The sequence below is a fragment of the Oncorhynchus clarkii genome, chromosome 25 (genome assembly GCF_045791955.1).
Source record: "Oncorhynchus clarkii lewisi isolate Uvic-CL-2024 chromosome 25, UVic_Ocla_1.0, whole genome shotgun sequence".
NCBI lineage: Eukaryota > Metazoa > Chordata > Actinopteri > Salmoniformes > Salmonidae > Oncorhynchus > Oncorhynchus clarkii.
The window spans coordinates 31291525-31435703 of record NC_092171.1 but is presented as its reverse complement, the minus strand read 5'-3'; the positions used below and the strand labels follow the sequence as shown (position 1 = coordinate 31435703).

Genomic DNA, 144179 nt, shown 5'->3' with positions numbered 1-144179 from the left:
CAAATTACAGGCCTCTGTCTAAGCAGCCACTGCACAGAGCAGGCTTAGCTCGCTCATCGCAATTTGAGAACTTCACCCCCCCCCCTCTACCCCCCTACTACCATTCCTGGTAACCAACACCCCACCCCCCTCCTTCTCTCCGGATGCAAGGGAAGAAGAGAAAAGAAGAATAGTCTGTTGTCTTCAGTGGTGTACTACAGTTCTCTTGTTCTAGACCTGTCTGCCTGAGTCCATTTGAAAGTCAATGTTAAGTATGATTGATCACATAGAGATGCATGTAGCTGTATAGACCCATAGACGGGGTCGACACATGTAGCTGTATAGACCCATAGACTGGGTCGACACTGTAGCCACATTAATAGATAGCAGGTTGATTTTAAACATGACCTGCCCTGAAATAATATTCACTTTGGATGTCCTCCTTACTGGGTTAATGTTTAATTAAAAAGTGGTTTGGTGGTTTTATTTTCTTATTATAGATGTTGAGAATAAAAGGCAACCTTTAAAGCGCTAAAGACTACTCCCAAGACGTTCTCCACATGACTCAAGTGTTTGAGGGGGAGCTCGCGAGCAGAGAACAAGCCCTTTAGCACAATTAAGAATATCAAAGTTGAAATTATTCCCTTTAAAGGGAAAATGCTAATGATAGGTTTATTTATAACAAGTTAACACATTCCCCTTCTCTGCTCAACTGTAGCCGATGCGCTCATTGAGTCACACACTTCTTCCCTCTACTCTAAATCAACAAGGGTTGGGATATTGTTCTTTTTTCAAAATTAACTTTATTTTCGGGATAATTAATTCTATTACAATTAACTAACGTAGATAGGATGGTTGGGTTGGTGATTATCTCTGATGCGTTATATAATGAGGGTAAAACAACCTATAAAACATTGTATTTTTAACTCACAGAGCCAGGACTGTCTTCATGTGGTAATTAGATATGCATTCAATAACCAGCTGTATTTATGAGACTGCCTTGCATTGTCATAACACTGTAATATGTTATGTGCTTATTTTACATTTTTCTTCTTCGTTTCTTCTTTTTGGCAAGGAATTGAATATAAATTGTATTCAAGTTTGTATTGCTGTAACCTACTGTATCCATATATATATATCCATCATTTGATATATGTTTGATTGAATTGCTCACACATTTTGACAAGGCTCTCTCTCTTTCTCTCTGTCCCTCTCTTTCCCCGTCCTTCTCTTTCCCAGCACACACGCGGTCGCTCGCATGCACGCACTCAACACAGAGAGAGAGAGAGAGAGAGAGAGAGAGAGAGAGAGAGAACACACACACACACACACAACAGAGAAGGAGAGAGGCGAGAGAGAAAGAGGGAGAGAAATGGCCCATCACTCCAGTAAAGGAATGTGCCTTTTAATTCCCTTTTCAGCAAGAAAAGTGAAATAAAAGTTCAAGACTGCGTCCCAAATTATTCCCCATATGCACTACTTTTGACTATAGGCCTCTGGTGCTTGGGTAAAAAGCAGTGCACTATATTTTGAAAAGGGTATCACTTGGGACGCGGCCCAAGATGCTTTGATAATAAAGATGGGTGATATAAAGCTGTCTGGATGCTCCATGTTTCCAGGATGCTCCATGTTTCCAGGATTTTCCAGGATGCTCCATGTTTCCAGGATGCTCCAGGATGCTCCATGTTTCCAGGATGCTCCAGGATGCTTCATGTTTCCAGGATGCTCCATGTTTCCAGGAAGCTCCATGTTTCCAGGATGCTCCATGTTTCCAGGATGCTCCAGGATGCTCCATGTTTCCAGGATGCTCCAGGATGCTCCATGTTTCCAGGATGCTCCATGTTTCCAGGATGCTCCATGTTTCCAGGATGCTCCAGGATGCTCCATGTTTCCAGGATGCTCCATGTTTCCAGGATGCTCCATGTTTCCAGGATGCTCCATGTTTCCAGGATGCTCCATGTTTCCAGGATGTTCCAGGATGCTCCATGTTTCCAGGAAGCTCCAGGATGCTCCATGTTTCCAGGAAGCTCCAGGATGCTCCATGTTTCCAGGATGCTCCAGGATGCTCCATGTTTCCAGGAAGCTCCATGATGCTCCATGTTTCCAGGATGTTTCCAGGATGCTCCATGTTTCCAGGATGCTCCATGTTTCCAGGAAGCTCCATGATGCTCCATGTTTCCAGGATGCTCCACGATGCTCCATGTTTCCAGGATGCTCCATGTTTCCAGCTTTCTGTCAGTATCTAGACTAGAAGCTCTCCAACGCCTGCTAAATGACAAATTAACCTTGTTGGGATGCTAGGGGCCCGCTTGATCACTTTAGGAAGCCCCTTCTCTCCTTTAGGAAGCCCATCTCTCCTTTAGGAAGCACCGTCTCTCCTTTAGGCATGAGTGTGTGTAATAATTGACCATATTTTGACCATATTTGGTGAATAGCTGCATGTGTTTAAAAAATGTGTAGGCCTGTGAGCCTCAGTGCCTGCATCCTGTGTGTACAGTTGTGGCCAAAAGTTTTGAGAATGACACAAATATTAATTTTCACAAAGTCTGCTGCCTCAGTTTGTATGATGGCAATTTGCATACACTACAGAATGTTATGAAGAGTGAATTAATTACAATTAATTAAAGTCCCTCTTTGCCATGCAAATGAACTGCATCCCCCCAAAACATTTCCACTGCATTTCAGCCCTGCCACAAAAGGTCCAGCTGACATCATGTCAGTGATTCTCTCGTTAACACAGGTGTGAGTGTTGACGAGGACAAGGCTGGAGATCATTCTGTCATGCTGATTGAGTTCGAATAACAGACTGGAAGTTTCAAAAGGAGGGTGGTGCTTGGAATCATTGTTCTTCCTCTGTTAACCATGGTTACCTACAAGGAAACACGTGCCATCATCACTGCTTTGCACAAAAAGGGCTTCACAGGCAAGGATATTTGTTGCCAGTAAGATTGCACCTAAATCAACCATTTATCAGATCATCAAGAACTTCAAGGAGAGCGGTTCAATTGTTGTGAAGAAGGCTTCAGGGCACCCAAGAAAGTCCAGCAAGCGCCAGGACTGTCTCCTAAAGTTGATTCAGCTGCGGGATCGGGGCACCACCAGTACAGAGCTTGCTCAAGAATGGCAGCAGGCAGGTGTGAGTGCATTTGCACTCACAGTGAGGTGAAGACATTTGGAGGATGGCCTGGTGTCAAGAAGAGCAGCAAAGAAGCCACTTCTCTCCAGGAAAAACATCAGGGACAGACTGATATTCTGCAAAAGGTACAGGGATTGGACTACTGAGGACTGGGGTAAAGTCATTTTCTCTGATGAATCCCCTTTCAGATTGTTTGGGGCTTCCGAAAAAAGCGTGTCCGGAGAAGACAAGGTGAGCACTACCATCAGTCCTGTGTCATGCCAACAGTAAAGCATCCTGAGACCATTCATGTGTGGGGTTGCTTCTCAGCCAAGGTAGTGAACACAGCAATGAATAAAGAATGGTACCAACACATCCTCCAAGAGCAACTTCTCCCAACCATCCAGGAACAGTTTGGTGACGAACAATGCCTTTTCCAGCATGATGGAGCACCTTGCCATAAGGGATTGGGGAACAAAACATTGATATTTTGGGTCCATGGCCAGGAAACCCCCCAGACCTTAATCCCATTGAGAACTTGTGGTCAATCCTCAAGAGGCGGGTGGACAAACAAAAACACACAAATTCTGACAAACTCCAAGCATTGATTATGCAAGAATGGGTTGCCATCAGTCAGGATGTGGCCCAGAAGTTAATTGACAGCATGCCAGGGCGGATTGCAGAGGTCTTGAAAAAGAAGGGTCAACACTGCAAATATTGACTCTTTGCATCAACTTCATGTAATTGTCAATTCCATAGTAACATCTGACAAAAATATCTAAAGACACTGAAGCAGCAAACTTTGTGAAAATTAATATTTGTTTCATTCTCAAAACTTTTTGCCACGACTGTATATATGTGTATGTTGGGTGTCACTACAGTTGTCACCCCTTGTTGTTTGGCTTGTTTAAATAGGAGGAAAAATGGCCTTTTACCTGTTGACCTTCGACCTGTTGTCACTGAACTGTCAACTTGTCACTCAGTCTTATAAACAACAGTGGCAGCCCTAATGGTTTGTGTGTCATGACCCATCTGAAGCCTATTGAGTTACCAAGCCAACAACATTTTCTTATCACCTCAACAACTGCTGAAATAAGAAACAGAACAGGGCTCTCATGTGTTACTCGTGGCTCCCCCAACAGTCTATCATCATTACCCAAACTACAGCGTTTGTAGTTTTCTTATGAACAACGGCCGTGTTTGTGTGTCTACATGCTTAATGTTTAAACTGTTACACAAACTGGTACTCAATATCAGCTTACCGTGTGTCATGTATGTGTGATGTATGTGTGTGTGTGAGTCTTTCCTGTGACTTCAACTTGTCACTCAGTCAACGGATATTGAAATTAGAACAAGGTGATGGACCTCTTGGCGTCACTCAATCTTAGGTTAGGACAGTGGAGGGGAATTCTCAACAGCCACTCTTAACCATGTTTGCCTCATGAGCCAACCTACAGTTTATTAGATTACCAAATCAAAGTTGTTTCCAGATTATTTCAACAAATATTGACAATAGAAGAAGAGCAGAAGAATAAGTATTGTCACTACCCTGATGAATAACCTGGGTTGTCTGTGTGCCACTATATTGTCTATAAGGGTGTGTGTGTGTGTGTGTGTGTGTGTGTGTGTGTGTGTGTGTGTGTGTGTGTGTGAGAGAGAGAGTGTGACCCTCAACACAGGAGCTCCTCAGGGGTAAGTGCTTTGCCCCAGTCCTTGTACTCCACGACTGCGTGGCCAAGCATGAAAACATTTGGAATGTGCTCCTCGTATACTCAGAAAGTTATACAGCTGCGCCATTGAGAGCATCTTGGCTGGCTCTATCACCGCTTGGTATTGCAACTGCTTGGCATCCGACCGCAAAGCGCTACAGAGGGTAGTGCTTATGGCCCAGGACATCACTGGGCCAAACTCCCAAGTAAAAGTGAAAGTCACCCAGAAAATACTAATTGAGAAAAAGTCAAAAAGTATCAAAAGTAAATGTTCCAGTTGAAATAATTTCAAATTCCTTATAATAAGCAAAGCAGATGGACATATTTTCTAGTTTCTTTATTTTTTATTTTTTACAAATAGCCAGGGGCACACTCCAACATCATTAACAGATGTTGGAGTGGCCCTGTCCGGGGGTGTCCTCGGATGGGGCCACAGTGTCTCCTGACCCCTTCTGTCTCAGCCTCCAGTATTTATGCTGCAGTAGTTTATGTGTCGGGGGGCTAGGGTCAGTTTGTTATATCTGGAGTACTTCTCCTGTGTGAATTTAAGTGTGCTCTCTCTAATTCTCTCTTTCTTTCTCTCACTCGGACCTGGGACCATGCCTCAGGACTACCTGACATGATGACTCCTTGCTGTCCAAAGTCCACCTGGCCGTGCTGCTGCTCCAGTTTCAACTGTTCTGCCTTATTATTATTGGACCATGCTGGTCATTTATGAACATTTGAACATCTTGGCCATGTTCTGTTATAATCTCCACCCGGCACAGCCAGAAGAGGACTGGCCACCCCACATAGCCTGGTTCCTATCTAGGTTTCTTCCTAGGTTTTGGCCTTTCTAGGGAGTTTTTCCTAGCCACCATGCTTCTACACCTGCATTGCTTGCTGTTTGGGGTTTTAGGCTGGGTTTCTGTACAGCACTTTGAGATATCAGCTGATGTACGAAGGGCTATATAAATAAATTTGATTTGAGATAGCCAGGTGCACACTCCAAAATCATTAACAGATAGCCAGGGGCACACTACAACATCATTAACAGATAGCCAGGGGCACACTCCAACATCATTAACAGATAGCCAGGGGCACACTCCAACACTCAGACATCATTTACAGATAGCCATGGACACACTCCCAACAACATTTACAGATGTGTCATGTCACACTCCAACATCATTTACAGATAGCCAGGGGCACACTACAACATCATTAACAGATAGCCAGGGGCACACTCCAACACTTCAACATCATTTACAGATAGCCAGGGACACACTCCCAACAACATTTACAGATAGCCAGAGGCACACTCCAACATCATTTACAGATAGCCAGGGGCACACTACAACATCATTTACAGATAGCCAGGGGCACACTACAACATCATTAACAGATAGCCAGGGACACACTCCAACACGCAGACATAATTTAGAGATAGCCAGGGACACACTCCAACACTCAGACATCATTTACAGATAGCCAGGGACACACTCCCAACAACATTTACAGATAGCCAGGGACACACTCCAACATGCAGACATCATTTAGAGATAGGCAGGGACACACTCCCAACAACATTTACAGATAGCCAGGGGCACACTCCCAACAACATTTACAGATAGCCAGGGGCACACTACAACACGCAGACATCATTAACAAACGAAACATGTGTTTAGTGAGTCTGTCAGATCAGAGACAGTAGGGATGACCAGGAATGTTCTCTTAATTGTATTTATTTATACATTATTTTACCAGGTAAGTTGCCTGAGAACACGTTCTCATTTACAGCAACGACCTGGGGAATAGTTACAAAGGAGAGGAAGGGTGTGAATGAGCCAATCGTAAACTGGGGATTATTAGGTGACCGTGATGATTTGGGGGCCAGATTGGGAATTTAGCCAGGACACCGGGGTTAACACCCCTACTCTTATTTTTTTATTATTATAAACTGTGTCAGGAAGGCCCTAACAATTGTCATGTCAAAGACTCCAGCCACCCAAGTCTTAGACTGTTCTCTCTGCTACCGCACGGCAAGCGGTACCAATGCACCAATTCTAGAACCAACAGGACCCTGAACAGCTTCTACCCCCAAGCCATAAGGCTGCTAAATAGTTACCTATTTAGTTAAATATTTTGTTAGTTAAAGAGTTAGCCAATAGTTAGTTAAATAGTTAGCCAATAGTTAGTTAAATAGTTAGCCAATAGTTAGTTAAATAGTTAACCAAATAGCTACCCAGACGATCTGCATTGACCCCCCTTTGCACGAACTCTTGACTCATCACAATCGCTGCCTCTACCTCAATTACCTTGTCCCCTCATACATCAACTCGGTACATGTACCCCGTGTCTATAGCAAAGTTATCATTACTCATTGTGTATTTATTACTTGTGTTATCTTTCTATAAATGTCCTATTTTTCTCTCTGCATAGTTGGGAAGGGCCTATAAGTAAGCTTTCTCCCCCCCAAAAAATGTATACTACTGTTAGTCTACACCTAATGTGACAAATGACATTCTATGTGAGAGAGACAGTGCGCTGCCTATCCTCACACAAGAGTCACCTCTAGTTCAACGTGATAACAGCACCTCAGTAAATATGACCTTCATGAACATGGAGCAGTGCTGTGTGTGTGTGTGTGTGTGTGTGTAGACAGATTATATTATTGAGGTTGTTACGCACGCCTCTATGAAGAGGGAACGCAACACCCTGCTACAACTAAACTCTCTGTGAAGCGAAAGAGGTATGGACTGTAGGTGCGAGTAAGAATGACAACAGGCAGAATGTGGTACCGTTTTACAAGGACTTTATTCCTGTACACGGTAATATGGAGAAAAGGGGCTGGACGGAACCAAAGCAAAGAAAGTAAATCTCAAAGCCCCCCCCTCTCCTATCTTACCTGCCTACCCACTACTTACCTAATTTAGCACCACCTGGTGCCCTAACCAAAATACAGGGAGTGGTCCGCCCAGGTCTTACCTAGTGTGCCTAGACAGTGAATATACTACGGGTATATGTATGCCCGCGGGCCTCTTGCCTAAGCACTCCCAAGGTGCCTTCCCCTTCCCCCCTGGGAACAAATGAAACAGAATATTACACAATTTTACAAACAAACTAAGAAACAGAGGACATCAACTAAGCTCTACCTGAGCAACAAACTCACAGAACATACCCACTCTCAGCAATGAACTCCCAGCAAAATCAACCTCTAGCAAAAACTCTCTATCACAAACAATCGCTCAGCAATGACCTCAGCAAAATCTCTCTAGCAAAATCTCTCTCAGCAATCCCTACCTCCAAAATCTCTCTCAGTAATCCCTACCTCCAAAATCTCTCTCAGTAATCCCTACCTCCAAAAGCTCTCTTAGTAATCCCTACCTCCAAAATCTCTCTCAGTAATCCCTACCTCCAAAATCTCTCTCAGTAATCCCTACCTCCAAAATCTCTCTCTCCTGAACAGAACACTGGCTTTTATATAGCTTCAGAATGAATGTGTAATTGGAGACAGCTGTGTCTTGACGAGGGGGCGGGGTCAGCTCTCCAATTAGCCCTGGAGTCGACCAATCAGCTGCTTGAGGGATTTCAGGAAGCCATTTCCTGAAATAAAACACATGCAAATACACAACCTACAACACCTAAACTGGGGAACGTAACACGCCCACCACAAAAATTGCAAACCTAGTTTTGCAATAACAAAAGCCATCGCTTCCCCAGTTAGTAAACCCGTGATAGAGCGTCAGCAACCACATTCGCCGAGCCCTTCACACTTGAAATGTCCTGAAACACACTGAGAGAACTGTTTATCAATAGGATAAGATCCTTAGTTCTATCATTATCCAAATGTTCCATTTGAGAGGGTAACTTCTTCAGCATCTCTGAATTACATAGGCGTTCACCTTGCTGTAACGTATGGCGTAACTCCAACCCGTCCTCCTTACCCTCATCTAGGTCCCAGCCAGGCTTCAGCACCACCGCAGCCACACTGGAGACGGCGGGCTGGACCGGCTTACTTGAGGAGCTGTCTGGAGAATCACGCACATAATATGTTTTCAGCATGTTAACATGACACACACGGGAAGAACGCCTTCGATCTGGTGTCTTTATCACATAATTGGTGTCATTGATTTTCTTTTCCACCAGATATGGTCCAGAAAAACGTGCTGACAGAGATGAGCCAGGGATTGGCAACAAAACTAAAACTTGATCCCCTGGTGCAAATGAACGGCCAACAGCCTTTTGTCATAATGCAACTTCATGCGTTTTTGAGACGAGGAGAGAGACTTTTGGGCTAACGCACATGCGGCGTGCAGTCTCTCCCGCATCTTACTGACATATTCCAACACATTTTTAGGGGCGCTACTGGGTGTAGGAGATAAGATATGCTCCTTCAAAACTTTCAGCGGACCCCGTGGGGTGTGTCCAAACACAAGGTCAGCAGGGCTGAACCCTAAGGACTCTTGTATCGTTTCCCTTATAGCAAATAGGACAAAGGGCACCCCCTCATCCCAATCAGTACTGGTATCCATACAATACTTGCGTAGCATTGCCTTCAGCGTCTGATGCCAGCGTTCTAGAGCCCCTTGACTCTCTGGATGATACGGACTAGAGACCTGATGGGAAATACACAATGTCTTTAACACATTTGAAAACAGTTTAGACATGAAGTTGGATCCCTGATCAGTTTGGATTACTTTAGGGAGTCCAAACGTAGAGAAGAACTTCACTAGTGCCTTCACCACAGTCTTAGCCGTTATAGTACGGAGAGGAATAGCCTCTGGGTATCGAGTAGCACTGCACATTATTGTTAGTAGGAACTGGTTACCTGACCTGGTTTTCGGCAATGGACCTACACAATCAATTATCACTCTTTCAAACGGTTCCCCCACCACAGGAATCGGGCAGAGTGGCGCTCGTGGAACTGTTTGATTCACTTTCCCAGTGAGTTGACATATGTGACATGTTTTACAAAATTGGACCACGTCAGACTTCAAACCTGGCCAGAAGAAATGACGAAGGACCCGGTTATAAGTCTTTGTGATCCCCAAGTGTCCAGACCATGCCTGGTCATGGGCGAGTGACAGCACCTGCTGTCGAAACGGTGTAGGAACAACCACTTGACACACTTCACTCCAGTCATTAATGGTGTCATGAGATGCAGCATGATGCATGATCAGCATGATGCAATTGCAAGCAATGCTATCACTTCCATTTGAATCCTGTCCCATTCATTCATATTGACATACATACACACACACGCCCCAGACCATATACATTCTGTCCCAATATAGCATTGAAACAGTTATAGTTTCAATAGAGTTTTGAAACATTTTTGAAACAGGAACAGATTGCGGGGCTAAAGGGGGGATGTGGTTGGGTCAGAGTCTCACCGGTGGTCAGTGAAGGTGTGAGACCTGGCCTCCCTGCTGGAGGAGGAGGATAACCACCTGGTGGTCAGTGAAGGTGTGAGACCTGGCCTCCCTGCTGGAGGAGGAGGATAACCACCTGGTGGTCAGTGAAGGTGTGAGACCTGGCCTCCCTGCTGGAGGAGGAGGATAACCACCTGGTGGTCAGTGAAGGTGTGAGACCTGGCCTCCCTGCTGGAGGAGGAGGATAACCACCTGGTGGTCAGTGAAGGTGTGAGACCTGGACTCCCTGCTGGAGGAGGAGGAGGATTACTACCTGGTGGTCAGTGAAGGTGTAAGACCTGGCCTACCTGTTGGAGGAGGAGGATAACTACCTGGTGGTCAGTGAAAGTGTAAGACCTGGCCTCCCTGTTGGAGGAGGAAGAGGATTACTACCTGGTGGTCAGTGAAGGTGTGAGACCTGGCCTCCCTGCTGGAGGAGGAGGAGGATTACTACCTGGTGGTCAGTGAAGGTATGAGACCTGGCCTCCCTGCTGGAAGAGGAGGAGGATAACTACCTGGTGGTCAGTGAAGGTGTGAGACCTGGCCTCCCTGTTGGAGGAGTTGGAGGATTACTACCTGGTGGTCAGTGAAGGTGTGAGACCTGGCCTCCCTGTTGGAGGAGGATTACTACCTGGTGGTCAGTGAAGGTGTGAGACCTGGCCTCCCTGTTGGAGGAGGAGGAGGAGGATTACTACCTGGTGGTCAGTGAAGGTGTGAGACCTGGCCTCCCTGCTGGAAGAGGAGGAGGATTACTACCTGGTGGTCAGTGAAGGTGTGAGACCTGGCCTCCCTGTTGGAGGAGGAGGAGGATTACTACCTGGTGGTCAGTGAAGGTGTGAGACCTGGCCTCCCTGCTGGAGGAGGAGGAGGAGGAGGATTACTACCTGGTGGTCAGTGAAGGTGTAAGACCTGGCCTACCTGTTGGAGGAGGAAGAGGATTACTACCTGGTGGTCAGTGAAGGTGTGAGACCTGGCCTCCCTGCTGGAGGAGGAGGAGGATTACTACCTGGTGGTCAGTGAAGGTGTGAGACCTGGCCTCCCTGCTGGAGGAGGAGGAGGATTACTACCTGGTGGTCAGTGAAGGTGTGAGACCTGGCCTCCCTGCTGGAAGAGGAGGAGGATTACTACCTGGTGGTCAGTGAAGGTGTGAGACCTGGCCTCCCTGTTGGAGGAGGAGGATTACTACCTGGTGGTCAGTGAAGGTGTGAGACCTGGCCTCCCTGTTGGAGGAGGAGGAGGAGGATTACTACCTGGTGGTCAGTGAAGGTGTGAGACCTGGCCTCCCTGCTGGAAGAGGAGGAGGATTACTACCTGGTGGTCAGTGAAGGTGTGAGACCTGGCCTCCCTGTTGGAGGAGGAGGACTACTACCTGGTGGTCAGTGCAGGTGTAAGACCTGGCCTCCCTGCTGGAAGAGGAGGAGGATTACTACCTGGTGGTCAGTGAAGGTGTGAGACCTGGCCTCCCTGTTGGAAGAGGATGAGGATTACTACCTGGTGGTCAGTGAAGGTGTGAGACCTGCACTCCCTGCTGGAGGAGGAGGAGGATTACTACCTGGTGGTCAGTGAAGGTGTGAGACCTGGCCTCCCTGGAGGATTACTACCTGGTGGTCAGTGAAGGTGTGAGACCTGGCCTCCCTGTTGGAGGAGGAGGATTACTACCTGGTGGTCAGCGAAGTTGTGAGACCTGGCTTCCCTGGAGGACTACTACCTGGTGGTCAGTGAAGGTGTGAGACCTGGCCTCCCTGCTGGAGGAGGAGGATAACCACCTGGTGGTCAGTGAAGGTGTGAGACCTGGACTCCCTGCTGGAGGAGGAGGAGGATTACTACCTGGTGGTCAGTGAAGGTGTAAGACCTGGCCTACCTGTTGGAGGAGGAGGATAACTACCTGGTGGTCAGTGAAAGTGTAAGACCTGGCCTCCCTGTTGGAGGAGGAAGAGGATTACTACCTGGTGGTCAGTGAAGGTGTGAGACCTGGCCTCCCTGCTGGAGGAGGAGGAGGATTACTACCTGGTGGTCAGTGAAGGTGTGAGACCTGGCCTCCCTGCTGGAAGAGGAGGAGGATAACTACCTGGTGGTCAGTGAAGGTGTGAGACCTGGCCTCCCTGTTGGAGGAGTTGGAGGATTACTACCTGGTGGTCAGTGAAGGTGTGAGACCTGGCCTCCCTGTTGGAGGAGGATTACTACCTGGTGGTCAGTGAAGGTGTGAGACCTGGCCTCCCTGTTGGAGGAGGAGGAGGAGGATTACTACCTGGTGGTCAGTGAAGGTGTGAGACCTGGCCTCCCTGCTGGAAGAGGAGGAGGATTACTACCTGGTGGTCAGTGAAGGTGTGAGACCTGGCCTCCCTGTTGGAGGAGGAGGACTACTACCTGGTGGTCAGTGCAGGTGTAAGACCTGGCCTCCCTGCTGGAAGAGGAGGAGGATTACTACCTGGTGGTCAGTGAAGGTGTGAGACCTGGCCTCCCTGTTGGAAGAGGATGAGGATTACTACCTGGTGGTCAGTGAAGGTGTGAGACCTGCACTCCCTGCTGGAGGAGGAGGAGGATTACTACCTGGTGGTCAGTGAAGGTGTGAGACCTGGCCTCCCTGGAGGATTACTACCTGGTGGTCAGTGAAGGTGTGAGACCTGGCTTCCCTGGAGGACTACTACCTGGTGGTCAGTGAAGGTGTGAGACCTGGCCTTCCGGGAGGACTACTACCTGGTGGTCAGTGAAGGTGTGAGACCTGGCCTCCCTGGAGGATTACTACCTGGTGGTCAGTGAAAGTGTGAGACCTGGCCTCCCTGTTGGAGGAGGAAGATAACTACCTGGTGGTCAGTGAAGGTGTGAGACCTGGCCTCCCTGGAGGATTACTACCTGGTGGTCAGCGAAGGTGTGAGACCTGGCCTCCCTGGAGGACTACTACCTGGTGGTCAGTGAAGGTGTGAGACCTGGCCTCCCTGTTGGAGGAGGAGGATAACCACCTGGTGGTCAGTGAAGGTGTGAGACCTGGCCTCCCTGCTGGAGGAGGAGGAGGATTACTACCTGGTGGTCAGTGAAGGTGTGAGACCTGGCCTCCCTGCTGGAAGATTAGGAGGATTACTACCTGGTGGTCAGTGAAGGTGTGAGACCTGGCCTCCCTGCTGGAGGAGGAGGAGGAGGAGGATTACTACCTGGTGGTCAGTGAAGGTGTAAGACCTGGCCTACCTGTTGGAGGAGGAGGATAACTACCTGGTGGTCAGTGAAAGTGTAAGACCTGGCCTCCCTGTTGGAGGAGGAAGAGGATTACTACCTGGTGGTCAATGAAGGTGTGAGACCTGGCCTCCCTGCTGGAGGAGGAGGAGGATTACTACCTGGTGGTCAGTGAAGGTGTGAGACCTGGCCTCCCTGCTGGAAGAGGAGGAGGATAACTACCTGGTGGTCAGTGAAGGTGTGAGACCTGGCCTCCCTGTTGGAGGAGTTGGAGGATTACTACCTGGTGGTCAGTGAAGGTGTGAGACCTGGCCTCCCTGTTGGAGGAGGAGGATTACTACCTGGTGGTCAGTGAAGGTGTGAGACCTGGCCTCCCTGTTGGAGGAGGAGGAGGAGGATTACTACCTGGTGGTCAGTGAAGGTGTGAGACCTGGCCTCCCTGCTGGAAGAGGAGGAGGATTACTACCTGGTGGTCAGTGAAGGTGTGAGACCTGGCCTCCCTGTTGGAGGAGGAGGACTACTACCTGGTGGTCAGTGCAGGTGTAAGACCTGGCCTCCCTGCTGGAAGAGGAGGAGGATTACTACCTGGTGGTCAGTGAAGGTGTGAGACCTGGCCTCCCTGTTGGAGGAGGAAGATAACTACCTGGTGGTCAGTGAAGGTGTGAGACCTGGCCTCCCTGGAGGATTACTACCTGGTGGTCAGCGAAGGTGTGAGACCTGGCCTCCCTGGAGGACTACTACCTGGTGGTCAGTGAAGGTGTGAGACCTGGCCTCCCTGTTGGAGGAGGAGGATAACCACCTGGTGGTCAGTGAAGGTGTGAGACCTGGCCTCCCTGCTGGAGGAGGAGGAGGATTACTACCTGGTGGTCAGTGAAGGTGTGAGACCTGGCCTCCCTGCTGGAAGATTAGGAGGATTACTACCTGGTGGTCAGTGAAGGTGTGAGACCTGGCCTCCCTGCTGGAAGAGGAGGAGGATAACTACCTGGTGGTCAGTGAAGGTGTGAGACCTGGCCTCCCTGCTGGAAGAGGAGGAGGATTACTACCTGGTGGTCAGTGAAGGTGTGAGACCTGGCCTCCCTGTTGGAGGAGTTGGAGGATTACTACCTGGTGGTCAGTGAAGGTGTGAGACCTGGCCTCCCTGTTGGAGGAGTTGGAGGATTACTACCTGGTGGTCAGTGAAGGTGTGAGACCTGGCCTCCCTGTTGGAGGAGGAGGAGGAGGATTACTACCTGGTGGTCAGTGAAGGTGTGAGACCTGGCCTCCCTGTTGGAGGAGGAGGATAACTACCTGGTGGTCAGTGAAGGTGTGAGACCTGGCCTCCCTGTTGGAGGAGGAGGATAACTACCTGGTGGTCAGTGAAGGTGTGAGACCTGGCCTCCCTGCTGGAGGAGGAGGAGTATTACTACCTGGTGGTCAGTGAAGGTGTGAGACCTGGCCTCCCTGCTGGAAGAGGAGGAGGATTACTACCTGGTGGTCAGTGAAGGTGTGAGACCTGGCCTCCCTGTTGGAGGAGGAGGACTACTACCTGGTGGTCAGTGCAGGTGTAAGACCTGGCCTCCCTGCTGGAAGAGGAGGAGGATTACTACCTGGTGGTCAGTGAAGGTGTGAGACCTGGCCTCCCTGTTGGAAGAGGATGAGGATTACTACCTGGTGGTCAGTGAAGGTGTGAGACCTGCACTCCCTGCTGGAGGAGGAGGAGGATTACTACCTGGTGGTCAGTGAAGGTGTGAGACCTGGCCTCCCTGGAGGATTACTACCTGGTGGTCAGTGAAGGTGTGAGACCTGGCCTCCCTGTTGGAGGAGGAGGATTACTACCTGGTGGTCAGCGAAGTTGTGAGACCTGGCTTCCCTGGAGGACTACTACCTGGTGGTCAGTGAAGGTGTGAGACCTGGCCTTCCGGGAGGACTACTACCTGGTGGTCAGTGAAGGTGTGAGACCTGGCCTCCCTGGAGGATTACTACCTGGTGGTCAGTGAAGGTGTGAGACCTGGCCTCCCTGTTGGAGGAGGAGGATTACTACCTGGTGGTCAGCGAAGTTGTGAGACCTGGCTTCCCTGGAGGACTACTACCTGGTGGTCAGTGAAGGTGTGAGACCTGGCCTTCCGGGAGGACTACTACCTGGTGGTCAGCGAAGGTGTGAGACCTGGCCTACTTGTTGGAGGAGGAGGAGGATTACTACCTGGTGGTCAGTGAAGGTGTGAGACCTGGCCTCCCTGCTGGAAGAGGAGGAGGATTACTACCTGGTGGTCAGTGAAGGTGTGAGACCTGGCCTCCCTGCTGGAAGAGGAGGAGGATTACTACCTGGTGGTCAGTGAAGGTGTGAGACCTGGCCTCCCTGGAGGATTACTACCTGAAGGTGTGTGAGTGAGGGACAATCTACACACACAGATCTGATTGTGAATAATGGTGTTGCTATAGGAGACGGGTAGTTCCAGTGCTCTCACAACTCCATCCAGCACCATCAGCACTTTGAAAGATTAAGTCTTCCTACCTTTCTTTATTTCATCCCCCTCTCTCTCCCCCTCAGCTCGGCCCGCATCCCCCCTCCCCTCCAGCTCGGCCCGCATCCCCCCTCCCCTCCCCTCCAGCTCGGCCCACATCCCCCCTCCCCTCCCATCTCTCTCTCTCTGCCCCTTCAGCAACTATCTGCTTGTTTCACATTTCACCCGCTCACTACACCATCTCTTGCCGGCCCCATGATTCATCACTGGCCCATCAGTTGGCAACCATGGACAGCAGTGGCGCTACAGTGGAGAAGTGAACAGCAAATGGCCGCTCTGTCATTCATCTTTTTCTATCATCTGAATGTCTCTCCTACACCGCCCACATCTACAGCTCACAGCTATAAACACATCTACAGCTCACAGCTACAAACACATCTACAGCCCACAGCTACAAACACATCTACAGCCCACAAATACAGCCCACAGCTGCAACCAACAGTTAGTCCACAGCTACACCCACAGCTAAAGTACCAGCCTACAGCTACAGCTAAAGCTATGCCCACAGCTACAGTTACAGCCACTGAAGGTTGGTTGCACCTAAAATGGGGAGGACTGGCTCGTGGTAATGGCTGGAGCGGAATTAGTGGAATGGTATCAAATACATCAAACACATGGTTTGATGCCATTCCATTGGCTCCGTTCCAGACATTATGAACCATCCTCCCCTCAGCAGCCTCCACTGGTTACAGCTCACTGCTACAGCCCACAGTCGAAGCAGCAATCACCAACAAACTAGTCTAGACACACACACAGCCAACCAGCCTGGAGAGACCAGAGATTCCCCCTCTCTTTGGGTGGTATGTATGTGCGTGCATGAGAAATCCAGGAGGAGAACAGACCAGTTGTTCTTTTCCCTAACCTACAGTAGGCCTTCACACAGAGGGTGCTTCATGTACAGACACACAGGGAGATGATACAATATAGATAATGTTACACTCTGCCTCAACTGGCCATCTCTACTCCTGTAGTGCAGCTGCATCAGTCATAGGAGAGAGTAGATACGAGTCTACAGTCTTCTCCCTCTGTGATGCTACACGAATACAGTGAAACTACACACTCTCTCTCTCTCCCCTTCCCTCTCTAAGTATTATCCCCCTCTCTCTTTCTCTCCCACCCTCCCCCTGTCACTCTCCCTCTCTGTTATACCTCAGTGACAGTAAAACAGAGTTACTAATAATGAACTTAGACTCATTAACTATCGTTCCACTACCCTCTGCTGGTCGAAAATGGCTTCTATTGACTTCCCAGTACTCTCTCCTACAGTGGAAGAGAATTGGAGCAAATTTATTTTGGGAAATTTAGACCAAATGTGTAGTCCAGCAAAATGCATGCACTGACTCACATCCAAAAATGTTTAAAGAGGTGCTGACTAACAGAGAATAAACTGTATGAAAATAAAGAAAAGTTGCACACTATATATCGTCTCCCAACTATTTAATGGGTCAATTTCCTCATTAACGCTGAGGCACTCCGTTGAGGCACTCCGTTGAGGCACTCCGTTGAGGCACGCCATTGAGGCACGCCATTGAGGCACGCCATTGAGGCACTCCGTTGAGGCACGCCATTGAGGCACTCCGTTGAGGCACGCCATTGAGGCACTCCGTTGAGGCACGCTGTTGAGGCACTCCGTTGAGGCACGCTGTTGAGGCACGCCGCTGAGGCACGCCGTTGAGGCACGCCGTTGAGGCACTCCGTTGAGGCACGCTGTTGAGGCACTCCATTAAGGCATTCTGTTGAGGCACACCGTTGAGGCATTCTGTTTTTGATTGACTGTTTTATTTCATCTTTATTTAACCAGGTAGGCTAGTTGAGAACACATTCTCATTTATAACTGCTACCTGGCCAAGATAGAGCAAAGCAGTGCGACACAAACAACACAGAGTTACACATTGTCACGGACGTCCTCCTCTTCATCTGAAGAGGAGAGGCGAGAAGGATCGGAGGACCAAAATGCGGCGTGGTATGTGTTCATCATGAATTTTAATAAAGAAAACACTGAACACTGAAACACTATACAAAAACAATAAACGAAATAACGACCGTGAAGCTAATGAGAACTGTGCTGACACCAGCAATCAACATAGACAATCACCCACAAACAAACAGTGCAACCCAGGCTACCTAAGTATGATTCTCAATCAGAGACAACTAATGACACCTGCCTCTGATTGAGAACCATACTAGGCCGAAACATACAAATCCACAAATCATAGAAAAACAAACAGACTGCCCACCCCAACTCACGCCCTGACCATACTAAATAAATACAAAACAACGGAAATAAAGGTCAGAACGTGACACACATGGAATAAACAAAACATAGTCAATAATACAGTAGAAAAAGTCTATATACAGTGTGTGCAAATGAGGAAGGATAAGGGAGGTAAGGCAATAAATAGGCAATAGTGGCGAAATAATTACAATATAGCAATTAAACACTGGAGTGATAGATGTGCAGAAGATGAGTGTGCAAGTAGAGATACAGGGGTGCAAAGGAGCAAAATAAATAAAATAACAGTATGGGGATGAGGTAGTTGGATGGGCTATTTACAGATGAGCAATGCTGTGATCTGTGAGCTGCTCTGATAGCTGGTGCTTAAAGTTAGTGAGGGAGATATGAGTGTCCAGCTTCAGTGATTTTTCCAGTTCGTTCCAGTAATTGGCAGCAGAGAACTGGAAGGAAAGGTGGCCAAATGAGTAATTGGCTTTGGGTCACCCCCCAGAATGCTGCTATGGTGACCAGTGAGCTGAGATAAGGCAGGGTTTTACCTAGCAAAGACTTAGATGACCTGGAGCCAGTGGGTTTGGCGTCGAATATGAAGCAAGGGCTAGCCAACGAGAGCATACAGGTCGCAGTGGTGGGTAGTATATGGAGCTTTTGTGACAAAACGGATGGCACTGTGACAGACTGCATCCAATTTGCTGAGTGTTGGAGGCTAGTTTGTAAATGACATCGCCGAAGTCAAGGATCGGTAGGATAGTCAGTTTTACGAGGGTATGTTTGGCAGCATGAGTGAAGGATGCTTTGTTGCGAAATAGGAAGCCGATTCTAGATTTAATTTTGGATTGGAGATGTTTAACGTGAGTCTGGAAGGAGAGTTTACAGTCTAACCAGACACCTAGGTATTTGTAGTTGTCCACATATTCTAAGTCAGAACCGTCCAGAGTAGTGATGCTGGACGGGCGAGTAGGTGCGGGCAGCGATCGGTTGAAGAGCATGCATTTAGTTTTACTTGCATTTAAGAGTAGTTGGAGGCCACGGAAGGAGAGTTGTATGGCTTTGAAGCTCGTCTGGAGGTTTGTTAACACAGTGTCTAAAGAAGGGCCAGAAGTATACAAAATGGTGTCGTCTACGTAGAGGTGGATCAGAGAATCACCAGCAGCAAGAGCGACATCATTGATGTATACAGAGAAAAGAGTCGGCCCGAGAATTGAACCCTGTGGCGCCCCCATAGAGACTGCCAGAGGTCTGGACAACAGGCCCTCTGATTTGACACACTGAACTCTGTCTGAGAAGTAGTTGGTAAACCAGGCGAGGCAGTCTTTTGAGAAACCAAGGTTGTTGAGTCTGCCGATAAGAATGCAGTGATTGACAGTGTTGAAAGCCTTGGCCAGGTCGATGAATACAGCTGCACAGTATTTTCTCTTATAGATGGCGGTTATGATATCGTTTAGGACCTTGAGCGTGGCCGAGGTGCACCCATGACCAGCTCGGAAACCAGATTGCATAGCGGACAAGGTACGGTGGGATTCGAAATGGTCGGGGATCTGTTTGTTAACTTGGCTTTCGAAGACCTTAGAAATGAAGGGTAGGATAGATATAGGTCTGTAGCAGTTTGGATAGGGGGATGACCTCGGCAGCATTCCAATCTTTAGGGCTCTCAGACAATACGTAAGAGAGGTTGAACAGGCAAGTAATAGGGGTTGCAACAATTTCTGTGGAACATTTTAGAAAGAGAGGGTCCAGATTGTCTAGCCCGGCTGATTTGTAGGGGTCCAGATTTTGCAGCTCTTTCAGAACATCAGCTATCTGGATTTGGGTGAACGAGAAATGGGGAGGCTCGGGCAAGTTGCTGTGGGGGTTGCAGGGCTGTTGACCGGGGTAGGGGTAGCCAGGTGGAAAGCATGGCCAGCTGTAGAAAAATGCTTATTGAAATTCTCAATTATCATGGATTTATCAGTGGTGACAGTGTTTCCTAGCCTCAGTGCAGTGGGCAGCTGGGAGAAGGTGCTCTTTACAGTGTCCCAGAACTTTTTGGAGTTTTGCTACAGGATGCAAATTTCTGTTTGAAAAAGCTAGCCTTTGCTTTCCTAACTGCCTGTGTATATTGGTTCCTAACTTCCCTGAAAAGTTGCATATCGCGGGTGCTATTCGATGCTAATGCAGTACGCCACAGATGTTTTTGTGCTGATCAAGGGCAGTCAGTTAAAGCACGCTGTTGAGGCACGCTGTTGAGGCACGCTGTTGAGGCACGCTGTTGAGGCACGCTGTTGCCGAAAACGGTGGTGATGAAGTTTACCCTATAAATTGTTGGGATTTGATATAGAGTATGCAACTTTATTTATTTTCACACCAAGTGTATAGACACTGACATTAACTCCTAAGCATGCTAACACACGCACATGCACATCCTCACACACACACACACACACACAATGCGAGTCCTCCTCCAGCTCTGTCCCATGACTCTTACTGAGCAGAGTTAACACTGTACAGTACGTTCCAATAAAAAGGTAATGATTCAGCCCATATGAAAGCCCAGTTAAATATTACATTACAGTGGGTTGTGTGTGTACAGTACACTAGAGTACAACAGCTTAACTGCTGCTAAAGTAAATATGTAGGATCATCATTTGAGCCAGTTTGCTACAGCAGGGAAATAATCCTTCAGCAACAGGAAATGTTATGTGGATTATAATACAATTTTCGCAGGGGTTGATACATTTTTCATAAGAGAAAACCAAATATGAAATTTCTAAATGGAAATTACAAACTTCTGAAGCCTTTTTAAGCCTCAAATACACTACACGTCCTGCATTGCAAAGTTCTCCTGCAACAGGTGATCAAATTAAGGTCCTACATCTGGCCAATCCTTAATCAAGTAATAATGAGCGCTATGCTATATGTCAACAGGGCCTTGTTATGCTGCCATATCAGCAAGTATAGTTGGGAGAGGTGAGGCAAACAGCTCTCTGTGAAGAGTCTGAGTCACTTAGATCAACTCTCATGTAATTACACTTCAATAAGAACAATTAAAATATTCAATGAAGACACTAGCAAGAGAGGTTTGGCTTTCAATTACCATAAACTAAAATTCAAATGGCACTCGCACATCTAAGATATCTTTTTTGCAGGTGCATGGTATTACTAACACCTAAATCGCCTGAGTGTGTGTATGTGAACTTGCTATCCTCTCCTGTCTCTCTGGGTGATGACCTCTAGTGTTTTCCCCTGGCTGCAGAATGCTGCCCCTGTACCCTCCTGTCCTCTCCTGTCACTCTAGAAGGAAAGGAAGAGAGACAACTAAATCTGTTCATATCAGGCCTGATTCCCTCACACACACACACTGCTGTGCCTGGACGGTGTGCAGGAATGTTACGCGGCCAGGCCCACAGTAAAGGGCCTGTGCTGTCCTGGTGTCCTTCCACATCTCCATCAGTCCCCAACCCTGGTCTCTGACCTAGAAACCACAGATCTGGCTGCCACAACCGTGCATACGGTGCGAGTGTGTACTCTCCTCCTCTAGAGTGATGGGGGTGATGGAGATGGAAGGTGGTATGGATAGAGTGATGGGGGTGATGGAGATGGGAGGAAGGTGGTATGGAGGTATGGATAGAGTGATGGGGGTGATGGAGATCGGAGGAAGGTGGTATGGATAGAGTGATGGGGGTGATGGAGATGGGAGGGAGGTGGTATGGATAGAGTGATGGGGGTGATGGAGATGGGAGGGAGGTGGTATGGATAGAGTGATGGGGGTGATGGAGATGGGAGGGAGGTGGTATGGATAGAGTGATGGGGTGATGGAGATGGGAGGAAGGTGGTATGGATAGAGTGATGGGGGTGATGGAGATGGAAGGTGGTATGGAGGTATGGATAGAGTGATGGGGGTGATGGAGATGGAAGGTGGTATGGATAGAGTGATGGGGGTGATGGAGATGGGAGGGAGGTGGTATGGATAGAGTGATGGGGGTGATGGAGATGGAAGGTGGTATGGAGGTATGGATAGAGTGATGGGGGTGATGGAGATGGAAGGTGGTATGGATAGAGTGATGGGGGTGATGGAGATGGGAGGGAGGTGGTATGGATAGAGTGATGGGGGTGATGGAGATGGGAGGAAGGTGGTATGGAGGTATGGATAGAGTGATGGGGGTGAAGGAGATCGGAGGAAGGTGGTATGGATAGAGTGATGGGGGTGATGGAGATGGGAGGGAGGTGGTATGGATAGAGTGATGGGGGTGATGGAGATGGGAGGGAGGTGGTATGGATAGAGTGATGGGGGTGATGGAGATGGGAGGGAGGGAGGTGGTATGGATAGAGTGATGGGGGTGATGGAGATGGGAGGGAGGTGGTATGGATAGAGTGATGGGGTGATGGAGATGGGAGGAAGGTGGTATGGATAGAGTGATGGGGGTGATGGAGATGGAAGGTGGTATGGAGGTATGGATAGAGTGATGGGGGTGATGGAGATGGGAGGGAGGTGGTATGGATAGAGTGATGGGGGTGATGGAGATGGGAGGGAGGTGGTATGGATAGAGTGATGGGGGTGATGGAGATGGGAGGGAGGTGGTATGGATAGAGTGATGGGGGTGATGGAGATGGGAGGAAGGTGGTATGGAGGTATGGATAGAGTGATGGGGGTGATGGAGATCGGAGGAAGGCGGTATGGATAGAGTGATGGGGGTGATGGAGATGGGAGGGAGGTGGTATGGATAGAGTGATGGGGGTGATGGAGATGGAAGGTGGTATGGAGGTATGGATAGAGTGATGGGGGTGATGGAGATGGAAGGTGGTATGGATAGAGTGATGGGGTGATGGAGATGGGAGGTGGTATGGATAGAGTGATGGGGGTGATGGAGATGGGAGGGAGGTGGTATGGATAGAGTGATGGGGGTGATGGAGATGGGAGGTGGTATGGATAGAGTGATGGGGGTGATGGAGATGGGAGGGAGGTGATATGGATAGAGTGATGGGGGTGATGGAGATGTGAGGGAGGTGGTATGGATAGAGGGATGGGGGTGATGGAGATGTGAGGGAGGTGGTATGGATAGAGGGATGGGGGTGATGGAGATGTGAGGGAGGTGGTATGGATAGGGTGATGGGGGGATGGAGATGGAAGGTGGTATGGATAGAGTGATGGGGGTGATGGAGATGGGAGGAAGGTGGTATGGATAGAGTGATGGGGGTGATGGAGATGGAAGGTGGTATGGATAGAGTGACGGGGGTGATGGAGATAGGAGGGTAGTAGAGGATACCAGGTCTACCAACCTGACATCAACCCCTCTTGGCAAATTCAGACCACAAGCCTATGATCACACCTCTCCTCCCCCTCTTCTTGGACACTAAGCCTCCAGCAGATCTATGGAAACTAAGATATGTCTGACACTGTCTCAGGGAGAGAGGGGAGGAGAGGATGAAAGAGATAAAGAAGTTGGTGGGGGGAGAGGAGAGAATGAGAGAGAGAAAGAGAGAATGAGAAGACAGAGACACACATAGAAACAAACCAATACACACACAAACACCAGAGGAGAGAATAGAGAGCCCATAGTACCAGAGGAGAGAATAAAGAGCCCATAGTACCAGAGGAGAGAATAAAGAGCCCATAGCACCAGAGGAGAGAATAAAGAGCCCATAGTATCAGAGGAGAGAATAGAGAGCTCATAGTACCAGAGGAGAGAGTAGAGCCCATAGTACCAGAGAGTAGAGAGCCCAGAGAATCAGAAAAGAGAAAAGGGAGCCAATAGTACCAGAGGGAGAGAGCAGAGAGCCCATAGTACCAGAGGAGAGAGCAGAGAGCCCATAGTACCAGAGGAGAGAGTAGAGAGCCCATAGTACCAGAGTAGAGATGGAGATGTGCTCCAAGATGGCGTAGCAGTAGGACGTGTTGTCGTGTTGTGTCCCTTGTATATATCGTTTGTTTTCGTTTTTTTTCTTCGCATATCTTTTAAAACATTTTGCTGAACCTCAACTTCTTCTAAATACTCTCCTGCAACCCGCCTCACCCAACGTAGCTATTTTTCCTAAAGTATTTATATTTACTTCGGATCTGGAACCCCTCAACTGAAGCTAGCCAACTAACTACCAGCTTCAGCAAAACATTGCTAGCGGTCTTCAGCTAACCGGTCATCAGCTAACCTTTAGCTCGGAAAGCTCTCGCCAGTTCGAACAACGCGACTCTAACCAGAGCATAACGGACCTATTTATTTTTTATTTTTATTCTTCATCCCCGGATTCCCACCGCAAACCGAACATTTTTGAGCTCCTGGGCTACAATATCCGGACCCACGACCGGTCCATCGATGTCACCGCATGAAGAGGAATAAACAGACTCCCCCCATCGCGACGTCCCCAAAGGCTAACTCTCTAGCCCTTGCTATCTCCTTGCTTGCAAATTCGGCCTGCTAACTGCTAGCTTGTTTAGCCCGGTCCGCTAACTGCTACCGTGTTTAGCACCGGCCTACTAGCTGTTAGCTTGTTAGCACAGGCCTGCTAACCGTCTGAATCGCCGCGTCCCAAACACTCACTGAACCCATATTTACTTTCTATCCCTTTTTGATTTTTAATTTGTTTATACCTTCCGGTAACCTGCCTCACCCAATGTGATATGGAACCGCTATTATTTTTACATTTTTAGAACACACTCAAGAACCTCCAGAAGCTAACCAGCTAACTGGCTACAAGCTATTTAGTCATTGTTAGTTTTCTAACCTGGATAACACTCGCCAGTCCAGCTTCCCTGCCCCATCCACCGCTGCCCCCTGGACACTGATCACTTGGCTACATAGTTGATGCATGCTGGACTGTCCATTAATCACGGTAATCCATTCTGCTTGTTTATGTTTTATCTGTCGGCCCCAGCCGCACTCAGGCTCTGTGTGTAGTTAATCCGACCCTCTCTGCCTAGTCAATCGCCATTCTACCTGCTGTTGTTGTGCTAGCTGATTAGCTGTTGTTGTCTCACCTACTGTTTTAGCTAGCTCTCCCAATTCAACACCTGTGATTACTGTATGCCTCGCTGTATGTCTCTCTCAAATGTCAATATGCCTTGTATACTGTTGTGCAGGTTAGTTATCATTGTTTTAGTTTACAATGGAGCCCCTAGTTCCACTCTTTATACCCCTGATACCTCCTTTGTCCCACCCCCCACACATGCGGTGACCTCACCCATTACAACCAGCATGTCCAGAGATACAACCTCTCTCATCATCACCCAGTGCCTGGGCTTACTTCCACTGTACCCGCACCCCACCATACCCCTGTTTGCGCATTATGCCCTGAATATATTCTACCATGCCCAGAAACCTGCTCCTCTTATTCTCTGTCCCCAACGCCCTAGGCGACCAGTTTTGATAGCCTTCAGCCGCACCCTCATACTACTCCTTCTCTGTTCCGCGGGTGATGTGGAGGTAAACCCAGGCCCTGCATGTCTCCAGGCACCCTCATTTGTTGACTTCTGTGATCGAAAAAGCCTTGGTTTCATGCATGTCAACATCAGAAGCCTCCTCCCTAAGTTTGTCTTACTCACTGCTCTAGCACACTCTGCTAACCCTGATGTCCTTGCCGTGTCTGAATCCTGGCTCAGGAAGGCCACCAAAAATTCTGAGATTTCCATACCCAACTATAACATCTTCCGTCAAGATAGAACTGCCAAAGGGGGAGGAGTTGCAGTCTACTGCAGAGATAGCCTGCAAAGTAATGTCATACTTTCCAGGTCCATACCCAAACAGTTCGAACTACTAATTTTGAAAATTACTCTCTCCAGAAATAAGTCTCTCACTGTTGCCGCCTGCTACCGACCCCCCTCAGCTCCCAGCTGTGCCCTGGACACCATTTGTGAATTGATCGCCCCCCATCTAGCTTCAGAGTTTGTTCTGTTAGGTGACCTAAACTGGGATATGCTTAACACCCCGGCAGTCCTACAATCTAAGCTAGATGCCCTCAATCTCACTCAAATCATCAAGGAACCCACCAGGTACAACCCTAACTCTGTAAACAAGGGCACTCTCATAGACGTCATCCTGACCAACTGGCCCTCCAAATACACCTCCGCTGTCTTCAACCAGGATCTCAGCGATCACTGCCTCATTGCCTGTATCCGCTACGGAGCCGCAGTCAAACGACCACCCCTCATCACTGTCAAACGCTCCCTAAAACACTTATGTGAGCAGGCCTTTCTAATCGACCTGGCCCGGGTATCCTGGAAGGACATTGACCTCATCCCGTCAGTTGAGGATGCCTGGTCTTTCTTTAAAAGTAACTTCCTCACCATTTTAGATAAGCATGCTCCGTTCAAAAAATGCAGAACTAAGAACAGATATAGCCCCTGGTTCACTCCAGACCTGACTGCCCTCGACCAGCACAAAAACATCCTGTGGCGGACTGCACTAACATCGAATAGTCCCCGCGATATGCAACTGTTCAGGGAAGTCAGGAACCAATACACACAGTCAGTCAGGAAAGCTAAAGCCAACTTCTTCAGGCAGAAGTTTGCATCGTGTAGCTCCAACTCCAAAAAGTTCTGGGACACTGTGAAGTCCATGGAGAACAAGAGCACCTCCTCCCAGCTGCCCACTGCACTGAGGCTAGGTAACACGGTCACCACCGATAAATCCATGATTTTCGAAAACTTCAACAAGCATTTCTCAACGGCTGGCCATGCCTTCCGCCTGGCTACTCCAACCTCGGCCAACAGCCCCCCCCCCCCCCCCCCCCGCAGCTACTCGCCCAAGCCTCTCCAGGTTCTCCTTTACCCAAATCCAGATAGCAGATGTTCTGAAAGAGCTGCAAAACCTGGACCCGTACAAATCAGCTGGGCTTGACAATCTGGACCCTCTATTCCTGAAACTATCCGCCGCCATTGTCGCAACCCCTATTACCAGCCTGTTCAACCTCTCTTTCATATCATCTGAGATCCCCAAGGATTGGAAAGCTGCCGCAGTCATCCCCCTCTTCAAAGGGGGCGACACCCTGGACCCAAACTGTTACAGACCTATATCCATCCTGCCCTGCCTATCTAAGGTCTTCGAAAGCCAAGTCAACAAACAGGTCACTGACCATCTCGAATCCCACCGTACCTTCTCCGCTGTGCAATCTGGTTTCCGAGCCGGTCACGGGTGTACCTCAGCCACGCTCAAGGTACTAAACGATATCATAACCGCCATCGATAAAAGACAGTACTGTGCAGCCGTCTTCATAGACCTTGCCAAGGCTTTCGACTCTGTCAATCACCGTATTCTTATCGGCAGACTCAGTAGCCTCGGTTTTTCGGATGACTGCCTTGCCTGGTTCACCAATTACTTTGCAGACAGAGTTCAGTGTGTCAAATCGGAGGGCATGCTGTCCGGTCCTCTGGCAGTCTCTATGGGGGTGCCACAGGGTTCAATTCTCGGGCCGGATCTTTTCTCTGTATATATCAATGATGTTTCTCATGCTGCGGGCGATTCCCTGATCCACCTCTACGCAGACGACACCATTCTATATACTTCCGGCCCGTCCTTGGACACTGTGCTATCAAACCTCCAAACGAGCTTCAATGCCATACAGCACTCCTTCCGTGGCCTCCAACTGCTCTTAAACGCTAGTAAAACCAAATGCATGCTTTTCAACCGTTCGCTGCCTGCACCCGCACGCCTGACCAGCATCACCACCCTGGATGGTTCCGACCTTGAATATGTGGACATCTATAAGTACCTAGGTGTCTGGCTAGACTCTAAACTCTCCTTCCAGACCCATATCAAACATCTCCAATCGAAAATCAAATCAAGAGTCGGCTTTCTATTCCGCAACAAAGCCTCCTTCACTCAAACTTACCCTAGTAAAACTGACTATCCTACCGATCCTCGACTTCGGCGATGTCATCTACAAAATTGCTTCCAACACTCTACTCAGCAAACTGGATGCAGTTTATCACAGTGCCATCCGTTTTGTCACTAAAGCACCGTATACCACCCACCACTGCGACTTGTATGCTCTAGTCGGCTGGCCCTCGCTACATATTCGTCGCCAGACCCACTGGCTCCAGGTCATCTACAAGTTCATGCTAGGTAAAGCTCCGCCTTATCTCAGTTCACTGGTTACGATGGCAACACCCATCCGTAGCACGCGCTCCAGCAGGTGTATCTCACTGATCATCCCTAAAGCCAACACCTCATTTGGCCGCCTTTCGTTCCAGTTCTCTGCTGCCTGTGACTGGAACGAATTGCAAAAATCGCTGAAGTTGGAGACTTTTATCTCCCTCACCAACTTCAAACATCTGCTATCTGAGCAGCTAACCGATCGCTGCAGCTGTACATAGTCTATTGGTAAATAGCCCACCCATTTTCACCTACCTCATCCCCATACTGTTTTTATTTATTTATTTTTCTGCTCTTTTGCACACCAATATCTCTACCTGTACATAACCATCTGATCATGTATCACTCCAGTGTTAATCTGCAAAATTGTAATTATTCGCCTACCTCCTCATGCCTTTTGCACACAATGTATATATAGACTCCCCTTTTTTTCTACTGTGTTATTGACTTGTTAATTGTTTACTCCATGTGTAACTCTGTGTTGTCTGTTCACACTGCTATGCCTTATCTTGGCCAGGTCGCAGTTGCAAATGAGAACTTGTTCTCAACTAGCCTACCTGGTTAAATAAAGGTGAAATAAAATAAAATAAAAAAGAGAGCCCATAGTACTAGAGAGTAGAGAGCCCATAGTACCAGAGAGTAGAGAGCCCATAGTACCAGAGAGTAGAGAGCCCATAGTACCAGAGAGTAGAGAGCCCATAGTACCAGAGGAGAGAGTAGAGAGCCCATAGTACTAGAGGAGAGAGTAGAGAGCCCATAGTACCAGAGGAGAGAGTAGAGAGCCCATAGTACCAGAGTAGAGAGCCCATAGTACCAGAGAGTAGAGAGCCCATAGTACCAGAGAGTAGAGAGCCCATAGTACCAGAGAGTAGAGAGCCCATAGTACCAGAGGAGAGAGTAGAGAGCCCATAGTGCCAGAGGAGAGAGTAGAGAGCCCATAGTACCAGAGGAGAGAGTAGAGAGCCCATAGTACCAGAGGAGAGAGTAGAGAGCCCATAGTACCAGAGGAGAGAGTAGAGAGCACATAGTACCAGAGGAGAGAGTAGAGAGCCCATAGTACCAGAGAGTAGAGCCCATAGTACCAGAGGAGAGAGGAGAGAGCCCATAGTACCAGAGGAGAGAGCAGAGTGCCCATAGTACCAGAGAAGAGAGCAGAGAGCTCATAGTACCAGGTGAATGAATAGAGAGCCCATAGACCAGGGGAGAGAGTAGAGAGCCCATAGTACCAGGAGAGTAGGGAGCCCATAGTACCAGAGGAGAGAGTAGAGAGCCCATAGTACCAGAGGAGAGAGGAGAGAGCCAATAGTACCAGAGGAGAGAGTAGAGATTCCATAGAACCAGGGGAGAGAGTAGAGAGCCCAAGTACCAGAGGAGAGAGTCCATAGTACCAGAGGAGAGAGTAGAGAGCCCATAGTACCAGAGGAGAGAGTAGGGAGCCCATAGTAACCGAGGAGAGAGTAGATAGCCCATAGTACCAGAGGAGAGAGGAGAGAGCCCATAGTACCAGAGAAGAGAGTAGGGAGCCCATAGTACCAGAGGAGAGAGCAGAGAGCCCATAGTACCAGAGGAGAGAGTAGAGAGCCCATAGTACCAGAGAGTAGAGAGCCCAGATAATCAGAAGAGAGAAAAGGGAGCAAATAGCACCAGAGGAGAGAGTAGAGATTCCATAGAACCAGAGGAGAGAGTAGAGAGCCCAAGTACCAGAGGAGAGAGTAGAGAGCCCATAGTACCAGAGGAGAGAGTAGGGAGCCCATAGTAACAGAGGAGAGAGGAGAGAGCCCATAGTACCAAATGAGAGAGTAGAGAGCCCATAGTACCAGAGGAGAGAGTAGAGAGCCCATAGTACCAGAGGAGAGAGGAGAGAGCCCATAGTACCAGAGGAGAGAGTAGAGAGCCCATAGTACTAGAGGAGAGAATAGAGAGCCCATAGTACCAGAGGAGAGAGTAGAGAGCCCATAGTACCAGAGGAGAGAGGAGAGAGCCCATAGTACCAAATGAGAGAGTAGAGAGCCCATAGTACCAGAGGAGAAAGCCCATAGTACCAGAGGAGAAAGCCCATAGTACCAGAGGAGAGAGCCCATAGTACCAGAGGAGAGAGTAGAGAGCCCATAGTACCAGAGAGGAGAGAGGAGAGAGCCCATAGTACCAAATGAGAGAGTAGAGTGCCCATAGTACCAGAGGCGAGAGTAGAGATTCCATAGAACCAGAGGAGAGAGTAGAGAGCCCATAGTACCAGAGGCGAGGATAGAGAGCCCAAAGTACCAGAGGAGAGAGCCCATAGATCGAGAGGAAAGAGTAAAGAGCCTATAGTACCAGAGGAGAGAGTAGGGAGCCCATAGTACCAGAGGACAGAGAAGAGAGCCCATGTTAACAGAGGAGACAATAGAGAGCCCATAATACTAGAGGAGAGAATAGATAGCCCTTAGTACCAAAGGAGTATGGAGGCCATAGTAGCAGAGGAGAGAGTAGTGATCCTATAGTACCAGAGGAGAGAGTAGAGAGCCCATAGAACCAGAGAGTAGAGACCCCATAGTACCAGAGGAGAGAGTATAGAGCCCATAGTAACAGAGAGTAGAGAGCCCATGGTACCAGAGGAGAGAGACCGTAGTACAGGAGGATAAAGTAGAGAGACCGTGGTACCAGAGGAGAGAGCAGACAACCAGTAGTACCAGAGGAGAGAGTAGAGAGCCCATGGTACCCGAGGAAAGAGGAGAGAGCCCATAGTACCAGAGAGTAGAGAGCCCATAGTACCAGGGGAGAGAGCCCATGGTACCAGAGGAGAGAGTAGGGAGCCCATAGTACCAGAGGAGAGAGTAGGGAGCCCATAGTACCAGAGGAGAGAGGAGAGAGCCCAGAGTACCAGAGAGGAGAGAGCCCATAGTACCAGAGAAGAAAGAGCCCATAGTACCAGAGGAGAGAGTAGGGAGCCCATAGTACCAGAGGAGAGAGTAGGGAGCCCATAGTACCAGAGGAGAGAGTAGGGAGCCCATAGTACCAGAGGAGAGAGTAGAGAGCCCATAGTACCAGAGGAGAGAGAAGAGAGCCCATAGTACCAGAGAGTAGAGAGCCCATAGTACCAGAGGCGAGGATAGAGAGCCCTAAGTACCTGAGGAGAGAGCCCATAGTACCAGAGGAGAAAGCCCATAGTACCAGAGGAGAGAGGAGAGAGCCCATAGTACCAGAGGAGAAAGCCCATAGTACCAGAGGAGAGAGGAGAGAGCCCATAGTACCAGAGGAGAGAGTAGAGAGCCCATAGTACCAGAGGAGAGAGGAGAGAGCCCATAGTACCAAATGAGAGAGTAGAGTGCCCATAGTACCAGAGGCGAGGGTAGCGAGCCCAAAGTACCAGAGGAGAGAGCCCATAGATCGAGAGGAAAGAGTAAAGAGCCTATAGATCGAGAGGAAAGAATAGAGAGCCCATAGTACCAGAGAGAGACCGTAGTACAGGAGGAGAAAGGAGAGAGACCGTAGTACAGGAGGAGAAAGTAGAGACCGTAGTACCAGAGGAGAGAGCAGACAACCAGTAGTACCAGAGGAGAGAGTAGAGAGCCCATGGTACCCGAGGAGAGAGTAGAGAGCCCATAGTACCAGAGGAGAGAGGAGAGAGCCCATAGTACCAGAGAGTAGAGAGCCCATAGTACCAGGGGAGAGAGCCCATGGTACCAGAGGAGAGAGTGGGAGCCCAAAGTACCAGAGGAGAGAGGAGAGAGCCCAGAGTACCAGAGAGGAGAGAGCCCATAGTACCAGAGAAGAAAGAGCCCATAGTACCAGAGGAGAGAGTCCAAAGTACCAGAGGAGAGAGTAGAGAGCCCATAGTACCAGAGGAGAGAGTAGAGAGCCCATAGTACCAGAGAGTAGAGAGCCCATAGTACCAGAGGAGAAAGTAGAGCCCATAGTACCAGAGGAGAGAGCCCATAGTACCAGATGACAGAGTAGAGAGCCCATAGTACCAGAGGAGAGAGTAGGGAGCCCATAGTACCAGAGGAGAGAGTAGGGAGCCCATAGTACCAGAGGAGAGAGGAGAGAGCCCATAGTACCAGACAGTAGAGAGCCCATAGTACCAGAGAGTAGAGATTCCATGGTACCAGAGGAGAGAGTAGGGAGCCCATAGTACCAGAGAGTAGAGAGCCCATGGTACCAGAGGAGAGAGTAGGGAGCCCATAGTACCAGAGGAGAGAGCCTAGAGTACCAGAAAGGAGAGAGCCCATAGTACCAGAGGAGAGAGCCCATGGTACCAGAGGAGAGAGTAGGGAGCCCATAGTACCAGAGGAGAGAGTAGGGAGCCCATAGTACCAGAGGAGAGAGTAGGGAGCCCATAGTACCAGAGGAGAGAGGAGAGAGCCCAGAGTACCAGAGAGGAGAGAGCCCATAGTACCAGAGAAGAAAGAGCCCATAGTACCAGAGGAGAGAGTCCAAAGTACCAGAGGAGAGAGTAGAGAGCCCATAGTACCAGAGGAGAGAGTAGAGCCCATAGTACCAGAGGAGAAAGTAGAGCCCATAGTACCAGAGGAGAGAGCCCATAGTACCAGAGGACAGAGTAGAGAGCCCATAGTACCAGAGGAGAGAGCCCATAGTACCAGAGGAGAGAGCCCATAGTACCAGAGAGTAGAGAGCCCATAGTACCAGAGGAGAGAGCCCATATTACCAGAGAGTAGAGAGCCCATGGTACCAGAGGAGAGAGTAGGGAGCCCATAGTACCAGAGAGTAGAGAGCCCATGGTACCAGAGGAAAGAGTAGGGAGCCCATAGTACCAGAGGAGAGAATAGGGAGCCCATAGTACCAGAGGAGAGAGGAGAGAGCCCAGAGTACCAGAGAGTAGAGAGCCCATAGTACCAGAGAGGAGAGAGCCCATAGTACCAGAGAAGAGAGAGCCCATAGTACCAGAGGAGAGAGTCCAAAGTACCTGAGGAGAGAGTAGAGAGCCCATAGTACCAGAGGAGAGAGTAGAGAGCCCATAGTACCAGAGGAGAGAGTAGAGAGCCCATAGTACCAGAGGAGAGAGTAGAGAGCCCATAGTACCAGAGAGTAGGGAGTCCATAGTACCAGAGGAGAGAGCAGAGAGCCCGTAGTACCAGAGGAGAGAGCAGAGAGCCCATAGTACCAGAGGAGAGAGCAGAGAGCCCATAGTACCAGAGGAGAGAGCAGAGAGCCCATAGTACCAGAGGAGAGAGCAGAGAGCCCGTAGTACCAGAGGAGAGAGCAGAGAGCCCGTAGTAATAGAGAGATTACACTTCTGTAATTATAGGAACACAGAGTAAAATATCTCCACACGCGCAGGCACACACACCGATAAATGATATTACAACAAGCCTGCATCGGATCCAATGAAATATTTAATTGTATCTTGAAGCAACAAAGTCCTTGAAGTATAAAGTGACATCAATAAAAGATGTAGGAACATTTTAAGAGCTTTAGAAGGTTGACCTGTTTCAGGGGAGTCCGCCAGAGACTTCAGATGCAGGAATTAATTATCAAAATTAAATGTCATATTAGTTTGTTTCTTTCTAATTAGATTGGGGCTTTTAGTGTGGGTTTGTTCCATCTTAAATGGCAGTTTCCATTGGACTAGAGTAGGGATATGTAGATTACTCAGCGATGTTATGTAATATGGAGGATATACATTAAAAACACATTTTTCTTAAACAGTACTGTACTCAGGCGACTATTGTGCTATTTTGACAATCATAGAACCAGATACCGTCGTAGAGGTCCATCTGACCACACACACACACACACACACACCATCTCTCTCAGAGGATCGCTCCTCATGGCAAGTCCTGTGCGGGGAAGATTCACCATTACAACACCAGCTCACCAGATCCATCAAACAGACAGGCCACCACCAACCACCACAGTCACATGCAAAGCAAGGACACCCTGTGTGTGTGTGTGCTTGTGGGTGCATGTGTGTGTGTGGGTGCCTGTGTGTGTGTGTGTGTGTGTGTGTGTGTGTGTGTATGTGCATGCCTAACAAGCTCTCACAGCAGAATCCAGTGGTTTTTCATAAACGTGCAATTCGAAGGTTAAGTTTAGGCATTCATTCTGAATGGTTAAATTAAGAGTTACAGGTTTGAAATAATCTCCCAACATTCTACTCACCTGGACGGATGTTGAATTTCGCAGTGGATCTTGAGCGACCTGGCTTGCATATGTGCGTGTATGTGTGACAGGGGCGGTGGTAATGACAGGCACAGATGTCCTTTCAGTGCAGACACACCTTGTTAAGGGTATTAGGATCAGCACAGTGATTGATCTACATGTCAGGTGCCTAAGTGGAGCACTGCAGCCATCCATACACACCTCATTTTACACCACAGGGTCAATTAAGACCTGGAGAGGAGGAGGGAGGGAATGAGGAGAGGGGGATAGGGGAGAGAGAGGGGGGGAGAAGAAGGGGGATGAAGAGGGGTGAGGGGGACAGAGGAGACAAGGAAAGAGGGGTGAGGAGGGCAGAGGAGACAAGGAGAGAGGAGTGACGGAGGGGATGACATACACACTGTAAACCCTGAGATCATAGTGTGAGGAAGAGTACTTTGTTGTTTACAGGTACAAGTAACCACACAGGGGGAGGAGAGAGGGAGAGAACAGAGAGAGAAAGAACAGAGCGAGAGGGAGAAAACACAGAGAGAGGGAGAGAACAGAGAGAGAGGGAGAGAACAGAGAGAGAGGGAGAGAACAGAGAGAGAGGGAGAGAACACAGAGAGAGGGAGAGAACACAGAGAGGGGGAGAAAACACAGAGAGAGGGAGAGAACAGAGAGAGAGGGAGAGAACAGAGAGAGAGGGAGAGAACAGAGAGAGAGAACACAGAGAGTGGGAGAGAACACAGAGAAGAGAGAGAAAGAACAGAGAGAGGAGTGACGGAGGGGATGACATACACACTGTAAACCCTGAGATCATAGTGTGAGGAAGAGTACTTTGTTGTTTACAGGTACAAGTAACCACACAGGGGGAGGAGAGAGGGAGAGAACAGAGAGAGAAAGAACAGAGAGAGGGAGAGAACAGAGAGAGAAAGAACAGAGAGAGGGAGAGAACAGAGAGCGAAAGGGAGAGAACAGAGAGAGAGGGAGAAAACACAGAGAGAGGGAGAGAACAGAGAGAGAGGGAGAGAACAGAGAGAGAGGGAGAGAACAGAGAGAGAGAACACAGAGAGTGGGAGAGAACACAGAGAAGAGAGAGAAAGAACAGAGAGAGGAGAGAACAGAGATAAAGAGAGAACAAAGAGAGAAAAGAGGGAGAGTGCTCACTATGAAAACATGAATCCAACCGGACTGAAGTGCCATTAGATGGGCTAATGAACTAATGATCTTACAATGACACTCACTCTCTTCTCCCCATGGTTGTGTACTGGAATCTACTTCACACAGACACACACACACACTGAGCCTGCCACTGGGTGATGTATTGAGTAGTAGAGTGTGTCTGGTGGTTGTTAAATGTCGATGCTGTTGGATGAGAGTGTAACACAGCGTAGCTGTAGCGTTATGAGAAAGCATGATTAATGTTAGATTGGACTGGATATTGGGCCCTACTTACTCTATCACGATTAGACTAATGGATCTTCATTTGATACTGATCACCCCTTCTATTCTATTCCACCACTAGCACTTCCACTCAGCACACAATGTATAGGGAGACAGGAGTTGGGATAGAATACATTAGAATTAGGTGTTGTAAATTAATTGACTTCCCCCAAATTCCCAATTTAACGAGAAATCCTAGTTGGACGGTTCCCGGAATCAAGAGGGAATAAGCAGGAAATCCGGAATTCCTTCAACTAGGATTTCTGGAAAACCAGGGAATTTAAGGAAAGTGACTGTAATTTTGCAACCCTAAATAGAATAGAGAAATGTACTGTCCACCAACAGTGGATGTAATGGCCCCATTTCAGAGGGAAAATGTCAACAAGACAGCCTTTTCTTCTGGTTGTTCTCTAGGTTTGCAGACTACTAAACTAGAAACATCTGCAAAGGCCTGCTCCAAAGAACAGAAGCTACAGTATTGTTAGTCACTCCTCTGCGTCTAAATCTGCATTCATTCCAATGCAGAGTGCAAATTAAATTAGTTGTGCAAGAGATGTTATAGGTAAAACGACAGTAGCATGTCATTTTTAAATGTGTGCCTGCTTTTCTCCTCAGAGCTGATTCAAAGGGAGTGCGGCAGATTTGAAAACTTTTCAGAGAAGGACTCAGGTGGGAGACACGATTATCCTAAATGAAAAGGTGTCTATCAAGGAGGGCTCTTCCGTTAGCCTACTAACGAATTGACATCTCCTTGACCACTCAACCACTCATCGGTTTCCAGGTAATGGAGGAGAGAGGGTGGAGGACGGACTTTGCCCAAATGAGAAAAGGCCTCTCCTTTGTCCTTGGAAGGAAGGACCTGGAAAGGGTTAACCATTCCCCCCCACTTCTCATCCCCCTCACTTGCTCCTGACTTTCCCTCTCTCCCGCCATCCCCCTCGCTCTCCCTGCATCCATTTGCAAATGATCTCGCTTGTCTGCATATTGTCACTTGCAGCCTGCCCGGTCATTCATCAGCTGTCGGCCGACTCGCCATGCGCTCCCCCCACTCCCTTCCCTCCCACTCCTCCAACCACGCTCCCTGTGCCCTACACGCTTAATTGTTCCCTCTCTGACCTGGGAGAATAGAGAATGATGTTCTCCTCTTCTCTCTCTCCATCCCTCTGCTCTTTGTCTTCCCCTGCTATCATTCTCTCTCTAGAAGGTGAGGACGGGCAGAAGCCCCCCAGAATTAACAACTCTGTAGGGACGGCCGTGCCACGAGACCGTCACTCTCTCCTTTTCTCTCCACCCTGTGTTTTTGGGGCATGGCCCTATCCGATATTGGAGGAGAGATGAGAAGAGGAGGAATCTTGGGAACAAAAAAGTAGAGGACCAGTGGACGAAAGGAGTTTTCTGTGGCGACTGAGAATCAATCTACTTTTCCTGGTTAAAATGGGATTGAGATTTTTTTGTTGGCCCCCCTCCTTCCATCCACTCACCTACAGCCCTTTATTCCTCCTGTGAGAGTGTGTCTCAGTGTTGGGGGGGGAGTGGGTGTGGGGGGTGTACAGACAGATGACGGCAGAGGGCGTCACACACTCTGGATTATCAGCATGCCATTTGCATCCGTGTTCAGCTAGCCCTCCATCTCCCTCTCTTTCCCAGTCTCAGTCTTCCCTCTTTCTCCCTTATCTCGGTCTTCTTCCAATCCTCCATCCACCCTTCAGTCTTATTCTCTCTTTCCCCCCTCCCCAAGTCTCTCCTCTCTCCCTTACCTCTCTCTGTGTGACTGGGCAACCAGATTTTATCCATGTCCACAGCGTCTTCCATGCATCACTCTGGCTCTCAAAACATGCCCACTGCATTAGCAAATACAAAGCATCCATTATAGATGCCGTGCAAAATACTGTTTCCAGTTGGCTTAAATAGGATTAACAATTCAATGTTACTTGCTGTGGAGTAATACCAAAATCAGCTTGAACTTGTGCCACTTGGGAGGGTGGCCATTTAGAACATCAGGGAGGGAACACAGGGTTGTTTGCATGTGTGTGAGCTCCTCTGTGTCCATGTAACAGAAGGGCATACAGTGCAGTGCAACCATGCAAAGTTAGATTTAGTTGACACCAAGGTTATTATACTAAATGAAAATAGAAACGAATCATGAAAAACTATTTCTTGAACTGAAATAAAATTCATAAACCAGTTTGAAAAACTAAAACTATACTGAAACTATTGTTTTTGAGTTCAAAACTAACTAAAATAAACAGTTTTAGTTTTTCCCCCAAAACCTTTGCGCATGGGTTTTCAATTGATTATTTTTTCTTTATCTAATAAGGGCCAATGCCAAATCTATTCAGCTGTTGTGCCGTCTCTACCACAGTGGAGGTCTGATTGGTCCATGTGTGATTGGTCCATGTGTGATTGGTCGAAAATATTTTCTTTCACCAGTCTTGGCACTAATCCTTTTAAATCCAAGTCATATTGAGTGACTTTATCATTTAAAACCTTACCAGTGTCCTGACCCATCACCCTATGCATTACTGCTCCTCAGTGGCAAGAAGTGACATCACAAAAAACACAAACAACTGAAACTAAAACTAAATATAAAAAACAAGTAGAAATGTTAATAAAACTTCAAATAAATAAAAACTAGTAAAGCAGGTCTGAAAACTAACTGAAACTAAACTGAATTTCAAATGAAAATCAAAAATCCAAGAAATAAAAACGAAATATTAAAACACAAAACTATAATAACCTTGGTTGATACTAATGTGTACAGAAACCAGTAGCCATGCATATCTATTTCAGAGGTACAAGTCAAGAGACTAAATAATTAAATGAAAAAATCGAATGCAGTGAAAATTGATATCACTTCCTCTCTCGTGCTCAATTCATTCCTAAGATGCCCCTCCTCTCGGTATTCGGTATTGCCTCTTTTACCGTGCTCATACACAGAACGCAGCTGAGATTAATCCTGCTTTTGTTGTATCACTTCACCCATTTAAAATCTTAAAAATCGCCCCCCCCCCACACACACACACACACACACACACACACAAGGTGCTTAAGAACCCTGGGGAGAGAGAGCAAGAAACACAGCGACAGAGAGCTAGAGGGAGAGAGAGCCCGAAAGAGAGCAAAAACGCACCCAAAGCTCCCACCCACCCACCCACTCTGCCTCGATTCGCTCTCTCTCTCTCTCTCTGTGTTCTTAAATTTGAGGCACTCCGCTCTCTCTATCCCGTGCACTACTGACACTTTTTCAACGCCAAATACTTTGCTTGTCAATCACTTTTTACACACTTTCATGAGGCAGGCGCATGGAGATCCGAGCCGGTCACGCTAAGTCAGAGCCCCTCCAACCCCTCCTCTTTAATAATACATGGACACTTCCATTATGAGCTCTGATGCTGCCTTCAGGCTCAGGCAGACTACGGGACGGGGGGGTGAGAGGGGCGCAGGGGTGAAGATGAGTTTGAGTTGCGGTGAAGGAGGGAGGGAAGAGAGACAGGGGATAGAGCCAAACTCTAGCGAAGCCCACCTCAAAACAGACACACATATACATACACACATAAAGTACCAGTCAAAAGTTTGGACATAACTACTCATTCAAGGGTAACCAAGAAAGTGTTAAACAAATCAAAATATATTTTAGATTCTTCAAAGTAACCACCCTTTGCCTTGATGACAGCTTTGCACACTCTTGGCACTCTCTCAACCAGCTGCACCTGGAATGCTTTTCAAACTGTCTTGAAGGAGTTCCCACATATGCTGAGCACTTGTTGGCTGCTTTTCCTTCACTCTACGGTCCAACTCATCCCAAACCATCCCAATCGAGTTGAGGTCAGGTGATTGTGGAGGCCAGGTCATCTGATGCAGCACTCCATCACTCTCCTTCTTGGTCAAATAGCCCTTACAAAGCCTGGAGGTGTGTTTTGAGTCATTGTCCTGTTGAAAAACAAATGATAGTGGGACTAAGCGCAAACCAGATAGGATGGGGTATCGCTGCAGAATGCTGTGGTAGCCATGCTGGTTAAGTGTGCCTTGAATTCTAAATCACAGACAGTGTCACCAGCATAGCACCCCCACACCATCACACCTCCTCCTCCATGCTTCACGGTGGGAACCACACATGCGGAGAGATTATCCGTTCACTTACTATTCGTCTCACAAAGACACGGGTGGTTGGAATCAAAAATCTCAAATTTCTCAAAGGACAGATTTCCACCGGTCCAAAGGCCATTGCTCGTGTTTCTTAGCCCAAGCAAGTCTCTTCTTCTTATTGATGTCCTTTAGTAGTGGTTTCTTTGCAGCAATTCGACCATGATGGCCTGATTCACACGTCTTCTCTGAACAGTTCATGTTGAGATGTGTCTGTTACTTCAACTCTGAAGCATTTATTTGGGCTGCAATCTGAGGTGCAGTTATCTCTAAATGAACTTCTCCTCTGCAGAAGAGGTAACTCTGGGTCTTCCTTTCCTGTGGCGGTCCTCATGAGAGTCAGTTTCATCATAGCACTTGATGGTTTTTGCGTCTGCTTTCAAAGTTCTTTAAATTTCCCGGATTGACTAACCTTAAAGTAATGATTGACTGTGGTTTGTCTTTGCATATTTGAGCTTATCTTTCCATAACATGGCCTTGGTATTTTACCAGATAGGGCTATCTTCTGTATACACCCCTACCTGATCACAACATAACCGATTGGCTTAAACGCACTAAGGAAAGAAATTCCACAAATGAATGTTTAACAAGGCACACCTGTTAATTCAAATGCACTGCAAGTGACTGACTACCTCACGAAGCTGGTTAAGAGAATGGTACTGTATATATTTTCGCCAGAGTGCACAAAACATTAGGAACACCTGCTCTTTCCATGACACAGACTGACCAGGTGAATGCTATGATCCCTCATTGATGTCACCTGTAAATCCACTTCAATCAGTGTAGATGAAGGGGAGGAGACAAGTTAAAGAAGGATTTTTAAGCCTTGAGACATGGATTGTGTATGTGTGCCATTCAGAGAGTGAATGGGCACGACAAAATATGTAAGTGCCTTTGAACGGGGTCTGGTAGTAGGTGCCAGGCGCACTGGTTTGAATGGGTCAAGAACTGCAACGCTGCTGGGTTTTTCACACTCAACAGTGTCCCGTGCACCCAAAGGACATCCAGCCAACTTGACACAACTGTGGGAAGCATTGGGGTCAATATGCTTTCAACACCTTGTAGAGTCCATGCCCTGATGAATTGAGGCTGTTCAGAGGGCAAAAGGGGGTGCAACACAATATTAGGAAGGTGTTCCTAATGTTTTGTACACTCAAATAGATAGGTGTGTGTATATATCTATAGTAGTAAATGGTGGGCAGGGAAGCAAACCCAGGTCGCAGGCGTGAAAGACAAACACCCTACGCATTTCACCAATATGATTATCCCACTTGGTGGGAATTGTAATATAGCAAGGATCACTTAAATATACACAAACTGTACTTTTCAGATGCTTTACCGGTGCAAAACAGCGTGTGGTGTCTGACAAACTCTTATATAGTAATATAGTAAGGCTAACTGACTACAACATGTGTGATTATCAGACAGCCTTTGGTCACACGGACAGATGCCACAATGCATCTTTCACTGACACAAAGTTGATCAACTTGTTCTGGAAACCACTTCAAAACAGACAGAGAACAGACCAATGGACAAACAGATGGGTTATCTATGGAGACTGACAGAAGCACAGCGGACATCAGAGAACCCAGACTCTCTGACTGTGGCTTGTGTCAGAAACATGACCGTTAACCCCCAAGACATGCTGCTGTCGTCTTCACAAACCTCCATGTGGGCTTAGTGTATCCACCGAGGTTAAGATGGGTTAGGGGAGGCCCAACCACAAGAAGACAGTAGCATTATATTGTACTCTCACAGAGCGCAATCCCACACATACTGTAAAGATAGTGTCTCTGTGTGAGACAATAACAGCCTAACCTCTAGCCAAACTCTAGCTGTAAGCGTGAACAGACAGAACTGTAGTTGGATATAGAAGCGTAATGGGCAGCGAGCAGCTGCTGATGTTTTTAGCACTGTACAGTCCTGTCATCTCTTATCCATGTGGTTGCAACAGACTCACAGCCGAGTGCAAACAGTGAACTTCCTACGGTGGAGTCAAATGTCTCTGTGAGCGATACCGTACATACGAGCAATGGCTCAAGTGTGAATGTGTGTGTAACATGCATGCCTGAGTGTGTGTTTTTGTATCCGTCTGTATCCTACCCTCCTCTCTCCCCATCCCCCAAAAAAACTCTCATCTCACCCTCCTCTCTACCACCCCTTCCCCTTCTCAGGCCAGGAGAAGTGGATTGGATGCGATTGGTAAATAAACACTTGCATGACAAAATGGGCCCTAGCGTTTGGCTGGGCTGTGGCGGCTGCAAATCTATATTAAATAGGTACAGTTAGGGCCTAGAGATTCTGGGTTCGAGTCCAGGCTCTGTTGCAGCCGGCCATGACCCATGGGGCGGCGCACAATTGGCCCAGCGTCGTCCGGGTTAATGGAGGGTTTGGCCGGCAGGGATAGCCTTGTCTCATCGCGCACTAGCGACTCCTGTGGCGGGCCGGGCCCAGTGCACGCTGACACGGTAGCCAGGTGTACGGTGTTTCCTCCGACACATTGGTGCGGCTGGCTTCCGGGTTGGATGGGCATTGTGTCAAGAAGCAGTGCGGCTTGGCTGGGTTGTGTTTCGGAGAATGCATGGCTCTCCACCTTCGCCTCTCCCGAGTCCGTACGGGAGTTGCAGCGATGAGACAAGACTGTAACTACTACCAATTAGATACCACGGAATTGGGGAGAAAAATAAAATGGGTACAGTTGAAGTCAGAAGTTTACATACACCTTAGCCAAATAGATTTACTCCGTTTTTCACAATTCCTGACATTTAATCCTAGTAAAAGTTCCCTGTCTTAGGTCAGTTAGGATCACCACTTTATTTTAAGAATGTGAAATGTCAGAATAATAGTAGAGAGAATTATTTATTTCAGCTTTTATTTCTTTCATCACATTCCCAGTGGGTCAGAAGTTTACATACACTCAATTAGTATTTAGCCTTTAAATGGTGTAACTTGGGTCAAACGTTTCAGGTAGCCTTCCACAAGCTTCCCACAATAAGATGGGTGAATTTTGGCCCATTCCTCCTGACAGAGCTGGTGTAACGGAGTCAGGATTGCAGGCCTCCTTGCTCGCACACGCTTTTTCAGTTCTGCCCACAAGTTTTCTATAGGATTGAGGTCAGGGCTTTGTGATGGCCACTCCAATACCTTGACTCTGTTGTCCTTAAGCCATTTTGCCACAACTTTGGAAGTATGCTTGGGGTCATTGTCCATTTGGAAGACCCATTTGCGACCAAGCTTTTTAAACTGATATCTTGAGATGTTGCTTCAAAATATCCACATAATTTTCCTTCCCTCGTGATGCTATCTATTTTGTGAAGTGCACCAGTCCCTCCTGCAGCAAAGCACCCCCACAACATGATGCTGCCACCCCCGTGCTTCACAGTTGGGATGGTGTTCTTCGGCTGGCAAGCCTCCCCCTTTTTCAACTATGGTCATTATGGCCAAACAGTTCTAATTTTGTTTCATCAGATCAGAGAACATTTCTCCAAAAAGTACAATCTTTGTTCCCATGTGCAGTTGCAAGCCATAGTCTGTTTTTTTTCTGGCAGTTCTGCAGCAGGTGCTCCTTCCTTGCCAAGCGGCCTTTTAGGTTATGTCGATATAGGACTCGTTTTACTGTGGATATAGATACTTTTGTACCTGTTTCTTCCAGCATCTTCACAAGGTCCTTTGCTGTTGTTCTGGGATTGATTTGCACTTTTCGCACCAAAGTACGTTCATCTCTAGGAGACAGAACGTGTCTCCTTCCTGAGCGGTATGATGGCTGCGTGGTCCCATGGTGTTTATACTTGCGTGCTATTGTTTGTACAGATGAACGTGGCACCTTCAGGCATTTGGAAATTTCTCCCAAGGATGAACCAGACTTGTGGAGGTCTACAAAAAAAATGTCTTGGCTGATTTCTTTTCCCATGATCAAGCAGAGGCACTGAGTTTGAAGGTAGGCCTTGAAATACATCCACAGGTCCACCTCCAATTGACTGAAATGATGTCAATTAACCTATAAGAAGCTTCTAAAGCCATGACATCCTTTTCAGGAATTTTCCAAGCTGTTTAAAAGGCACAGTCAACTTAGTGTATTTAAAATTCTGACCCACCGGAATTGTGATACAGTGAATTATATGTGAAATAATCTGTCTGTAAACAATTGTTTGAAAAATGACTTGTGTTATGCACAAAGTAGATGTCTTAACCAACTTGACAAAAGTATAGTTTGTTAACAAGAAATGTGTGGAGTGGTTGAAAAACAAGTTTTAGTGACTCCGACCTGAGTGTATGTAAACTTCAGACTTCAACTGTAGGTGAGTTTATAATTTATGGCAAAGGATTACTTTGGAGTCACTAGTCCCAGGCCTGCTCCTGTCCCTCTGCTCCCTCCTTCCCCCTGCTCTCCCACTACAGTAGGCTGCTGACACAGAGAGTACTAACAATAGCGGACATGTGTAGGACTGCCGCTCTCTCCACTGCCCACCCCCACGGCCATTATAATAATATATTCAAGGATTAAAGGGGTTTTATCTTGGAGCTCCAATGCATTATGAATGGGGAATTTCAAAATTTAATTGCCCCGAATTAAATGATTCAAGATAATGTTTCTTTTATAAATTTGTAATAGGGCCAGAGAAAGGGAAAATACATTAAATAAAACTTTTTCCCCCAACAAAGGAGAAGAGAGGGAGAGAGAAAAAGTGAGAGAAAAAGAAAGCAAGAGAAAGAGAGAGAAAGATCAAGAGAAAGCGACATCAGAAGGGATGGTGACCTTGTGTCTCTGGAGGAGAGGATGGGCTGAAAGACTTATCAAAAGAAAGAGAGAAGAAGGCAGGAGACAATGAGTGAGAAATTAGAACTTTAATCTGTTTCCATGTGGACAGTTTCATGACTGTATTCTGTCCTCCATAGTTAGTGTACATCACAACCGTCAGTATCTCACAGTCAGAGAAACAAGCCCAAAACTGCTGCATATCTGGATGTGCTGTAGCACAGTGTAACAACTATTGTACTTACTACATCTTACACTGCATTTAGGGTAAGGGTTAGGTTCGGCTGGCACAAATCTTGTGTGGTTGACAGAATGTGAGAAGCCTTGGCTTCCGAGGGTTGAGGGGCCACAGTATCTGTGCGCTAGAGATTTCAACGATGAGTATGCCGTTCCTCCTCTCTAAAGCCCAGGAAGCTCCGATTCAAACTCCCATTAGACAGCTCTGCAAGCGTTATGTCAAAATACTTTTGTTACTCACCAAATATGGAGTGTCACTGAGCAATCGTCATCATCATCATCATCATTTGAACTTCCAAAAAAATATCTAGATAAAATGCCCAAGCAACTGAAAAAAATACAAATTCGGCGTCTCATTACTGCCACCCACAGGTCAGGAGTCTACAACAGCTTAATATAGTGGAGGCATGGTTTTCAGTTGCTTCTCAGGTAGCCTTCCACAAGTACATACCGGTCATAATGGGACTAAATTAAGAAATGTCTAATGGGAGTTTGAATTGTAACTTCCTGGGCGTTCGAGAAGAGGCACGTCATACTCATCGTCAACATCTCTAACACACAGAAACTGTGGCAGGGTTGGGGATACTGCTGTACGTACATTAACAATGTTCATTCATTGTACTTACAATATTAATCAAACAGTAATGAGGATACTACTGTCCAATGTTACCACCAACTATCAATGTCAGAGGACGCACGTAGAGTACAGACGTGGGACCAGGCTACAAGGTAGCCTGAGTACCAGTCCGTTTGTGCCATCATGCCAACTCCTTGTCACTCATTGGTTGGACAAGGACAGCTCTGGATACACCAGGTGCTGTGAATTGCTTGGAGAGTGCGATTGGTTAAAGCAGTCGGTAGATTCTCAGTAACAAGAAAAAACCAAGTCTTTAGAAAAGCAGCAGGTGAGTGAATGAAAATTCAGAAAGGAACCAGTCCATGATGCAGAAACCAACATGGTGATAGTCTAATTAAAAGTTACAAAACAAACCCCTTTTAGTTTTAAACTACACAGTAGAATAGGCTCAGATCTCAGAACTCTTTCACTTTGAGGTTGGCAACAGCATCAACTTATAGATAGACAAGTTATAATAAGCAGCACTAGCTAACACTTTGGAGTAAGGTTAACTTTAACTAGTGAGGTGGTAATGGTGCCCCTCATATCCACCATCCATCACATGGCTTATTCACAGGGGGAGAACGCAGACACCAATATTCTGAATTAGCTCCCTCGGCTGTCCAGACATGATAACAGATAACATGATAATATTAACAACAGCTGGTGTACTGAAGCTAAGGGTTATTTAAGTGCTTACATCTAACAACGAGAGCAAGCTAGACATCCTCATGTCTCACTGCCATTCAATGCTAATAGAAAACCAACCTAGGCTTTGAAATGCAGAGCAGACATCATAAAGACAAATAAAAACATGTGGAGAAATAGCGACTGGATGAGAGACCGCGTTATCGATGTTCTGTTTGTTTTCATTCTGGAGTGGAGAAAGGAGGAGTCAAAAACACTAAGGATGTCCAACAAAACAATAATCTAACAGAAATGAGTTGAAGTCCTTTATGTGAGACACGTCTAGGAGGTCACATGACGTCTCTTGCCCTGTCTGACTGTTATGCCCTGTCTGACTGTCCGTTCTGACTGTTATGGCTTTTTCATAATAGACTATAGCATTAGTCATATTTTTCATCAAAGCCGCAACTCGTCCTCAGGTGATTGAACTGCAACTTGGAGAGCGGAGGTACATTCATAATAAAGTTTAACATTTTAAACATTGTAATTATTTAACGTTTTCAAAAACGACCCAAAACACCTGCTTTTAGTCATCTAATTTCGCTCAATAAACGCACTTATTATCCTTAAATTTTCCATCACATTTCAAAATTGTACATTATTCTCAGAGTAGAGAAATAAAATGCTGATTGCTCCCAGATCAAGAGCACAGGACATATCCGCGATTTTGTGTCAAAAGTTTCCTTCAGTTGTATTTTAAATGCTATTGAGTGAAACCAGGAAGTGTAACGTGAGAAAGAGGGGCAGCGATGGTCTCAAACAATGAGCAACAAAGAGCCGAATACACCACTGAAGAAGATTGTCAAGTGAAATTATAGCAGCCGTATATCGAGATAAACCACAGTACTAAACTGACTCTGAGGAGTGAGGGGTAAAGCTGTTAGGATAAGATTTTGGCTTGCTGGAGATAACATTAAACTAAATTCAATCTACAGTAGTGGAACTGAAACCAGCGCTGCCATTGTTACTAACTACCATTGTCTCACAGCTCGTGTGTCAATAATCTCAAGGTAAACCAGTGAAGCACTGTAAAATAAAAAAACAAAGCCAGTTGTTCATAAAACATTAGAAATGTTTACTGCTCAGATAGAAGGGAAAGGGGAGGGACATTGACTGGCACTGTGCCGTCTGCTGCGGTACGGAGGTAAAACTAACAAAGCAGTGGAAGGAGGGATGAACCAACCAACAGTGTTCAGTTTTTTAAATCTGAATTCTTCATTAATTCTTAGCTCCTTTATTTCTGTGAGTCACTTAAGAGAGACAACACTGACTGGCTGACTGACTGGCTGGCTGCTGCTGCTCTTCTGCAATAAGGCCTAGCTAGATGATGATTACACCTATACACTGTTCACATTGGGCACGTCTCCAGTTCGTTCTGCACTCAGGTCCACGTCCACTTCCTGTGAGAGAGAAGCAGTAGCCTTGTCTTCTCCATTCTCCGTTTGGCCTTCTTGTTCCTGGGTGGTAGCTGGGTCAGCAGCGTCTGCCGTGGTGAACTTAGCAACCATACCATCCTCCTCCTGGGCAGGGCTAGCACTTTGGCCAGCGTCCAAGGAGGTTAAGCTAACTTTTTTGCTAGCCTCCTGATTCAGGCTAGCGTCCACACCAACCTGCAGGACTGGGCTAGCGTCCGTACCATTCCCGTTGACTACAACCTTCCCACCATCCCCGTTGACTATGAGGGAGGCTAGTTCCCTGGCTGCATCCCCTTGTCCCAGCTGCTGTACCTGGGCTAACACCCGTTCCACCGCTGCCTGGTCGTCTCCCTCCTCGTCCTCCTCCTGAAGTTTCCTCAATATGAGAGGCAGCTTGGTGTCGGCCTCTGCGTTCTCCAGAAGGGAGATGTCGCTCTCCTCATAGCGGGGCAGCGGAGCGCCCTCCTCCTGCTGCTGCTGGAAGTGCAGGCGCCTGGCCTTGCCTCTGGCCACAACCTTCTCCAGGATCTGCTTCTCGGCCAGGCGTAGCTGGATGGCCACACGGGAGTGGAAGGAGAGGTCGGGATTCTCCAACACACACTGGTCATCCTGGAGGACGGAGGGAGGTGGGGAGACATTGGGCAGAGAGGAAGGGAGTGAGGTAGAAGGGAAGGGAAGAGCAGACACACACACAGAGACAGACAGAGACAGAGGGGGGAAAGCAGAGAGAGAAAGGGATAACATACAGAAGGCAGAGGAAGAGTTTGTTAACTTATCAGGTTGAGAATGGGTCCTGTTGAAATATACTAAACATTACTTTATACAACACTGATACAGAGTAGACACGCTGACCCAAAACAACACAGTGAGGTGGGTGAAATCTTCACTGACTTGGGAGCTGGTCTTGTAGGTCTGGAGCAGCAGGGCAGCCCTGGTCTCCAGGAATGTCCAAAGTTTGATCTCATTGTCCCAGCTCACTGGGAACTCAGTGTTACCTAGTGTGAAAACCTTATTGATGGCATGTTCACCTACCAGGAGGTCCTTCAGCTCCTCTGTGGAGAGAAACGGTTAAATGGCAGTGAACCAGAATGGCAGGACCAATATGATTACAGAGGGAAAACACAAGTACACAAATCAGGTCTATTCATCAGAGGGACAGATCTTTATAGCTAAACAGGTACACATATTTTTAAAGATGTCCATCTAGTTTGGTGACATTCATTTAAAATAATATCAGACTAAGGTTAAGATAAGGGACTTTATTCTGGTAGCCAACTGCTGTTTTCCAGATCTTTCTTTTGATCGGCGATATTATGTAAGGCTCGATTACGCTGGAGGAGGGAACATAAAAGGATGAGAGGGTGAAAATGAGGGGAAGATGAAAAGGAGGGGAGGGTGAAAATGAGGGGAAGGTGAAAGTAGGGGATGATGAAAAAGGGGGGATGATGAAAAGGAGGGGACATAAAATGAGGGGAGGGTGAAAAGGAGGTGAGGGTGAAAAGGAGGTGAGGGTGAAAAGGAGGTGAGGGTGAAAAGGAGGGGATGGTGAAAAGGAGGGGAGGGTGAAAAGGAGGGGAAGGTGAAAGTAGGGGAGGATGAAAAGGGGGGGAGGATGAAAAGGATGGGACATAAAATGAGGGGAGGGTGAAAATGAGGGGAGGATGAAAAGGAGGGGACATAAAATGAGGGGAGGGTGAAAAGGAGGTGAGGGTGAAAAGGAGGTGAGGGTGAAAAGGAGGTGAGGGTGAAAAGGAGGTGAGGGTGAAAAGGAGGGGAAGGTGAAAGTAGGGGAGGATGAAAAGGAGGGGAGGGTGAAAGGATGGAACATAAAAGGAGGTGACAAAAGGAGGGGAGGGTGAAAAGGAGGTTAGGGTGAAAAGGAGGTGAGGGTGAAAAGGAGGGGAAGGTGAAAAGGAGGTGAGGGTGAAAATGTGGGGAAGGTGAAAATGAGGGGAGGGTGAAAAGGAGGTGACAAAAGGAGGGGAGGGTGAAAAGGAGGGGAGGGTGAAAATGTGGGGAAGGTGAAAATGAGGGGAGGGTGAAAAGGAGGTGAGGGTGAAAAGGAGGTGAGGGTGAAAAGGAGGGGAAGGTGAAAGTAGGGGAGGATGAAAAGGAGGGGAGGGTGAAAGGATGGAACATAAAAGGAGGTGGCAAAAGGAGGGGAGGGTGAAAATGAGGGGAGGGTGAAAATGTGGGGAAGGTGAAAATGAGGGGAGGGTGAAAATGAGGGGAGGGTGAAAATGAGGGGAGGGTGAAAATGAGGGGAGGGTGAAAATGAGGGGAGGGTGAAAATGAGGGGAGGATAAAAATGAGGGGAGGGTGAAAATGAGGGGAGGGTGAAAGGGGTGGAGGGTGAAAGGAGGGGAGGGTGAAAGGAGTGGAAGGTGAAAGGAGGATGAAAAGGAGGGGAGGATAAAAAGGAGGGCATGAGGGTGAAAAGAAGGGGGAGGGTGAAAAGAAGGGGGAGGGTGAAAAGGAGGAGGAGGGTGAAAAGGGGGAGAGGGTGAAAGGGGGGGGGGGGGGTGAAAGGGGGGGAGGATGAAGGGGGGGAGGATGAAAGGAGGGGAGGATGAAAGGAGGGGACATAAAAGGAGAGGAGGGTGAAAGGAGGGGAGGGTGAAAAGGAGGGAGGGTGAAAAGGGGGGAACATGAAAGGAGGGGAGGATGAAAGGAGGGGACATAAAAGGAGAGGAGGGTGAAAGGAGGGGAGGGTGAAAAGGAGGGAGGGTGAAAAGGGGGGAACATGAAAGGAGGGGAGGATGAAAGGAGGGGAGGATGACTGCCTAATATGTTCAAACGCTGCGCAAACACACACATCATAATACACCCACACACTTAAAATTGAATCAATTTAGATTTTTTCAAAGCAGAATTATATTTTCCCCTTTGTTATGGAAAGCCTGAAACGATTTATACTTTTACTTTTGGTACTTAAGTATATTTGAGCAATTACATTTACTTTTGATACCAAAGTATATTTGAAACCAAATAGTTTTAGACTTTTACTTAAGTAGTATTTTACTGGGTGACTTTCACTTGAGTCACTTTCTATTAAGGTATTTTTACTTTTACTCAAGTATGATAGGGGGGAACTTCTTCCACCACTGCTCATCTCTGTACCCCACACATACAGATAATTGTAAGGTCCCTCAGGCCGAGCAGTGAATTTCAAAAAAAGATTAAACCACAAAGGTTTTCCAATGCCTCGCAAAGAAGGGCACCTATTGGTAGATGAGTAGAAATCAAATAAAACAAGGCCAAATATACAACGTAGTTGCTTACCAAGACGACATTGAATGTTCGAGTGGCTTAGTTACAGTTTGGACTTAAAATCATTTTGAAAATTCTCTGGCAAGACTTGAAAATGGCTGTCTAACATTGACTAACAACCAACTTGACAGAGCTGAAGAATAAACAAATGTATGTGCAAATATTGTACAATCCAGGTGTGCAAAAGCTCTTTGAGACTCTGTAATCACTGCCAAAAGGTGATTTTAACACATATTGACTCAGGGGTTTGAGTACTTATCTAATCAAGATAGTGTTGTATTTTTCATAAATGATTTACAAACGTTAGAATTTTTCATCCACTTTTACAGAGTATTTTGTGTAGATCGTTGACACAAAAATAAATAAATAAAAATGTTTTTAAAAAAATCGACCAAGTCGTCGTCTGTTCTTTCGTCCAATCGATTGGTCAAATTTGTTTTAAATGTATTATTCAATATGTTGACACATCCTATGTGTTTTAATCAAATCAACTATATTCACTGAGCTTGTCTGATGCTTTAAGCACACTGTTTGATTAAATAATTAAGACACACAAATAACTAGAGGGAGTCCGACCAGCAATTGATTTGATTGTGCCGGGCTCAGACTTGCAGCGCTGTGTTAAAAAAGACAGCGAGTGACTGTGACTAGAACCCGTTGTCTCTCTCTCCCCCCTGCTGTAGCGACCACCACAGAACATCAGTGTTTATCGAGCTGTCCATGTTGCTGAAACTGCAAGATAATTACAGCTATTTCTGACTGAAAAGTTCTGTTACCGAAATCACCAATTTGTTTAGGAAAAACGTTCCATATTCCCTCAATCCTTGCTCTCTTTCCGTGACACAAGTATGCATCTCATGCACGTGACCAAAGACCTAATGGCACGGGACTAGTATTACTACAGATCGTTGGTTGTGTTATTATTACTCCAGAATGTCCATTATTCAGGATGACGAGTTGGGCGGGATAGTTTTTTTCCTAAACTAATTGTTTTTTCTAATAAATGACAGTTATGACGGAAGCCTGGAGGTTTTTATTATAGGTGTCAAGATACTGTATTTCCACATGTCCAGGTGACAGGGCCACACTGAAAACTCCAGCTTGGATCCCAAGTTTCTAAACCATACCAAACCAGCTTTCCTATAGTGTCACCATATTACTGGAATTGAGGAAGTGTGATCATAATCATTAGGATATTATAGCGATCTGTAGTACGTCCTAAATGCCCCCCAGTCTTCAGATGTGAGCTAAACAGTGCAATTGCACTTGAGATGCCTTTTAAAGTGAACTCATCATTTCCAAACGTTTAGGGCAGTTGAATGCTGCTCTGCGATCTATTAACAGCAAGGGTTGCATTAAATAGACTGAGTTTGCTTTAGCCTGCCTGGAGTACAAGGACTTTTCCCATTAACTTCTTATGGCTGCAGGGGCAGTATTGAGTAGCTTGGATGAAAAGGTGACCAGAGGAAACTGCCTGCTCCTCAGTCCCAGTTGAAAAACACTCTGAAGTTTCTAAAACTGTTTCAATGAAGTCTGTGAGTATAACAGAAGTCATATGGCAGGCAAAAACCTGAGAAAAAAATCCAACCAGGAAGTGGGAAATCTGAGGTTTGTAGGTTATGGGTCATTTTGCACTTCCTAAGGCTCCCACTAGATGTCAACAGTCACTAGATGTCAACAGTTAGAACCTTGTCTGATGCTTCTACTGGGAAGGAGGGGCGATTGAGAGCTAATTGAGTAAGGTCTACCATGACCTGAACATGCGCTGACCATGCGCGTTCATGTGAGAGCGAGCTCTGTTCTATCCCACTTCTGAAGACAAAGGAATTCTCCAGTTGGAACATTATTGAAGATTTATGTTAAAAACATCCTAAAGATTGATTCAATACATCGTTTGACATGTTTCTACTGACTGTTACGGAACTTTTTGACATTTCGTCTGCTTTTAGTGAACGCGCTTCGTGACTTTGGATTTATTTACCAAACGCGCTAACAAAAGTAGCTATTTGGGCATAAATGATGGACATTACCGAACAAATCAAACATTTGTGGAACTGGGATTCCTGGGAGTGCATTCTGATGAAGATCAAAGGTAAGTGAATATTTATAATGTTATTTCTGACTTCTGTTGACTGCACAATATGGCGGATATATTTTGGTCTTGATTGGGCTCTGAGTGCCGACCTCAGATTATTGCATGGTTTCCTTTTGAAATCTGACACAGCGGTTGCATTAAGGAGAAGTGGATCTAAAATTCCATGTATAACACTTGATCTTTGATCAACGTTTATTATGAGTATTTCTGGAAATTGATGTGGCTCTCTGCATAATCACCGGATGTTTTTGGAACTACTGAACATAATTCGCCAATGTATACTGAGATTTTTTTGATATAAATATAAACTTTACTGAACAAAACATACATGTATTGTGTAACATGAAGTCCTATGAGTGTCATCTGATGAAGCTCATCAAAGGTTAGTGATTAATTTTATCTCTATTTGTGCTTTTTGTGACTCCTGTCTTTGGCTGGTAAAATGGCTGTTTTTCTGTGATTTGGAGGTGACCAAACATAATCGTTTGTGGTGTTTTCGCTGTAAAGCCTTTTTGAAATTGGACACTGTGGCGGGATTAACAACAAGATTACCTTTAAAATGGTATAAGATAGTTGTATGTTTGAGGAATTTTAATTATGAGATTTCTGTTGTTTGAATTTGGCGCCCTGCACTTTCACTGGCTGTTGTCATACCGATCCCGTTAACGGGATTGCAGCCCTAAAAAGTTCAACAAGTTAGCCGATCAAGTAAAGTATTTGAAATTATTTCAAACTGTACTTGAATCCTGTTCTGCCCAGCTTCTAGCCGGAGGACGCTAGCCTGGCACAGTGAGATTTATGTCACCAGACACTAGGTGTTTCAACATGTGAATGAATATTTTTCAGACCCTCTGAATGTGGATAACTCCCAATTCACATCTGGTGTCCTGCCTTGTTTGTTTGGGCTCACTGAGTGTGTGCATGTATGGGTGTGTGTGTGTGTGTGTGTGTGTGAGAGAGAGACAGAGAGAGAGAGAGAGACGACGACAGAGAGAGAGAGAAAGAGAGAGAGACGACAGAGAGAGAGAGAAGACAGAGAGAGAGAGACGACGACAGAGAGAGAGAGAGACGACAGAGAGAGAGAGAGACGACAGAGAGAGAGAGAGAGAGAGAGAGAGAGACGACAGAGAGAGAGAGAGAGAGAGACGACAGAGAGAGAGACGACAGAGAGAGAGACGACAGAGAGAGAGAGAGAGAGAGAGAGAGAGAGACGACAGAGAGAGAGAGACGACAGAGAGAGAGAGAGAGACGACAGAGAGAGAGAGAGAGAGACGACAGAGAGAGAGAGAGAGAGAGAGAGAGACGACAGAGAGAGAGAGAGAGAGAGAGAGACGACAGAGAGAGAGACGACAGAGACGACAGAGAGAGAGAGGAGAGAGAGAGAGACGACAGAGAGAGACGACAGAGAGAGACGACAGAGAGAGAGAGGAGAGAGAGAGAGACGACAGAGAGAGAGACGACAGAGACGACAGAGAGAGAGACGACAGAGGGAGAGACGACAGAGAGAGAGACGACAGAGAGAGAGACGACAGAGAGAGAGACGACAGAGAGAGAGACGACAGAGAGAGAGAGACGACAGAGACGACAGAGAGAGAGACGACAGAGACGACAGAGAGAGAGACGACAGAGACGACAGAGAGAGAGACGACAGAGACGACAGAGAGAGAGATGACAGAGAGAGAGACGACAGAGAGAGAGACGACAGAGAGAGAGACGACAGAGAGAGAGACGACAGAGAGAGAGACGACAGAGAGAGAGACGACAGAGAGAGACGACAGAGAGAGACGACAGAGAGAGAGAGGAGAGAGACGACAGAGAGAGAGAGGAGAGAGACGACAGAGAGAGAGAGGAGAGAGACGACAGAGAGAGACGACAGAGAGAGAGACGACAGAGAGAGAGAGGAGAGAGAGACGACAGAGAGTGAGAGAGAGAGAGACGACAGAGAGTGAGAGAGAGAGAGACGACAGAGAGTGAGAGAGAGAGAGACGACAGAGAGAGAGAGAGAGAGACGACAGAGAGAGAGAGACGACAGAGAGAGAGAGACGACAGAGAGAGAGCGAGAGAGAGACGACAGAGAGAGACGACAGAGAGAGAGGAGACAGAGAGAGACGACAGAGAGAGAGGAGACAGAGAGAGACGACAGAGAGAGAGAGACAGACAGACAGAGAGACGACAGAGAGAGAGAGACGAGAGAGAGAGACGACAGAGAGAGAGACGACAGAGAGAGAGACGACAGAGAGAGAGACGACAGAGAGCGAGACGACAGAGAGAGAGACGACAGAGAGCGAGACGACAGAGAGCGAGACGACAGAGAGAGAGACGACAGAGAGAGACGACAGAGAGAGACGACAGAGAGAGAGACGACAGAGAGAGAGACGACAGAGAGAGAGACGACAGAGAGAGACACGACAGAGAGAGACACGACAGAGAGAGAGACGAGAGAGAGAGACGACAGAGACGACAGAGAGAGAGACGACAGAGACGACAGAGAGAGAGACGACAGAGACGACAGAGAGAGAGACGACAGAGAGAGAGACGACAGAGAGAGAGACGACAGAGAGAGAGACGACAGAGAGAGAGACGACAGAGAGAGACGACAGAGAGAGACGACAGAGAGAGACGACAGAGAGAGAGAGGAGAGAGACGACAGAGAGAGAGAGGAGAGAGACGACAGAGAGAGACGACAGAGAGAGAGACGACAGAGAGAGAGAGGAGAGAGAGACGACAGAGAGAGAGAGAGGAGAGAGAGACGACAGAGAGTGAGAGAGACGACAGAGAGTGAGAGAGAGAGAGACGACAGAGAGAGAGAGAGAGAGAGAGACGACAGAGAGAGAGAGACGACAGAGAGAGAGCGAGAGAGAGACGACAGAGAGAGACGACAGAGAGAGAGGAGACAGAGAGAGACGACAGAGAGAGAGAGACAGACAGACAGAGAGACGACAGAGAGAGAGAGACGAGAGAGAGAGACGACAGAGAGAGAGACGACAGAGAGCGAGACGACAGAGAGAGAGACGACAGAGAGCGAGACGACAGAGAGAGAGACGACAGAGAGCGAGACGACAGAGAGCGAGACGACAGAGAGAGAGACGACAGAGAGAGACGACAGAGAGAGACGACAGAGAGAGACGACAGAGAGAGAGACGACAGAGAGAGAGACGACAGAGAGAGACACGACAGAGAGAGACACGACAGAGAGAGAGACGACAGAGAGAGACGACAGAGAGAGAGACGACAGAGAGAGAGACGACAGAGAGAGAGACACGACAGAGAGAGAGACACGACAGAGAGAGAGACACGACAGAGAGAGAGACACGACAGAGAGAGAGACACGACAGAGAGAGAGACACGACAGAGAGAGACACGACAGAGAGAGAGACACGACAGAGAGAGAGACACGACAGAGAGAGACACGACAGAGAGAGACGACAGAGAGAGACGAGAGAGACGACAGAGAGAGACGACAGAGAGAGACGACAGAGAGAGACGAGAGAGAGAGACGACAGAGAGAGAGACAAGAGAGAGAGACGACAGAGAGGACAGAGAGAGAGAGAAGACAGAGAGGACAGAGAGAGAGAGAGACGAGAGAGAGAGAGACGAGAGAGAGAGAGACGAGAGAGAGACGACAGAGAGAGAGAGACGACAGAGAGAGAGAGACGAGAGAGACGACAGAGAGAGAGACGACACAGAGAGAGACGACACAGAGAGAGACGACACAGAGAGACGACAGAGAGAGACACGACAGAGAGAGAGACACGACAGAGAGAGAGACGACAGAGAGAGAGACGACAGAGAGAGAGACGACAGAGAGAGAGACGAGAGAGAGAGAGACGAGAGAGAGAGAGACGAGAGAGAGACGACAGAGAGAGAGAGACGACAGAGAGAGAGAGACGAGAGAGACGACAGAGAGAGAGACGACACAGAGAGAGACGACACAGAGAGAGACGACACAGAGAGACGACAGAGAGAGACACGACAGAGAGAGAGACACGACAGAGAGAGAGACGACAGAGAGAGAGACGACAGAGAGAGAGACGACAGAGAGAGAGACGAGAGAGAGAGACGAGAGAGAGACGACAGAGAGAGAGACGACAGAGAGAGAGACGACAGAGAGAGAGACACGACAGAGAGAGAGACACGACAGAGAGAGAGACACGACAGAGAGAGACACGACAGAGAGAGACACGACAGAGAGAGACGACAGAGAGAGACGACAGAGAGAGACGAGAGAGACGACAGAGAGAGACGAGAGAGAGAGACGACAGAGAGAGAGACAAGAGAGAGAGACGACAGAGAGGACAGAGAGAGAGAGAAGACAGAGAGGACAGAGAGAGAGAGACAACAGAGAGAGAGAGACGACAGAGAGAGAGAGACGACAGAGAGAGAGAGACGAGAGAGACGACAGAGAGAGAGACGACACAGAGAGAGACGACAGAGAGAGAGACGACAGAGAGAGAGACGACAGAGAGAGAGACGACAGAGAGAGACGACAGAGAGAGACGAGAGAGACAAGAGAGACAAGAGAGAGTACAGAGAGAGACGACAGAGAGAGACGACAGAGAGAGAGACAAGAGAGACGACAGAGACGACAGAGAGAGAGAGACGACAGAGAGAGAGAGACGACAGAGAGAGAGAGACGACAGAGAGAGAGAGACGACAGAGAGAGAGAGACGACAGAGAGAGAGAGACGAGAGAGACGACAGAGACGAGAGAGACGACAGAGAGAGAGAGACGTACACTCTCTCTCTCTCTCTGTCGTCTCTCTCTCTCTCTGTCGTCTCTCTCTCTCTCTGTCGTCTCTCTCTGTCGTCTGTCGTCTCTCTCTCTCTGTCCTCTGTCGTCTCTCTCTGTCGTCTGTCGTCTCTCTCCGTACATTGTACATTGTTAAAACACTGTATATATATATATATATAATATGACATTTGTAATGTCTTTACTGTTTTGAAACCTCTGTATGTGTAATGTTTACTGTTAATTTTTGTTGTTTTTCACTTTATATATTCACTTTGTATGTTGTCTACCTCACTTGCTTTGGCAATGTTAACACATGTTTCCCATGCCAATAAAGCCCTTGAATTGAATTGAGACGAGAGAGACGACAGAGAGAGAGAGACGAGAGAGACGACAGAGAGAGAGAGACGAGAGAGACGACAGAGAGAGAGAGAGACGAGAGAGACGACAGAGAGAGAGAGAGACGACAGAGAGAGAGAGACGAGAGAGACGACAGAGAGAGAGAGACGAGAGAGACGACAGAGAGAGAGAGAGACGAGAGAGACGACAGAGAGAGAGAGACGAGAGAGACGACAGAGAGAGAGAGACGACAGAGACGACAGAGAGAGAGACGACAGAGAGAGACGACAGAGACGACAGAGAGAGAGACGACAGAGGACAGAGAGAGAGACGACAGAGGACAGAGAGACGACGGAGAGAGAGAGACGACGGAGAGAGAGAGACGACGGAGAGAGAGAGACGACGGAGAAAGAGAGACGACGGAGAGAGAGAGACGACGGAGAGAGACGACAGACAGAGAGAGACGACAGACGACAGAGAGAGACGACAGAGGACAGAGAGAGACGACAGAGGACAGAGAGAGAGAGACGACAGACGACAGAGAGAGACGACAGAGAGAGAGAGACGACAGAGAGAGAGAGAGAGACGACAGAGAGAGAGACGACAGAGAGAGAGAGAGAGACGACAGAGAGAGAGACGACAGAGAGAGAGAGAGACGACAGAGAGAGAGACGAGAGAGAGAGAGACGAGAGAGAGAGACGACAGAGAGAGAGACGACAGAGAGAGAGACGACAGAGACGACAGAGAGAGAGACGACAGAGACGACAGAGAGAGAGACGACAGAGACGACAGAGAGAGAGACGACAGAGACGACAGAGAGAGAGACGACAGAGATGACAGAGAGAGAGACGACAGAGACGACAGAGAGAGAGACGACAGAGACGACAGAGAGAGAGACGACAGAGACGACAGAGAGAGAGACGACAGAGAGAGACGACAGAGAGAGAGACGACAGAGAGAGAAGACAGAGAGGACAGAGAGAGACGACAGAGAGAGAGACGACAGAGACGACAGAGAGAGAGACGACAGAGAGAGAGAGACGAGAGAGACGACAGAGAGAGAGAGACGAGAGAGACGACAGAGAGAGAGAGACGAGAGAGACGACAGAGAGAGAGAGACGAGAGAGACGACAGAGAGAGAGAGACGAGAGAGACGACAGAGAGAGAGACGAGAGAGACGACAGAGGACAGAGAGAGAGACGACAGAGGACAGAGAGACGACGGAGAGAGAGAGACGACGGAGAAAGAGAGACGACGGAGAGAGAGAGACGACAGAGAGAGAGAGACGACGGAGAGAGAGAGAGACGACAGAGAGAGAGAGAGACGACAGAGAGAGAGAGAGAGAGACGACAGAGAGAGAGAGAGAGAGACGACAGAGAGAGAGAGAGAGAGACGACAGAGAGAGAGAGAGAGAGACGACAGAGAGAGAGAGAGAGAGACGACAGAGAGAGAGAGAGAGAGACGACAGAGAGAGAGAGAGACGACAGAGAGAGAGAGACGACAGAGAGAGAGAGAGACGACAGAGAGAGAGAGAGACGACAGAGAGAGAGAGAGACGACAGAGAGAGAGAGAGACGACAGAGAGAGAGAGAGACGACAGAGAGAGAGAGAGACGACAGAGAGAGAGAGAGACGACAGAGAGAGAGAGAGACGACAGAGAGAGAGAGAGACGACAGAGAGAGAGACGACAGAGAGAGAGAGAGACGACAGAGAGAGAGAGACGACAGAAAGAGAGACGACAGAGAGAGAGACGACAGAGAGAGAGACGACAGAGACGACAGAGAGAGAGACGACATAGAGGACAGAGAGAGAGACGACAGAGAGGACAGAGAGAGAGACGACAGAGAGAGAGAGAGACGACAGAGAGAGAGAGACGACAGAGAGACGACAGAGAGAGAGAGAGACGACAGAGAGAGAGACGACAGAGAGAGAGACAACAGAGAGAGAGAGACGAGAGAGACGACAGAGAGAGAGACGACAGAGATGACAGAGAGAGAGAGACGACAGAGAGACGAGAGAGACGAGAGAGACGACAGAGAGAGAGAGACGAGAGAGACGACAGAGACGAGAGAGACGACAGAGAGAGAGAGACGTACACTCTCTCTCTCTCTCTGTCGTCTCTCTCTCTCTCTGTCGTCTCTCTCTCTCTCTGTCGTCTCTCTCTGTCGTCTGTCGTCTCTCTCTGTCGTCTGTCGTCTCTCTCTCTCTGTCCTCTGTCGTCTCTCTCTGTCGTCTGTCGTCTCTCTCTGTCATCTGTCGTCTCTCTCCGTACATTGTACATTGTTAAAACACTGTATATATATATATAATATGACATTTGTAATGTCTTTACTGTTTTGAAACCTCTGTATGTGTAATGTTTACTGTTAATTTTTGTTGTTTTTCACTTTATATATTCACTTTGTATGTTGTCTACCTCACTTGCTTTGGCAATGTTAACACATGTTTCCCATGCCAATAAAGCCCTTGAATTGAATTGAGACGAGAGAGACGACAGAGAGAGAGAGACGAGAGAGACGACAGAGAGAGAGAGACGAGAGAGACGACAGAGAGAGAGAGAGACGAGAGAGACGACAGAGAGAGAGAGAGACGACAGAGAGAGAGAGACGACAGAGAGAGAGAGACGACAGAGAGAGAGAGACGACAGAGAGAGAGAGACGAGAGAGACGACAGAGAGAGAGAGAGACGAGAGAGACGACAGAGAGAGAGAGAGACGAGAGAGACGACAGAGAGAGAGAGACGAGAGAGACGACAGAGAGAGAGAGACGAGAGAGACGACAGAGAGAGAGACGACAGAGAGAGAGACGACAGAGACGACAGAGACGACAGAGAGAGAGACGACAGAGGACAGAGAGAGAGACGACAGAGGACAGAGAGACGACGGAGAGAGAGAGACGACGGAGAGAGAGAGACGACGGAGAGAGAGAGACGACGGAGAGAGAGAGACGACGGAGAAAGAGAGACGACGGAGAAAGAGAGACGACGGAGAGAGAGAGACGACGGAGAGAGAGAGACGACGGAGAGAGACGACAGACGACGGAGAGAGACGACAGACGACAGAGAGAGACGACAGAGGACAGAGAGAGACGACAGAGAGAGAGAGAGACGACAGAGAGAGAGAGAGACGACAGAGAGAGAGAGAGACGACAGAGAGAGAGAGAGACGACAGAGAGAGAGAGAGACGACAGAGAGAGAGAGAGACGACAGAGAGAGAGAGAGACGACAGAGAGAGAGAGAGACGGCAGAGAGAGAGAGAGAGACGACAGAGAGAGAGAGAGAGACGACAGAGAGAGAGAGAGAGACGACAGAGAGAGAGAGAGAGACGACAGAGAGAGAGAGAGAGAGAGAGAGAGAGAGAGAGAGACGACAGAGAGAGAGACGACAGAGAGAGAGAGAGAGAGAGAGAGAGAGAGAGAGAGAGAGAGAGAGAGAGAGAGAGAGAGAGAGAGAGAGAGAGGACAGAGAGAGAGAGAGACGACAGAGAGAGAGAGAGACGACAGAGAGAGAGAGACGACAGACGACAGAGAGAGACGACAGAGAGAGAGAGAGACGACAGAGAGAGAGAGAGACGACAGAGAGAGAGAGAGACGACAGAGAGAGAGAGAGACGACAGAGAGAGAGAGAGAGAGACGACAGAGAGAGAGAGAGAGAGACGACAGAGAGAGAGAGAGAGAGACGACAGAGAGAGAGAGAGACGACAGAGAGAGAGAGACGACAGAGAGAGAGAGAGAGACGACAGAGAGAGAGAGAGAGACGACAGAGAGAGAGAGAGAGACGACAGAGAGAGAGACGACAGAGAGAGAGACGACAGAGAGAGAGACGAGAGAGAGAGAGACGAGAGAGAGAGAGACGACAGAGAGAGAGACGACAGAGACGACAGAGAGAGAGACGACAGAGACGACAGAGAGAGAGACGACAGAGACGACAGAGAGAGAGACGACAGAGACGACAGAGAGAGAGACGACAGAGACGACAGAGAGAGAGACGACAGAGACGACAGAGAGAGAGACGACAGAGACGACAGAGAGAGAGACGACAGAGAGAGACGACAGAGAGAGAGACGACAGAGACGACAGAGAGAGAGACGACAGAGAGAGACGACAGAGAGAGAGACGACAGAGAGAGAAGACAGAGAGAGACGACAGAGAGAGACGACAGAGAGAGAGAGACGACAGAGACGACAGAGAGAGAGACGACAGAGAGAGAGAGAGAGAGACGACAGAGAGAGAGAGAGAGAGACGACAGAGAGACGACAGAGAGAGAGACGACAGAGAGACGACAGAGAGAGAGACGACAGAGAGAGAGACGACAGAGAGACGACAGAGAGAGAGAGAGACGACAGAGAGAGAGAGAGACGACAGAGAGAGAGAGAGACGACAGAGAGAGAGAGAGACGACAGAGAGAGAGAGAGACGACAGAGAGAGAGAGAGACGACAGAGAGAGAGAGAGACGACAGAGAGAGAGAGAGACGACAGAGAGAGAGAGAGAGACGACAGAGAGAGAGAGAGAGACGACAGAGAGAGAGAAAGAGACGACAGAGAGAGAGAGAGACGACAGAGAGAGAGACGACAGAGAGAGAGACGACAGGCAGGCAGGCAGACAGGCAGAGAGAGGCAGAGGGAGGCAGAGAGAGAGTGTGTGTGTCTTACCCTCAGTCATACAGAAGACTCTGAGGAAGGCTAGTAGCTGGGCAGAGATTGGAGGATCGCTGCAGTGCAGGGCAAAGATACTGGACCTGATGAGGGGGGAGAGAGAGGCAAAGAGGGCAAGAGAAAGAGTAAAAAAGAAACATCACAGTACAGACACAACTTCTCCAATTCACATTACCCTTTGCACACACAGATATGACCTCATAAAGCTAGACCAGTAGACCCCACAGGACCTTGTAGCCCCAACCGAAAAAAAAACCTTCCACAATGAATCCCTGTATGACGTGAACCATCTAAAACCCTGATCAGTGGCTTGGTAGGTACAGTAGATGTTAATGGTGGCCAGTGGCCCACAATTAACCCAGGCCCACTCATGTTTAGCATGGAGGCCGAACCATGATCCCCTGATGCAATTTTAATAGCCACTCAATCAATTACAAGCAAGAGAGAGTGAATGAGCAAGAGACAGAGAGACCACTACACCACGGGTGACCAGGCTGGTGGGGTGACCAGGCTGGTGGGGTGACCAGGCTGGTGGGGTGACCAGGCTGGTGAGCCGGTGTGGGTGCTGGCTTCTGTTCCAGCCAAGCAGAATAGTTTTTGGGGCTTTGGTCATTTGAAATCTATCCAGAATAAACATTGCATCATTGTCTCAGAATAGGTCTCTATACCATGAGAGAACCTTTCCATCCTCCCCTTGACATTTCCATCAACAGGAAGCTTAATCATTTTATCATTACGTTAATATCATGCAGCCCTCCCCCTCTGTCATTTTAAACGCTTTTTCATCTCTTATTGACGGGGCATTCTGGGAATTAGATTAGAAAGCCATTGTTGAACTGAAATTGGTTCTTAATGCAGGTATAACCAAAGATGTGATATTTTCCAAATCACATACAATTTGTCTGATGATTTAGGCATATGTACTTTGGATGGTGCCCTCATTGATTGTGTTTCCGCTTATAAATATCTGGGCATCTGAATGGATAAAAAGCTATTGTTTAAAAAGCATGTTGAGTAGTTAAGAAATGAAGAATTAAAAATAGGCTTCTTCTATAGGAACAGGTCTGGTCTTCATTAAAGAGCAGAAACCTAAATCATTCTGGTTAATGACCATGGCGATATGGTCTATATGAATGCAGCTGCCACTGTACTGAAGCCATTGGACGAACTGTATCATAGTGCATTGTGCTTTATTACGGGAGATGTGTCAGTAGACATCGTTACATTTTGTATCAGAAAGTAGGCCGGCCCTCTTTGAAGTCTCATAGATCGTTGCAATGTGCCTAGAAAGCCTTCTTGCATAAACTTCCGCCATGCCTAACTTCAAACCTAACCTTCAGACCTATAAGTTACCAGACCCGGACTCAATCTCCACCAAGTTAGATAAATATGCTTTAAGTTTCTTAGCACCTCTCATGTGGAATGATCCCCAGAGTTGGGAACTCTAGGCCGATTCAGGAAGAGGGCCTTTTAACTGAAGAATCAGTGATTCATAGGATTGTGTTTTGCTTTTCGTGTATAGTATAATTGATGTGTATATACAGTAGATATGTATAGTATAATTGATGTGTATATACAGTAGATATGTATAGTATAATTGATGTGTATATACAGTAGATATGTATAGTATAATTGATGTGTATATACAGTAGATATGTATATACAGTAGATATGTATAGTATAATTGATGTGTATATACAGTAGATATGTATAGTATAATTGATGTGTATATACAGTAGATATGTATAGTATAATTGATGTGTATATACAGTAGATATGTATAGTATAACTGATGTGTATATACAGTAGATATGTACAGTGTAATTGATGTGTGTATAGTATAATTGATGTGTATATACAGTAGATATGTATAGTATAATTGATGTGTATATACAGTAGATGTATAGTATAATTGATGTGTATATACAGTAGATATGTATAGTATAATTGTTGTGTATATACAGTAGATATGTACAGTGTAATTGATGTGTATATACAGTAGATATATAGTATAATTGATGTGTATATACAGTAGATATGTATAGTATAATTGTTGTGTATATACAGTAGATATGTACAGTGTAATTGATGTGTGTATAGTATAATTGATGTGTATATACAGTAGATATGTATAGTATAATTTATGTGTATATACAGTAGATATGTATAGTATAATTGATGTGTATATACAGTAGATATGTATAGTGTAATTGATGTGTATATACAGTAGATATGTACAGTGTAATTGGTGTATATACAGTAGATATGTATAGTATAATTGATGTGTATATACAGTAGATATGTATAGTGTAATTGATGTGTATATACAGTAGATATGTACAGTGTAATTGGTGTATATACAGTAGATATGTATAGTATAATTGATGTTTATTGATGTGTTCATGCAGGTGGTATCAGCAGGACTCCCTGCTTCAATAAAGGTTGAATAAAAATAAGATCTATGAAGAAGACGGATGAAAGGAGTTGTGAGCCACATCGGGCTCTGGTCAAATGTAGTGCACTATAAAGGAATAGCCTGTGGTTTGAGACACAGCCTTAGTCTCCCAGTGTAGCCTTTGTTTTAATAGTAAATTCTCCTCTCCTGGATCCACTAGCTCTGGGTAATGTAATAGTAATGCTGCTAGACTAGAGCGGGCCTCAGTAATGTGTTTGCAGTGTAATAATATCGGCCATGTCCTGCCAATTGTCACATTGATCAATTCACTGAAATGCAGGAAAATATTGCCTTCCTGAAATTACCTCCATCTCTGACATAATTGAGAGATACCATCTATTTCTCTCTCACTCTACCCCTCTCCCAGTTTCCCTCCCTACCACTTTCCCCCCCTCCCTACTTATGAGGGGATTCCTGTGTGTACGCGTGTGTCTCTACTTACGAGGGGATGCCAGCGCGGGCCAGCACCTCCGCCTTCATGGCGTACAGCCGTTCACTCTTGGACACGCCCAGTTTGATCTTGACTCTGTCATGGGCATTCTCCTGGAAGAAGAAGCCGTTGTGGATCACAAACTCAGCGTTGGATCGCGTCCCGTAGAAGATGTAGATCTGAGGACAGAGAAGAGAACAGCCACTCAACATAAAAGGGATAGTTCAGTATTTTACAACTTAAATCTTAGCTGCTTCCTCCCCCTGCTGAAGGTATATGGGCCAGGAGTAACTGTTATGCATGGTGTGGCTTTCTTCAAACTTCACTAGATAGCTGAACTTCCCCTTTATCATCTGACTCCAACTCAACCTCTAAAAGGTTATTGTACATCGGTATGGGTTGGCTCAGCAATGTGGTGAACATTCCACCTCCTATTCCCTCTACCGTTTTCCCTCATAACCATGATATCATGTTTGATCTAGTGGAAGCTTCACAGGAGCACAGAGAATCCCCACACCACACCCGTATGGCTCCAACATATTACATCCACATTTACAGATAGCAGAAGGGAACAGGTGAGAGGGAAAGCTGGAGAGAGGGGTAGGGGCAGGGGACAGACAGGAGGAGGAGTGATAAAGCTTAGTAGGTAAATGTAGCTTAGTGGTTTGTGTCTCTGTGAGCTCAGGCCGAGTCTGCATCTCAAATGCCTTTTCCCTATGTAGTGCACTACTTTTGACCAGGGCCCGTAGATCTGTAGAGCACCATATATGGAACAGGGTGCTATTTGGGACACACACTCTGTGAGCTCAGGGCACTTTGGCCGGATGGTGATATCTGCCAGAGGAATCATGGGATCAAGCACTCCATTCCCCGTCACCCTACCCCCTGCGGTCTCTCTGAATCTTATCAAATAATTCCCATTCTAAAGAGATACTGTAGGGAGGGGGAGCACCAGAGGGTGAGAAAGAGGAGTGGGAGGAAGAAGTGGGAGCAATAGAGGTTGGTTGTGTCGTGATTCTCCAGCCTTCTCCCAAAGTATGGATTTAACAACTGCGGAAACACCCTCCAGCCAATGCTTACATCAATTCTTCAAACCTCCCTCCAGCCAATGCTTACACCAATTCTTCAAACCTCCCTCCAGCCAATGCTTACACCAATTCTTCAAACCTCCCTCCAGGCAATGCTAACACCAATTCTTCAAACCTCCCTCCAGCCAATGCTTACACCAATTATTCAAACCTCCCTCCAGGCAATGCTTACACCAATTATTCAAACCTCCCTCCAGGCAATGCTTACACCAATTATTCAAACCTCCCTCCAGGCAATGCTTACACCAATTCTTCAAACCTCCCTCCAGCCAATGCTTACACCAATTCTTCAAACATTCCCCCCGGCAATGCTTACACCAATTCTTCAAACCTCCCTCCAGGCAATGCTTACACCAATTCTTCAAACCTCCCTCCAGGCAATGCTTACACCAATTCTTCAAACCCTCCCTCCAGCCAATGCTTACACCAATTATTCAAACCTCCCTCCAGCCAATGCTTACACCAATTATTCAAACCTCCCTCCAGCCAATGCTTACACCAATTATTCAAACCTCCCTCCAGCCAACGCTGACACCAATCCTATGCTTTTAAATCCATGACATGGAGTGTGGAAGTGCATACTTCTGTAAAAGGTGGAGAATTGTGATGCAGCCAGTGAGTAAGTGACAGGGAGGGAGTGAAACAATAACACACTGCTTTAGAGCAGAGGGTTGGACCGTTAAGCCTGGCTAGGTCCAGCTGACTCACACCCAGCTCTGGCATGGCCTTCTCCCTGACATAACATCAACACCAGTCAACCAGTCTGTCAAGGCCTCTCAGAGGTGAACATAACGTCACCACTACAACACAACTAGTGATACTCAGGCCAGAGTCAATTACAGAGTATGGCTTTACAGACAGCTTGAGCTTTCAGGAGTGTGTTTGACTTGCACAGCTGCCTATCAAGCTCGAGTTCATTCAAATGGCAGAATACAATTGATCTCTGAACTGTGTGATGGACAACAAATAATACATAGGAAACAAACAAAAGAAGATACATGCAACATTCATTTAGGGAACTGTTGTGGCTGTTGTTAAAAGTAACCCAGATGGAGGGAGTTGACAGTTGATTTAGAACCAACTGCCTTTTGATTGACATACATGATGCAATCAGATCCTACACAATCCAACATGATGTATAGTTCAAATAAGTCATGGCCCATAGGGCAGGGTCCTCTTGTTTCTGTAGCATGAGGCCGCTTGGTGTACATGTACACCCCTGGACAATTTGTATAGTAGCTAAAGAGTCCATGCTACCCTGACCCGACTCACCTGTTCATTCTCTTTGTAGTCCTGCAGAGCCACACACTCACACCGGTCATCCTCCAGGTTGTAACCAGTGGTGATCTGAACAACACACAAACTGTAATTCATCCATTCACTGATTTGAACCAGTCTTTGATTCGCTTCAATTAGGTTTTTCCAACAGTCACTAATCAAACATGTTTAAAAATCAAAACACACTTTACAGTCAAAATAAATAGAGTAGTTATACTATAGAGCTGCAGTGAATTCTGGGAGCTTCTTCACTGACTGACTGGCGATACAATTTGCAGCACATTTATTTTACAACACATGACCAGCTTCTCTCCTAGTATTAAAAGAGCTGTATATCCATCATCCATTCCTCTAATAACAAGACTAACCAACAAAATAAGAACATTTATTTAAAAACATGAATGTATTAGTTTAGCATAAATAATCAAGGTCTGTATCAATACAGATACTTCCCCAGATTCTGAGGTAGTGAGAGGTTTACACAAATAGGCAGAAATGAAGGACATTGAATGAACCCATACAATTATCACCAGTGAGAATAACAACATACTCAAGGAACTGGAGCTAAAGAACAGCAATAAAATGTGGAAATATGTTGGAAGCTGCAACCTATTTTTATTAAACAAACACCAAGGGAATATACAGAAAGACATTTCAGTCTTTAAATGACTTGTTTCAGCAATGTATCGGGTCTTCACAAAAACATATCTAATTTGAGGGGCGTAAATGCAGTTAACATGCATACTAAAGGAGGGGATATTATTGCTCTGTTACAAATCAGTCACTAAACACAATCAAAGCCAAATGATTCAAATAAGTAACAGATGCCCATGAGATAAGCGTAATCAACTGAGGAAAACACAGTCTGTGTGGTTTCTCTCAAATCTAGAATTATTTTTTAAAACCTCCAAATAGTGGGAAGTGTGTAGTAGTGCAATAGGCATGCTTCAGCCATGCAATAGGCATGCTTCAGCCATGCAATAGGCATGCTTCAGCCATGCAATAGGCATGCTTCAGCCATGCAATAGGCATGCTTCAGCCATGCAATAGGCATGCTTCAGCCGTGCAATAGGCATGCTTCAGCCGTGCAATAGGCATGCTTCAGGCATGCAATAGTGATCTAATACGTATGTAGTAGGGTGTTTGTAGTACTCACCAGGCCGTTGGTATGGTTACACATGTCCCAGAGAGGGATGAGGGCAAGGGTGACACGGCTACCGTCTTCTGTAGGGATCTGGTTCTGACGGGTCATCACTGAGGAAACCGCCCATCTATAGGGATTAGGGAAATTTGGGAGATTTGAGAGATTTGGGAAATTCAACTAGTCCCCAAGATAAGTGGCTTCAACCACATCAGATAGCAAACCTTGTTACTAACCATGTTCCCATCCAAACATTTACCTGACGCATGAAAAAAGTCACGACCGGGCTGATGAAAACATGAAATGCTGGTCACAGTTTGATAAAAGCAGACAGAAAACGCGGTTCGACACGGTGGGATCTTTTTGTGTTGGCAAAATAAATGACAGAAATGGAGGTGGAAATGCACATTTTGATATACTGTATTAACCATCATATCGACAGAAAACCTTTTAACTTGTATTTTTACATTCGGTACATAGGAATTTAATGGCAAAAGTCATTTTTACGTGCACTATTTCATCACACACAGCCTTTTACCAGTTTGATGGAAACATCTCTGGTGGGAAATGTGCATATTGTTTTATGCAGATGAGAATATACACACAGGGGAGGTGGAGGAAAGCCATTTAAAAAGCAGGCAGACAGAAACACCAACACACACAGGGGAGGTGGAGGAAAGCCATTTAAAAAGCAGGCCGACACACACAGGGGAGGTGGAGGAAAGCCATTTAAAAAGCAGGCCGACACACACAGGGGAGGTGGAGGAAAGCCATTTAAAAAGCAGGCAGACACACACAGGGGAGGTGGAGGAAAGCCATTTAAAAAGCAGGCAGACACACACAGGGGAGGTGGAGGAAAGCCATTTAAAAAGCAGGCAGACACACACAGGGGAGGTGGAGGAAAGCCATTTAAAAAGCAGGCAGACACACACAGGGGAGGTGGAGGAAAGCCATTTAAAAAGCAGGCAGGCAGGCAGACACACACACACACACACCAACACACACAGGGGAGGCGGAGGAAAGCCATTTAAAAAGCAGGCAGACACACACACACACACCAACACACACAGGGGAGGTGGAGGAAAGCTATTTAAAAAGAAGGCCGACACACACACCCACACCAACACACACAGGGGAGGTGGAGGAAAGCCATTTAAAAAGCAGGCCGACACACACAGGGGAGGTGGAGGAAAGCCATTTAAAAAGCAGGCAGACACACACAGGGGAGGTGGAGGAAAGCCATTTAAAAAGCAGGCAGACACACACAGGGGAGGTGGAGGAAAGCCATTTAAAAAGCAGGCAGACACACACAGGGGAGGTGGAGGAAAGCCATTTAAAAAGCAGGCAGACACACACAGGGGAGGTGGAGGAAAGCCATTTAAAAAGCAGGCAGGCAGGCAGACACACACACACACACACCAACACACACAGGGGAGGCGGAGGAAAGCCATTTAAAAAGCAGGCAGACACACACACACACACCAACACACACAGGGGAGGTGGAGGAAAGCTATTTAAAAAGAAGGCCGACACACACACCCACACCAACACACACAGGGGAGGTGGAGGAAAGCCATTTAAAAAGCAGGCCGACACACACACCCACACACACAGGGGAGGTGGAGGAAAGCCATTTAAAAAGCAGGCCGACACACACACCAACACACACAGGGGAGGTGGAGGAACGCCATTTAAAAAGCAGGCCGACAGAAACACCAACACACACAGGGGAGGTGGAGGAAAGCCATTTAAAAAGCAGGCAGACAGAAACACACACACCAACACACACAGGGGAGGTGGAGGAAAGCCATTTAAAAAGCAGGCAGACAGAAACACACACACCAACACACACAGGGGAGGTGGAGGAAAGCCATTTAAAAAGCAGGCCGACACACACACCAACACACACAGGGGAGGTGGAGGAAAGCCATTTAAAAAGCAGGCAGACAGAAACACACACACCAACACACACAGGGGAGGTGGAGGTAAGCCATTTAAAAAGCAGGCCGACACACACACCAACACACACAGGAGAGGTGGAGGAAAGCCATTTAAAAATCAGGCCGACAGAAACACCAACACACACAGGGGAGGTGGAGGAAAGCCATTTAAAAAGCAGGCAGACACACACACACCAACACACACAGGGGAGGTGGAGGAAAGCCATTTAAAAAGCAGGCCGACAGAAACACCAACACACACAGGGGAGGTGGAGGAAAGCCATTTAAAAAGCAGGCAGACACACACACACACACACAGGGGAGGTGGAGGAAAGCCATTTAAAAAGCAGGCAGACACACACACACACACACACACACACACCAACACACACAGGGGAGGTGGAGGAAAGCTATTTAAAAAGAAGGCCGACACACACACCCACACCAACACACACAGGGGAGGTGGAGGAAAGCCATTTAAAAAGCAAGCAGACAGAAACACACACCAACCTGTAGTCGTCGAACGTGAAGGCATCCTTCAAGGGCAGTTTACTGGTGGTCAGATGAGTCTGGAAATTGAAGGTGAGGAAGAGAGAAAAGGAGAGAAAGAAGGAAATGGAGTGCAAGAAAGAAAGGGAGATGGAGAGAAGAAAAGATGGAGAGAAATGGAGTGAGGAGGGAAAGAGTGAAAAAAAAAGTGAAATGTCATCATGCTGCTGCCTAACATCCTAAAAATAGTGTGTGAAATGTCATCCTGCTGCTGCCTAACATCCTAAAAACAGTGTGTGAAATGTCATCCTGTTGCTGCCTAACATCCTAAAAACAGTGTGTGAAATGTCATCCTGACACTGCCTAACATCCTAAAAACAGTGTATGTTAGCGTGGTGTATGTTAGCATGTGTGTGTGTTAGCTTCTGCGGTGTGAGGATTAGGGTGGCGTTGGCCCCCATACATCACTGTCAACTTAATGTGTTGTGCCCAGCAGACGTCATCAACCTGCTTCATCAATTTGGGTGACAGAGAACCACCAGTGCCACAGAAATCTACATTTAAAGCCCCACACTGGACGCCTCCAAGGGCTCATTTCCAACCTAGCAGGAGGTAGAGGTGGAGGGAGAGGACTAGTACAATACGCAGCTAGAAAGAGATATAGGTGGGGGGAGATAAGGGTGTGGTGGAGGGGGGAAAGAGGGATAAGTAGAGACGGAGAGAGAGAGCAGAGCACCTGTGCTTCCCCAACATGCTAAGTGAGCTGCAGCAAAAAGACTCCAGTTCAGTAGGAAGGAACCCACAGTAAGACACGTAGCCAAGGCTCTCTCCACAGTAAGACACGTAACCAAGGCTCTCTCCACAGTAAGACATGTAGCCAAGGCTCTCTCCACAGTAAGACACGAAACCAAGGCTCTCTCCACAGTAAGACACGAAACCAAGGCTCTCCACAGTAAGACACGTAACCAAGGCTCTCTCCACAGTAAGACACGTAACCAAGGCTCTCTCCACAGTAAGACACGTAGCCAAGGCTCTCTCTACAGTAAGACACGTAACCAAGGCTCTCTCCACAGTAAGACACGTAACCAAGGCTCTCTCGTTGTTACACACACACAGAGCGGTATTTAGCTAGGGCTGTGGTGGTAAGGTTATAAAAGCAAGTGGTCACATTTCTCCCCGAGTGGATGGCTGGGTGTGTGTGAGGTGTGTGTGTGTAAGAGACAGTCCGACAGTGACACTGATTTATCCCAACAGTAAAGTGAGGAGAATCACACTCACAGGGCCAACCCTAACCTACTCCCCTCAACACCCACACGTTTCACCTGACAACCTACCCCCTCAACACCCACACGTTTCACCTGACACAACCTACCCCCTCAACACACGTTTCACCTGACACAACCTACCCCCTCAACACCCACACGTTTCACCTGACACAACTTACCCCCTCAACACCCACACGTTTCACCTGACACAACCTACTCCCCTCAACACCCACACGTTTCACCTGACAACCTACCCCCTCAACACCCACACGTTTCACCTGACACAACCTACTAGTTACAACCTACAACCTACTAGTAGTTAAATATAAGTTACTACTTTAACTCTTTGACATATGTCCACTTAAATGACAGGGTGTCCCCAAATATTGAAGACAGGGGATGGAATAATACCCCAGGTAGACTGCAGCCTCCTCCCTACCCCTGGTTTTGACAGAGAAGAAGTGGTAGTGGGATGGAGGAGCAGCGTTGAGCCTCGTCCTGCTCTGCTCTGACAGCCATTAAAAGATAAGCGTATAGACTAGCGGATGGATCCTAGTGGGAGAGGTGTAGTGTCGACGTGGAGCCCAGCAGCCAGGCCTGATCCTGGGCTGGGCCCTGACTGCTACCTGCCTGTGGAAGGTTAGACAGATACCTGGAGCTCCTCAGAGAGGAAAGGGAAGGTTAGACAGATACCTGGAGCTCCTCAGAGAGGAAAGGGAAGGTTAGACAGATACCTGGAGCTCCTCAGAGAGGAAAGGGAAGGTTAGACAGATACCTGGAGCTCCTCAGAGAGGAAAGGGAAGGTTAGACAGATACATGGAGCTCCTCAGAGAGGAAAGGGAAGGTTAGATAGATGGACAGATACCTGGAGCTCCTCAGAGAGGAAAGGGAAGGTTAGACAGATACATGGAGCTCCTCAGAGAGGAAAGGGAAGGTTAGACAGATACCTGGAGCTCCTCAGAGAGGAAAGGGAAGGTTAGACAGATACCTGGAGCTCCTCAGAGAGGAAAGGGAAGGTTAGATAGATGGACAGATACATGGAGCTCCTCAGAGAGGAAATGAAAACGACACCACTGGGACACAAAAAAAAATATCATCACACCATGCGCCACAAACACACACATTCCAAGGTTACTTTGCATTGGTTTGCTGCATACTGAGGTCACCTTATGAGGTCCACACATTCAGCTTCTGGATACTCAAACACACACAGTTACAAACTCATACAGTCCCATTGGAAGGAAGAGGCACTCTTCCTTCCAATGGGTTCTACTTCAGATGGCCTGCTACACTCACTGGGTTCTACACTCACTGGGTTCTACTTCAGATGGCCTGCTACACTCACTGACAACAGCCTATCCCACCCCACCTTCACAGGGGGGTGAATATCTATAGGAGGGAGACACATGCATTAAAAACTCACTAACTGACTACCCACTTCTAACACAAGAGGACTGCGTGTGTGTGTGTGTGTGTGTGTGTGTGTGTGGGGGGGGGGGGGGGGGGGGGGGGGTAGTCCCAGCCACTCAAACATGTACAGAAGGTACAATCAGGTCAATTCAATTCAAAGCCAATGCGACAACATCATTTTCCAGCCCGGTCATCTGCGGCCACCCACCTTGGAAAAGAGAGAGAGAGAGGCTGACATTGACAGTAGTCATTACATTGACGCAGAGGACATGACAGAGGAAAGAAGGAGGGGGATTCAAAAAGAGGGAGGGATGAGAGAGGAGAAGTAGAGAAGAACAAAAGGAGAGAGAGCGAAGAAGAGCAACGATGTGAGAGGGAGTGTATTGGGGGGGCTGAAAGGAGATGTAGTGAAGAAGAGGGGAAATATGGACAGTACACACACACACACCTTTCACAAACACGCCCTCTAAAGAATACATCGCTCAAATCAACCCAGAAGGAGAGTTCAACTACAACACCATGGCCATGAGGCTTCCAACACATCTTCATTAGAACATAGTGGAATATTACTGATGCTGCTGGAACCACCACTCACCTTCTATTTTATTATCATTACCACAGTTGTTTTGTTTCCTTATGGTTGCTTATTGAGTCTTTGGTTTAAAGCTACAGTATATAACACTTATTATATAATTATTAATAATGTGATGTTATCAGTATTATTACATGGTAACAGACACCCAACTATACCTATAACTCACCATTACCATCTAGTGGGCATTGATGGTACTGTCTTTTCAGAGACAGGCCACCTGCTGTCTGTCAAGGCAACAAAACAGCACATTTCTGTCAAATAGCACCCACTTTATGATTCACTCTTCTGCTTAATTCAGTCAATCGTATGAAAGCAAATTTGCAAGGGACAAAAGGAACTAAAATGCTTCACCTAGCAGGGATTGGCATGAGTACTCAAGTTCTCCATTCAAGGTTAATATTAGATTACTAATGAGCAATTAGCAAGTGAAATGTACGATCCCTGACAAAAATAAAAGTATATCTTAGACATGTTTACTTTTTGTAGAGTATGTGAAGTACATTGACAATATGTTTAAAATGACATGCCTTAAATATGGTTTGATGAATGGGTACTAGCAAGGACCAGTAATAAACCATCTCGTTCAACTGAGAACTAACATTTAATCAAAAAACATGTCAACACACACACACCAGTCCAGATCAACCAAGAGACAATGACAAACATGAACTATTGCCATCATGAATATTTCATATTTCATGTCTTGACAGTAATGTGAATGTTGTTTTCTCTTCCCTAATTGACAGTTATTTGATGACAGAATCAGACACACAAAGCATCCCAACTAAAGAATGTGAAAATCATTTGGAGAAATGTTTTATTTTTATTTCTCCTTCTTTGATAAAGAGACTAGAGAACCTAGAGTAGTCTAGTCTCCGTCCCAAATGGCACCCTACTCAATACATAGTGTATACATTTTGACGAGAGCCCTATGGCTCGAATGCACTATATAGGGAATAGGGATACATTTAGGACGCATCCCTAGTCTTCATTGGTTTGATCAAAGGGAAAGCAAACATGTCAGTTAATAACTTCAAATTAGCATACTGGGAGAGAGATTTGCATCACAATTTGTCTTGCTCTTTCTTCTAAATCATAATAAAATGTAATCACATTGTCTCTCCGTTTTCCTGACTGAAGGTACAGCTACCTACCTACAGATAAACTGGACCTTTCAAACTAAATAGCTATGGAGAGTAGAGGTACTGGCATCAATCCCTAAAAAAAGCACCGTTGGCCATTTAACCATTGTGAATGTTCTATCTATGAAGCCTTTATAATGCTATGCTGCTCTCATTGAGATTTGAGTCATATTTTGCTTGGGAACCTTGTGAAAGATGAAATGTGAATAAATATCAATGTGTTGTATTGTGGTAAATAGTACACATCTACAAACACCGTATCCCAAATGGCGCCCTATTCCCTATATAGTAACTTCTTTTCACCAGAGCCCCCTGGACCCTTCTCAAAATTAGTGCACGAAAGTATATAAGGAATAGCAAAAGTAGTGCACTATATAGGATGTTCCACACAGGAGTGGTCTTCAGTTCAGACCAGTGGTATTAAAGTTGTATGGGAACAGCAGTGGGATAGGCTAAACAAATATTTGTATGATTCTTTTAGGAACAACAAATTAAGAGTACAGATTATTGTATGGAACAATATTTAAAAGTTTTTGAGAAAGATCATTTGAAGAAAACATTTTTTTGGAGTAAATGTATTTATTGGTTTATTTTCATTTTGATAAGAGATGAAAATGTAATGAAAATGTTTGTTTTTTTAAGGTTGTGTCATTAGATTTGGGGTCGGGTCACGAGAAATTGTAGTGAAAAAAAATGGGATCCCCAGAAATTCTGTCAGAAAAACATTAGGTCCCCGAGTTTGAATACCACTGTTTCAGACTGTAAGAGGTAAAAAGCTCGCCCTGTTGGTTACTGTGATATTTAAAAGACAAGTTCCCTGACACTTTCTATGCTACTGGCAGCTTATCAGGCCTTCTGAAATTGGGTGCAAGAGGCCATTCCGCAGCCGCTCTCCTCATCTCCCTACAGCTGGAAACCTCTTAAAACCTGATCCCTCTCGCTAAGCACACCTCGAAGCACACCACACATTGACAGATAGGTGGATGGGCAGAGACGGAGTGATGGAAGGACGAGGAAGAAGGGCCAGAGAAAGACAGAACAGAGAGAAAGAGTCCTGACTTTTAACACGAGCCAAATGAACCCAGCCCAGAGATTTACTCTATACCTGGCTTCAAGGTGAATGTTCTACAGCTGAGTCTTTAAGGAGATAAATCAACTTACCATACCAGGCTTTAGAACTGAGGGTTTGACCATACAGTCCCTAAGAACTGGGCTCTGAAACGGGCCAATCAGTGCAATTTCGTAAATACCGGATCTCTATGGCAAAACACTTCATTGACTCAAGTGTCGTCAAAATCGGGCAAGTGCTGTCAGATATCTAGTGTGACTAACATAGGAACGGACGGAACGAGACAGATCCACATTCCCCTCCCCAGTTCCATCGTCGGGGGGGACAATGAATACTGTCTGGCACAAAAACATAATGAAATCACCTCTACTCCTCAGTCTGCCCATGGAAAAGACACACTTCAGACTACTTAAGGAAAAAAAAACACACACATCTATACTCTTGTCTATCCATGGAAAACACACACACACACACACACGAGGATTGTCTGTTTCACATACCCGTGACAAACATGTTTCAGGATTTTTGCAAAGTCAGCAGCACCTCATATTGTGTAAAACCTGTGCAGACAGATAGTATCGCGTCCTTTCTGCTCACAATGTTTTTCAACCTGTTCAGGGTAGTGTTGAATTAATATTTGGTTGTAGATGCAATGAAACGCAGCTATTACTATAAAATAGCAAATTACTTTGTAGGGACAGAGCACTACCACTCACCTGGAGGACTTTGTAGGGACAGAGCACTACCACTCACATGGAGGACTTTGTAGGGACAGAGCACTACCACTCACCTGGATGACCTTGTAGGGACAGAGCACTACCAGTCACATGGAGGACTTTGTAGGGACAGAGCACTACCACTCACCTGGATGACCTTGTAGGGACAGAGCACTACCAGTCACCTGGATGACTTTGTAGGGACAGAGCACTACCAGTCACCTGGATGACTTTGTAGGGACAGAGCACTACCAGTCACCTGGATGACTTTGTAGGGACAGAGCACTACCAGTCACCTGGATGACCTTGTAGGGACAGAGCACTACCAGTCACCTGGATGACCTTGTAGGGACAGAGCACTACCAGTCACCTGGATGACTTTGTAGGGACAGAGCACTACCAGTCACCTGGATGACTTTGTAGGGACAGAGCACTACCAGTCACCTGGATGACTTTGTAGGGACAGAGCACTACCAGTCACCTGGATGACCTTGTAGGGACAGAGCACTACCAGTCACCTGGATGACTTTGTAGGGACAGAGCACTACCACTCACCTGGAGGACTTTGTAGGGACAGAGCACTACCACTCACATGGAGGACTTTGTAGGGACAGAGCACTACCACTCACCTGGATGACCTTGTAGGGACAGAGCACTACCAGTCACATGGAGGACTTTGTAGGGACAGAGCACTACCACTCACCTGGATGACCTTGTAGGGACAGAGCACTACCAGTCACCTGGATGACTTTGTAGGGACAGAGCACTACCAGTCACCTGGATGACTTTGTAGGGACAGAGCACTACCAGTCACCTGGATGACTTTGTAGGGACAGAGCACTACCAGTCACCTGGATGACTTTGTAGGGACAGAGCACTACCAGTCACCTGGATGACTTTGTAGGGACAGAGCACTACCAGTCACCTGGATGACCTTGTAGGGACAGAGCACTACCAGTCACCTGGATGACCTTGTAGGGACAGAGCACTACCAGTCACCTGGATGACCTTGTAGGGACAGAGCACTACCAGTCACCTGGATGACCTTGTAGGGACAGAGCACTACCAGTCACCTGGATGACCTTGTAGGGACAGAGCACTACCAGTCACCTGGATGACTTTGTAGGGACAGAGCACTACCAGTCACCTGGATGACTTTGTAGGGACAGAGCACTACCAGTCACCTGGATGACTTTGTAGGGACAGAGCACTACCAGTCACCTGGATGACTTTGTAGGGACAGAGCACTACCAGTCACCTGGATGACTTTGTAGGGACAGAGCACTACCAGTCACCTGGATGACTTTGTAGGGACAGAGCACTACCAGTCACCTGGATGACTTTGTAGGGACAGAGCACTACCAGTCACCTGGATGACTTTGTAGGGACAGAGCACTACCAGTCACCTGGATGACTTTGTAGGGACAGAGCACTACCAGTCACCTGGATGACCTTGTAGGGACAGAGCACTACCAGTCACCTGGATGACCTTGTAGGGACAGAGCACTACCAGTCACCTGGATGACCTTGTAGGGACAGAGCACTACCAGTCACCTGGATGACTTTGTAGGGACAGAGCACTACCAGTCACCTGGATGACTTTGTAGGGACAGAGCACTACCAGTCACCTGGATGACTTTGTAGGGACAGAGCACTACCAGTCACCTGGATGACTTTGTAGGGACAGAGCACTACCAGTCACCTGGATGACTTTGTAGGGACAGAGCACTACCAGTCACCTGGATGACTTTGTAGGGACAGAGCACTACCAGTCACCTGGATGACTTTGTAGGGACAGAGCACTACCAGTCACCTGGGTGACTTTGTAGGGACAGAGCACTACCAGTCACCTGGATGACTTTGTAGGGACAGAGCACTACCAGTCACCTGGATGACTTTGTAGGGACAGAGCACTACCAGTCACCTGGATGACTTTGTAGGGACAGAGCACTACCAGTCACCTGGATGACTTTGTAGGGACAGAGCACTACCAGTCACCTGGATGACTTTGTAGGGACAGAGCACTACCAGTCACCTGGATGACTTTGTAGGGACAGAGCACTACCAGTCACCTGGATGACTTTGTAGGGACAGAGCACTACCAGTCACCTGGATGACTTTGTAGGGACAGAGCACTACCAGTCACCTGGATGACTTTGTAGGGACAGAGCACTACCACTCACCTGGATGACTTTGTAGGGACAGAGCACTACCAGTCACCTGGATGACTTTGTAGGGACAGAGCACTACCACTCACCTGGATGACTTTGTAGGGACAGAGCACTACCAGTCACCTGGATGACTTTGTCGAAGTAGTGAATAGCAGAAACAGTTAGAACATGACTGTTTCTTCAGAAATCCAGTGTGTGACGGAGTACCTTTCTGCCACTCACCTGGATGACAGTTAGAACATGACTGTTTCTTCAGAAATCCAGTGTGTGACTGAGTACCTTTCTGCCACTCACCTGGATGACCTTGTAGAAGTATGCGTACTGTCGTGCAGTGTTCTTGTACTGGCTGAGGACGTCCGGGATGGCCTGAGTGGACAGCAGGCGGTGTACCTCTTCCTCCTCGTAATATAGGGGGGTGTCGTAGTCCCCAGGGAGGGTCTTGATGTAGGGAAGCCAGGGGGAGGAGGGGTCAGCCCGCTCACACAGCAGGTGGAGGGCCAGGGTCACGTTACCCATGGCTTGGAGAATACGGTCCTGGCTGTACAGGGGACCTGGGGGGGAGAGGGACGGTTACATAAATAATAGAGTGTGTGTGTGTGTGTGTGTGTGTGTAGGGGCCCTAGGGGAGGACGCAGCAGGGGGGGTTCAAATGTCAGAGGACAAAAGCCTTATAGTCAATGAAGGGTAGGATGGCATCACAGTACAATGGCCTAACATTTCCACTAACCCAGGACAGAATTCTTGGCTGATTCCACAGTCATCAGCATTGTCCTGGGGATCCACAGAAACAGCTCATCTGCCTGAGAACAAAATGGACAATGACATCATATGGGTGAAAAGTTTGGCCCGGTGATTTCAGTCTACCTCAGGCTTAATGGAATGTAAGTGTTCATTGTGCTTTTAAACTCTTCCGACAGTGTTACGTCACTGATTAAACTTACACCAGAACACAGAGCACCTGGGCATCATTAGAACAGGTCTGCTTGTTCGATCAGCTATAAGTGGCAGCCATTTTCAAATGTTACTAATAACAAGAACACCAACTGGAACTGTCATTCTCTTTGTGGTTCCTTCTATCCACAGTGGAACCTGTGTCGTACTTACTAAACACCATAGGGAAGAAAACTAATCGAAACAGGGAGGCACTACCTGCACTTGTCCAATGAGAAACTCTCATTTCAGTTGCTAAAATGTTTCGTAATGTTGTGGTTTAATAGGGAAATTTCACCTCAGGGTTTACTATGAGCAGACAAATACACAGAAAGTCTAAACTTCCTGATTCTACCAGTGAAATTAAAATAAGCTTGTTCTAGCTTATGGTTTGGATAATTCTGATGTTTATGACAAAAACCTAATGTTGTTAATACAGTAATGACTATATACCAGTGGCAGATCCCGGGTGAAATGTCCCTTTAATGAAAACGACCCAGGTGATGTTTCACCCTGACAACTACTGCCAGGAACAGAGTCCGTCCAGTTGTATGGACCCACCTTGATGTCCTTGGTGGCCCTGAGGCCGAAGCCCTCGCCAGCGAAGTTAGCGATCTCAACCCCCTCGCAGGAAGCGCCACTCTCCTGAGCCCACGCCATCAGCTCCGGGAAGAACTCCTCTCTGCTGCCCTCAAATATCACAGAGATACCTGAGAGAGAGAGAGACACTTATGATTCAACTATTCATATTTAAACTATATAGACCATGGCTCAAATCAAGCTGTATGTGTCTCTGTCTGTGTGTGTGTGTGTGTACACACGCTTTACTATACTTGTGAGCAATGTTCCCTCAAAACATTTTCTGGCACTGAGCAAATCTCAGGTGTGCCGAGCCAAAACTTGAATGTTGTGAAAATGATGTGCAACTTCCAGTGTGCGTTTACTGTGAACACAGGCTGTACCCGCATTAAGTTACAGTTTAGCAGTAGTCAAGTAGGCTACTGTGGCTATTTGATAATAATGAAGGCCTATCAGTGGCCTACCATCAAAAACAATGGAGAAAATGCATCTCATAACATGGAAAATAGCTGTTCTTTAATTCAGCCTACGTTGGAAATACCTGTTCGATCCTTCTGTGTTCAATGTAGGTCTACATTCCATAAAAAACATACAGGGCTTGACGTCAACCTATTTATTCACTTGGCCTTCAGACAAGGTGACTGAAAATGTTGTGTTGTTTAATGCAAGAAACCACTTTACAAAATAAAATGAAACATTATTACAGAGAATCAGACAAATTATGCTACCCTCTGCCTATTGGCTACATAGCTTATTCAAGCCTGTCTCAAAATACAACACTTTCCTTTCAAGACAAAAAAAAGCTATTTACATTACTCTCTTTTCAAAGATGTCTATAAATACACACATTTTATGCTATTGTAGGAAGCAATCCCTCCCCCATTGCTGACCACACATGATCTATAACTGGGCTAATAACTCACTAACTAGCAAAGGATATGAACAAATGTATGAATGTGCAGCCATGGCTACATGCAGCCTCCGCTTTGATCTCAAAACAAGCACATCTACTGACGACCGCTCATGCTGTAAACACAGTCAGAGTCCAGTTCAAAGTAAATGGCACAGATCCGTATATGGCAATGGTCTATTTACATATAGGCCTACTGCAGCTCTGATTAGTTATGCCACACTGGTCTGTGTAGAGTACGGGCCTGAGTCATGTGTGTCAATGCTATAGAATCCTTCTCTGACGCATTCTGACAACAACAAAGTCTCTTGCATAGTTCACTTTGTTTCGGTATGTTGCATTGAAAGTGGCTAATATTGTGTTGATTCGATCACAATTCCCACAGTAAAGGGAAACGTTTATAGTGTTAACTAACGGGGAAAACTCTAGAAAGTTGAGTGAAGTTCAATCTCGTGCTTCTCTGTGTGGGCTGATAATGATTCTGCGAGGAAGCCCCGGAGGAGGTGCGCACCTGTGCGCAGCTTAGAGGGAACATTGCTTGTGAGTAACAGGAGTCCTCACAAGAACTGTAAACCAACTAAAATTCAGAGAAGTGAGAAAATTTTGCCGGGTCCTCACTTAGAAAAAAAGGCTATTTTAGGCTTAGGGGTTAGGGTTAGAATTAGGGTTTGTCTGTGTGTGTCTGTGATTCAGCCTACCTTTCTGTTTGTTCCTGATCTTCTCCACCAGTCCTCGTATCTGGATATACTCCTCCCACTCTTTCCCTGGAGAAGGGGCAGCACTGCTGCATTCTAATGGGATAGACATACATATCACACGATAAGTTACATAGCTACAAAATCACATAAAGCCTGTTTCCCAGACACAGATCCAGCCTAAGAACTCTCAATGGAACGTGCTTTTTATTCTTATGGGTCCTAGTCAAAAGTAGTACACTATATAGCGGAAATGGGTTGCCATTTGGGACGCAGTGTTGAAACATACTCTGTAGGAGGTCTGAGATTAGGTTCATCATCTCTTTGGGAGAGACCACGGCTGTGGCGCCTGTCCCCGACTTCTGAGTCTTCACTCTACTCTTCCTTCCCATGGTGCAGCTGATCAGAGCAGGGCAGGGACTGAGGAGGAGAGACAGACAACACTAAGTCAGCTGATCAGAGCAGGGCTGAGAAGGAGAGACAGACAACACAAAGTCAGCTGGTCAGAGCAGGGCTGAGGAGGAGAGACAGACAGCACTAAGTCAGCTGGTCAGAGCAGGGCTGAGGAGGAGAGACAGACAACACTAAGTTAGCTGGTCAGAGCAGTGCTGAGGAGTTGAGACAGAACACTAAGTCATCTGGTCAGAGCAGGGCTGAGAAGGAGAGACAGACAGCACTAAGTTAGTTGGTCAGAGCAGGGCTGAGGAGTAGAGAGAGACAGACAACACTAAGTTAGCTGGTCAGAGCAGGGCTGAGGAAAAGAGACAGACAGCACTAAGTTAGTTGGTCAGAGCAGGGCTGAGGAGTAGAGAGAGACAGACAACACTAAGTCATCTGGTCAGAGCAGGGCTGAGAAGGAGAGACAGAACACTAAGTCATCTGGTCAGAGCAGGGCAGGGGCTGAGAAGGAGAGACAGACAGCACTAAGTTAGTTGGTCAGAGCAGGGCTGAGAAGGAGAGACAGAACACTAATCATCTGGTCAGAGCAGGGCAGGGGCTGAGAAGGAGAGACAGACAGCACTAAGTTAGTTGGTCAGAGCAGGGCTGAGGAGTAGAGAGAGACAGACAACACTAAGTTAGTTGGTCAGAGCAGGGCTGAGAAGGAGAGACAGAACACTAAGTCATCTGGTCAGAGCAGGGCAGGGGCTGAGAAGGAGAGACAGACAGCACTAAGTTAGTTGGTCAGAGCAGGGCTGAGGAGTAGAGAGAGACAGACAACACTAAGTTAGCTGGTCAGAGCATGGCTGAGAAGGAGAGACAGAACACTAAGTCATCTGGTCAGAGCAGGGCAGGGGCTGAGAAGGAGAGACAGACAGCACTAAGTTAGCTGGTCAGAGCAGGGGAGGAGAGACAGACAGCACAAAGTCAGCTGGTCAGAGCAGGGCTGAGGAAAAGAGACAGACAACACTAAGTTAGCTGATCAGAGCAGGGCTGAGAAGGAGAGACAGACAGCACTAAGTTAGCTGGTCAGAGCAGGGGAGGAGAGACAGACAGCACTAAGTCAGCTGGTCAGAGCAGGGCTGAGGAAAAGAGACAGACAGCACTAAGTTAGTTGGTCAGAGCAGGGCTGAGGAAAAGAGACAGACAGCACTAAGTTAGCTGGTCAGAGCAGGGCTGAGGAAAAGAGACAGACAGCACTAAGTTAGCTGGTCAGAGCATGGCTGAGGAAAAGAGACAGACAGCACTAAGTTAGTTGGTCAGAGCAGGGCTGAGGAGTAGAGAGAGACAGACAACACTAAGTTAGCTGGTCAGAGCAGGGCTGAGAAGGAGAGACAGAACACTAAGTCATCTGGTCAGAGCAGGGCAGGGGCTGAGAAGGAGAGACAGACAGCACTAAGTCAGCTGGTCAGAGCAGGGGAGGAGAGACAGACAGCACTAAGTCAGCTGGTCAGAGCAGGGCTGGGGAGGAGAGACAGACAGCACTAAGTCAGCTGGTCAGAGCAGGGCAGGGGAGGAGAGACAGCACTAAGTCAGCTGGTCAGAGCAGGGCAGGGGCAGGGGAGGAGAGACAGACAGCACTAAGTCAGCTGGTCAGAGCAGGGGAGGAGAGACAGACAGCACTAAGTCAGCTGGTCAGAGCAGGGGAGGAGAGACAGACAGCACTAAGTCAGCTGGTCAGAGCAGGGCTGGGGAGGAGAGACAGACAGCACTAAGTCAGCTGGTCAGAGCAGGGCAGGGGAGGAGAGACAGCACTAAGTCAGCTGGTCAGAGCAGGGCAGGGGCAGGGGAGGAGAGACAGACCGCACTAAGTCAGCTGGTCAGAGCAGGGGAGGAGAGACAGACAGCACTAAGTCAGCTGGTCAGAGCAGGGGAGGAGAGACAGACAGCACTAAGTCAGCTGGTCAGAGCAGGGCAGGGGAGGAGAGACAGCACTAAGTCAGCTGGTCAGAGCAGGGCAGGGGCAGGGGAGGAGAGACAGACAGCACTAAGTTAGCTGGTCAGAGCAGGGGAGGAGAGACAGACAGCACTAAGTCAGCTGGTCAGAGCAGGGCTGGGGAGGAGAGACAGACAGCACTAAGTCAGCTGGTCAGAGCAGGGCAGGGGAGGAGAGACAGCACTAAGTCAGCTGGTCAGAGCAGGGCAGGGGAGGAGAGACAGACAGCACTAAGTCAATCACTCATCTAAAGTGGATTCTTGAGAGAGACAGGAAGAGAAGAAACATGACAAAAATCACACATTTCTTAATCAAAACAAACCAGATTTTTTTGTGCAGGTTGTATTCACAGACAAAGAAAAAAGAACTGAAGCAGTGAGGGACAAATTACATGAACTTGTCCAATAAAAACATGCTCCGGTGTGTACTAATTAATGACCCCCAGTCAACAAAATAGGGTAAGCGTTCCTTTCCCAGCGCTCGTGAGCACAAACAAAAGTTGTATCTACATGCAATGGCCACTAGAGGGCACAAGACACTGCAAAATCTAAACTGGGCCAATGCCTTCAGAGTTAAAGGGATACTTAGGGATTTTGGCATGCTAGTACATCCAGACATTGAGCTAACGCTAGTTAGCATTGGCTCACGAAACTACCTCTAACTTCCTTCATACTAGAAACAGAGACATAAAAATGGAATCCTCACTGCCAAAATCCCAAAGCATCCCTTTAATGTGGAAGCTTCAAGGCATAGTGGTTGGCTGGGCATGTAAAACTAGAGGATATTTCTGTTCATATTGGCTCAATATCAATCCCACATCTACTCTTCATAGTTAAGGGGAAGAACAGGTGCCTATATAGAAATCATACACAGATTTCTCAAGAGAAAACGTTCAACTGTGCTTTAATACTTCAACTGAGAGGACATTACATCATCATAACAGACTACTATGATATTAGCCAAGTATCCGGTATGTATCCTATATACCCATTGTTTGTGTTTCTGCAGGTCAACAAGCCTTTCCTGAGAAAACTGAAAGAATAATTATACTATTCTGCTACGTCATCCTGATTAACAAATGTTGATATGCTGATAAGGGCATTGGGCTAAAAATGGTGTACCAGCAGTTCTTGGCTGATAACCTTGTCCTTATGCAAGTGTGGAGTAGGTAGGCTATGCACTACTGTCCCCGCCTGTTGTACTGGGGAATCTGAATTCCAGAGGCTTAACCAACACTGGGAAAAAATTTAGTTGTTTCAACTAACTGGCTCCACAGCCTTTAATTATTATTATTTATTTTTTTACACTAAACTTTTCAGTCACATTTTTAGTTGTCCCAAACTTAGTTCCAACATGAGAAAACGTAGGCAAAAATTCAGTCATTTAAAATGATTTGTTTACACAAATTGTTTCATATGTTCATTCAATTAGAAATGTATATTTCATTTACTTTTTATGCGGTGGAACTAGTTACACCACAACATACACATGTTTTCAACATACATATTTGACACACATGATTACACTGTGCATGTTCATTTATAGACTCATTATTATTCAACATGTTTTCACCTGGGATTTGAACTCACAACCTCTTGGTTCACAGCATTCCAATCTTCCTGCGACACCACCTTGTGTGTCAATGACGGAGTTCAAAACGTATTCAAAAAGTAAATATCAGCTCTGTTAAAAATACAGTCCAAAAAAATATTTAGCAAACTGATTAAGGAGTAATATTAAAACAGAATAATATGCTCCACCAACAGTAGACAATTACACGGAAAAACCTCAAATGGCTTAAATAATAAATCAAATGAATGATGAGAGAAAGGTCAGATTACCTAATAATGACACAGATGTGGTGCGTAGCAGGAAGGTCAGAATGCCATGAACCAAGAGGTTGTGAGTTCAAATCCCAGCTGAGAAAAGGTTGAATAATAATGACTGTATAAATGAACATGCACAATGTAATCATGTATGTTAACGTGTGTCAAATATGTATGTTGAAAACATTGTATGTTAAAAGCACAGCTTATATGCATGTAAACAATTGCACAGATATTTTTAGTTAAGATGCCCAAATAATAATTAATAGCTGAAACAACAATTGAGACCAGTTGAGCAAACATAGTATTTTAAATTGACTGAATTTTGGCCAAAATTCTCAAATTGGAGATAAATTTGGGGCAACATTTTATTTTTGTTCAGGTAACACTTGGACTGAAAAGTTGAGTAAACAAAAAAGGCTGTGGAAACAGTTAATAAATAATAATTTGTGGGTGTTTATTTTTTTTACAGTGAATATCTGAGAGTGTAAACATTCTAGAATGTTCTACTTAGTTTTCAGTCTAGTAGTGAGCGAGATGAGCGTCTCATACAAAAGAATACCAGTAAAAGGCATTGCCATGGTAACCTGTGCCTTTGCCAGATTAAAACAGCCTCAAGCAGTCAGTAGAAATAAACATGGTGTCACACAGAGAGAGAAACTACAGTACAATGCCTGTGGTCCAATGTCACAGGCCTACTCTAGTAAACTGACAATGTACAGGGCTCTACAATTCTACCTTTTTCAGGGCATATGTGCCTACATATTTTGCTGTGCTACCTGGAATTTTTAATTTGGGATTAAGGATTTTTGAAAGGATTTCTTCGCTTTCCCGCAGCCTCGGTAGTATGCAAAAGTGGTGGCACAGAAAGAAAGGACAAGGTAGAGCTTCTTCAGGAGATGAGCTTCAAAAGTAGCTATGATTCATAGTGTTTACACAAGCAGACAATTTGGATATTTTTTCCACTAATTGGTCTTTTGACCAATCACATCAGATCTTTTCACGTCAGATATTTTTCAGAGCTGGTCTGATCTCAAAATATCAATTAGTGGAAAAAATATCAGAATTGGGCTGCCTGTGTAAACACAGCTATGTAGGCCCAATTTAGACTATATCTCAATCTTAAAAATATATTTTTATGGTGCTCCTAAAACCTGTAATTTGTAATTGCTGTCAATTTTTATCACTAAAAGGGCCAATCTGTACTAACTACATACATTTTTGGACTTACTAATGAATGATATAAACCCATTCAGTGTTTCCCTTTCATGCATTAAGCAGATGCGCACCAACACTGCAATTAAAAATGTAAAAATTCTGTGTAAACTTAAAACGACTATAACCAGATATAAAATATGTAGAAAAGATAAATGGGGCAATATTTTTTATTTATTTTTTAAATCAGATCATTTTTGAGGACTAACAATCACCAAAATAAAAACTAGACGATCAGGGAGAATCTAAAATTCCCCAAATGTCATGGCATGGGGCCCACATTGATTTTGTTATAATGTTTTAGTCACTCAGATAGCATAAACACACATAAGCATGGCAAAATGTGTAGAATTGCAGCAAATTAGCTTTAAAACTTTAAATTCTCAGCCCCATGACAAAATGTATAGAATTGCAGGACTCCGATTCCGATTTACGCTGAGATTCCGATTTTTCACTTTGAAATGTATGCAAAAAAAATAATCAAAAGTTTAACAAACCATACACCTCTATGCACAAACGACAAACAATTTACACAGTAAATAAAATTAACTTTGTATCTGCACAGTCCTTCCAGTAAATGTGTTTTTGGCAAATTAGCAAATTGTTAAAAGTAGTAATTGTGCATAGAATTGTATGGTTTGTTAAACTGAAATCAAATGGTTTTTCTTTGGCATACATTTTAAAGTGAAACATCTGAATCTCAGCGTAATTCCATTACCATGGAACTTGCCCTCAGGTGAATGAAACTTCATCTTTTGTAAAAATGAAACATCAAAAGGTAGTTTTTTTTTACAGTATTAAGTTGTTGTTTTTTTTAACAGTATTAGGCTGCTATGTCCTTCACATTGGTATAATGATTGCTTTAAATAGCCATGGTAGTAGTGTCAAAGTTCAGTTAGCATTACATATGTGGACATTTTAGGAGTCATGTTTATTCATCATTCCCCTCTGCAGCTGCCTCGCTCCCTTCCCTCTCAAGTCCAGCCTTCTCTACTCACTCACCCTAACTCCCTCTCTCGCTCCCTCTCCGTCTCTCTACTCACCCTCTCAAGTCCAGCTTTCTCTACTCACTCACCCTAACTCCCTCTCTCGCTCCCTCTCCGTCTCTCTACTCACCCTCTCAAGTCCAGCCTTCTCTACTCACTCACCCTAACTTCCTCTCTCTTTACTTTCTCTGTCACCTTTTAAACCCTATTCATCTCAGAGGAGGCTGGTGGGAGGAACTATAGGAGGACGGGCTCATTGTAAAGACTGGAATGGAATAAATGGAACGGTATCAAACATCAACATATGGAAACCACGTTTGCCTCCATTCCATTGAATCTATTCCAGCAATTACAATGAGCCCATCCTCCTATAGCGCATGCCACCAGCCTCCTCTGATATCCTCCCTCTCACTTTGTCAACTGCTCTTCTTGCAGCTCCTCGCAAAGGGCAAAGAAATCCCGAGACTCAACCACCATCACAACAGTTCAGTCATTTTTGGCAGCAAGAAACCTTACTTTCCAACAGCACATCTGCTCTGAAGGGAAATAAATGGGCACCGAGTGTGCCTGCCTTTCACAGACACAGCAGCACCACTGTACACATGTGCCAGTTGAAATACAGTTGATGCTGCCACACAATTTAGGCTTATTCCAGGTAATATTGGGGACGGAGGATAGATAAGACACAGTGGGACAGCTGCTTGTATGTTTATGGGTGTATTCCAAACGGTCCTATGGGCCCTGGCCATTTGAGATGGACCCTATGGCCTAGCCAAGAGCTCGGTGCAGGGCCAAGGAGGACAGCTGTGTCACAGCACCGTGTGACGGCCTGCCGTTATGCTGTCTTCCTGTTCTTAACATTCAGGCTATAGGCTGACAACAGTGGCTGGGGGAGTGAGAATAGAGAATGGGAGTCTCCTAAATCATTTTAACAACATGCATGTAGTAGTGACATACACTGAGATTATAAATCAAAAATCTAATGCAAAGGTAACACTTTGGTAGATACGTGGTAGATACGTGGTGTGACGTCCTAACTCAGTCAGTCAGGCTGACTGACAACAGTGGCTGGGGGGTGACAATAGAGAATGGGAGGCTTTTAATCATTCAACAGCATTCAGGGACTGACCAACAAACATAAACTCAGCAAAAAAAGAAACGTCCTCTCACTGTCAGTGTTTATTTTCAGCAAACTTAACATGTGTAAATATTTGAATGAACATAAGATTCAACAACTGAGACATAAACTGAACAAGTTCCACAGACATGTGACTAACAGAAATAGAATAATGTGTCCCTGAACAAAGGGGGGTCAAAATCAAAAGTGTGTGTGGCCACCAGCTGCATTAATTACTGCAGTGCATCTCCTCATGGAGTGCACCAGATTTGCCAGTTCTTGCTGTGAGATGTTACCCCACTCTTCCACCAAGGCACCTGCAAGTTCCTGGACATTTCTGGGGGGAATGGCCCTCACCCTCTGATCCAACAGGTCCCAGACGTACTCAATGGGATTGAGATCCGGGCTCTTTGCTGGCCATAGCAGAACACTGACATTCCTGTCTTGCAGGAAATCACGCACAGAACGAGCAGTATGCCTGGTAGCATTGTCATGCTGGAGGGTCCTATGAGGATGAGCCTGCAGGAAGGGTACCACATGAAGGAGGAGGATGTCTCCCCTGTAACGCACAGCATTGAGATTGCCTGCAATGACAACAAGCTCAGTCCGATGATGCTGTGACACACCGCCCCAGACCATGACTGACCCTCCAAAAGGATCCTGCTCCAGAGTACAGGCCTCGGTGTAATGCTCATTCTTTCGACGATAAACGTGAATCCGACCATCACCCCTGGTGAGACAAAACCGCGACTCATCAGTGAAGAGCGCTTTTTGCCAGTCCTGTCGGGTCCAGCGACGGTGGGTTTGTGCCCATAGGCGACGTTGTTGCCGGCGATGTCTAGCGAGGACCTGCCTTACAACAGGCCTACAAGCCCTCAGTCCAATCTCTCTCAGCCTATTGCGGACAGTCTGAGCACTGATGGAAGGATTGTGAGTTCCTAGTGTAACTCGGGCAGTTGTTGTTGCCATCCTGTACCTGTCCCACAGGTGTGAGGTTTGGATGTACCGATTCTGTGCAGGTGTTGTTGTTACACGTGGTCTGCCACTGCGAGGACGATCAGCTGTCCATCCCGTTTCCCTGTAGTGCTGTCTTAGGCTTCTCACAGTACGGACATTGCAATTTATTGCCCTGGCCACATCTGCAGTCATCATGCCTCTTTGCAGCATGCTTAAGGCACGTTCATGCAGATGAGCAGGGACCCTGGGCATCTTTCTTTTGGTGTTATTCGGAGTCAGTAGAAAGACCTCTTTAGTGTCCTAAGTTTTCATAACTGTGACCTTAATTGCCTACCGTCTGTAAGCTGTTAGTGTCTTAACGACCGTTCCACAGGTGCATGTTCATGGATTGTTTGGGAAACAGTGTTTAAACCCTTTATAAAGAAGATCTGTGAAGTTATTTGGATTTTTACAAATTATCTTTGAAAGACAGGGTCCTGAAAAGGGGACATTTCTTTATTTGCTGAGTTTATAAATGTGTTGTAGAAAGGAATCACTTGGGTGATATTAAACATCACTGTTGGTGTCTGGGATTTGGGACAGCCTAAATGTGACATTCTGATCCCAGTTAAACAGTGTGCAGGCTAAACTCCAACCCTCTTCTTCCACTCAAATGGACAAAGGCTTTGACCCCCTTTCAGTGGTTTTGGCCACTAGCATGCCATGTTATTGTTCACTAGCTCTGGCCCTTGACACTGTTTGAAAGGCTGCCAAGAATCCTCCACCAACACAATCAAGTATGCATCCATTAGGACCAACCAGACCAAATGAGGCATCAGTGAATCAAAGTTCCAAACCCTAAACTACCCTACTGTAAGTCACAAAATGGAGGGGTGATAGTTCACTCTAAAAATCAACATTTATTGATTGTTGTCAGACCCTCCATTTGGCTGGATCTCCACAACCAACATACAGTTGGTTATTGTCCTGTTGAAAGGTGAATGTCTCCCAGTGTCTGTTAGAAAGCAGACTGAACCAAGTTCTGCTCTAGGATTTTGCCTGTGATTAGCTCTATTACATTAAGGAGGCTGAAATCGCTGCCAAAGGTGCTTCAACAAAGTACTGAGTAAAGAATATTGTTTCTCATGGTCAGAGTCCTTTAGGAAAACTCCAAGTGGGCTGTCATGTGCCTTTTACTGAGGAGTGGCTTCACTCTGGCCACCCTACCATAAAGGCCTGACTGGTGGAGTGCTACAGAGATGGTTGTTCTTCTGGAAGGTTCTCCCATCTCCAGAGAGTAACTCTGGAGCTCTGTCAGTGGCCATCGGGTTCTTGGTTAACTCCCTGACCAAGTCCCTTCTCCATTTAAGAATGAAGGAGTCCATTGTATTCTTGGGGACCTTGCTGCAGACATTTGTTGTGTACCCTTCCCCAGATGTGTGCCTCGACACAATCCTGTCTCGCAGCCCTACGAACAATTCCTTCCAAGCTACGAGTTCGTTTTTGCTCTGACATGCACTGTCAACTGTGGGACCTTATATAGACAGGTGTGTGCCTTCCCAAATCATGTCCAATCAATTGAATTTACCACAGGTGAACTCCAATCAAGTCTTAGAAAGGATGATCAATGGAAACAGGATGCACCTGAGCTCAATTGAGTCTCATAGCAAAGGGTCTGAATACTTATGTAAATAAGGTATTTACATTTTCTTGCTTTAATAAATTAGCAAAAATGTTTAAAAACCTGTTTTCACTTTGTCATTATGGGGTATTGCGTGTAGATTGATGAGGAATTTTGTTAAATTAATCAATTTTAAAATAAGGCTGTAACGTAACAAAATGTGGAAAAAGGGGTCTGAATACTGTCCGAATGCACTATGGGGTTGCTACAACCTAGCCTAAAAATTCAAGTTTATAACGTAGGTGCACAGGTCAAGATACAAATTGGAGTAATCAAGGTGTGTTGGTTAGCCTTAGCCAGCTAGCTATCAAGGTGTGTTGGTTAGCCTTAGCCAGCAAGCTAACATAAATATCATTCCTCTCTGTTTGAGCCGGGTGTTTGAGTAGGCTAGCTAAGTAAGTGAAAAAAATAATGAAATATGGAGCTCTCTTGCTGCTGCTTCAACTTAATTTTTGAAGAAATTAATTTGTTCAAAACTGGCCTCCCTCTCCGAGTCAACTACTCACCACATTTTATGCACTGCAGTGCTAGCTGTATTCTCTGATCCTTTGATTGGATGGGCAACATGTCAGTTTATGCTGCTAGAGCTCTGATAGGTTGGAGGACGTCCTTTGGAAGTCGTCATAATTACTGTGCAAGTCTATGGAAGGGTGTGAGAATCACGAGCCTCCTAGGATTTATATTGAAGTCAATGTACCCAGAGGACAGAAAATAGCTGGTGACGTGAATGTATAGTACAGCTGTATCTAAAAAAGGATAACTTTCTAAATATTTCAATAGGATGGTCCTCCCCTTACTCCTCTGAGGAGCCTCCACTGGTTTAAATATCACTCTATTCAACATTCTGCCTTAGACTTGCATTTTTTTTATAGCAACTTCTTATAGCAACTTCTTTCAGACTGAGAGCATGGAGTAACCATGGTAACAGTCTGATGTTTTGACAAGCTGTCCACCAATCCAGCATGTTCGAAATCCCCCCCCCTGCTACCCTGCTACAAAAGGATTGTTGAACATTATAAAAAGGGCTTTATTCATCCTGACTTCCCTCAGGGAAGCTTGTTGCTTTAAACTAGCTAATCAATTCCACTGTACTGGCTAGAAAGCAGTTGACACTCACTGGCAACAACAGTTCACTTTAAAACAGCTTCCCAGACCAACTGAACTAGCTAGTTTTTCAGCTTGACAGACCTAGCTATCTAGCGAGACAACTGAATCACGCCATCAAACTGGCTAACAGTCGTGGTTTTGCAGTGTACTGTAGCAGACGAGCCCATTCATTTCCCTTGCCGAATAAACATATCGTAGAATGTGATTATCAAACTTGTACGTTAAGGTCTCTCCTCGCGCCTTGGTATATAGAAATGGGAAACAACCTGCAACAATAGGGTTTTTGAAAGGCAAAATTATAACACACACTTGCTAGTTAGCTAACCAGCTAGCTTGGCTCGCAAATATGAAAGCGACGTTCGCGCCGCAATGCAGGAGTGACAGGTAAAGCTTTAGCTAAATGGCAAGCATAATGACTAGTAATATCAAACAGTAATTGCATGCACATAATTGCTAATAACTTGCTTTATAAACTAAGTTACCTTGTAATTGAGTATAGTAGCTAGTTCCTCTCCTGTCAAACTGGAATGCAAGCCTCTTGCACAAGGTAGGGGAGCAAAACCTAACATGGATGTTGATTTGGGCGAGCCACGAATGTAACATATTTTTTCTAACGATTTGATTGGATCACAAACGTTCTACACCCACGTAAACAATTTTATCTTTCTTGATTTGTATTGGTTGTTGGAAAGTGTGCTCTTCTTCATTTCTCTGCCTATTGGCACATCGTTTACGGGTTCTTCGTACGGATTGGTCAAAATTATCAGATTTCGCGAATGGCAGTTTGGCTTCGGAACGTCAACACAAAAACCATCCCTTCGTGGTTTGTGATTGGAAGTTTACTTCAGGGGATTTAAAAGTATCATAAATTGTTATTTTTCCGGCGGGTCGCTTGAAAAGTCTTACAAAGCGGTTTTGGAGAGCGTGAAATCCGGTGGAGGTGGTTGAGCAACATTTGATTGTGACTGGAGCAGAGATGGATGGAAAGGTAGGGGGTATGAGTTGAGAGTGCGGGATGAGTGTATTGGTGGAAAAGGGTGGAGGTTGAGTAGTGGGAGTAAAGGTTCAGAAGAAGAGGAAGCCCGAGGAGCCTTTACAGGTCTTGTCGGAGGAGAATAGTGATGAGGGATGTTCGGTTCGCAGTGTTGAACTGAGAGTGTTCAAGGTGTTGGTGAAATCTAAGGACGAGGGCAGAGTCACTCCGATCGCGTAGATTAGGCTAGGGATTTGGAGAGTAAAGCAGGATATGTTGCTGAAGTTCGTCAATACTAAACAGCATGACAAGGAGCTCCAACTCAAGCATTCTTCTTCTTCTGTGGGTTTTATGGCGGACTACAACCCACGAGGGTGTATTGCTGCCACCAACTGGACGGGTTGAACCCCCCCGAAAAAATCCACAGGTAATAGTGAAACTAACTTAAACCACCCCAATAAAAATAGCACATTGCCAAACAAACAAAACTCCCACTTCTTTTTTCCATATCTCCCTTCTCAGGCTCTCGGACCTGAGAGGGTGGTACGGCTCTAGGACCTGAGAGGGTGGTACGGCTCTAGGACCTGAGAGGGTGGTATGTCTTGTGCCAATATTCCATGTAACTCCTTCACTGAGAAATCTTTCAGCCCCAGGAACCGCTCCCCTGCATCCACTATGATTTCTATCTTCCTGGACCTTCTCTCCACCTTGGCAGTAAATAAAGGCCACAAAGTCCACCTTCTTAACCTTTAAAATGTCAGGATCCTGCTGGTGAAAGGAAACCCCTGCATCCTGCAGTGTAGGCCTATCCACCACCATGGACTCTTCTGATGCACCATTCAAACCCTCAACTCTTTTCACAGCTGCTGCTGCATGTGAAAGGCTTTGTACAGCCCTGACTTTGGCTCCCTCATTCTCTTTCACCCTTGTGGGGCATTCATAAGACGTGGCTTCATGGTTCCCACCGCAATTGCAAAGTCACATTTTCATCACTTTTATAACACATATGTTCTTTTCCACAACGTTGACATCTCGGCTTCTCCCTTCTGCAAACACTTGATACATGACCAAAAGCTTTACAATGATCACACTGCATTGTTCTTGGGATAAATGCTCTGACTCTGTAGTTAATATACTCTAACTGCACTTGAGTAGGGAGAGACTCCATATCAAAAAAGAACAGATAGACTTCACTTTTTCACCATTCACCACACGATTCATTTGAAGTGCTTCAATCACTCCAGGAATACTTTTTATCTCTTCAAAATCGACTTCAAACGAGATGCCAGACATAATCCCCTTGAGGGGTGCCCTGTTCCGAAGAGACACACACCACACTTCAAACTTCAAAGCATTTCACTACACCTGCAATAACATCTGCTAAACACATGTACGTGACCAATAAGATTTGATTTGACTTATCAAATCGTTTAAGACAATGCAAGTTCCTTCAGGTCCGCAAAAGCACAAAAAATCTTGTGATGCTCACAGCCTTCACTTTACCTAGCACTCTCTCCACCAGTTTAGATAACTCAAATGGTTTCTTCAAGAATGGTACTCTGCTCAGCTGCTCCTCATTAACAAACCGTACTCCTACTAGATACGAAGGATCATTCTCATCCCTATAACTATTTCGCTCCGTTTTTCATTCTTTTGGACAATACTCTAATTCTCCTTGATTCTACTGCCATTGTATTCAGAATCCACGTCATCTGCTTCTGCCATCTTTCCTCGCTGGTTCCGAACCTCCAACTCAAGCAGCCATGTAAACATGTGGTTAATAGTAGCATGCCGGATCAAACCAACCAGTAGTGGGTGAAGGGAGTTATTACAGCAGTAGCAGAAATGAACAATTCTGCATGCAGGATTTTGCAAATATATCCTCAGTGTACAATGTATATATAATGTATATATAATGTTATGTTATATATATACAATGTATATACAATGTTATATTTTACAAACACTTAAAAGAAAGCGATTCCCAAACCTTCCATAACAAAGCCATCACCTACAGAGAAATTAACCTGGAGAAGAGCCCCCTAAGCAAGCTGGTCCTGGGGCTCTGTTCACAAACACGAACAGACCCCCCAGGACAGCAACACAATTAGACCCAACCAAATCATGAGAAAAAAAAAACATAATTACTTGACACATTGGAAATAATTAACAAAAAAACAGAGCACACTAGAATGCTATTTGGCCCTAAAATGAGAGTACACAGTGGCAGAATAACTGACCACAGTGACTGACCCAAAATTAAACAAATATTTGACTATGTGCAGACTCCGTGAGCCTTGCTATTGAGAAAGGCCGCCGTAGGCAGACCTGGTCTCAATAGAAAACAGGCGATGTGCACACTGTCCACAAAATGAGGTGGAAACTGAGCTGCACTTCCTAACATGCTGCCAAGTGTATGACCATATTAGAGACACATATTTCCCTCAGATTACACAGACCCACAAAGAATTCAAAAAAAATTCAATTTTGATGAACTCCCATATCTATTAGGTGAAATACCACAGTGTGCAATCACAGCAGATTGGTGACCTGTTGCCACAAGAAAAGGGCAACCAGTGAAGAACAAACACCATTGTAAATACAACCCATATTTCTGTTTATTTATTTTCCCTTTTGTACTTTAACTATTTGCACATCATTACAACACTGTATATAGACATGACATTTGAAACTATGTCAGAGTTTATGTTCCGAAACTGTTGTGTTGCTGTAATCTGTCAAAGGGCATGTGGCAGCGCTGTGTAAAGGCAAAAGGAGATGTGAGACGTGTGGGGGAGGATATGGATATGGGAAATGTGGTGACGTGTGGGGGAGGATATGGATATGGGAAATGTGGAGACGTGTGGGGGAGGATATGGATATGGGAAATGTGGAGACGTGTGGGGGAGGATATGGATATGGGAAATGTGGAGACGTGTGGGGGAGGATATGGGAAATGTGGAGACGTGTGGGGGAGGATATGGGAAATGTGGAGACGTGTGGGGGAGGATATGGGAAATGTGGAGACGTGTGGGGGAGGATATGGGAAATGTGGAGACGTGTGGGGGAGGATATGGGAAATGTGGAGACGTGTGGGGGAGGATATGGGAAATGTGGAGACGTGTGGGGGAGGATATGGATATGGGAAATGTGGAGACGTGTGGGGGAGGATATGGATATGGGAAATGTGGAGACGTGTGGGGGAGGATATGGATATGGGAAATGTGGAGACGTGTCGGGGAGGATATGGATATGGGAAATGTGGAGACGTGGTCCAGTTAAAGAGCTGTAACTATGGGGTTTGTGCAGTGATGAAAAGACAAGTGGAATGGGCAGCAGCAGGAGTGAGTGTAAAATATTGTATGCAGAAGCCATAGTAGTACAGTAGTTCACACAGAAATGAGCGGGGCACCTAGAAGAGTTGGTATTCCAGGGCAGATTGGGATGCAGGTTGGGTGTGATGTAGGGAGCAGAATGGGAGAATGAGAGAACACAAGACTGCTAGGAGACATGAAGAAGGCTGTTACATTTGTGACAGCAGCAAACAATTGCTCAGAAACATTACAATCTAAGACTAAGAAGATACAGATCATAGTGGAGCAGGCAGTGAGGTATATTGGGATCACAGGACTGACAGGGGAAAATGTACAGGATGACCTCAATAAGATTGAGAATCAGTCCAGCCAGGATTCATGTATTGGTTCATTTTCATCATTGTGTTAATCCTCCAATGGAATGCTTGTGCTTCTAGTTCCGACAATGGAGTAATATCTAACAAGTAATCTAACAATTTCACAACAACTACCTTAAAGACCGTACTTGACGTTGGGACCTCTTCACTAGCTGACCACCACTACCAAGACCTGTGTCAGTTACTTACAACATCGTCCCTCCCCATAACCTCTATGTACAAATAAGAGAGCAGGTCTGGAATCGGTGTGGCAGGATAGGATGACAGGAGACTGTTGCAGTGAGAGATATGGGGAAAGCAGAGATTTTAGCCCAGCCATTTGTGAAGGTACACAGCTCAAATAATCTGACGAAAGAGGGGCTGCGTGAGAGATGGGGTTAGAGGAGAACATACGGGGGTCCTGGATCAGAGAGAGATGGTGGGAGATGGGGTTAGAGGAGAACATCCGGGGGTCCTGGATCAGAGAGAGATGGTGGGAGATGGGTTTAGAGGAGAACATCCGGGGGTCCTGGATCAGAGAGAGATGGTGGGAGATGGGGTTAGAGGAGAACATCCGGGGGTCCTGGATCAGAGAGAGATGGTGGGAGATGGGTTTAGAGGAGAACATCCGGGGGTCCTGGATCAGAGAGAGATGGTGGGAGATGGGTTTAGAGGAGAACATCTGGGGGTCCTGGATCAGAGAGAGATGGTGGGAGATGGGTTTAGAGGAGAACATCCGGGGGTCCTGGATCAGAGAGAGATGGTGGGAGATGGGTTTAGAGGAGAACATCCGGGGGTCCTGGATCAGAGAGAGATGGTGGGAGATGGGGTTAGAGGAGAACATCCGGGGGTCCTGGATCAGAGAGAGATGGTGGGAGATGGGTTTAGAGGAGAACATCCGGGGGTCCTGGATCAGAGAGAGATGGTGGGAGATGGGGTTAGAGGAGAACATCCGGGGGTCCTGGATCAGAGAGAGATGGTGGGAGATGGGTTTAGAGGAGAACATCCGGGGGTCCTGGATCAGAGAGAGATGGTGGGAGATGGGTTTAGAGGAGAACATCCGGGGGTCCTGGATCAGAGAGAGATGGTGGGAGATGGGTTTAGAGGAGAACATCCGGGGGTCCTGGATCAGAGAGAGATGGTGGGAGATGGGTTTAGAGGAGAACATCCGGGGGTCCTGGATCAGAGAGAGATGGTGGGAGATGGGTTTAGAGGAGAACATCCGGGGGTCCTGGATCAGAGAGAGATGGTGGGAGATGGGTTTAGAGGAGAACATCCGGGGGTCCTGGATCAGAGAGAGATGGTGGGAGATGGGTTTAGAGGAGAACATCCGGGGGTCCTGGATCAGAGAGAGATGGTGGGAGATGGGTTTAGAGGAGAACATCCGGGGGTCCTGGATCAGAGAGAGATGGTGGGAGATGGGTTTAGAGGAGAACATCCGGGGGTCCTGGATCAGAGAGAGATGGTGGGAGATGGGTTTAGAGGAGAACATCCGGGGGTCCTGGATCAGAGAGAGATGGTGGGAGATGGGTTTAGAGGAGAACATCCGGGGGTCCTGGATCAGAGAGAGATGGTGGGAGATGGGTTTAGAGGAGAACATCCGGGGGTCCTGGATCAGAGAGAGATGGTGGGAGATGGGTTTAGAGGAGAACATCCGGGGGTCCTGGATCAGAGAGAGATGGTGGGGGATGGGTTTAGAGGAGAACATCCGGGGGTCCTGGATCAGAGAGAGATGGTGGGAGATGGGTTTAGAGGAGAACATCCGGGGGTCCTGGATCAGAGAGAGATGGTGGGAGATGGGTTTAGAGGAGAACATCCGGGGGTCCTGGATCAGAGAGAGATGGTGGGAGATGGGTTTAGAGGAGAACATCCGGGGGTCCTGGATCAGAGAGAGATGGTGGGAGATGGGGTTAGAGGAGAACATCCGGGGGTCCTGGATCAGAGAGAGATGGTGGGAGATGGGTTTAGAGGAGAACATCCGGGGGTCCTGGATCAGAGAGAGATGGTGGGAGATGGGTTTAGAGGAGAACATCCGGGGGTCCTGGATCAGAGAGAGATGGTGGGAGATGGGTTTAGAGGAGAACATCCGGGGGTCCTGGATCAGAGAGAGATGGTGGGAGATGGGTTTAGAGGAGAACATCCGGGGGTCCTGGATCAGAGAGAGATGGTGGGAGATGGGTTTAGAGGAGAACATCCGGGGGTCCTGGATCAGAGAGAGATGGTGGGAGATGGGGTTAGAGGAGAACATCCGGGGGTCCTGGATCAGAGAGAGATGGTGGGAGATGGGTTTAGAGGAGAACATCCGGGGGTCCTGGATCAGAGAGAGATGGTGGGAGATGGGTTTAGAGGAGAACATCCGGGGGTCCTGGATCAGAGAGAGATGGTGGGAGATGGGTTTAGAGGAGAACATCCGGGGGTCCTGGATCAGAGAGAGATGGTGGGAGATGGGTTTAGAGGAGAACATCCGGGGGTCCTGGATCAGAGAGAGATGGTGGGAGATGGGTTTAGAGGAGAACATCCGGGGGTCCTGGATCAGAGAGAGATGGTGGGAGATGGGTTTAGAGGAGAACATCCGGGGGTCCTGGATCAGAGAGAGATGGTGGGAGATGGGTTTAGAGGAGAACATCCGGGGGTCCTGGATCAGAGAGAGATGGTGGGAGATGGGTTTAGAGGAGAACATCCGGGGGTCCTGGATCAGAGAGAGATGGTGGGAGATGGGTTTAGAGGAGAACATCCGGGGGTCCTGGATCAGAGAGAGATGGTGGGAGATGGGTTTAGAGGAGAACATCCGGGGGTCCTGGATCAGAGAGAGATGGTGGGGGATGGGGTTAGAGGAGAACATCCGGGGGTCCTGGATCAGAGAGAGATGGTGGGGGATGGGGTTAGAGGAGAACATCCGGGGGTCCTGGATCAGAGAGAGATGGTGGGGGATGCGTTGAAGGACCTTTTTTTTTCGATGGCTGAGATGAAGAGATCATTAGCTAAAGCTGGGGTATCATCACCTGGGAAGGATGAGATGTGTTACATCATGATGGCTCATCTCAGTGACACTGCAATGGGGAATGTATTGGACCTTTAAAATAACATGTGGCAGGAAGGGAAACTGCCTGGAAGTTGGAAGCAGGCGGTAGTGGTGTCAATACGGAAACCAGGGAAAGACCCTACTCGTCTTTCAAGCTATAGACCGATAACATTGACATCTCATGCATGTAAACTTATGGAAAGGATGGTAACAGAAAGGCTGACTTACTTTCTACAGAGTAGAGGACTAATGTCACCAGATGAAAGTGGAACAATGGATCCTGTACTGTGCCTTGAGTCAGTCATACGGAAGGCACAGGCAAATAAGGATATCATGGGGGTTGGAGGAAGGATAAAAGATTGTATTTTTGGGCGATCAATAGAAGTGAGGGTGAGGAGCTCTATGTCAAAAAGCTATGAAGTAGATAAAGGTACCCCCCAGGGATGTGTCATTTGAGAAAACACAGACTGTGTTTTAAAGTGGAAGAGACCCCCAAGAAATGTAAAGACATCGTCAAGACGGCTCGCAGCCTGCTGAACGATATACAGTTCGCTCAGTTTGGAGATGACCCAAAGGTGAGAGCTTCACCAAGTGTGTCAACTAATTTAACCTTTTGCAATTGTCTGGATTACAAGATGTCATATATTCAGTAATAGTTGGTACTTTGATATTGAGGGTACCTCATCCTTCGAATGGATGTGTCCATTGCATGTGTCCCCCCACCAGTACTACACAGCTACTTAAAATATCCAGCTCATCATCAAGCTTTGATTATTTTAATCAGCTGTGTAGTGCTAGGGCCACAACCAGAATGTGCCCCCCTTGGGGTCCCCAGGACTGAGTTTGGGAAGCGCTGTGCTAGTATAAAGTTGTGACCCCTGACCGGGTAGTAAATTATATTTCCATCCCTGAAGGACAGGGTCTGAATTAGGGATGTGACAAATGAACGATTTTGCTTCACGTTTAAACTGCCATTTTTTTATTGTTTTTCCTTGAAAACAATAAGGAAAAATCATAAAATTCCATCTCAATTTACAATGTAGAATAATGGTCCTATTATGTATGACCGCTAGAGTCAGACAATGAAGATCTATCTACAACGACCCTTTACAGACATAGAACACAGCTACTGTAACATGTCCATAGCGACAATTGACAACTTTTCACATCAGGTATGTACCACTTTCAGACAGTAGAATTCTGCTCTGGTGTAAAATGTAATTTTTGCCCTGACAACAATTAACATTGCTGGTTGATGTGCTGCTGTGTTGTTTTTTTAAGGTAGGGTAGCTAAAAGTGTTTTATTTCTACTAAATGTCTTGTTTTTATTTTCACCTGTCTGCACTGAAATAATATCATTTCAGTAGTCCTCTATTAGGATTCATTTTCTATATTGCATAGCTCATTAGTACCCCCTTGTGGTTGAATATATATGTATCTATTGTAAGTCCTAGGATACAACAATGAATCATGTGGAACAAATAAAGACCATCAAGGGAAACCTTAAAACTTACAGTAATGAACACCGTGTGAAACAGCTGTGAAAACCAACCTGGCAATATTTAAGATTTTAATACATAAACGTTGATATTTTTTGGTACCTTTGTCATTATTTTCACAGATGTATCTTTGGTACACTCACATGGCATAGACTAAAATATTGAATTCTGGTATGTGGAATTTTGAAGAGGTGGTTGCTGTGGGGGTGGTTGCTGTGTTCTCAACAGACAGCCAATCTCGGAAGGGAGACTTGAAGAGGGAGACTACAAAGTCCAGGCACTGCTGCTGACTTTATTCTGAGTGTCTGCAGTGCTAGTGTTTTTAGTTCATCTGTATATCTCACATATTATGTGCACAGTATGATCGAGCAACAAAACCTTTTGAGCAGACATGACAATAACAGTAGCTGTAGATGATGTAATGAAAAGTTGGAGGGTGGTTGGTAATGGAGAACATCAGGTGGATCCATGTCTGGGTGTTGGGCAGAACCCCTAGCTTCTGGAGAACAAGAGCAGAGTTAAAGGGAACAGGGTAGGAGACAGAGACAAGCAAACACACAGGTTACACTCTACAGTGAGAATGTGATGGATTAGTGCAGTGTTATAAATGGGAGATATGTACTTTTCAACACTTTTGGAAGGTATAGTCTACCTCAAGCTGGTCCCCCTCCGACTCAGAGCACAGACGTTATACAAAAATGGCAATAGATCAACAACAACGCTAAGTCCAATCAGACATTTGAAAGACTACAGTATATGTAATAATTGTATATGCGATTTCATTGTTATCCTCCCATCCGTACTCAGAGGCCTGGATGCTGCTGTTGTGTGCAAAGAGAATTACCTTCAGGTTTTCTCCCACCCTTCCAGGTGGAGGGCAAGTCTTGGCAAGTCAAGGGACTTGCCCATGGCAGTCTTGAGGGTCTGGTTGGTCCATTCCCCAAACCTGGAGGAGGGGTAGGAAGGTGATATCTATTGACAATGAAAGATATTGAAATATGTCTGATTTATGTACCATGGAAAAACAAAAACTGTGGGTGTTGAAGATGTCCATCATCCCTCGCCAGTCTCCTCCTTGAGGGGTATCATACAAAACAAAAATCAATTTTTGGTTCCAAACACCCTTTTTAATGGGTTACAGAAGGGAATTTAGAGTTCAGCACGTATTCTTCCTTTAATGGCCTTAATGGTTATTGACTCCACTCCACCCATCGGTTACCATCAGACACCAACTGATGCCATTCTTAGATTTCGTGCAGGGTCCGATGAGGTCACCAACATTTAAAGTGTTTGAGAGAAGATGACTTTATTCTTACCTGTATCTGTGTCATATAGTATGCAGATTTTCATATTTGTAAGGATACTGACACACATTCTATAATATTGATCTCTGCTGTGGTCAAATAAAGCAACCATTACAAAACAACTTATCAGGGTGAAATGTTTATTGGGACACATACCGATCATGTGCCATGGTGAAACAACTTTGATGGGCTTCAACTCCGGAGCCACAGTCTTCACCCTCTCAATCTTCTGGCAGGCTAGACGGGTACTGACCTTTTAAGCAAAAAGTTACAAATTGAAACATTGTGTGCTCTCTGATATGACTTTCATTGAAATCATAATAATTCCAGATATAATAGAATGTGATTGATAAACACAAGGTTATTTCACTGTCCCAGCTGTCCACCTCCTTGACAATTCCCCATCAGAAGAAGAGTAGGTTGATTTTGGCAATCATGCGCTTCACTCCGAAATGGACAGCATGCATCTCGGTCAGCACGGCCTCCTTTTCCTCCTTAGTAAAAATCACCCTCCTGTCTAGCTGGCCATCCTTCCCCCATAGGTAGATATGATTGCCTAACAAGTTGGAAGAGAAGAGTGGTTGAAATACTCTAATCTAAGTATATTTGCACTGCTGTCTTTCTCTGTTTCTCTCTCTCCATCTCTCTCTGTCTGTCTTCCACTCTCTTCCCACCTCTCTCTCACTTTCATCCTTTCTCACAACTCATTAAATCCCATTGTGACGCAGGGGGACACACTATTTGGCATGACAGGCCACATTCCATTATGTCAGAAAAGGGTCATTGATACAGGCTACCGGTAGCATACTGTCATCTCATATGAGGCAAAAATTAAGAGTACGCTACCCCATGCTCGCAAGACTGGCCCGAGGACATCGGTGCCATGACTAGACTAGGATGTTCTACACGCAACAGACCAAAGACACACTTGCATTATTAGGAAAGAGACCGAGCAGGCGGGAGACGGAGGTGAAGGTGGGTTCATATGTTTTGGTAATCTGCATCTCTCATTGTCTTGGCTTGCAAATTCACCAAGTAGCTTAAAGCTCACCTCTTCCGCTCTGGTTTTATTTGACTTTCCCAGGCCCTTTATAGCATGTCTACTATAACAACGAAAATAATGTTTTGTGATTTTAATTGTGTGGGGGGAAAACTAAAAAACTGTTTTTCGGTTAGGGATTTTTCGATGGCGTTAAGGATACCAACTTAATATTAACGTTTAAACATTCACACCCTTAGTCTGAATCCAATATACTTCCTGGTCACAATGTTTTCCATGACTCTGTCCCTGTACAGGCGGAGGTGATGGTGTTGGAGAGGATCCTGCTGCAGACCATTAGGTTTTACCATACCAGTTCCTGCTCTGCTACGCCAAGCAGCTCAAAGGTACACAGATACATATGCTTGATTAGGGTTGCAACATTTCACTAACTTTCCTACATTTTCTCAGGTTTTCAAGAAATCCTGGTTGGAATATTCCTGGATGGAAATAAGGAGGAAATCCGTGACTCCTCCAAATGGGATTTCTAGAAAGTTTGGGAAAGTAATCCGAATTTGACACTAGGGCTGAGCTGTTCACCATAGTTGCTGGAACTGTGCTGGAAAAGGACAATGTGAAGAGAAAATATGAACCCAGTCAGCACAGTGTAACCAGTTGGCCCTATAGTGGGAATCGGGCACTACAGTTTATCTAAAACAATAACATAATAATCTGATCTAGTCTATTATTACCCTGTCTGAATTAAAGCTACCCCTAAAATCCTTCACCTCTTTCTGTTCACAGATCTGAAGTATTTCTGATTTGTTTCAGGTGATAAGAACAAAGTCCAAAAACTAGTTGAGATGGCCTGGACCTTTGTGAAAGACAGGTGAGCAGTTGACTGTGCATGGATGCATAACTTAGCAGAACCATGAAAGTACATCGATGTGCCTACGATGAAGCAATCAGGTCAAATAGTCACAAAGCGTCTCGGAGTAGAAGTGCTGATCTAAGATCAGGTCCCCCATCTTAATCATTATGATTTAATAGGCAAAACTGATCCTAAATCGGCACGCCTACTCTGAGATGCTTTATGAATATGTGCCCTGTGAGTGATGGACACACCTCTCTCTCCTCAGTCTGTGTACTATGCTGCAGTGGGAGCCAGAGATCAGAGCCAGAGATCATAGCTGTAGTCATGTACCTGGCCGGCCGGCTGTGTTAGTTTGACATCCAGGGGTGGACGTCCAGGCAGTCTTCACGGCGATGTTGGGAGCAGTTTGTTCAGGACGTCCCAGTGGAGCTGCTGGGAACGTGGGACTGGCTGGTCTTTCTCTATGAAACAGTTGTGGGTTTATGACATTTGTGCAGGATGTTTTAAATGTTAAAAACCAAAGCATATATAATTGAAAGCTTGTTTCATCCAGATCTCACAAGCTTTCATGAATGGTTCTTGAATGATACATGAATGGTTCTTGAATGATACATGAATGGTTCTTGAATGATACATGAATGGTTCTTGAATGATACATGAATGGTTCTTGAATGATACATAAATGGTTCTTGAATGATACATGAATGGTTCTTGAATGATACATGAATGGTTCATGAATGGTTCGCTGCCCAGTTTGTGAACAATTCGCGTATCATTAATGTTTTATATCCATCTCTTCATTCAAAGACTCAATCGTAGACACTCTTACTGACAGTTGTGGCTGCTTCGTGTGATCTATTGTTGTCTCTACCGTCTTGCCTTTTGTGCTGTTGTCTGTGCCCAATAATGTTTGTACCATGCTCTGTGCTGCTACCATGTTGTGCTGCTGCCATGTTGTGTTGCTACCATGCTGTGTTTTCATGTTGCTGCCATGCTATGTTGTTGTCTTAGGTCTCTCTTAATGTCGTGATGTGTTTTGTCCTACATTTGTATTTTTAATCCCAGTCCCATCCCCGCAGGAGGCCTTTTGGTAGGCCATTATTGTAAATAAGAATTTTTATGACCATGTTAGTATCATTACTCATGTAGTACCATCATTTAGATTCATACGTATGAAATACACTCCTCATTAATGACCTCCTCTGCTCCACAGACATCTGCCACCAGATCCTAGACCTGTACTCCAAGGGCAAGCAGCAGATGCCCCCCCCCCCCCCCCCCCCCCCAGCAGCTGCAGACTCTCACCCAGCTCCCGCTCCCCAACCCCCCCATCCTGCCACCACTCAGCAAGAAGGTCTCGCCCCAGACCAGCCCTCCTCGCCAGCTCAAACGAGCCCACGTGAGTTTGACATTTGAGTTAAAAGGTTCTTGTGAGGGCAGGCATCATGCTCTTTTTATGATCAGATTAACTCAATTGAGTTGTTTTGACACCCATTTCCCTTGTTGTGGTTTAGATATGATGTCCTACAGAAGAAAACAAGGCACCTGGTGAGCACATTAACCTTTTCTCTGGCACAGACTCTAGATGATTCCATGGACACGTATGGCTGCCAAAGATTCATATGATTCATAACAGTAGGTATGTTAGTGTGACATATTGTTCTCTCTCTTTGTCTCTCTTCCAGAGCCAGTGGGCTCTAGGATCCCCAGACTGGAGCCTCCGATGCCCCCTCCACCCACAACACAACCCCTCTCTGGTGAGCCCACTCAGAGGACCACCAGACTCACTAACTCTTAACACCAGTGCAACAACTGGTACACCTGTTGGTTTCCAGAGGAAATAGAACATCAACGGTAGATCAAAATAGAAATGAAAACTCAAGGAAATGCATACTATATTGTGAAGTTTTATATAGACAGTCTCCTGTCTATTAGCCTTATTGTTTTATCTATTCCCTTATTGAATTGTGCACTTGTGCAGTGAAAACATTGAAATGGTGTTAATGCTGCATAGATCTGTCTACTCCACTCACTACTGTAATGTCTCATGGCATTCCTGCTAAGTGGTTGAGAAGCCCCTGGGATGTGTCCCAAATGGCACCATATTTCCTGTATGGTGCACTACCCTAGGGCTCAGATCAAAGTTAGTGAACTATTTAGGGAATAGGATGTAATTTAGGACAATGAAGCCACTGGTCCCTGGAGGAGCTAGCTGAGCTGGGGAGGAAGAAGTGTTTAGCTGCTGGTATTAACTAGTCTCCTCTGACTGGCTGAGAGAATGATAGGTGTCCTCTGATTGGCTGAGAGGGAGAGGTGTCCAGGCCAGACTGAGTGTAGGGGATTCTCTGTAGCCACCGGTTCAAATCACAAGCTTTTAGATAGGCAGGGGATATAGACACATTTACATTTGACATTTTAGTCATTTAGCAGACGCTCTTATCCAGCGCAATTAGGGTTAAGTGCCTTGCTCAAGGTCACATCGACAGATTTTTCACCTAGTCGGCTCTGGGATTCAAACCAGCAACCTTTTGGTTACTGGCCCAACGCTCTTAACCGCTAGGCCGCACGCATGCCACACCACACACACAGCTCTCTTGGCTGGTTATTGCAAGCCTGTAGATTAACATGTGGTTTATAGATGGATATTAATCATCACACACACACCACAGTCGTTAGAGAGAGGCATGAGAGGTATGTGCGTTTTAAGGGCTGAGGGATCTACTTGCATCATAACCACATGGTGGACAGGATCCAGAACACTGTCTGACCTTCCTAATACTCTGCTGTCTGACCTGTCTGATACTCTGCTGTCTGACCTGTCTGATACTCTGCTGTCTGGCCTGTCTGATACTCTGCTGTCTGACCTTCCTAATACTCTGCTGTCTGGCCTGTCTGATACTCTGCTGTCTGACCTGTCTGATACTCTGCGGTCTGGCCTGTCTGATACTCTGCGGTCTGGCCTGTCTGATACTCTGCGGTCTGGCCTGTCTGATACTCTGCGTTCTGGCCTGTCTGATACTCTGCTGTTTGACCTGTCTGATACTCTGCTGTCTGACCTTCCTAATACTCTGCTGTCTGGCCTGTCTGATACTCTGCTGTCTGACCTTCCTAATACTCTGCTGTCTGACCTTCCTAATACTCTGCTGTCTGACCTGTCTGATACTCTGCTGTCTGGCCTGTCTGATACTCTGCTGTCTGACCTGTCTGATACTCTGCTGTCTGACCTTCCTAATACTCTGCTGTCTGGCCTGTCTGATACTCTGCTGTCTGACCTGTCTGATACTCTGCTGTCTGACCTTCCTAATACTCTGCTGTCTGGCCTGTCTGATACTCTGCTGTCTGACCTGTCTGATACTCTGCTGTCTGACCTTCCTAATACTCTGCTGTCTGGCCTGTCTGATACTCTGCTGTCTGACCTGTCTGATACTCTGCGATCTGGCCTGTCTGATACTCTGTGGTCTGGCCTGTCTGATACTCTGCGGTCTGGTCTGTCTGATACTCTGTGGTCTGGCCTGTCTGATACTCTGCGGTCTGGCCTGTCTGATACTCTGCGGTCTGGCCTGTCTGATACTCTGCGGTCTGGCCTGTCTGATACTCTGCGGTCTGGCCTGTCTGATACTCTGCGGTCTGGCCTGTCTGATACTCTGCGGTCTGGCCTGTCTGATACTCTGCGGTCTGGTCTGTCTGATACTCTGCGGTCTGGCCTGTCTGATACTCTGCGGTCTGGTCTGTCTGATACTCTGCGGTTTGACCTGTCTGATACTCTGCTGTCTGGCCTGTCTGATACTCTGCTGTCTGACCTGTCTGATACTCTGCGGTCTGATACTCTGCTGTCTGACCTGCCTGATACTCTACTGTCTGATACACTACTGTATGACCTGCTTGATACTCTGCTGCAAGATACTATACTGTCTGACTTGCCTGCACCCTCGCAAGGCTGCAGGCCCAGACGGCATCCCCAGCCGCGTCCTCAGAGCATGTGCAGACCAGCTGGCTGGTGTGTTTACAGACATATTCAATCAATCCTTATCCCAGTCTGCTGTCCCCACATGCTTTAAGAGGGCCACCATTGTTCCTGTTCCCAAGAAAGATAAGGTAACTGAGCTAAATGACTACCGCCCTGTAGCACTCACTTCCGTCATCAAGGACCATATCACCTCCACCCTACCTGACACCCTAGACCCACTCCCATTTGCTTACCGCCCCAATAGGTCCACAGACGATGCAATCGCAACCACACTGCTCTAACCCATCTGGACAAGAGGAATACCTATGTAAGAATGCTGTTCATCGAGTACAGCTCAGCATTTAACACTATAGTACCCTCCAAACTCGTCATTAAGCTCGAGACCCTGGGTCTCGACCCCGCCCTGTGCAACTGGATCCTGGACTTACTGACGGGCTGCCCCCAGGTGGTGAGGGTAGGTAACAACATCTCCACCCCGCTGATCCTCAACACTGGGTCCCCACAAGGGTGCGTTCTGAGCCCTCTCCTGTACTCCCTGTTCACCCACGACTGCGTGGCCATGCACGCCTCCAACTCAATCATCAAGTTTGCAGACGACACTACAGTGGTAGGCTTGATTACCAACAACAACAAGACGACCTACAGGGAGGAGGTGAGGGCCCTCGAAGTGTGGTGTCAGGAAAATAACCTCGCACTCAATGTCAACAAAACAAAGGAGATGATCGTGGACTTCAGGAAACAGCAGAGGGAGCACCCCCCTATCCACATCGACGGAACAGTAGTGGAGAAGGTGGAAAGTTTCAAGTCCACATCACGGACAAACTGAAATGGTCCACCCACACAGACAACATCGTGAAGAAGGCGCAGCAGCGCCTCTTCAACCTCAGGAGACTGAAGAAATTTGGCTTGTCACCAAAAGCACTCACAAACTTTTACAGATGCACAATCGAGAGCATCCTGACGGGATGTATCACCGCCTGGTACGGCAGCTGCTCCTCCCACAACCGTAAGGCTCTCCAGAGGGTAGTGAGGTCTGCACAACGCATCACCGGGGGCAAACTACCTGCCCTCCAGGACACCTACACCACCCGATGTCACAGGAAGGCCAAAAAGATCATCAAGGACATCAATCACCCGAGCCACTGCCTGTTCACCCCCCTATCATCCAGAAGGCGAGGTCAGTACAGGTACATCAAATCGGGGACCGAGAGACTGAAAAACAGCTTTATCTCAAGGCCATCAGACTGTTAAACAGCCACCACTAACATTGAGTGGCTGCTGCCAACATATTGACTCAACTCCAGCCACTTTAATAATGTAAAAATTGATGTAATCCATTTATCACTAGCCACTTTATATTATATAATGTTTACCTACCCTACATTACCGGTACTCATCTCATATGAATATACTGTACGCTATACCATCTACTGCATCTTGCCATCTTGATGTAATTAAATGTATCACTAGCCACTTTAAACAATGCCACTTTATATAATGTTTTCATACCCTACATTACTCATCTCATATGTATATACTGTACTCTCTATCATCTACTGCATCTTGCCTATGCCGTTCGGTCATCACTCATTTATATATTTGTATGTACATATTCTTATTTGTTCCTTTACACTTGTGTGTATAAGGTAGCTGTTGTGCAATCGTTAGGTTATATTACTTGTTAGATTTTACTGCATGGTCGGAAATAGAAGCACAAGCATTTCGCTACACTCACATTAACATCTGCTAACCATGTGTATGCGACAAATACATTTGATTTAAAACACTACTGTATGACCTGCCTGCTTCTCTGTCTGACCTGCCTGATACTCTACTGTCTGACCTGCCTGACCTACCTAATATTCTGCTGTCTGACCTGCCTGATACTCTACAGTCGTGCCCAAAAGTTGAGAGAATGACACAAATATTAATTTCCACAAAGTTTGCTGCTTCAGTGTCTTTAGATATTTTTGTCAGATGTTACTATGGAATACTGAAGTATAATTACAAGCATTTCATAAGTGTCAAAGGCTTTTATTGCATGAAGTTGATGCAAAGAGTCAATATTTACAGTGTTGACCCTTCTTTTTCAAGACCTCTGCAATCCGACCTGGCATGCTGTCAATTAACTTCTGGGCCACATCCTGACTGATGGCAGCCCATTCTTGCCTAATCGATGCTTGGTGTTTGTCAGAATTTGTGGGTTTTTGTTTGTCCACACGCCTCTTGAGGATTGACCACACGTTCTCAATGGGATTAAGGTCTTAGGAGTTTCCTGGCCATGGACCTAAAATATCAATGTTTTGTTCCCAGAGCTGCTAAGTTACCACTCCCTTGGCTGAGAAGCAACCCCACACATGAATGGTCTGAGGATGCTTTACTGTTGGCATGACACAGGACTGATGGTAGCGCTCACCTTGTCTTCTCCGGACAAGCTTTTTTCCGGATGCCCCAAACAATCGGAAAGGGGATTCATCAGAGAAAATGACTTTACCCCAGTCCTCAGTAGTCCAATCCCTGTCTGTACCTTTTGCAGAATATCAGTCTGTCCCTGATGTTTTTCCTGGAGAGAAGTGGCTTCTTTGCTGCACTTCTTGACACCAGGCCATCCTCCAAAAGTCTTTGCCTCACTGTGAGTGCAAATGCACTCACACCTGCCTGCTGCCATTCTTGAGCAAGCTCTGTACTGGTGGTGCCCCGATCCCGCAACTGAATCGACTTTAGGAGACAGTCCTGGTGCTTGCTGGACTTTCTTGGGCGCCCTGAAGCCTTCTTCACAACAATTGAACCGCTCTCCTTGAGGTTCTTATAGATAAATGGTTGATTTAGGTGCAATCTTACTGGCAGCAATATCCTTGCCTGTGAAGCCCTTTTTGTGCAAGGCAATGATGACTGCACGTGTTTCCTTGCAGGTAACCATGATTGACAGAGGAAAAACGATGATTCCAAGCACCACCCTCCTTTTTAAGCTTATTGTCTGTCAATCAGCATGACAGAGTGATCTCCAGCCTTGTCCTCGTCAACACACACCTGCGTTAATGAGAGAATCACTGACATGATGTCAGCTGGTCCTTTTGTGGCAGGGCTGAAATGCAGTGGAAATGTTTTTTGGGGATTCAGTTCATTTGCATGGCAAGAGGGACATTGCAATTAATTGCAATTCATCTGATCACTCTTCATAACATTCTGGAGTATATGCAAATTGCCATCATACAAACCGAGGCAGCAGACTTTGAAAATTAATATTTGTGTCATTCTCAACTTTTGGCAACGACTGTACTGTCTGATGCTGTCTGACCTGCCTGATACAGTACTGCCTGATACTCTACTGTCTGACCTGCCTGATACTCTACTGTCTGATACTGTCTGACCTGCCTGATACACTACCGTAGGGCCTCTCTGATACTGTCTGACCTGCCTTATATTTTACTGTCTGACCTGCCTGATACTCTACTGTCTGACCTGTTTGATACCGTCTCTCTGACCTGCCTGATACTCTACTGTCTGACCTGCCTGATACTCTACTGTCTGACCTGTTTGATACCGTCTCTCTGACCTGCCTAACCGTTTGGCCTAACTGCCTTACAGCTGTCAAACTACTCTGCTTAGAAAGAGCACCGCTTGCAGCACCAACAGCTATGTTTTCATGGCCCGCCTAGGAAGAGTGTGTGTGTATGTGTGTGTGTGTGTGTGTGTGTGTTTGTGTGTTTTATGAGTACATGTGTTGAAGTAAGAACATGGTGTGAAGTGGTTTGATTCAGGGTTGTTGAACACAAGTCTTTCTATAAGGGTTCTCTAATCCCCTTTTCCCTGCAGACCACAAGCCTCCAACCTCCCACCCTTCTGCACCTCTCCCAGGAGAGACTGACCCAAACGGGGTCAGCGGAGCCCCCTAAAGGACCTCCACCAGCCTCCCCCGCTACCTCACCGCCCTGCTCCACCACCCCCATCCAGCTACATCATGGGCATCCCCACCTCCAGCTCCTACATGTCAGGAGAGGGTTCCCAGAGCCTCCAGTTTATGATGAAGACTGAAGAGCCGTCCTACAGCACCATCCCCTCATCGTATGGCCCTCCCCTGGCTTACCACAGCCACGTCTACCCCCCTAATGTCCCACCGCCTGGTCCTCCACCTCCTATCCTACACCCTCGCCCGCCTACCCCCCACCGGGGTACAACCACAGCTACCCTCCACGTATGCCCCCAGGACATGGGGACTACCTGCCTGGGATGGGCATCCCTCCTAGCAGCTATCCCCCACACCCTGGAGGACAGATCTAGGTACCCTCTCCACTGCCCCCTGGCATGCCCCTCATCGGTGACCTGAGTTGAGCTTGGATGGGGGGGTTGACACTGGATGTGCCAAACCAACACCAGTCTCCTACTACAGGGGAGTTGGGCAACAGTTAGAGCATTGGGTTAGTAATCAAAGGTTGCTGGTTCGGATCCCTGAGCAGACTAGGTGAAAGATCCATTGCTGTACCTCTTGAGCAAGGCACTTAACCCTGTAGGTAGCGCTGGATAAGAGCATCTGCTAAATGACTAACATTTTAAATGTCTCTCCAGTGTTACTAAGATGGCCAATTGAGGAGACAGACCTTATAAATTCTTTGAAGCTGACAATTTCTGTAATTTTTGACAAAATGCTCAGATTTATAGATATCCTGGTTGAAAGATTCTTTGAATCGTAAGGGAATAACCAGGAAATCTGGAATCCTCCAAGCAGGTTTTTTGGAAAACCTTGGAAAGTTACCTACATCTCCTTCGCCAAACTCAGCACAGCCATGCCTCATTAAGAATCAACCCATTAACTTCCATTGTTAGTGAGTTTCAAATACAATATGTTGTTTGTTTGTACTATGGCTGTTTTTATATGAGCCTTTTGGTAACATGTTTATTTGTCATTTTTATATGGAAACTTTTAGATGAGTTTACTGTACGAAGGAATAATGTGACCAAGAAGGAAAATGGCAGCTGCACTCTGAGGCTATTAGGAAACTAACCCTAACACTTACCCTAACCTCATTTTAACCAATTCTGAAATGACATATCTGTTTCCATGTCAGGAGTGGCCCTACATTATTTTCCACTCTTCACTATACCATGGCTTGAATATACACCATAAATGACACAAGCATGTTCGTCAAACATCTCATTCCAAAATCACGGGCATTAGTTTTTTGTGATTGCTTACACTCTTGTTGCGGAGTTTTGTCAAAATGTCAAAATAAAACTTTGCTATCAAAATGTAACAATCCTTTTTCAAAATTGAATTTTTGCAACAAAATGATACACACATGCACCATTTCAAAGCAGCAACAACACATTGATGTACTTTATACAAAACACTGTTGTCTTTAGTACTTTGTAAACCTTTACAATTTTATGCAGGCTTCTGTGAAAGATTGTCCAGTACAGCACATCTACTCACATTTCAATGAACACAAAAATAGAAAGGCTTCAGAAAAAATTATAAACAGCTCTTTTTTTTTTTGCCATTGCAGGTTTTTACAACAACAGAAAAACACAAAGAAAAGTAGAATTACAGTACACTAATCAATACAATATGTTACTGTAAACTCACGGAAAGAAAAATCATTACAGTTAAATTACAGTGCAATGGTAAACAAAAAATAGTATTGTAAGGCCACATCACCTCATCCACATCACCTCATCCACATCACAAGCAATGTCATCCCTGGCTAGGCAACGGGGAAAATATTCACCTTGCCGTATCCAATCCTAGACTGACCCCACCTCAATGTCGCTGCATGCCTCTTCCATTGCTTGAGGAAGTGGCAGACGGGCATGTGGTTGGCGGTCATACACTTTCCAACACCAAAGCTGTAAATAATTCCTCAATTGAATTGAGAAGTGGAGAGTAAAGGGGCACATATATACAACTGTGACGTTATTGTGGCTGGTGAAACATCAATGAAAATTAACTCATGAGGCTGTGTAGCTGCATTAAAGTCCAGGACTCTGTAACAGAAAATGCATACCATGAATATGGTGTAACTCAAAACACAGGAAAGCAATGTCTACATTTTCACTCAAGGATGGGATTGGGTTGGGTCAGACACATTCAAAACTAAAGACAAGGCAGGTGCCAGAATGGGGCCTCCTAGGTTACACATTCTACTGCCATTACTGTATTCCAGTATAGTACAATGACACTTTTGACTGATGGTGTTGTTTACCAACACTAGATTGACAACGGCCTGTTCATGGTGAACAGACGTTGTCTTCCACCCACAGGAAGTCGTCTTGCAGTTCTCTAGAAAATACAAGAACATGTCATTGGTTATGTTATTTTTTTACATACTATACTGTACACAGTAACATCAAAACTGTATTACATGTACTTCACAGTAATATACCAACAAAAAAAATTAACTGAGGAAAATAGACCTAATATTGTAGGACTACATTGTATTGTACTGTGATGCAGAATGATGTGCAACAATGACATAGGTACAGTCTAGTGTAGAAAGTTGAAGACATACCTGTTCTCCAGTCTAAATGTCTGTATTATGGATGCTACCGTGTAGCGACTCAGGTTGGTCTGGACTCTCTGCCTCCCTCATCGGCAGGCCATGATTTATCCACCAAAGTGGCCCTAATGTCGTCGGAAATATGTCTCCGTCTGTTGCTTGGTCCCCTTCTTTGTCTTGTCCTACTCCTCTCTCTCTTCCTCTCGCTCTCACTGCCTCCATGTTTGCAAAGTTCTCACAAAAGAGGTGATCTTACCTGAGGTCTGTTTTGTAGTGGTGAGGCTCAGGCTAATTGGTGTTCAATTACTGTAGAAGAATTTTCGTGTGTGTGTGTGTGTGTGTGTGTGTGTGTGTGTGTGTGTTGCCAATTTCAGGTATGTTTTGCATTTTGAATAGAAGTGTTTTCCAAATGATTGCAAGAGATTTCATTGTTGAACGAAGTGTCTAATTTAAGTGCAAGTGTGTTGCAGAATTGCAAACAAAGTGCAAAGGAGAAAATGTGTTTGTACTTTTGTTGCCTTTAAGACATGATTACAAAAGGTTTTGATGCTTTTGCCTAAAAGCACATTCACTTTCAGTGTGTAAGCAACGGCAAGAACTGTAAAATGGTGTTGGTCCCCCTTTGCTGCTATAACAGCTCCCACTCTTCTGGGAAGGCTTTCCTCTAGATGTTGGAACACTCTTCTGGCAAGGCTTTCCTCTAGATGTTGGAACATTGCTGTGGGGACTTGCTTCCCAACCATAAAAAACAGCCCCAGACCATAATTCCTTCTCCACCAAACTTTACAGTTCATACTATGCATTCGGGCAAGTAGCGTTCTCCTGACATCCGCCAAACCCAGATTTGTCCGTTGGACTGGTGAGTCACGCCAGAGAATGCGTTTCCACTGATCCATTGCAGCGAGTTTTACACCACTCTAGCCGACACTTGGCATTGCGCATGGTGACTTAGGCCTGTGTGTGGCTGCTCGGCACTGGAAACCCATTTCATGAAGCTCCCGACATACAGTTATTGTGCTGACGTTGCTTCCAGAGGCAGTTTGGAATTCAGTAGTGAGTGTTGCAACCGAGGACAGACGATTTTTAATGCACTACGCGCTTCAGCACTCTGCGGTCTCGTTCTATGAGCTTGTGTGGCCTACCACTACCACCATTTTTTATTACACCTTGTATACTTTCATATCTTCCATTTGTTACTTCGTTGATGTTTGTATATGTCAAGTTACTGTAAGCAAAGTCACATGGCATAGAACACTGTTGTTTTGTCTTTGGAGAAGCTGTCATACTGAAAAGAAGTCAATCTGAACCTTGTAGTTTACACGCTGCCCATGACCTTTTGCCCATGCTTCATGTCATTACATGTGTTAGCCACTAGGGGGTGTCCTTGTCAAGCCATTGAAATTGAGGCCCTGAATGAACCAACACCTTTAAAGGCATCCTCTCTTCCTTGAAAATGTTACCAATGTTGCTTGTTAACCATCTCTTGTTGTCCTCCACAATGGAATTGGGGAGGGGACTGTGGATCTGTTTTCATCCGTTTATATGTTAGCCACACGCGCTCTCAGACCGCACTGGCCTGATTTTGACGAAACTCTGGTGAATTTTGCGTCTTGCCATAGAGATCCGCCGTTTACAAAATTACACAGATTGGACTAAGGCGGGAGCTATAGTAATTAACTGAAATGTGTTAGTCACACACAGTATCTCAATTGGCCCAAGGGTGCTGCATCATGTTTACTGTTTTTAAGCGTTTCACTAGGGAGAGGCTATAAGGAAACTGCTTACCAAATTCTAAAACTGACCCCTACCTTAACTGTAACCGTAAACTAATTTTAAGCAATTCTGAAATGAAATATTGGATTGCAGGTCAGGAGTGTCCATATAGCCTTTTCCGTATCACTAAGTTACACTTTCATCAACATTCGTAAACAGGTGAGGGTTTAAAACTTAAACTCCATTTTTATTTCAAAATCATATAAAAGCAGCTTATTTCAATTTTCACATTTGACAATTTGCTAAAATATACATTTTCAGCTACATACAGGTTGTGGGGAAACATAGGCGGGCTAGTTGCAGGTATTTATGTACACAGCACTGTGTATATCCTAGGATACAACTTAAACTGTGTATATCCTAGGATACAACTTAAACTGTGTATATCCTAGGATACAACTTAAACTGTGTATATCCTAGGATACAACTTAAACTGTGTATATCCTAGGATACAACTTAAACTGTGTATATCCTAGGATACAACTTAAACTGTGTATATCCTAGGATACAACTTAAACTGTGCATATCCTAGGATACAACTTAAACTGTGTATATCCTAGGATACAACTTAAACTGTGTATATCCTAGGATACAACTTAAACTGTGTATATCCTAGGATACAACTTAAACTGTGTATATCCTAGGATACAACTTAAGCTGTGTATATCCTAGGATACAACTTAAACTGTGTATATCCTAGGATACAACTTAAACTGTGTATATCCTAGGATACAACTTAAACTGTGTATATCCTAGGATACAACTTAAACTGTGTATATCCTAGGATACAACTTAAGCTGTGTATATCCTAGGATACAACTTAAACTGTGTATATCCTAGGATACAACTTAAACTGTGTATATCCTAGGATACAACTTAAACTGTGTATATCCTAGGATACAACTTAAACTGTGTATATCCTAGGATACAACTTAAACTGTGTATATCCTAGGATACAACTTAAACTGTGTATATCCTAGGATACAACTTAAACTGTGTACCACAGTGAAAGAGGCAAAAAAGAGAACATAGAATTTCATCACAGGTTCCACGTAGAGATGCCTCATTCAGAAAAGAAGCAGTGCATTTGAATGTAACAAAAGGAAAACTGTCAGAACTTTGTGCTTTCAAATGAACATATAGTAAGTTGCGTGTAGACAGTTAAAAAAAAAAAGTTTGCTAAAGTTTTAATTTGTGAAGACTGAGTGTGTGTGTATAGACACGCATTTGTAAGTTTTTTTCCATTATGAATCTCCTTGGTCATTAATGCGTAACTATTACAACAACAACAACACCGTACAGAACAGTAATGCTTTTATAGCAGTCCTCAATTCAAACACATTTATCTTCCTTGTTGATTTGCTGCTCATTTTGTTCATACAGTTCTTCTATGTTACGAGTCAGATCAGACACACAGCCAGCTGCATCCAGACTCCTCCACACTGAAACACAGCGTTCTTAATCCCAAATGGTAGTCTATTCCCTATTTAGTGCACTACAATTGACCAGGGCAAAAAGGGGATCTGGTCAGAAGTAATGCACTATATAGGGTGCCATTTGGGATGAACACAGCCGCTCTTCTGCTATCAATAAAATGAGAATATTTTTTGTGTAAACATACATTTATACACACCCTTCTGTATAATAACAATTGGGGTATACATTTATTATACCCCGATATAGATTGACAATGTGTCAAACTCAATTCAGAATAATTTACCAATCTGACAACAAACCTTTTGTTCAGATTTTAGAACACAAATCCGAGAGAATACAGCGAGTTTCTTTTAACACAGTTTGTAACTGCCTATTCAGAACTCAACCTAGCCTATATTACTCCTACATTATATAGACTCTGAGTGCTCATATACAGTATTCACTGGCCTAACATATGCATTCATTCATTGTACATGCATTGTACAACTCCCTATAAAGAAGAGACTAGGATATACATAGATGTTTTTACTCCTAATGACATCTGTCTGTTAACTCTTAATGACGTCTTGTGTCAGTCTTATGACGGTGTTATATAGGTAATGTCACCTAAAAGACCCCGTACAATACTGAGATGACTCAAATACACAAAAATCGGCTAGGAGCCACCGTAGAGTATAGAACACAGCTATGAAGCTTCATTTAGCTACATAGTGTATTGTACACTGAAGTCCCGCTGGAAGACCTCACATAGAGAAGACACCTGTGAGACTTCATACAGCATACATAGCGACCCTAGGAGACTTAATTACGCACAGTGATCATCTATGAGACTTCATTGAGCATTCATAAGAATTGTATGAGACTTGCCAAGGATTGCTAGACTGACTGATTGTACAGTGATAATCTATGAGACTTCATACAGCATACACAGGCCTAACACATGTCATAATGTACAGGAGCCAGCTAAGACACCTTATAAAGTATACATAGGATCCAGCTCCGAGAACTCAGTATACATGCATTGAGTGTACAAAACATGACAGTTTTTTTCGATTGCTAAACGACAGTGGACACAACTGGAGTTACATGTGCAAAACTCTAACTACAGTCTGCACAGCAGCAGTTCATGTGGACCAAACTCTAGTTCGTTTTTCATTGCTTGAACACAGTTTTCAAAACTCTACACACTTATCCCGTGACTTTAACCACAACCTGCACAACACTGTGTATTTACAGCACTTTGTTCAAATGCTAACACACTGCTGTCAAAACTGTGAACCACACATTCAAAACGGGATAGATTTCAGCCTTGTGCCTTTCAAACACTGCTGATTGCAATTTCAGCTGAAAGGCTAAGCAGGTGTCTTGTTTTAGACTTGTTAGTGAACACACACACATATTACGGTATATATAGGTAGAGCTCAGAAAGACTCATTTTGGAAATGGAACAAGGAAGATGGGTTCGTGGAGGGAGAAGGGTGGCAGGGAGAGGGCGGATGCGTGGAGGAAGACAAAGAAGACAAAGAGCTGTTATTTCAGATGAAATAAGGGCTACACTTATAGACCATGTCGTGAACCATGGTCTCTCATTGAGAGAGGCAGGGTTGAGGGTGCAACCCAATCTGCAAAGATCCACAGTGGCATCTGTAATGCGAATTTTCCATCATGCAAACAGGTGAGAGTTACATCCTTACAGTAAATTAAAACATTACAGGAATCTATTTTGTATTGCAATTATAGAATATTTACACAGATATAAAACTGCGGGAGATTCAAGATAGAGTTCTAGCTGATAATGATATATTTGAAATTTTAATTCTGTCAGCACAACAACTATTGCTCGAGTCCTAAAGAAACACCAAGTTACAATGAAACAGTTATACACTGTACCGTTCGAGAGAAACAGTGAACGGGTAAAAGAGCAAAGATACCAATATGTCCAGGTAAGATGTCTGAGGTTACGTACACAGCTATACAAAATATTTACAGTAAAAAAAAACACTAGCATTTCTACAGTAAAACTGTGCACTTACTGTTTTTCAGAGAGTAATGGAGGTGGAAGCACTGGAAAGACCACATTCATTTGTATTTATCGATGAAGCTGGATTTAACCTTGCCAAAACACGGCGCAGAGGAAGGAATGTTATAGGTCAAAGGGCCACTGTGGAGGTTCCAGGCCAAAGGGGGGGAAATATCACCATGTGAGCTGCAATGGCCAATGATGGTTTGCTTCTCAACACACCACTCATTGGCCCATACAACACAGAAAGGCTTATAACTTTCCTAGAACAGCTCTATGCTCAGCTAGTGCCAGCAGAACAGGGGGAGCCAGTAAGAAACCCCCAAGTTTTTGTCATAGTTTGCGATAACGTTGCTTTTCACCACTCTGCAGCTGTCACAGATTGGTTTGCAGCACATCACAGATTTATGGTTGCATATTCACCCTTCCTCAACCCAATAGAGGAGTTTTTCTCTGCCTGGAGGTGGAAAGTGTTTGGTCACCACCCACATGACCAAATGTCTCTTTTGGAAGCCATGCGTGCCGGATGTGAGGACACGAGTCCAGAGGACTGCCAGGGATGGATAAGGCACTCCAGAAGGTTCTTCCCCAGGTGCATGGCAAGAGAAAACATTAGATGTGATGTTGAAGAAAATCTGTGGCCTGATGCTAGAGAGAGGCAGGATTAGCCCATCAATTATTTGTTCGAATTACAGTATATACTTTTAGTTTCTACCTTTTTTTTCTCATTACTGTAATTCCGTAAATTACTACAGACTATTGAAGCAAACTGCTAATTTTCATTCACCTTAAAGAATTGTTATGTTCTAAAAAAAAATATAAATCATGTGAAAGAATGTCACTCTTTTCTTTGAAGAAAATATTACTTTGTATGAAGTCACTGAAATTGTTCAAACTGTAAAGATGAAAAGTTTGTATTTTCTGTATTTGATGCTAGTGTTTTTACTCTCAGTGTGTTCTGAGTGACAGTGTGTGTTATCTCAGTGAGGGTTGTGCATAGTGTTTGGCTGCACTGAGCGTGTTTTGAGCCATGTGTTAAGAGTTGTGTTGCTTGGAATGAGTTTTGCAGGTGATGTGAACTGTTTAGCTCAGGTGACTGTTGGTAGTGCAGACTGTAGTTAGAGTTTTGCACATGTGACTCCAGTTGTGCCCACTGTCGTTTAGCAATCGAAAAAAACTGTAAGAACACCTGCTCTTTCCATGACAGACTGACCAGGTGAATCCAGGTGAAAGTTATGATCCCTTATTGATGTCACTTGTTAAATCCACTTCAATCAGTGTAGATGAAGGGGAGGAGACAGGTTAAAGAAGGATAAGCCTTGAGACAATTGATACATGGATTGTGTATGTGTGCCATTCAGAGGTTGAATGGGCAAGAGCTAATAGAGAATACTTAGGACTGGTCAAAATAAGTTGTTTTCAAACCGTTTCAACGATTGTCATATATAAGAACTGCAGATTTGTAAGTGAAAAGTCCCACTTCCATCTAGCAAGAGTCTGACTTTCTGATCCATGATAAATCATCAGAAGCGACACTATATTAGGCATGAACCGTAACCTTCCCTTGAGTTCATGTTTCAGTTAATAGTGTGACAGCCTTCTAGTCTGGTCCCAGAACTGTTTGTGCTTTTACCAACTCCATTGCTGTCGCTGTAGTCATGTTTGTCATGACAGTTCTATCAGGAGTTTTCAGGAGTGGCTAAGCAGACTGGCCCCCAGGCTAGAAGGAGTTGCCAGTCAGTTGGCTGTTGAATGGAAGTAAAGTCAAGAACAGAACATATCAGGGCCTTGAGAATAGTAGAATGGTAGGTGAACATTTACAAACACCAAAACAGACGTTGGTTGGAGATGGCAGAGGGTCAGGTAAAGTACTGTAGCTCAGGTGTAGTGACTGGTTGTAAGGGGCAGTTTATCCTCCTCTTCCTTCTCTTTAATGACAAGACACCATAACCAACGTTGGCCGTGGGCACTAGATTACCTGCTGGGTATTGATGAACGGTGTGTCCTTCAACATGTAGAATTGTCTTTAAATAAACAGAAAATGAGAGCCAACGTGGTCAGAGGCTATAGGATTGCCAACCGCTGTTTTTAACCCTTCATCGGCGCAGCCTATTTTGTAAGATCTAAACTGAGATTTACTGTACCCACTACCCAGGTCAGCTGTAGCCTACATTCCTATATTCACCAGGGGACAATGTTAGGCGAGGCTAAGCACAGAGGTTTGGGTTCAGGCTAGAATTTGTGGGGATCATCTAGCCACGGTCACACAGTGCTGAGAAAATAGGAGGGTGTCATTTGAGATGTGCCCCTTGTTTGTGCACTCAGTGCTGCGGGTCCATGGTTGTTGTTGTTCATTTGTCTGTCTGTCCGTTTGTCTCGTCTGAGTGCTGCTGTGCGCTGGTTAATGTGGTCTTAAGGACTACAAGGGCCCTTTGAACTGGTTCCCAGAGAGATGCTGGCGGATGGAAGGCTTGGATCCTGCAGCGTCACCTAGTTTACGCCACACCACCTGAGAACACAACAGAGTACAGGGAAGTGAGAGAGGGGACACAAAACCCTGTTACACAACGGCTGTATACTATCTACAGTATATCCAGTCCCTTCAGATGAGGGTCTCTAGAAGTGAAATGTAGTACTAATTGACCCTGTGGGTCAAAGGGAGGTCATAGAGAGATGGGAACCATAGATATGACTGGAATCCAGCCAACCAATGGGTGTCAACAAAAATGTGCTCCACATAATCTGAGCAGAAAATGCCATCTCTGACCCTCTGCCATCTCCAACAGCTGTGCAACACTTAACTCCCAACTCTGTGATGAGAGAGAGAGAGGTCGACCCACAGGACCATGTAACATAGACCTCATTAGTGACCAGGATGTCTTTATGGTAGATGGGATACTTGACTGTAAATGGCTGCATTGTGCCTCCATGTTCTCTGTCTCTCATGTACAGAGCTCTGTATGGAACAACCAACAGGCATGGCTACTGAAAGCCTGGAAGGGCCCCAGGGTTGTCCCTACGAGAACACTGGTCCCATACTACCTCGCCAGGCCTGTCACAGAGTGTATATTATCTTTATAGTGCACTACTTTTGATGGGGCCTGGTCAAAAGAAGTGCACTATGAAAGGGAGTAGGATGCCATTTGGGATGCACACTACATGTCTGGGGGTGGATATGCTGTTGAGATGAGAGAAGGCGGGGCCTGTAGCTTCTACCTCATAGTTATATCCTCCTATCTTATCCTAGGCCTGGGAGGTTTACAGGGGGAATGTATCTGGGAGGTTTACAGGGGGAATGTATCTGGGGGGTTTACAGGGGGAATGTATCTGGGAGGTTTACAGGGGGAATGTATCTGGGAGGTTTACAAGGGGAATATATCTGGGAGGTTTACAGGGGGAATGTATCTGGGAGGTTTACAGGGGGAATGTATCTGGGAGGTTTACAGGGGGAATGTATCTGGGAGGTTTACAGGGGGAATGTATCTGGGAGGTTTACAGGGGGAATGTATCTGGGAGGTTTACAGGGGGAATGTATCTGGGAGGTTTATAGGGGGAATGTATCTGGGAGGTTTACAGGGGGAATGTATCTGGGAGGTTTACAGGGGGAATGGAGCTGGGAGGTTTACAGGGGGAATGGAGCTGGGAGGTTTAAGAGGCCACAATAAGAGCTTCCATTGTTTCTCCCAGTGAAGTTATTTTAATTACGCTGACAAGTGTGTCGTAAACACTATGGCTCCTTTATGGGAACCTCCAATTATAGCACGTGGAAGTGAAGGGGTGAGAGAGGAGGGGTGAGAGGGGGGGGGGGGGGGTTGAGAGGGAGGGATGGAGGGGGGTAATTGTGCAGTAATTGAAACACTGCTCTCCGTCAAAGCGATGGCAGGCTTGTGATTCGGACAGGCAAACAGAGACTGGGAGCGGGAGGGGGAGAGAGAGGGAGCGGGAGAGAGGGAGAGGGAGAGAGGGGGAAGGAGAGAGGGAGAGGGGGAGGGGGAGGGAGAGGGGGAGGGGGAGGGGGAGGGAGAGCGACGCAACTCATGTATCTTAATCAAGCTCTCATTATTAGCTTGCTGGGATAGGATAGTGGAGATGAGAAAGGTAATGTGGAAGAGAGGAGAGAGAGAAAGTTTCTTACATTACACATCTCCCTGACGATGGCCTTCTCCTTCTCACTGAGGTCTTCGTCGTAGTCTTCGGGGATCTTCTTCTCCAGGTTCTCATGGACCTCCAGTACCTTCATGGCATGGACCACAGCCTCTGGCTTCTGGCCCACTGGGAGGTAGTCTGCTGGGGGGGACGGCTCACCACTGGGGGACCTACCAGAGCCCTGGAGAGAGAGGAGAGATGGTCAGTGTGGTCACACACACATGAATATACTTTATTTTCTCTCTCTCACACACACACACCATCATGTTAGTAACATCATGCTAATCCCCCCTCTCCCCTCTCTCTCTGGGTGCTATAGTTCACCACCCACCGAAATGAGATTAAATCCTTTCATTCTGGGTCCTGCCCTGGTCCTACCCTGGTAGGGTTACATCTTCCCTGGTGGGGTTACATCTCCCCTGATCCTAACCTGGTTCTACCCTAGTGGGGTTACATCTCCCCTGATCCTAACCTGGTCCTACCCTGGTGGGGTTACATCTCACCTGGTCCTACCCTGGTGGGGTTACATCTCCCCTGGTCCTACCCTGGTAGGGTTACATCTTCCCTGGTGGGATACATCTCCCCTGATCCTAACCTGGTCCTACCCTGGTGGGGTTACATCTCCCCTGATCCTAACCTGGTCCTACCCTGGTGGGGTTACATCTCCCCTGATCCTAACCTGGTCCTACCCTGGTGGGGTTACATCTCACCTGTGTCTTTCCATCTCTGGGTCACAGCTGATGCACAAAAAGGTCTTTGAGGGAGAGGAGCAGTAGTCCTGACTATCCTATCCCTCCCCAGTACATGTCAGTCCCAGCACTCACTGTCCAAGCCCGTAGCTATCTCTATCCCTGGTCCTATCCCAATACAGCTCATTCCCATCACTCACTGTCCAAACCCTTAGTTATCTCTATCCCTGGTCCTATCCCAATACAGCTCAGTCCCATTACTAACTGTCCAAGCCCTTAGCTATCTCTATCCCTGGTCCTATCCCAATACAGCTCTTCAACAATCCCAGCCAGCATTCCAACACTGGTGCCCCTGAGGGTGGGGGGAGGAGAGAGAGAGAGAGGGTCTGACTGGAGTGTGAGCAACACACACAAAGGAGAGAGGCAATAACAACAGCTCCAGGGTGAATGGTGTAGGCCCCTGCTGTAGAGGTATTATAGAAGAGGAAGGATGTGAACCTGATCCGCCTGCCAGTCTACTGTTACAGAGCCTGTATCAATACCTAGTAGCAATCCTCAGAGAACACTGAGATAGACACCACACTTATGTGCATCCCAAATGGCACCCTATTCCCTGTATAGTGTACTACATTTGACCAGGGCCCATATGCCTCTGGTCAAAAGTAGTGCAATATGTAGGGAATATGGTGCCATTTGGGATGCAGAAGACTGAACAAAGTCAGTTTAAAAGAAAACATAAATAGAGGCTCTAGTTTGAAAGACATCAACAACCAACCATTTTTACAAGACAGAATCACTCATTAAAAGTACATTGCATCTGTCAAAGAGAATCTTGATTGACATTTAATTGGCTGCTCTTGTTATTAGATGGTTGGGATTTTGCCTCAGTCAGTGCTACAGCGATGTGATCACGATCGCTGGGCTAATTTTAGCATGTGACGGATGTAGGGGGGTGTAGGGGCTATAGAGGGGGGGTTAGCAGGGGTGGGGGCGACCCCCTCAACAATAGGTACCATCTCTCTCTACGTATCACAGGTAACCCCTCACAACACGTATTGACGTAGCACACAGGTTATACCAAACAATAAGCAAATATGTTCTTTATTTCTACAACACTGGACACCACCCACCATAAACTTTAAAGTGTGTATCAGTCCATGTCATTGTCTGAGCGGAATGTGAATAGACGTGAGAGAGAGAGAGAGGTCATAATCAGATGAGCTCCTGCATTTTTCAGCATGTTCTTAAAAAATATAGATTTAGAGTTCGATAAACTTGGATTTTTTTGTCATATACATATAACAGGATGCTACCCTCTACAACATAACCTTCGCTCCAAATCAAAACTCAAAACCCACAACCTGATCTTGGATGGAATTACGGAATCACCTGGAAGGCTTACAACTACCAAAGGTTATTATTCCAAAGCTATACAGCAAATGCTCTGGAAACCTGAAAACACCAACCTGGAACTGAGTGATTAATGTTTAGTCTTTATACGGACTGAATGCTAAATTAAGGCTGCCAAGCTTGATACTACTTCAATTAGCACCGATGTGTCAAGTGAGAGGTGTCAAAGCTCTTTAGCCCAAGAATGGCAGGTCGCACAGTCTACTCCAACCAAATGGAGGCCTTGTAAGCTGCCTCCCGCTGTTCAGAGGTAATTAAAATACAGCACCCCGTGTATGTAAAGAATGATAGGACATGAAAAGAGCACAAAATGAAGCTCCTTATGGAAAATCAAGAGACATTTTTTGCTATTATAAAAATGGGAACATCAGCAACCTCATCTTCCACACAGAACATCCTCTGTCCTAGCAGAGTGCAATATTAGCACACTACCCCTCTAATAAGGGGGGTGTTAACGAGGGATGGAAACTCAGGATACGAGACAACGAGGACTCTGAGATAGCTAATACAGTTGAAGTTAGAAGTTTACATACACCTTAGCCAAATACATTTAAACTCAGTTTTTCAAAATTCCTGACATTTAATCCGAGAAAAATTCCCTGTCTTAGGTCAGTTAGGATCACCAATTTGTTTTAAAGAATGTCAAATTTCAGCTATTATTTATTTTATCACATTCCCAGTGGGTCAGAAGTTTACATACACTGAATTAGTATTTGGTAGCATTACCTTTATTATTTTTTAACTTGGGTCAAACATTTCAGGTAGCCTTCCACAAGCTTCCCACAATAAGGTGGGTGAATGTTGGCCCATTCCTCCTGACAGAGCTGGTGTAACTGAGTCAGGTTTGTAGGCTTCCTTGCTCGCACACACTTTCAGTTCTGCCCACAAATTGTCTATAGGATTGAGGTCAGGGCTTTGTGATGGCCACTCCAATACCTTGACTTTGTTGTCCTTAAGCCATTTTGCCACAACTTTGGAAGTATGCTTGGGGTCATTGTCAATTTGGAAGACCCATTTGCGACCAAGCTTTAACTTCCTGACTGATGTCTTGAGATGTTGCTTCAAATTATCCACATAATTTTCCTTACCTCATGATGACATCTATTTTGTGAAGTGCACCAGTCCCTCCTGCAGCAAAGCACCCCCACAACATGGTGCTGCCAACCCCCGTGCTTCACGGTTGGGATAGTGTTCTTCGGATTCCAAGCCTCCCCCTTTTTCCTCCAAACATAATGATGGTCATTATGGCCAAACAGATCTATTTTTGTTTCATCAGATCAGAGGACATTTCTCCAAAAAGTACGATCTTTGTCCCCATGTGCAGTTGCAAACCATAGTCTGGCTTTTTTATGGCGGTTTTGGAGCAGTGGCTTCTTCCTTGCTGAGCGGCCTTTCAGGTTATGATGATATAGGACTCGTTTTGCTGTGGATATAGATACTTTTGTACCTGTTTCCTCCAGCATCTTCACAAGGTCCTTTGCTGTTGTTCTGGGATTGATTTGCACTTTTGCACCAAAGTACATTAATCTCTAGGAGACAGAACGCATCTCCTTCCTGAGCGGTATGACGGCTGCGTGATCCCATGGTATTTATACTTGCGTACTATTGTTAGTACAGATGAACATGGTACCTTCAGGAGTGTGGAAATTGCTCCCAAGGATGAACAAGACTTGTGGAGGTCTACAATTTTTTTTCTGAGGTCTTGGCTGATTTCTTTTGATTTTCTCATGATGTCAAGCAAAGAGGCACTGTGTTTGAAGGTAGGCCTTGAAATACATCCTCAGGTACACCTCCAATTGACTCAAATGATGTCAATTAGCCTATCAGAAGCTTCTAAAGCCATGACATCATTTTCTGGTATGTTCCAAGCTGTTTAAATGCACAGTCAATTTCACTGGAGTTGTGATACAGTGAATTATTAGTGAAATAATCTGTCTGTAAACAATTGTTGGAAAAATTACTTGTGTCATGCACAAAGTAGATGTCCTAACCGACTTGCCAAAACTATAGTTTGTTAACAAGAAATTTGTTGAGTGGTTGAAAAACTAGTTTTAATGACGCCAACCTATGTGTATGTAAATTTACGACTTCAACTGTATAAATCTCTATAAGTCTGGAACAGTACTGGTACAGGGCAACCCCAAAAAGTTTCAGCTGGACTTTCACCTAATCAAAGAATTAGCTAAGCAGGAGAAGCTGTCCCTTGAGAAAGATATCCCACCCCGAACAGGTCTGACCAGAGCTCTTCATTATATAACCCCACAGACGAGCAACCCCAAGCGGAAAGTCATCCTCCCAGCAGAGTACTACCCCCTCATTGAAATGAAGGATACATTTACCCAGTTGGAGGTAGGGCAGGTGGAGCTGGAACAGCAGGTGATTACACTGCAGTCAGCACAGACCCAGACAACAGTCCAGCACAACAACACCCCCTTCACCAGACCCGGAGAGCTGGGGGTGGAGAGAGACATATCTGCACTCTGGACTGTGGTGAGACAACTTCAACAGGAGAAAGAGCAGGAGAAGAACAGAGCACTAAAGGAGAGGATCAGACTGCTGGTGGCGGGGGTGAGGGGGATGGTGTGTGACAGAGAACAACCCACTAGAGAGGTGGCCACCCCTGCAGAGAAGCCAGCAGACCAGCCCACCTCAGCTCCTGACAAAAGTCTCGACACCACAGCAGAAGAGTCCACCACAGACCCTGACCACTTCGACATCAGAGTAGGACAGACAAATGAAGAACCCCAAGCCCAGGGGATCTCACCCCCTCTGAGCACCCCCCTGTCAGCCACTCTGATAGCCGTCCTGACAACCCCCCCCCCCCACACACACACACACACCCAATGAGGACATACACAAGACACAGATTGTACTCCTTATGGACTCAAACGGAAAATACAGTGGGGATGACAAGTATTTGATACACTGCCGATTTTGCAGGTTTTCCTACTTACGAAGCATGTAGAGGTCTGTAATTTTTATCATAGGTACACTTCAACTGTGAGAGACGGAATCTAAAACAACAATCCAGAAAATCGCATTGTATGATTTTTAAGTAATTAATTTGCATTTTATTGCATGACATAAGTATTTGATACATCAGAAAAGCAGGTCCTTAATATTTGGTACAGAAACCTTTGTTTGCAATTACAGAGATCATACGTTTCCTGTAGTTCTTGACCAGGTTTGCACAGACTGCAGCAGGGATTTTGGCCCATTCCTCCATACTGACCTTCTCCAGATCCTTCAGGTTTCGGGGCTTGTCGCTGGGCAATACGGACTTTCAGCTCCCTCCAAAGATTTTCTTTTGGGTTCAGGTCTGGAGACTGGCTAGGCCACTCCAGGACCTTGAGATGCTTCTTACGGAGCCACTCCTTAGTTGCCCTGGCTGTGTGTTTCGGGTCGTTGTCATGCTGGAAGACCCAGCCACGACCCATCTTCAATGCTTTTACTGAGGGAAGGAGGTTGTTGGCCAAGATCTTGCGATACATGGCCCCATCCATCCTCCCCTCAATACGGTGCAGTCATCCTGTCCCCTTTGCAGAAAAGCATCCCCAAAGAATGATGTTTCCACCTCCATGCTTCACGGTTGGGATGGTGTTCTTGGGGTTGTACTCATCCTTCTTCTTCCTCCAAACACTTTGAGTGGAGTTTAGACCAAAAAGCTCTATTTTTGTCTCATCAGACCACATGACCGTCTCCCATTCCTCCTCTGGATCATTCAGATGGTCATTGGCAAACTTAAGACGGGCGCTGGCTTGAGCAGGGGGACATGCGTGCGCTGCAGGATTTTAATCCATGACGGCGTAGTGTGTTACTAATGCTTTTCTTTGAGACTGTGGTCCCAGCTCTCTTCAGGTCATTGACCAAGTCCTGCCGAGTAGTTCTGGGCAGATCCCTCACCTTCGTCATGATCATTGATGCCCCACGAGGTGAGATCTTGCATGGAGCCCCAGACCGCGGGTGATTGACCGTCATCTTGAACTTCTTCCATTTTCTAATAATTGCGCCAACAGTTGTTGCCTTCTCACCAAGCTGCCTGCCTATTGTCCTGTAGCCATCCCATCCCTGTGCAGGTCTACAATTTTATCCCTGATGTCCTTACACAGCTCTCTGGTCTTGGCCATTGTGGAGAGGTTGGAGTCTGTTTGATTGAGTGTGTAGACAGGTGTCTTTTATACAAGTAACGAGTTCAAACAGGTGCAGTTAATACAGGTAATGAGTGGAGAACAGGAGGGATTCTTAAAGAAAAACTAACTAATCCCTTTATGACAACTTCCTGGACAAAATATTCCACTGTAATAGTGAAGGTGTAAATTTGGCAGTAAAAAATGTTAACAATATATTTGACCTCTCAGCTTCCCTATCTAATCTAAAAATGTAAAACAGAAAACCAAAGAAAATGGACAACAATGACAAATGATTTGATGAAGAATGTAAAAACCCAAGAAAGAAATTGAAAAACCTGTCCAACCAAAACCATAGAGACCCAGAAAACCTGAGTCTATGCCTTCACTATGGTGAATCACTAAAACAATACAGAAATACACTACAGAAAAAGAAGGAACAGCATGTCAGAAATCAGCTCAATGTAATTGAAGAATCCATAGACTCTAACCAATTCTGGGAAAATTGGAAAACACTAAACAAACAACAACAAAAACAATTATCTATCCAAAATGGAGATGTATGGGTAAAGCACTTATCCAATCTTTTTGGCTCTAACAAAGAACCATTGGCAAAAACATATATATGATCAAATACAAATCTTAGAATCAACTTTTAAAGACTACCAGAACTCACTGGATTCTCCAATTACCTTGACTGAGCTACAGGACAAAATAAAAACCCTCCAACCCAAAAAGGCCTGTGCTGTTGATGGTATCCTCAATGAAATGATCAAATATACAGACAACAAATTCCAATTGGCTATACTAAAACTCTTTAACATCATCCTTAGCTCTGGCATCTTCCCCAATATTTGTAACCAAGGACTGATCACCCTAATCTACAAAAGTGGAGACAAATTTGACCCCAATAACTACCGTGGGATATGCGTCAACAGCAACATTGGGAAAATCCTCTGCATTGTCATTAACAGCAGACTCGTACATTTCCTCAGTGAAAACAATGCACTCAGCATATGTCAAATTGGCTTTTTACCAAATTACCGTATGACAGACCACATATTCACCTTGCACAACCTTATTGACAAACAAACAAACCAAAACAAAGGCAATGTCTTCAAATGATTGTTGATTTAACAAAATATTTTGACTTGAATTTGGCATGATTGTCTGCTATACAAATTGATTGAAACTAGTGTTGGGGGGAAAACATTCAACATAAAAATATAATCCATGTACACCAACAACAAGTGTGTGGATAAAATTGGCTGAAAACACACACTTTTCTATCCACAGGGCCGTGGGGTGACACAGGGATGCAGCCTAAGCCCCACCCTCTTCAACATATATATCAACAAATTGGCGAGGGCACCAGAACAGTCTGCAGCACCCGGCCTCACCCTACTAGAATCTGAAGTCAAATGTCTACTGTTTGCTGATGATCTGGCGCTTTTGTCCCCAACCAAGGAGGGCCTACAGCAGCACCTAGATCTTCTGCACAGATTCTATCAGACCTGGGCCCTGACAGTAAATCTCAGTAAAACAAAAATAATGGTGTTCCAAAAAAGGTCCAGTTGCCAGGACCACAAATACAAATTCCATCTAGACACAGTTGCCCTAGAGCACACAAAAAAAACTATACATACCTCATCCTAAACATCAGTGCCACAGGTAACTTCCACAAAGCTTTGAACGATCTGAGACAAGTAAAGAAGGGCCTTCTATGCCATCAAAAGGAAAATACAATTTGACACTGCCAATTAGGATCTAAAAAAAAAATATTTGAATCAGTTATAGAACCCATTGCCTATATGGTTGTGAGGTCTGAACCAAGAATTCACAAAATGGGACAAACACCAAATGGAGACTCTGCATGCAGAATTCGGCAAAAACAATCCTCTGCATGCAGAGCAGAATTAGGCAGACACCCGCTAATGATCAAAATCCAGAAAAGAGTTGTTAAATTCTACAACCACCTAAAAGGAAGCGATTCCCAAACCTTCCATAACAAAGCCATCCCCTACAGAAAGATGAACCTGGAGAAGAGTCCCCTAAGCAAGCTTGTCCTGGGTCTCTGTTCACAAACACAAATAGACCCCACAGAGCCCAAGGACAGCAATAGAATTAGATCCAAACAAATCATGAGAAAATACAAAGATAATTACTTGACACATTAGAAAGAATTAACAAAAAAACTGAGCAAACTAGAATGCTATTTGGCCCTGAACATAAAGTACACAGTTGCAGAATACCTGACCACTGTGACTGACCCAAACTTAAGGAACACTTTGACTATGTACAAACTCAGTGAGCATAGCCTTTCTATTGAGAAAGACCGCTGTAGGTAGACCTGGCTCGCAAGAGAAGACAGGCTATGTTCACAATGCCCACAAAATGAGGTGGAAACTGAGCTGTACTTACTAACCTCATGCCAAATGTATGACCATATTAGAGACACATATTTCCCTCAGATTTATTTTCCCTTTTGTACTTTAACTATTTTCACATCATTACAACATTGAATGTAGACATAATATGGCATTTGAAATGTCTTTATTATTTTGGAGTGTAATGTTTACTGTTCATTTTTTATTGTTTATTTCACTTTGGTTTATTATCTATTTTACTTGATTTGGCAATTTAAACATGTTTCCCATGCCAATAAACCCCCTTAAATTGAAATTGAATTGAGAGAGAGAGAGATATGATGCATTATTCAAAGCGTCACCTTCTGTGTTTGAAGTTGAAGTTCAAAGCCATGCTAATAAGGACAGGAGTCTAAAGTCGGTCTGTATTTAATTCCAAAACACACACACACTTTTTGCACACGCCACACTCTTATTCTTTTTTAGCTGAGTGGTTACCATGATGACTCCAAAGTTGTTTTATCAGGACCAATCAGAGTTCTGATTAGCTAAAGAAGAGTACTCTCCTCTCTCTTCTCTCCTCGCTCTGCTCTCTCTCCTCTCCTCTCTCTGTCTCTGCTCTCTCTCCTCCCTCTGTCTCTGCTCTCTCCTCTCCTCGCCTCTCCTCTCCTCTGTCTCTGCTCCCTCTCCTCTCCTTCAGTCTCTCTTCCTTACATCCTCACTTCTCTCCTCTCCTTTCACAGCCTCCTATGTTCTCTCCCTTCTCTTCCTTCCCCCTCTTCTCCTCTCCCTCTTGTCCTCTCTCTCCCCCTCTCTGCATTACTGCTGGAGGAAGAGGAGGAGTGTGTGTGTGTGTGTGTGTGTGGGGGGGGGGGGGGGGGGGGGTAGAGAGGAAAGGATGATGGAGGAAGAGGATAAGAAGGAAGAAGAGGGATTAAGAATGAGGACAATGACACCCCCAAGGTGAGAGCTGGAGAGGGGGATGAAAGAGAAGGAGAGAGCAGAGGGTGTCTTTGCCCTTCTGTAAGGAGGGACGCTAATTTAATTAGTGGTCTTTAAGGGACGACCTCTGGTTAAACATGGAAGCAACAGAGAGACAGGTGAAATCTCTGGGCTATAAAGGAGAGAGACAGAGAGGCAGACATATAGAGAGAGAAATAAAGAGAGAGAGATAGAAAGAGAGAGGGGGAAGACAGAGTTAATTTATTTCTCTTTTGTACTTTAACTATTTGCACATTGTTACAACACCCTATATAGACATAATATGACCTTTGAAATGTCTTAATTTGTTTGGAACTTTTGTGAGCGTAATGTTTACTGTTCATGTTTTATTGTTTATTTCACTTTGAGAGAGAGAGAGAAATACCATTTAATTGACTTGAGAGAGAAAGTAAAGCCTATTGAATTGAATTTAATTGAGAGAGAAAGAGAGTCTTCAGCTTCAGTCTCCAGCTGGGCTAGAGAATTTGTCACGCCCTGATCTGTTCCACCTGTATTTGTGCTTGTCTCCACCCCCTCCAGGTGTTGCCCATATTCTCTACTTATCCTCTGGGTATTGAAAAAACTTAAGCGCTATGGCTTTTCAACCTCTGCCATATCGTGGATTCGGAGCTATCTATCTAATAGAACTCAAAGGGTTTTCTTTAATAGAAGCGTCTCTAATGTCAAAAATGTCAAGTGTGGTCTTTTCTATTTTTACCAATGACCTACCACTGGCATTAAACAAAGCATGTATGCTGATGATTCAACCATATACGCATCAGCAACCACAGCTAATGAAGTCACTGAAACCCTTAACAAAGAGTTTCAGTCTGTATTGGAATGGGTGGCCAGTAATAAACTGGTCCTAAACATCTCTAAAACTAAGAGCATTGTATTTGGTACAAATCATTCCTTAAGTTCTAGACCTCAGCTGAATCTGGTAATGAATGGTGTGGCTGTTGAACAAGTTGAGGAGACTAAATTACTTGGCGTTACCTTAGATTGTAAACTGTCATGGTCAAAACATATAGATTCAATGGTTGCAAAGATGGGGAGAGGTCTAGCCGTAATAAAGAGATTTTTTTACACCACGCTCCAAAAAGTAAGTTCTGCAGGCTCTAGTTTTGTCTAATTTTGATTATTGTCCAGTCATGTGGCCCAGTGCTGCAAGGAAAGACCTAGTTAAGCTCCAGCTGGCCCAGAACAGAGCAGCACGTTTTGCTCTTAATTGTAATCAGAGGGCTGATTTAAATACTATGCATGCCAGTCTTTCTTGGCTAAGAGTTGAGGAGAGACTGACTGCATCACTTCTTTTTATAAGAAACATTGGGTTGAAAATCCCAAATAGTTTGCATAGTCAACTTACACACAGCTCTGACACACACACTTATCCCACCAGACATGCCACCAGGAGTCTTTTCACAGTCCCCAAATCCAGAACAAATTCAAGAAAACGTACAGTATTATATAGAGCCCTTATTGCATGGAACTTCCTTCCATCTCATATTGCTCAAATAAACAGCAAACCTGGTTTCAAAAAACAGATAAAACAACATCTTGCAGCACAACACCTCTCCCCTATTTGACCTAGATAGTTTGTGTATAGGCATTGATATGTAGGCTACGTGTGCCTTTTTTAAATGTATGTTGTTCTGTCCGTGAGCTGTTCTTGTTTATTGATGTTCTTTATTATGTCATTCTGTATTATGTTTCATGTGTTGTGTGGACCCCAGGAAGAGTAGCTGCTGCTTTTGCAACAGCTAATAGGGATCCTAATAAAATACCAAATGCCTGTGTTTTCTGTCTGTCTGTGCCAGTTCATCTTGTTTGTCAAGCTTACCAGCATTCGTCCTGTCAGCTCCAGTCTTTTCCCAGCCTCTTTTTTTCCTCATCCTCCTGGTTTTTGACCCTTGCCTGTCCTGACCCTGTACCCGTCCGCCTGACTACTCTGCCCATCTCTGAACCTGCCTGCCGTCCTGTACCTTTGCTCCACCTCTGGATTACTGAAGTCTGCCTGTCCCTGACCCTGAGCCTGCCTGCCGTCCTGTACCTTTGCTCCTACTCTGGATTATCGACCCCTGCCTGCCTTGACCTGTCGTTTGCCTGCCCCTGTGGTTACAATAAACATTGTTACTTCACACAGTCTGCACTTGGGTCTTACCTTGATTCATGATAGAATCAAAGCTAGATAAACAGAATGAGGGGTGGAAGTTAGGGTTAACATGATGTATTGCTGTTGTAAGGTCGACTTTATTACTCTGGGTTATTGGGTAAAGTCTGAGCTGTGTTTACATTAAAGACATGAGGTTATTGTCTCTTAACACTCAGGGTGGAATGTGGAAGAGGCAGAGCAGAGGCAGGGCTGGAGTAAAAGTGCATATACTGGAGACTGACATTCAATATTGCAAGATGGCGCCAACAGAGATGATCGCCTCGCTTCAAGTCCTTAGGAAACAATGCAGTAATTTGTTTTTTTTTGTTGTTACATTGGTAGCCCAGAAAATCTTAAGTGTATTACAAACAGCCGGGAAGAACTATTGGATATAAGAGCGACGTCAACTTACCAACATCACGACCAGGAATACAACTTTCCCGAAGTGAATCCTTTGTTCGGACCTCCATGCTGGACATTGGATCTAATCCCAGAGGCAGACCCAAAACAACGTTGTTGCCGCAGGAGAGGAAGGCGGAGGGGCCTCCTGGTCAGACTTAGAAGGTGAGCACACCATCCACCGCTTCTGAGCATATTACTCGTCAATGTCCAGTCTCTAGACAACAAGGTGGATGAAATTAGGGCACGAGTTGCCTTCCAGAGAGACATCCGAGATTGTAACATTCTCTGTTTCATGGAAACATGGCTCACTCGGGATATGTTGTCAGAGGTGGTACAGCCACTGGGTTTCTTCATGTGTCGCGCCAACAGAAACAAACATCTCTCTGGTAAGAAGAAGGGCGGGGGTGTATGCCTCATGATTAACGACTCATGGTGTAATCATAACAACATACAGGAACTCAAGTCCTTTTGTTCACCTGACCTAGAATTTCTTACAATCAAATGCCGACCGCATGATATAGCAAAATAATTATTTTAGATTATAGTATACCCCCCAAGCAGATACCTCGACGGCCCTGAAAGAACTTCACTGGACTCTATGTAAACTGGAAACCATATATCCTGAGGCTGCATTTATTGTAGCTGGGGATTTTAACAAATCTCATTTGAGAACAAGGCTACCTAAATTCTACCAGCACATTGATTGTGCTGGACCACTGCTACTCTAACTTCCGTGATGAATACAAGGCCCTCCCACACCCTCCCTTCGGCAAATCTGACCATGACTCCATCTTGTTGCTCCCCTCATATAGGCAGAAACTAAAACAGGAAGAGACCGTGTTTAGGTATATCCAACGCAGGTCTGACCAATCGGATTCCACACTTCAAGATTGCTTCGATCACGTGGACTGGGATATGTTCCAGGTAGCCTCAGACAATTACATCGACGTATAGCCTGACTCGGTGAGTGAGTTTATTAGGAAGGTCATTGGAGATGTTGTACCCACTGTGACTATTAAAACCTTCCCTAACCAGAAACAGAGGATTTACGGCAGCATTCGCACAAAACTGAAAGTGTGAACCACCGCATTTAATCATAGCAAGGTGACTGGAAACATGACCGAATAAAAACAGTGTAGTTATTCCCTCTGCAAGGCAATCAAATAAGCAAAGCGTCAGTACAGAGACAAAGTTGAGTCGTAATTCAACGGCACAAACACGAGACATATGTGGCAGGGTCTACAGAAAATCACGGATTACAAAAAGAAAACCAGCCCTGTCGCGGACATCAATGTCTTGCTCCCAGACAAATTAAACAACTTTTTTGCTCGCTTTGAGGACAATACAGTGCCACCGACACAGCACACTACCAAAGACTGTGTATTCTCTTCCATGGCCGACGTGAGTAAAATATTTAAACGTGTTAACCCTCGCAAGGTTGCCGGCCCAGACAGCATCCCTAGCTGAACATAGTGCCTCTTCAACCTCATGGGGCTGAAGAAATTTGTCTTGTCACCAAAAACCCTCACAAACATTTACAGATGCACAATTGAGAGCATCCTGTCGGGCTGTATCACTGCCTGGTAAGGCAACTGCACTGCCCTCAACCACAAGGCTCCCCAGAGGATAGTGCTGTCTGCACAACGCATCACCAGGGGCAAACTACCTGGACCAAGCAGCCGTCATACCGCTCAGAAAGGAGACGCATTCTGTCTCCTAGAGATGAACATACTTTGGTGCAAATCAATCCCAGTACAACAGCAAAGGACCTTGTGACCTTGCTGCAGGAGGGACCGGTGCACTTCACAAAATAGATGGCGTCATGAGGGAAGGAAAATGATGTGGATATATTGATGCAACATCTCAAGACATCAGCACGGCCATCACGCATCCATATATTTATATGTACATATTCTTATTTCATCCCCTTACATTGTGTGTACAAGGTAGTCATTGTGAATTTGTTAGATTACTTGTTAGATAATACTGCACTGTTGGAACTAGAAGCACAAGCATTTCGCTCATCTCGCATTAACATCTACTAACCATGTATATGTGACCAATAACATTTGATTTGATATTGGAAATTGGGATCGTACATTTTTAAATGTAGAGGAGCTGGAGAAGGTTTGAAAGTGTTTGAAAGTCCAGTTCAAAGCAAGTCTGTGAAGTGATACTGAAGTCAGCGAGGGAAACTCTTAAAGCACTTCAAAGGAGTTAAGGCCGCAATAAGAGGAAGAAAGTACTGATGTAGGGATAGAAATCTGTGGACTGGTTTCAACCTTGTGTGAGTCTTTGAGACTCAGGAAATGCTTTCCAAATGTCTGAGCTTCCAGAACTCTCTTTCTCTCTCCCTCTGAATGTGTCCCCCATGTGTGTGTTTTTTCCCTGTTGGCTTTGATCTTTCCTGACAGATCATGACCCCTGACCTTGACCCTTATCAGCCGGAGTGAGAACATAAAACAACAATGCTGCTGCCACAAAGACCTCTGCTTTGGTGACCACTGCTATGGTGACCGTTACCGCTGCGACCTGTAATTGTTGTTCAATTAAAATATACTGCAAATCGGCTCAAAACAGATACGGTTTTCTGGTAGCTAGGATTTATCCACAGAGCCAAACAGAGAGGTCAGGGCAGGGAGAGGGAGTGGTTTGGCGCCATACTGTACGTACATTCTGCAGTGGGTCTTGCTGGTACTGTGAGAGCTGAGACTCAGAGTGGTAGAAGCCCTTCCTCAGACTCTTCAGATCACCACTTTTAGACTGCTGAGAGAGAGGGGGGGAGAGAGAGCAGCAAGAGGAAGAGAGAGCGAGAGCGAGGGGGGAGAGAGAGCAGCAAGAGGAAGAGAGAGAACACATTTAGAGGAGTAGACAGTGCACACAGAAGTCCAAGAGGAGAAAATGTGCTGCAATATCTGTACAAGAGAGAGGAGCTCAGCACAGAAGTTGAGATGTTTGATGCTGAGGATTGTCAATAGGCCCTCGCCAATTTTTTGAAATATATGTTGTTCAGGGAGGGTCTCTGTCGCTCTCTGTTCTCATTGGTGTTATGGGTTAGGTTCAGTGGGATTACAGTACTATCTCCATAGACGGGTTGGTTGTTTAGCAACAAATCTCCGTAGTGCAGACTCTTACGACAGCAGTATGTGTATTATGTAATCACAGAGCTGTATGTATGGAGAAATGTCTACATCAATAGGACACTCATATCTGTGACCCAAATTACACCCTATTCCCTATTGCCTTTAGAGTCCAACACCTCGGACCAGATCACTTTTGAAACTCAGCCATTCAGGGAATTACAAAAACAGAGTTTTCATCCCAAAAGTCTGTTTAAATGGATAAATCATTTTACAGTGCACCAGGGGTACTTGCTTCTGTGATTCTTAAAATACAGAGCCTGAAACTATAACTTTGTTTTTCATTGTTTGCTGGCTCAGCTCTCAGTCTTATTGACCACCCAATATTGCTAACTAGTGATGCACCGATATGACATTTTTGCCCGATACCGATATCTGATATTTTCCTTGCCAAAAAAACAGATACCGATAACCGATATTTAACATTTTTGCAGCCTTTTAAGCATTCTAGTACAGTTAAATAGTTAACACACACACACATGGACGCAGTGGACTTAGGCACTGCATCTCAGTGCAAGAGGCGTCACTACAGTCCCTGGTTCGAATCCAGGCTGTATCACATCCGGGCATGATTGGGAGTCCCATAGGGCGGCGCACAATTGGCCCAGCGTCGTCCGGGTCTTCACTGTAAATAAGAATTTGTTCTTAACTGACTTGCCTAGTTAAATAAAGGTTACACACACCACACTGACCAAATAGTTATTTTGTTGCATTTACGTATGTCCCCATTACCAGTCAAATATAATCAAAACCTATTTCTTTATCTTACTTGCTGTGCTGTTTCGTTGTTCATTTGTTTAGTCGTTTCTTTCTCAACCAGGATTTCTATGGAACACGGTTGGGTCTTTGTGTCAAAAAAGATAACAGTATTTGACGTGTCAAAAAATCTTGTTGACCAATCAGGTCCTGAATATGACTGCACGTCACATAATAATTTAACGTGTTCATACATTTTTTAGGTAATTATTACACATTGATTACACTATCACTCGTATTTCATATGTCACAATGATTCATCGATACGTATGCTATGATGCTGGTAAAGTTGTCTCGCGCACCTACAGTGCTGGTCATAAAAAAAAGCTAGCTAGCTCATGGATACAAACAATGTTCTTCCCCCAAAACATAGCAAAACGACAATCTAGGTGTCATCATCTAAAATAACCCTAATTTATAAGACAGTTCTTATTTGATTAATGGTGGTCGGACCCATCTATGTGAAGCTAGCCACAAGAAGGACTAGCAACAAGAGTGGACTTTGCGGTTAGCCTTCAAAATAATAGTATGACATTCTACTATTTGTATTCATTTGCATCACTGTCAATGACATACTTTTACTTTGAAGGCAAACCGCAAATTCCACGACTGTGCCTAATCCTTATTGTGGCTAGCTTCACAACACATAACCCGGTCCGGTCGAGCCTCACTAGCCAGATGAAGCTAGCTGGCTGCTTATAAAGTTAGCTTTGGGCAACAGGGTTAAGTAGCTGGCTAGCTATTTATTTTCATGAACTGAAGTTCAATTTCAATAGGAGAACAATAAGTGGCAACCTAGCTAATACTTACTCACAAGAACTCCTAAATCATTGCTAAGAATAATGAAAATGACTGCAGTTTCCACTGGTAATTGTTTTCAGGCTGTTTGTATTGGTGCTAGCTATGTACCCCAGAAGTTGCGGTTGAAGAAATTATGCTTTATTACCAATGCGGTATTGTAAACACATCGTTCGTGGCCTGTGTCGCTTGTTTGCAGACTTTTTTTGTACAGCTTTGACAGTGCTACTGTCTCTTTATTGACACGCAAAGACCCAAATGGCGTTCCATAGTATGTATGTCATGAAGTTAATAGCAGTGACGCCATAACTGTGTAACTCCGGTAGGGTAACGTCTGAAAATTAGCTCACTTGGTAGTGTGTACCGGTGCTCAACCAGCCGGCGAAAGCCAACATCACCCACGACAGAGAACGGTTGATTGTCAATGGCAATGAATTCCATTATCTTGGCTTTAATGGATTTCACCTTTGAGTTGACATGCTGAAATTTTCTTACTCTTTCAAATGATTGCTCGACTTGTTGACTGCTCGATCCACACAGCAGACATTGTGGGCTAGGTTAGGAATGCTGTGTTGCATGTGTAGCACAACATTTTATGTGGCGTCATTACGTCCTGTACCTACGTTATATAGGTATGTACCTACGTTATCTAGGTATGTACCTACGTTATATAGGTATGGACGGTAGCATTGACAACAGTTTTTAACATCACCGTTAAACTAGACATCGGGCCGATACCGATGTTGGCATTTTTAGCTAATATCGTCCGATTATGATATGTTAATATAACTTGTTTTTTCTAAATGTACTGTAGCTAAGTTAGCCACATTATGAATACAACTCTCATTTGCTGTTGACATCAGGATACGATTTGAGAGCATTAATTAACTCCAAAAGTGGTTAGTAACTTTGGCTGCATACCGACAGTGCATTCAGAGCCATCCAGTGGCTAGCCACATTACAACCAAAGACAGTACAGTATGAAGATAGGCAGAAACTGCTTCTCCAATAGAAATCCTTGTAGGCGATGTCATGGCGA

At 45.8% G+C, this 144179-nt stretch overlaps 2 protein-coding genes and 1 pseudogene across 3 annotated transcripts in view; 1 reads left to right on the top strand and 2 right to left on the bottom strand.

Moving 5' to 3' along the window:
* Positions 1 to 44653: 44653 nt before the first annotated feature.
* On the bottom strand, positions 44654 to 94781 carry LOC139383693 (actin-histidine N-methyltransferase-like). The gene is made up of 13 exons (XM_071128246.1): positions 94644 to 94781; positions 83209 to 83339; positions 82923 to 83015; positions 81297 to 81445; positions 80533 to 80605; positions 80100 to 80356; positions 71459 to 71517; positions 69024 to 69138; positions 67862 to 67936; positions 65514 to 65680; positions 62614 to 62699; positions 48426 to 48586; positions 44654 to 48143 (listed from the first exon to the last, which is right to left on the bottom strand). The coding sequence occupies exons 2-13, from the start codon at positions 83309 to 83311 to the stop codon at positions 47457 to 47459; spliced, it is 2025 nt and encodes a 674-aa protein (XP_070984347.1). The 5' UTR covers positions 83312 to 83339; positions 94644 to 94781; the 3' UTR covers positions 44654 to 47456.
* Positions 94782 to 102269: 7488 nt separating this feature from the next.
* On the top strand, positions 102270 to 114859 carry LOC139383619 (cyclin-K-like; annotated as a pseudogene).
* A 7092-nt stretch (positions 114860 to 121951) lies between these two features.
* The window catches only part of LOC139384100 (coiled-coil domain-containing protein 85C-A-like), an 82840-nt gene continuing 60612 nt past the window's right edge, over positions 121952 to 144179 (bottom strand). The window contains exons 3-5 of one of the 2 annotated variants that reach the window (XM_071128746.1): positions 141120 to 141212; positions 126309 to 126500; positions 121952 to 124682 (exon numbers count right to left, since the gene is read on the bottom strand). In XM_071128746.1, the coding sequence (XP_070984847.1) occupies positions 124593 to 124682; positions 126309 to 126500; positions 141120 to 141212 (375 nt within the window). In that variant the 3' untranslated portion in view covers positions 121952 to 124592. The remainder of the gene's footprint in view (positions 124683 to 126308; positions 126501 to 141119; positions 141213 to 144179) is intronic. The other variant, XM_071128747.1, reaches the window with a different exon arrangement.

Coding starts and splice junctions, on each gene's coding strand:
- LOC139383693 (XM_071128246.1), bottom strand. CDS start 83,311: ATGGGAAGGAAGAGTAGAGTGAAGACTCAGAAGTCGGGGACAGGCGCC. Junction 81,446..82,922: donor GATCAGGAACAAACAGAAAG/GTAGGCTGAATC, acceptor TCTCTCTCTCAG/GTATCTCTGTGATATTTGAG. Junction 67,937..69,023: donor GTAACCATACCAACGGCCTG/GTGAGTACTACA, acceptor TGTGTTGTTCAG/ATCACCACTGGTTACAACCT.